Source organism: Choloepus didactylus, chromosome 22 (genome assembly GCF_015220235.1).
Source record: "Choloepus didactylus isolate mChoDid1 chromosome 22, mChoDid1.pri, whole genome shotgun sequence".
NCBI classification, from domain to species: domain Eukaryota; kingdom Metazoa; phylum Chordata; class Mammalia; order Pilosa; family Megalonychidae; genus Choloepus; species Choloepus didactylus.
Genome location: NC_051328.1, coordinates 21,262,357 through 21,405,948, shown reverse-complemented (window position 1 = coordinate 21,405,948; position 143,592 = coordinate 21,262,357). Strand labels below are relative to the sequence as shown.

The window sequence follows — 143,592 nt, the reverse complement described above, 5'->3', positions numbered from 1 at the left end:
ACCAATTATTTATGATTATAGTCTCTTAGATCCTAAATGAAGTTCTAAAATGTCACCCAGCAGTATATTAAAAATAATATCCCATAATAGGGCTTATTCCAGAAATGCAAGAATGATTTAATATCAGAAAATCTATTAACATAATACATCATTTCAGTAAGTAAGATGAGAAAAACTCTTAGAGTAGGGACAGACAGATACTGCTTCACCATAATAAATCCTGATGATCTCAACTGACTCCCAACATCTTTCTAAACCATGGCATTCTGGAGTCGAGTTTGCCAGGTTTACTTGATTCCAAAAACTGTTATGAGGTGTTTGGGGAAAAGCCTTTTCTCCCTCCCTGCCAGACTGATTTGCAGCCCTGAGCTGGTCTGGGGAGCCAAACCAGCCCTGGGTTCCAGGCCTTTTGTTCACCAACATTTGGAATCCTGAGAAGGAAAGTGGCCCTAAGGCCCTTGAGAGTGGGGGTGGGGGATCACTCCTCAGCTGCCTTCCTCAGGGGCAGCCCTGGGAGCACAGCCAGGTCAGCCAAAGCCCAGAGCTCCTTCACCAGAGCTGACCTGCATTTTGTCCTAAGAAAGCACTCTGGCTAAGTAAGACACAGACAGCCCTGAGTTCAAATCCTAGCCCTGCCCCTTGCTGGTGGTGCCCACTGGGCAAGCCACCTCTCTGAGCCTTGATGATCTCATCTGTAAAATGGGAACAAGAGTCTCTGCCAGGAGTTAATGAGATCAAAGGGCCTAGCAGGATGCCTGGTAGATACTCAATATATGACACTCAGACCTTTACAATCCTAAATGTTATTCCCTAGACATAGATTTAAATGTGAAAAGCAAATCAATACAACTTTAAGAGGAAAACAGTGGAGTAAACCTCATGACCTTGGGTTTCTTATTGGGCTGTGAGTGGCCAGGGAGCTGCGAAACTTTGTGGGGGCTGAGATGTGATTGGGGTCATCACCAGGCCACGTCTGGAACAAGCAGACCGTTTGGAAAGCAGTTTTCCCAAATACATTCCTCGTTTGCAAGCTGCCCCAGGACACTGGAGAGTGCTGCTGATGGAGGTGTCTGTGCTGCCCCTGGTGCCTGGGACCGGTTAACAGATCCCAAAACACATCTTTCTGGAATCATCCACTTTTTCTCAAAATTAGCTGTTTCACTCTAATAGGTTTTTCTTTGCTGGGTACCCAAGAGAGTGTTGCACCATCAATCACAGCAGTTCAATGTCAAACAGTGTTAGAGTACAATAAGTCCTATGATGAGGCAGGAAAGCTCATTTTGAAAACCAGGCCTTATATTCAATGAGAGGACCCCCCCCAAAAATCCCTTCTTCAACTAAGTGATAAGTAAAAAGCCCCGAAGGATTCCTTTTCAGCATGAACTATGCGAGGCTTAGCAGCAGCTGACAGTAAATGTGCAGTATTTTTCCTGCCTGTCTTTTGATGATGACTCACATTTTCAGTACCTTTCATTACCTGTGTTTCAGTGTTGGTGTCACTTTAATACTTCCGAGCCTGCAAAGATTATTGCAGTTGAAGTAGACTTCTTGGTTACTGGATTAAACTTAGCATCAGACCCTCATTCAATTTTTATAATATATATTTGCAAACTACTCTGAATAGCAAACCAAAGCCAACATTAAGCAACAGGGAAAATGCTGTGTGCATTTTTGTCCCCCTGCGCCCGTGTTTCATCAGCTTGCCATCCCCCACAGCTCTCTTAGGAAGGCAATCAAGTATAGTTGGGCCTCTTATTCTTTTGTGTGTGTGTGTGTGTTTTAATTAGAGAAGTTGTAGGTTTACAGACACATCATGCAGAAAATACATAAACTCTACCCCAACAGTTTTCTCTATTATTAACAGTTTGCATTAGTTTTGTACCTTTTTACAATTGATGAAGCAATATTATTATAATTGAACTATTAACCATAGTCCATTGTTTATATTAGGGTCCACTGTTTAGGTTGTAAAGTCCTAGTTTTTTTTTTTTTTAAATTTATTCTAGTAACATATATACAACCTAAAATTTCCCCTTTTAATTACATTCAAATATATAATTCAGTGGTATTAATTACACTCACAATGCTGTGCTACCATCACACCATCCATTACCAAAATTTTTCCATTACCTCAAAACAAAAACTCTGTACTTATTAAGCAATAACTCCCCACTCCCTACACCCACTACAGCCCCTGGAAACCTGTATTCTAGTTTCTAACTCTATGAATTTGCTTATTCTAATTATTTCATATCAGTGAGATCATACTATAATTTGTCCTTTTGAGCCTGACTTATTTCACTCAACACGGTATCCTCAAGATTCAGCCATGTTGTCACATGTATCCGAACTTCATTCCTTTTTGTTGCTGAATAGTATTCCGTTGTATGTACAGACCAGATTTATTTACTCATTCATCAGCTGAATTGTGAATAATGCTGCTATGAAAATTGGTGTGAAAATATCTGTTCAAGTCCCTGCTTTCAATTGTTTTGACTATATACCTAGAAGTGGGACTTTTGGGTCATATGGTAATTCTATAATTAACTCTCTGAGGAACCACCAAACTGTTTTCCACAATGGCTGCACCATTTTTCATTCCCACCAACAATGTACAAGTGTTCCTATTTCTCTCCATCCTCTCCAACACTGATTATTTTCCATTTTTTAATAGTAGTCATTCTCATGGGTGTGAATTAGTATCTCAAGGATTTCATTTATATTTCCTTAATGGCTAATGATGTTGAGCATGTTTTCATGTGCTTTTTGGCCTCTTGTAGATCTTCTTTGGAAAAATATCTGTTCAAGATTTTTCCCATTTTTACACTGGGTTGTTTGTTTTTTGTTGTTGAGTTGTAGGATTTCTTTATATATTTTGGATATTAAACATTTATTTGATATGTGCTGTTCTGGTTTGCTAAAGCTGACAAAATGCAGTATACCAGAAATGGACTGGCTTTTTTTTTTTTAATTTTTTAAAAAACATTCAGTTTTATTGATATATTCACATACCATACAATCATCCACAGTGTGCAGTTGTTCACAATACCATCATAGAGCTGTGCATTCATCACTGCAATGTCTAAATATTTTCACCGCTCTTCCTCCATTGCAATTTCCTTCCATTGCAATTTCTGGTATCTTCTGATACCAGAAATTGCCACCATATGCAGAAACTGCATTTCTTGGGGTAATAGTGAGCAGAACTGTCCCTTTGTACTGAGAAATCACTTCTGGGATTCTTGGCCTTGTCCATAGAAGAAGTAGAATTGTTGTGCTACCATCTCCCAAAATTGTGTTCCAAACCACGCACTCCTGTCTTCTATCACCCTGTAGTGCTCCCTTTAGTATTTCCTGTAGGACGGGTGTCTTGTTCACAAAGTCTCTCATTGTCTGTTTGTCGGAAAATATTTTGAGCTCTCCCTCATATTTGAAGGACAGCTTTGCTGGATATAGGATTCTTGGTTGGCGGTTTTTCTCTTTCAGTATCTTAAATATATCACACCACTTCCTTCTTGCCTCCATGGTTTCTGCTGAGAGATCCGCAAATAGTCTTATTAAGCTTCCTTTGTATGTAATGGATCGCTTTTCTCTTGCTGCTTTCAGGATTCTCTTTGTCTTTGACATTTGATAATCTGATTATTAAGTGTCTTGGCGTAGGCCTATTCAGATCTCTTCTGTTTGGAGAACACTGTGCTTCTTGGATCTGTAATTTTATGTCTTTCATAAGAGATGGGAAATTTTCATTAATTATTTCCTCTATTATTGCTTCTGCCCCTTTTCCCTTCTCTTCTCCTTCTGGGACACCAATGATACGTACATTATTGTACTTTGTTTCATCCTTGAGTTCCCGGAGACGTTGCTCATATTTTTTCATTCTTTTCTCCATCTGCTCCTTTGCGTGTAGGCTTTCAGGTGTTTTGTTCTCCAGTTCCTGAGTGTTTTCTTCTGCCTCTTGAGATCTGCTGCTATATGTTTCCATTGTGTCTTTCATCTCTTGTGTTGTGCCTTTCATTTCCATAGATTCTACTAGTTGTTTTTTTGAACTTTTGATTTCTGCCATATATATGCCCAGTGATTCCTTTACAGCCCCTATCTCTTTTGCAATATCTTCTCTAAACTTTTTGAATTGATTTAGCATTAGTTGTTTAAATTCCTGTATCTCAGTTGAAGTGTACGTTTGTTCCTTTGACTGGGCCATAACTTTGTTTTTCTTACTGTAGGTTGTAATTTTCTGTTGTCTAGGCATGGTTTCCTTGGTTATCCAAATCAGGTTTTCCCAGACCAGAACAGGCTCAGGTCCCAGAGGGAAGAAATATTCAGTATCTGGTTTCCCTGTGGGTGTGTCTTAGAAAATTGCTCCACCCTGTGATGCCTCAGGTCACTGTGCTTTTCTGCCCAGCAGGTGATGCCTGTTAGCCTATAATTCTTGACTGGTATGAGGAGGTATGGCCGTGTTCCCCCAGGCTCTGGGGTCTGGTTCTGAATGGAAAGGGCCCCACCCCTTTCCTCCTAGAGAAAACAGACCCCCCAGGTGGAGGTTATTAGCATTTCAGTGGTCTCGCTCTCTGCTTGTGCTGTCTCCACCCTTCCCCGAGTCACAGCCCTGGAAACTGAAAATTACTGGGGCTTTCTCCACTGAGCTAAAAAAGAAACAGATAGTCCCCTTCAGACCCAGTCCAAGGTGACCCTCTGGCTCTCCCAGGTCAGTCGTCACCCAAAGCCTCTGTCTGTTTTTTTGGGATGCGTACCTGTAGTGAGCAGTTCACACTCCATACATAAAACCCCAGTTGGAGCTCAGCTGAGCTGTATTCGCTTGCTGGGAGAGAGCTTCTCTCTGGCACCACAAGGCTTTGCAGCTCGGGCTATGGGGGAGGGGGTCTCACAACTTGGTTCCGCAGGTTTTACTTACAGATTTTATGCTGTGTTCTCGGGCATTCCTCCCAATTCAGGTTGGTGTATGATGAGTGGATGGTCTCGTTTGTTCCCCCGCAGTTATTCTGGATTATTTACTAGTTGTTTCTGGTTTTTTGTAGTTGTTCCAGGGGGACTACTTAGCTTCCACTCCTCTCTATGCTGCCATCTTGCCCCACCCCCTGGACTGGCTTTTAACAATGGGGATTTATTAGCTTACATGTTTACAGTTCTAAGGCCATGAAAATGTCCAAATTAAGGTATCAACAGGAACACACCTTCTCTGAAGAAAGAATGCTGGCATCCAGGACTCCTCTGTCACATGGGAAGGCACATGGTGACACCTGCTGGTCCTTCTCTCCCGGGTTTCATTGCTTTCAGCTTCTGGCTTCAGTGGCTTCCTCTTTCAGCTTCTCGGGGCGTGTCCTTGTCTCTCAGCTTCTCTGGGCTTTTTCTTTCTTTTATCCTCTTATAAAGGACTCCTGTAAGAGGATTAAGACCCACCTTGAATGAGGTGGGTCACATCTCAATTGAAATAACCTAATCAAAAGGTACCACCCAGAGTAGGTCTACAACCACAGGAATGGATTAAAAGAACATGATCTTTTCTGGGGTACATACAGCTTCAGACTACCACATGTGGTTTCCAAGTATTTTCTTCCATTCTGTAGGTTGACTTTTGCTTTCATGATGAAGTCCTTTGATGCACAAATTTTAAATTTTGATTAAGTCCCATTTATCTATTTTTTCTCTTGTTGTTCATACTTTGGGGTAAAGTTTGAGAAATCATTGCCTAACACAAGGTCCTGAAGATCCTTCTCTATGTTTTCTTCCAGGAGTTTCATAGTGTTGGTTCTTATATCTAGATCTTTGATCCATTTTGAGTTAATTTTTATATATGGTTTAAGGTATTGGTCAGGGTTCTCTAAGGAAACAGAACCAAAAGGAGAAGTCTGCAAATACGAGATTTTATAAAAGTGTCTCACAGAACTGTGGGGGTGCACGAGTCCAAACTCCATAGGGCAGGATGCTTGAGTCCAAATTCTGTAGGGCAGACAGCAAGCTGGCAACTCCAGTGAAGGTCTTCAATGAACTCCCCAGGAGAGGCTGACTGGCTGAAGAAGTGAAAGTTCTCTCTTCTCCCTTAAGTCTTCAACTGATTGGATTGCATCCAGCTGATTGTATTCTCTCTTTTCGGAAGACATGGATGTAATCAGTCACAGATGCAATCAATTGACTGATGATTTAATAAGCCAGACTTCTGGTTTATTAACCAGCCATGAAAGTTCCTTGCCGTAATGGTTAGGCCAGTGTTTGGCTGATAACTGGGCACCATTACCTGGCAAAGTTGACACATGAACCTAACCATCATAGGTTAGCTTCATTCTTTTACATATGAATATTGTTTTTTTCAGCAACATTTGTTGAAGAGACTATCCTTTCTCCAGTGAGTGGACCTGGCATCCTTGTCAAAAATCATTTAGCCATAGATGTGAGGGCTTATTTCTGAACTCTTAATTTGATTTCATTGGTTCATATGTCTGCCTTTGTGCTAATACCATGCTGTTTTGATTACTATAACTTTGTAATAAGGTTTAAAATTGGAAAATGGAGATGCTCCAATTTCATTCTTTTTCAGGATGTTTCTGGCTTTAGTCTTTCTTATAAATGTGATGATTGACTTTTCCACTTCTGCAAAGAAGGCTGCTGGAATTTTGATTGGAATTGCATTGAATCTGTAAATTGCTTTGAGGATAACTGACATCTTAACAATATTTAGTCTTCCAATCTATGAATAAGAAATGTCCTTCCATTTATTTATGTCTTCTCTGATTGCTTTTAGCAGTGTTCTATAGTTTTCCGTGTTTAAGTCCTTCATATCCTTGGTTAAATTATTCCTAAATATTTAGTTATTTTAGTTGCTATTGTTCTTAGTTTTAGTCTTGATTTCCTCATCAAATTGTTTATTACAGACATACCTTGGAGATATTGTGAGTTCAGTTCCAGAATACTTCAATAAAGCAAATGTCACAATGAGTCACATGCTTTTTTTGGTTTCCCAGTGCATATAAAGTTATGTTCACATTATACTGTAGTCTATTAAGTGTGCAATAGCATTATGTTTAAAAAATGATGTACATACCTTAATTAAAATGTTACACAGAGACATGGAGTGAGCATATACTGTTAGAAAAATGTTGCCAATAGGGTTGCTCGATGCAGTGTTGCCACAGACCTTTTTTTTTTTTTTTTTTTAAATTCAGTTTTATTGAAATATATTCACAAACCATACAGTCATCCATGGTATACAATCAACTGTTCACAGTATGATCATATAGTTATGCGTTCATCACCACAATCTATTTCTGAACATTTTCCTTACATCAGAAAGAATCAGAATGAGAATAAAAAATAAAAGTGAAAAGAGAATACCCAAACCATGCCCCCATCCCACCCTATTTGTCATTTAGTTTTTACTCCCATTTTTCTACTGATTTTTTTTCAATTTTTTAACTTTGTTTATCAAAAAATTAAAAACAAACAGGCAAACAACAACCAAAAAAAACCCCACATTTCAAACAAAGCAATGGATTAAGGAAAACAAATAACCTAAAATAATTACTTTGTTTCCAATATGTTCCTACCATACCCCAAGAAAATTAATAAACCATGTCCAAACAGAGGAGTAAGAAAAACAAATAATCTAAAATAACTACATTGCTTCCAACATGTTCCTACCATACCCCAAGAAAATTAACAACCCCTAAGAAAACAAAGGAATAAGAGGAAAAAAAACCTAAAATAACTCTATTGCTTCCAACATTATCTTACTATATCCAAGAAAGTTTACAAACCATAATGCCACAAACCTTTAATCTGTAAAAAACACAGTATGTGTCAAGCACATAAAGTGAAGCATGATAAAACAAGGTATGCCTTTACTTGTGTATAGAAACCCTACTGATTTTGGGGTGTTAAACTTGTGCCCCACCACTTTGCTGAATTCTTTTATTAGCTCTAGTAGCTTTGTTGTCAATTTTTCAGGATTTTCTATATATATAGAATCACGTTATCTGTAAACAGGAAAAGCTTTACTTCTTCCTTTCCAACTTGGATGCCTTTTATGTATTCTTCTTGCCTAACTGCTCTGGCTAGAACTTCCAGTATAATGCTGGCTAACAGTGGTGACGGTGGGCATCTTTGTCTTGTTTTTGATCTTAGAGGGAAAGCTTTCAGTCTTTCACCATTGAGTATGATGTTAGCTGTGGTTTTTCATATTTGCCCTTTATCATGTTGAAATAGTATCCTTCTATTCCTATTTTTCCAAGTGTTTTTACCAAGAAGGGGTCTGGGTTTTGTCAAATGCCTTTTCAGCATCAATTGAGATGACCAAGTAGTTTTTTTCCCCCTCCATTCTATTAATGTGATATAGTAGATTAATTGATTTTCTTAGTTTAACCACCCTTGTATACCTGGGGTAAATCTTACTTGATCATGCTGTATAATTCTTTTAATGTGTTATTGGATTCGGTTTGTTGAGGATTTTTGTATATATGTTCATAGGGATATTGGTTTGTAATTTTCTTTTCTTGTGATATTTTTAGCTGGCTTTAGTATTAGGGTGATGTTGGCCTCATAAAATAAATTAGGAAGTGTTTCCTTCCCTTCAAGTTTTTGGAAGAGTTTGAACAGAATTGGTGTTAATTCTTCTTGGAATGGTAAAATTCACCAGTGAAGCCATCTTGTCCTGAGCTTTTCTTTACTTTCTTCAATTAATTTATCATTGGGAGGTTTTCCATTACTGATTCAGTCTCTTCACTTGTTATTGGTCTGTTGAGAGCTTCTATTTCTTCTTGAGTCAGTGTAGGTAGTTTGTGTGTTTCTAGATATTTGTTCATTTCATCTAGGTTACCTAATTTTGGTGTACAGTTGTTCATAGTATCCTTTTATAAGCCTTTATATTTCTTTGGGGTCGGTAGTAATGTCCTCCCTTTCATTTCTGATTTAGTTATGTGTGTCCTCTCTTTTTTACTTTTAGTCTAGCTAAAGGTTTTTTATTTTGTTTATCTTTTCAAAGAGCCAACTTTTGGTTTTGTTGATTGTATTGTCTTTTTATTCTCTATTTCATTTATCTCTATTTTAATCTTTTATATTGCCTTCCTTCATCTCTCTTTGGGTTTAGTTTGCTCTTCTTTTACTACATCCTCCAGATGTGAGGTTAGGCCTTTGACTTGAGATCTATCTTCTTTTTTACTGTAAGCATTTAGGGCTATAAATTTCCTTCTCAGCACTGCCTCTGCTGCATCCCACAAGTTTTGGCATGTTGTGTTTTCATTTTCATTCACCTCAAGATATTTCCTAGTTTCCTTTGTGATTTTTTTTTCTTTGACCCCTTTGTTGTTTAAGAGTGCACTGTTTGATTTCCACATATCTGTGAATTTTCCAATCTCCCTGTGTTATTGATTTCTAGCTTCATTCTGTTGTGGTCAGAGAAGATACAATGTATGATTTCAATTTTTTTTTAGTTTATTGAGACTTGTTTTGTGCCCTAAAATATGATCTATCATGGAGAATGATCCATGTGCACTAGAGAAAATGACTGTCTATATATATGTCTATTAGGTCAAGGTGGTTTATGGTATCATTCAAGCCTTCTATTTCCTTATCGATCTTCTATCTAGATGTTCTCTCTATTATTGAAAGTTGTGTATTGAAGTCTCTGTTTTGGTTTGTTAAAGCTGACAGAATGCAATATACCAGAAATGGATTGGCTTTTACAATGAGGATTTATTAGCTTATAAATTTACAGTTCTAAGGCTGTGAAAATGTCCAAATTAAGCCATCAACAGAATGATACCTTCCCTGGAGAGAGGCCTCCTCTGTCACAAGGGAAGGCACATGGCTGGTGTCTGGCGGTCCTTCTCTCTGGGTTTCATTGCTTTCAGCTCCTGCCTTCAGTGGCTTCCTCTCACAGCTCCTCCAGGGGCTTTTTCTCTACGTTCTCTAAGTTCTCTGGGCTTTTTCTGTCTTTCATCCTCTCTTAAAGGACAGTAAAAGGATTAAGACATACCTTGAATGGGGTGGGTTGCATCTCAATTGAAATAACCTAATCAAAATGTCTCAACTAGACCCTGTATCCACAGGGATGGATTAAAGGAATATGACCTTTTCTGGGGTACATAACAGTTCAAACCATCATAGTGTGCTACTGTTAATGAAGACCTATCTATTTCTCCCTTTATATCTGTCTATATTTGCTTCATTAATTTTGTGGTTCTGTCATGTGTATATATATTTATAATTGTTATGAACTTTTTTTTCATCCTTGTTTTAGTTTCCTTGCTGCCAAAACAAATACCCTGCAATGGGTTGGATTAAGCAATGGGAATTTATTGGCTCATAGTTTTGAGGCTAGGAGTCGTCCAAAATTAAGGCATCCTCATCGTGATGCTTTCTCCTAGAAGACTGTGGCATTCTAAGGTTGGTTACTGGCAGTACTTGGTCCTTGGCTTTTCCGTCACATGGCAATGTGGACGGCCGCCTCTCCTGGCTTCTCCCTTGTCTTCCAGGTTTCACTGACTTTGAGCTTCTGGCTGCTCCCTCTGGCTTTTTCCCTCTGTGGCCTTTCCTATAAGGCCTTCAGTAAAGAGAGTGAAACCCATCCTAATTCATCTAGGCCACACCTTTCCTAAAGTAACGTCATCAAAAGGTCCTACTTACAAGGGTTCACATCCACACAGATGGCTCAAGTTTAAGAACATGTTTTCCTGGGGTACATACTCCAAGCCACCCAAACCGTCATAACAGCTTTTTACTTAAAGGCTATTTTACCTGATATTATTTTGCTCCCCCAGCTCTCTTTTGGTTACTATTTGCACGGTATATTTTTCTCTTTCCCTTTCAACATACTGTGTGTTTGAATTTAAGGTGAGTCTCTTGTAAACAGCATATATTTGGGTCATTTTTAAAAAAACCCATTCTGTCAATCTGCCATCTGCCAATCTCTGCCTTTTGACTTTTTTTATGAATTTGCATTTAAGAACATGTAAAAAATTAAAAGTGGAATTACATACCAAAAAATATAATACAACAGTAATGACATTTATAATTACCTAAGTAGTTACCTTTACTGGAGGTCTTTATTTCTTTGTACCGTTTCAATCCACTGTCTGGTGTCCTTTCCTTTCAGCCTGAAAAGCTCCCTTGAGCATTGCTTGTCAGGCAAGTCTAGTGGTGATGAACTCCCTCAGCTTTTGTTTATTTGGGAATGTCTTAACCTCTTCCTCACTTTTGAAAGACAGTCTCACAAGATATAAAATGTTTGGTTGGTAATTATTTTCTTTTGGCACTTTACATATTTTGTTTGCTGTCCTCTTAACCTCCATGGTTTCTGATGAGAAATAGGAACTTAATCTTATTGGAATGCCCTTGTACAAAACACGCTGCTTTTCTCCTGCAGCTTTCAGAACTCTCTGTATGTCCTTCGCATTCAACAGTTTGGCTATTATATGTCTGGGCATGGTTCTCCTTAAGTATATCCTGTTTGGGGCCCGTTAGGATTCTTGAACGTGCATATTCATGATTTTCATTAACTTTAGGGATGTTTTCTGCCATTATTAATTTGAATATTCCTTCTGCTCCTTTTTCTTTTTCTTCTCCTTCTGAGACTCCCATAATGCATATATTGGTACACTTGATGTTATTCCACAGGTCTCTTAGTCTCCGTTCACTTTTTTCATTCTTTTTTCTTTCTGCTCTTCAGCGTGAATCATTTCAATCGTCCTTGTCTTCAAAATCACTGATTCTTTCTTTTGCCATCTCCAACCTGCAGCTGAAGAATTTTTCATTTCATTCATTGTAGTTTTCAATTCCAGTAATTCTGTTTGGTTCCTTCTAAAAATTTCCCTTTATTGAGATTCTCATATTGTTCATTCATTGTTTTCCTAATATCTTTTAGTTCTTTCTCTATGTTTTCCTTTACCTCCTTGAGCATATTGAAGATCACTTTAAAAAAAGTCTTTGCCTGGTATATCCAAAGACTGGTCTTCTTCATTGATGGTTTTTGGATTTTCATCTTGTTTCTTTGGATGGGTCATCATATCCTGTTTGTTTGTCTTCTAGTCTTTTGTTACTCACTGTACATTTTAATATTTTAAAGGGTTAACTGTGGGATTTAGTATCTAAGCTGTCTATTCCTTAAGTTTGTATCCAGATAGTGATATGACAGAGATTTCCTTGAGTGGCAGGAGCTAATGAAAATGAGTTAATGCAAAAAAAATACCTTTCACTGTCTTTGCACACTGGCTCTGCATTGAATGGTACTCTCTTTCAGAGTTTAGCCTTCCTGTCAGGAAGATGAGCTTGAGGAGAATGTGAAGTGCATAGTCCTCTCCATCTTTCTGAGCCTGTGTCTTGTCTTGGGCTTGTGCTTGCTCTAAAGTATAAAATCTATGGCCTTAGGAATTCCCATTTATAGGAATTCTAATGCCTCCCCCTTATGAAATAGATTTTCTCCCACTCCTGGGTACACTACTGTATGACTTACAGCAGCAATCCTTGGCCCCAGGCAACTTTGACTTAATTGTTTCTTACACTGCATTAGCTTCTCCAAGCTGCTTCTGCATATAGGGCAAGTTCTAGAAGGGCAAGGCAGGATGTGTTTCCTGGCACATGCCACCTGATTGATTGGCCCTGACATACAGGCACCCCAGTATGTACATAGGGGTTACTCTGCTCCTACCAGAACAGGTCCAGGGAGTGCAGGTCAGCTCCAAACTACACCAGGGAGGGACTGGCACAGGGGCCACAAAGGGTACCATGAGCTTCTCCTACTATATTAAAGCTGTGTTTCAGTTCAGAAGTTGCCCCTTTACTCCAACCTTTTAACTGTTTTCCAGAATTTTGAGGAATATGGCTCTGCCAGTTTTTGCTAGTTGTGCTAGTTCTGTTGGCAAAATGCATCCTGGAGTGTCTTATGCCAGCATGTTGGTTGGTTGAGAGCTGCATCTGGGCCTTTCATTCTTGCACACTAAAAAAAATCCTATTGCAGGAGAAACACTGTATGTGCTAAGACTGAGGAATCACTGATATTGAAATGATAGATGTTTTGAGAATCATTTTTTTATTAAATCCAATACTGAGTGTGCCAGTTTGAATGTATTGTGTCCCCCAAATGCCATTATCTTTGTGGTCTTGTGTGGGGCAGACCCTTGGGTGCTGGTTGGATTTGCTTGGAGTGTGCCCCACCCAGCTGTCGGTGATAATTTTGATGAGATGTTCCCATGGAGGCGTGGCCCCACCCATTCGGCGTGGGCCTTGATCGGTGGAGCTATATAAATGAGCTGACTCAAAGAGGAAAGAGAGTGCAGCTGAGAGTGATGTTTTGAAGAGAAGCAAGATTGCTAGAGAGGAACGTCCTGGGAGAAAGCCGTTTTGAGGCCGGAGCTTTGGAGCAGATGCCAGCTGCCTTCCTAGCTAACAGAGGTTTTCCGGACACCACTGGCCGTCCTCCGGTGAAGGTACCCGATTGCTGAGGTGTTACCTTGGATGCTTTGTGGCCTTAAGACTAATTGTTTAGTGAAATAAACCCCCGTTTTATAAAAGCCTATCCATCTCTGGTGTTTTGCATTCTGCAGCATTAGCAAACTAGGACACTGAGCCTCAGCTACTACTGTGCTTATACTAATTAGTTCACTGGTTTTATTTAATGCTCAATATACTCTGTATTTTAAAAGAATTAAAGACATTTCACAGGTTTGTGAATATACAAATTCAGTTACAAATTACATAGTATCTGGGAATTTGACAGTCCTATGGTTCTGAGTAATTGAATTTTAGCTTGAAAGACATGCCAGCCCAGCAGCTTTGCAGTACCATCGACCACCCCACCCCATCACAGGGACAACATGTGGCAACCCCACAATGCTCCAATTCTCACTGTTCAGAGCAGGGTAATAACATTCTGCATATGCATAATAGCTACATGTACTATAATTGTCCTTAAAAATTAAATGCATGGGATCAATTATTCTCATTTTAAAGCCTTGGAGTGTCTTTTTTATCTATTTATGAGAAGATTTTGGAAAGCTTTGAATTAATTTATTAGTAGTACTTTAAATTGCATTTGACTTAAAACCTGAAATTTCAATAACAGACAAAAACTTTTTAAAAAGGCTGCTATTAAAATGTGCCCTCCTTGGCTTTCATATTTATACAGTTTTTTTCTTTGAGCTGCAGGAATAAAACCCTCTGCTCCTAAGAAGTCCAGTAGGGTAGCTCAATAATATCATGGTCTGTATTATTTTATTTTCTGTGAATTTTGAGGCTATGTATGCATAAAATAGATGTAAAAATTAATAAATATTTCATATATAAAAATCAAGAACATCTGTTGATCCAAAGACACCACAATGAGAGTCAAAAGCTAACCTACAGAGATGGAGAAGAGTTTTTGCAAAAATATATCCAACAGAAGACTCATATTCAGAATATATAAAAAACTACTAGAAATAAATAATAAAGATTCAATAGAAAAATGGGTAAAAGACTTGAACAATCACTTTGCAAAAGAAGATATCCAAATGGCTGATAAACATATGAAAAGGTGATCCATTTGTTTGCTTCTGTCTGCATTTTTCAAATTAAAACCACACTGTGATACCTCTACTCACCACCAGAATGGCTAAACTGCCTCTCAACACCAGCCTGGGGTTGGCTGGGAATGAAGGGAGAAGCCATGAGCTCCCCCGTGGAGAATCCTTGGGAGGACCCTGCAGGGAAGATGGAGTGCCACGCAGCTTCCACTGGGGGATTAAAGAGTCAGACAAGAAAGAAGAGAACGGACCCTTACTGAGCACTTAGTGGGCTCACCAAACCCTCATGGCCACACTGCAAACTGGCTGTTATTATCCTGATTTTGTAGATGAATAAACAGAAGCTAAGATGGTTTAAATAAACTTGATTCAAGTCACACAGTGGTTTTTGAGCCTGGGTCTTTGAGCTCCTGCTATTTTTACCACATTGGACTGCATTCATCTCCACTCCCAGGGGAGACAAGTGTGACCCAGCGGCTGAGGGGCCTGGAGTATGGGCAGAAGAGAGTTCTGGAACGATTCTCCCTAGCAAGGCCTGGGCTGCAGAAGGACATGACCTAAAGACCTGGAGTTGAAATGGAGTCAGCTGGGCAAAGGGCTACATTCCCACCACTACGAGGAGAAGCCCTAGAAGCTGGTTGTTTGGGGAGGGCCAGGGGACATGCTGCTTTAAAATGCAGACAGAAGCAAACAGATGGAACTCTGGGAGGTGAAAATATACTTAAGCTTGGGGAGTGCCCTGGACGTGGACCCAGAAGCCCTGATTCTGAGTCCCATCCCCTCCGGGAAGGACTTTGGGTGTGTGCCTTCCCTCTGGGCCCCTCTCTCACATCTCTGAGGCATGCAGGCCTGCACATGTCTGCAGTCACATCACAGTGGAGAACCAGCCTTTCCAAATTATCCTGGGCACCATTCCAGGTCCAAGTGGAGTTGAGTTTCGGGGTAGCTAATCCAGGGTATCCCTTGGCAGAGAAACGGTGGTGTCCTTACACATTCCTGTTTATAAGACCCTCCCCCTCACCCCGATACACTTGGCTTTGGGATGCCATGGGTGACAGTCCTGGCCTTCACACCTTCCTTGGCAGGACTCATTTTGCCCCCCACCAACCCAAGGCTCAGTCTTGAGACCCTTACCTTTCCCACACTCACTCCTGGGTGATCTCATCCAGCCTCACGGCATTAAGCACCATCTAGATACTGAAAGCCCCCAATTTACATCTCCATCATAAGACTCTCCTCTGAAGTCAGGACTCATATATCCAACTGTCCACTCCATCTCCACTCGGATCTCTACCAGGCATCTCAGACATGTCCAAATCTTAAATCTGGATTCACAGGTTGCACCAAACTCACCATTATCTTCCCCATAATCTACCTTTGTCATCCTGGACTCCTCTCTACCTCATCCACCCCACATCCAATTAATCTACAAATCCCAACAATTCTGTCTTCAACTCTGACCCCATCTTATCACCCCCACTGCTGACGCCCTGGTCCAAGACACCATCGTCACTCACCTGGACCACCATCCTAGTCTCCTAACTGGCCTCCTCGCTTCCCCCTTTGTCCCCTCACAACTTCTTCTGCTACAGCCGGAGTATTCAGATCCTTTCTTGGATCAAAACCCATCAATGACCCACCCCCCATCTCCTTGAGTAGAAGCGAAAGTCCTACATGGTCTCCAGGGCCCTGGGGATTTGATTTCTGAGAACTCACCTCTCCTCTTCAGCCACCCTGGACTTCCTGGTGTTTGCTGGAACAAGCCAAGCCTGCTCCCACTTCAGAATCCCTCTGCCTGGAATTCTCTTCCTTCAGACACCTGCATGGTTCCTTCTCTTCCTTCTAGGAGCTTCTGTTCCAGTGTTACCTTCTCAGTCAGCCTGTACTTCTACTCATCACCTCACCTCACCCTGCTTTATTTGTTTTCATAGCTCTTCCCACCACTTGGCATATTATTCATTCATGTGTTTGTTATCTGTCTCCCTTGATTAGACTGTCAGCTCCAGGAAAGCTGGGACTTTCTTTTGTTCAAGTTGTTATCCTGATACCTAGGAGAGTGCCAGCATGTGGCAAATGCTTGATAAAAATTTGTTGAATGAATGAATAAATGAATGGCAGAAGAAGCTGGATGTTAGGGATGAGTGGCCACAGTTACAAAGGGTACCATGATGGTGCCGTACTGCAGGTCACCAAGCACAGACCCCGTTCAGCCTCATACTTCATTCTGGCTCCTGCAAACTACATCCACCTTTAACCGGGGGCTGCCATGCTTCGGACAAATCCCATTTGCTTAGAACTCTGGAGAACGGTAGAGACTGGAGAAGGACTCCACAAATGCTGAATTGAAGAAAAAGAAAAATATCAGGTAGGAAATTTTCATCCTGGACCTGCTGGTCCACTCCCCTCCCGCTCACTTGGTCCTATGCAGCTTGGGACTCACTCAGAGGCAGCTGCACAGACTAGAGAGCCACTCGCAGCAGCAAACCCTGTGCATATCCAGACACAGGGACCCAAGTCCACAGAGACCGGGGGTGGAACGCAAGCTGCTGAGGAATGCTGAATGCAAAAGGGCTGCAGGGGGTGAGGTGGGGATAGAGAAAGGCAGTGCTAGAACTGTGGGGGGCAAGAGGTATGCTTATTCAATCCAGTTATTGTTGGCTGGACCACCTAAATACAAAATGGACTTTTCTGGAGTGACCCACGTTTCTGGATTAACCCCATCTGGCTCTCTGGTGCAGGATACCTTAATGGAGAAGAAACCAGAGTCAGAAAAGCCTCACAGGGAAAAAAGGGTATGTGTGTATCTTTTAAATGGAACTACTGTAAGACAGGATGTATCCCAGAACTGAAAAATGTAAGGAAAATGGGGCAGTGAGTGGGGGAGAGAATTTAAGCAACTCATAGGAGCTGGGGAGAAAATTTTGCACAAAAACAAACAGAACAGATCAAGATTCCCAGAGAAGGAAGAAAGGAAAGGAAGCTTTCTCTTGGAGGCGAAACAATCATACAAAAAGTGCAATCTTAAAAATTATATCACATATCCAGGGCAAGAATCAGATGAAGAAGAGCTGAAAAAATCTGAACAGTTAAACATGGGCTATTCTATAGGCCCAGAATAAGTTGGACCAATCATCAAAGAACAACCTTAATACAAAGCCAATCAACAATAAAACCCTAGACAAGAGGGAGAAACTGACCTTAAGAGTTAACTCATCAAGATAATCAGATGTCTGGATATCAGCAAAAAATTACAAGTCATACTAAGAAACAGGAAGATATGGCTCAGTCAAAGGAACAAATTAAAACTTCGGAGGAGACACAGAATTTGGAACAACCAACCAAAGAAGTTCAAAAAATCTCCTAAATCAATTCAATGAGATGAAGAAAAATATGGATAAAGAGCTAAAGGATATTAAGAAGACACTGTGTGACCATAAAGAAGAATTTGAAAGTATAAAAAGAAACATTATGGAAATTATGGGAATGAAAGGCAAAAATGGTAGAGATTAAAAATACACTAGAGGCATACAACAGCAGATTTAAATAGGCAGAAGAAAGAATCAGCAAACTAGAAGACAGGATAATCAAAATCATACAGTCAGAAGAACAGATAGAAAGAAGTAAAGCAAATTTTGAGCAGTGCCTCCAGGATTTGAGTGACAACATGAAGTGCACAAACACATGCATTATGGGTGTCTCAGAAGGAGAAGAGAAAAGGGGCAGAAAGAGTATCTGAGGAAATAATAGCCCCAAATTTCCCAACTCCTATTAAAGACATAAATATGTATGTCCAAAAAGTGCAACATACTCCAAACAAAATAAAACCTATTAGGCCTACTCCAAGACACATACTAATCAGAATGTCAAACGCCAAAGATAAAGAGAGAATGCCAAAAGCAGCAAGAGAAAAGTGACTCATCACATACAAGGGATCCTCAGTAAGACTAAGTGCTGATTTCACATAAAAAGCCATGGAGGCAAGAGGGCAGTGATATGATATATTTAAGATGCTGAAAGAAAAAAACTGTCAGCCAAAATTTCTTTATTTGGCAAAACTGTCCTTCAACAATGGAGAGTTTAAAATATTGACATATAAACAGAAATTGAGAGGGTTCATCAACAAAAGGCCCGCCCTACAAGAATTACTCCAGGGAGTTCTGCAGGTTGAAAGAAAAAGACAAGAGAGTGTGGCTTGGAGTAGTGTGAAGAAATGAAGATCATCAGTAAGGGTATCTAAAAGGATAAATGCAAAACCCAATAGTACTATACCCTCAATATACAACTTTACTCTTTAATTCCTGTAAGAGTCAGAATACAATTGAACAAGAAAAAAAAGCGTATTTCCTGATAAGGGACATGCAAAATATAAAGTGGTAAAGTGTGACAAAAACAACATAATGAGGAGAAGCAGAGGGATATGGGAACAGAGAATGTGTATGCTATTGAAGCTAACTCGTATCTTTTCAAATTAGTAGGTTATAGATGTAGGTTGCATAATATAAACCTCAGGATAACCACAAAGAAAGAATTTAAAAATATGCAGAAACAGAAATGAGAAAGGGATAAGTCACATACATCAGAAAAGATCAACTATACAGAAAAGGAGGTTGCAATAAAGGAAAAGAGAGAACAACAACAACAACAAAAGATACGACATTAAAACCAAAGGACAAAATGACTTAAGTTAAGTACTGCCTTTCCAGTAATAACACTGAATGCTAATGGATTAAACTCCCCATCCAAAAGACACAGATTGGCAGAATAGATAAAAAAGCATGATCCAATTATAAGTTCTTTACAAGAGACTCATCTTAGACCCAAAGACACAAATAGGTTGAAGTGAAAGCATGGAAAAAGATATTCCATGCAAATAATAACCGAGAAACAACTGAGGTAGCTATATGAGTATCAGACAACATAGACTTTAAGTCAAAATTTGCTATAAGAGACAAAGAAGGACATTATATATTAATAAAAGGGGCAATCCAGCAAGAAGAAACAACAATCATAAATATTTATGCACCTTACCACAGTGCCCAAAATACATGACGCAAACACTGGCAAAACTGCAAAACTGAAGGGAGAATTAGACACCTTGACAATAGTTGGAGACTTCAATACACCACTCTCATCAGTAGATGTTCCATCTGTCCTATAGAGAGGCAAGATCAATAAGGAAACAGGGAACTTGAATAATATGATAAACTAGACCTGACAGACACATACAGAACATAAACAGCAGGATACACTCCTGCTGGAATACTCCAAAACAGCAGAATATACATTCTTCTCAAGTTTACATGGACCATTCTCCAGGTTAGACTATATGTGGGTCACAAAACAAGTCTCAATAAATGTAAAAAGACTGAAATTATACAAAGCATCTCCTCTAACTGTAACGGAATGAAGCATGAAATCAGTAACAGGCGGAGAATTGGAAAATCCACAAATATATGGAAGTTAAATAACACACTCTTAAGTAATCAGTGGATCAAAGAAGAAATTGCAAGGAAAATCAGTAAATATTTTGAGATGAATGAAAATGAGAACACAACATCTCAAAACTAATTTGATGTACTAGGCAGTGCTGAGAGGGAAATTTATAGCCCTAAATGCTTACAGTAAAAAAGAGCTAAAATCAAAGACCTAACTGCACACCTCAAGGAACTAGAAAAAGAACAGTAAACTAACCCCAAAGCAAGCAGAATGAAATAACAAAGATTAGAGAAGAATAAATGAAATTGAGAATAAAAAATTGGAGAGAATTAACAAAATCAAAAGCTGGTTATTTGAAAAGATCAGTAAAATTGACAAACCCTTAGCTAGACTGACAAAGAAAAAAGAAAGAAGGTGCAAATAAATAAAATCAGAAATGAGAAGAAGTACATCACTACTGACTCCACAGAAATAAAAAGGATCATAAGATCATTCTATGAACAACAGCGTGCCAACAGATTAGACAACCTAGATGAAATGGCAAATTCTTAGAAAACACAACCAACCTATACTGACTCTAGAAGAAATAGAAGACTCAACAGACTAATTACAAGTGAAGAGATTGAATGAGTCATAAGAAACCTCCCAGCAAAGAAAAGCCCAGGACCAGACAGCTTCACAGGTGAATTCTACCAATCATCCAAGAAGAATTAATACCAATCCTGCTCAAACTCTTCAAAAAAATTGAAGAGGAGGAAACACTACCTAATTTATTCTATGAGGTCAACATCACCCTAATACCAAAGCAAGATAAAGATACTACAAGAAAAGAAAATTACAGAGCAATTACTCTTATGAATATAGATGCAAAAATCCTTAAAAAAATACTTGCAAATCTAATCCAACAGCACATTAAAACAATTATACACCATGATCAAGTAGTTTTTATTCCAGGTATGCAAAGGGTGGTTCAACACAAGAAATCAGTTAATGTAATACACCACATTAACAAAATGAAGGAAAAACATGGTCATCTCAATTGATGCAGAAAAGCCATTTGACAAAATCCAGTATCCTTTTTTGATAAAAACAGAAAAATAGGAATAGAATGAAACTCCCTCAATATGATAAAGATCATATATGAAAAACTCACAGCTAACATCATACTCAATGGAGAAAAGACTGAAAGCTTTTCTTCTACGATCAAGAAGAAGAGAAGAATGCCCACTGTTACCACTGTTATTCAAATTCTAGATGCTCTATCCCAAGCAGTTAGGCAATAAAAAGGAATAAAAAGCTTCCAAATTGGAAAGGAAGAAATAAAACTTTCACTATTCACAGATGACATGGTCCTGTATGTAGCAAGTCCTGAAAGACCCACAACAAAACTACTAGAGCTAATAAACAAATTCAGCAAATTGATGGGGTACAAGATCAACATGCAAAAATCAATAGTGATTCTACACACTAGTAATGAGCAACCTGAGGAGGAAATCAAGAAAAAAATTTCATTTACAATAGCAACTAAAAGAATCAAATATCTAAGAATAAATTTAACCAAAGATGTAAAGAAGTTATACACAGAAAACTACAAAATGTTACTAAAATAAATGAAAGAAGACCTGAATAAGTGGAAGGACATTCCATGTTCATGGATTGGAAGACTAAATATCAATATGATGTCACTTCTACCCAAAGTGATTTACAGATTCAAGGCAATCCCAATAAAAATTCCAACAGTTTACTTTGCAGAAATGGAAAAGCCAATCATCAAATTTATTTGGAAGGTTATGAGACCTCAAATAGCCAAAAACATCTTGAAAAAGAATAACAAAGTTGGAGGACTCACACTTCCTGACTTAAAACATATTACAAAGCTACAGTGGTCAAAATAGCAAGGTACTGGCACAGGGATAGATATATTAACCAATGGGATTGAACTCAGAGTTCAGAAATAGACCCTCATATCTATTGCCAGTTGATTTTTGACAAGGCTGCAAAGTCCACTTAATTTGGAAAGAGTGGACTCTTCAACAAATGGTGTTGAGAAAAACTGGATAACCATAAGCAAAAGAATGAAAGAAGACCCCTAACTTACACCAAATACAAAAATCAACTTAAAATGGATCAAAGATCTAAATATAAGAACCAGGACTATAAAATTCCTAGAAGAAAATATAGGCAAGCATCTTCAGGATCTTGTGTTACGCAGTGGTTTCTTAGACTTGATACCCAAAGCATGAGCAACAAAAGAAAAAATACATAAACGGGACTTCCTCAAAATTAAAAACTTTTGTGCATCAAAGGACTTTGTCATGAAAGTGAAAAAACAGCATACTCAATGGGAAAAAATATTTTGAGCTACATATCCAATAAGGGTTTAATATTCAGAATATTTAAAGAAATTCTACAACTCAGCAATAAAAAGACAAACAAACCAATTTAAAAAGTAGGCAAAAGATTGAATTTCTTCAAAGAGGTTTAGTCATTTGGCTAAAAAGCACACGAAAAGATGCTCAACATCATTAGCCATCAGGGAAATGCAAAGCAAAAGCACCATTTCAGATACCAGTTCACATCCACTAGAATGGCTACTATTTAAAAAACAGAAAATTATAAGTATTGGAGAGGATACAGAGAAATGGGAACACTCATTCATTGCTGGTGGGAATGTAAAATGGTGCACCTGCTGTGAGAGACAGCTTGGCAGTTCCCCAGAAAGGTAAGTATAGAATTACCATGCGACCCAGCATCCTACTTCTAGGTATACACCCAAAAGAATTGAAAGCAGGGACTCAGATATCTGTACACTGATATTCATGGAAGAATTATTCCCAATTGCCAAAAGATGGAAGCAACCCAGGTGTCCATCAATCAATGAATCGATAAACAAAATGTGATATATACACACAATAGAATATTATCCAGCCATAAAAAGGAATGAAGTTTTGATACATGCGACAACATGGATGAACCTTGAAGACATCATGTTGAGTGAAATAATTCAGACACAAAAGGACAAATATTGTATGAGCTCACTGATCTGAACTAATTATAATAAGCAAACTCACAGAGTTAGAATCTAGAATACAGGTTACCAGGTCATAGATTGGGGAGCTGATGTTTAATTGCACAGAATTTCTATTTAGGGTTGATTATAAAGGTTTGGAAATAGATGGTGGTGATGGTAGCACATTATTGTAAGTGTAATTAACATCACTGATTTATATATGCAAATGTGGTTATAAGGGGAAATTTTAGGTTGTATATGTTACTAGAATAAAAATTAAAAGATAAAACAGGACTGGATAACACAACAAACCCTATTGTAGATGATGACTAAAGTTAATAGCAAAAGTATAATACTGTTCTTTCATGAATTACAGCAAATGTACAACAGTAATACCATGTGTTAACAATAGGGTGGCATAAGGAAAAAAATACACCTAATGTAAACTACAAACTACAGTTAATAGTACTATTTTAATATTCTTTCATCAGTTGTAACAAAGGTAGCACACTAATGCAAAGTTTCAACAATAGAGGGGTATATGGGGACGCTGTATTTTTTTTATATGATTTTCCTGTAAACCTATAACTTCTCTAATTCAAAAAAAATTTTTTAAATAATAAGATATATTTCACAGGCCTGTGTATTGGGTGTTTGAGATGAAGTAATCCATGTAAACTGCTTCACACAGTGCCTAGCACAGAATCTCTCAATACATGCTGTTAAAAAAAAAACAAAACAGGACAATCATAAAAAAGTGCTATCATCAATTGTAACAAATGTTCCACACCCATGCAAGGTGTTGGCAATGGGGTGGTGTATGGGAATCCTGTATTTTATGCATGATTGTTCTGTAACCCCAAAACTCCTCTAATGAAAAAAATTCTTTTAATCTGCATTTTCTGCCTCAGAAAGTGAGGCTGGGGAGGTTAGCTGGTGAGCAGGTGACGCCACCATGATTCAGAGCAGGTCGGTGTGCTCTGCCCCCCAGGCCCATGCGCTCACCCTCTTCCGGGCTGTTGGGAAGAAATGAACAGATCAAGTCCATGCCCACAAGCCCGGTCCCCAGGGCACCGCTACCGAGAAACATCCACAGACCCGGCAGGTCTTCGCCACTCTCTGTCCCTGCCCACTCACTCCCACCCCGCGCTGAGACCAGCAGGCAGCCGAGGGGACCTGCCTCCAGCTGCAGGGTCACTGTGACAGGCCGCCCGCCTCCGCATCCTCGAAACCCTCTGATGCCCCAGAGGAGCAGGGGGCGGGGAGGGGGGGGTTCGCTTTACCTGCAGCCCTGACTAGCTCTTTGCCCTGGAGGGAGGAACGAGGGACAGGCGGGAGGGGCTCCAGGGGCCTGAGACAGACCTGAAACAAAGGAGAAGGGACAGCTGGGAGCAAATCAGCATCCAGAGAACAAAGGAAGAGCTGGGGGAGAGCCCGGGAAGCCCTTCCAGCAGGCCATGGTGGGCACAGGGCAATGCCACGGAGCAGGGGCAGTGAGCTCACCGCCAGGGGACAGTGAAATGCAAGAGCTCTGCCAGCTGGGGAGTACTTCCACTGTTATTATTACCACGTTAAGTGCTCAAGTCGAGGACTAGTATGAAAATGATTGTGCATTTAGAATTAAGATTAGCTATATCAGATGCTCAGCACTTGCTACAGTCAGACTCTGCGCTAACCCAGAGAACTCGGAGGAGGTGAAGCCAAGATGTTCAATGGGCCACAAAGTCCTGCCACAGTGGGCTCGTCACCCAAGGGGATGGGGGCGAAGGTGTGGACTTGACTCTACCCTTATCCTCCGCTCCAGCTCTGCTTTAGCTAAGAGCCCAGGACAGACAGACTCAGGTGGAGCCCTGGTCTAGCCATGTTCCAGCTGGGTGACCCACATTAGTTACTTCATCTCCTTGAGCCTCAGTCTCCTCATGCATGGAATGGGCACAATGGCCTCTTCCCTTGCACGGCTGCTTCTAGAAAGCAAGGGGGTCATGGAAAGAGATGATCATGGCCCTGTAAGCCCTTTACCTGTGGTATCTCACTGATCCTCACAGCAACCCTGAGGTGGGAACTCTTACTAACTCCTGTTTCACAGATCATGAAACAGGCTCAGAGAGCAGTGACTGGTCAAAGTCACTCCCTCTATTCTCTTGCCCATTCCGAGGTCAAACCTCAGCAAGAGAGGGACAAAAGTTTCATTTCATACGCTAATGATCATAGTGTAGTCCCTACATGTGTTGAGAGAGAGAGAGAGAGAGAGAGATACGGAGGAAGGGAGGGAGGGACACACACACAAGGTTGCATGCAGGCTCAGTGGGAGAGTGCTGCAATCGATTAGTGACAGCTCTGGGCACAGAAGTGGCCAAGGGTGGTGTGTGCTCCACCATTTGCTCTCGTTGCTCTCCAGCTCTTCCTCCTGGTGTAGTTAAGTGTCTGCAGAGGTAACTGTCACAACTAGCAGAGCAGAAAACAGTAGTGTCTGGTCCAACCCCCAACTTCATCTCCAAAGTGCCCCACCTCTTTTCATTTCCTCTCCTCATTGCTAAAGACTTGGGTAACTCTAAGCTGCGTGGAAGGTGGGGGGCATGTGGACAAGGCTGTCAAGTTCCCTGAGCCTTTTCCCAGTGCCTGACACCAAGCTTGACTCTCCCTGTGCTACTTAAAATCTGAGCATCAAACCAAAAGGTTGGTATTACTAGCTCCATTTTATCAATGAACCAAGTGAGGTTCCTAGAAGTTAAGCAGCTTGCCCAGATCACACAGCTGGCAAGTGTCAGTGCCAGGCTGCCCTCAGACCCAGGCTGGCCTTACCTGGAGTCCAGGCACCATCTACCACGTCACACTGACATGCACGCCCAGAGGCCCTGCCAGCCCGCAGGCAGCCCACCGTGAGCAAACAATCTGCGACTGGCTTCTCCTCATCCACGGATGCTACACACACTGTCCCCCTCCTCCTTCTTGCTTTGCTACAGGCTCAGTCTCTCCCAAAGCCCCTCTTTCCCCAGATTGGTCCCCAAAAGCCAGAGGGAGGCAGGCCGCCCCCACCTCCCAGCGAGCTCCGCGTAGCTGCCATCTGCCGGGTGGCGAAGAGGCGGTGAAGCATCTGCTCTTGAAGACTGGGTCCTGGGGGAATCCTGGGCCCCTCTGCCCAGCTGAGGCCAGTTGGAGAAGGCTCCCTAACCCTGGCCTTCCTGAGGATCCAAGCTGTTCTTCCTCCTACTCCATGGGTGCCTGAGACAGGTTCTCTCAAGGCTGGAAAATGCCGCACGGGCCTGGCACTTGCAGGCAGAAGATCCGCCTTCCCTCTCGCAGCCTTCAGCCTCGATCCCTCCGGGCTTCCTTCCCCTGCCTGTCCCTGTCTCCTCCCTCTGCCTTAGTCTTCTCACCTCCGAGGGGGTGATGGAGGGGCACTGAGGCCTGCTGGAGCTGCCTCTGGGAGGGGCTGAGAGGCGCTGAAATGTCTGGAAGGGGCGCTGGGGGCTGGGATGCCGGGAGTGGGTGATGCCCGGGAGGGGCCCAGGCCGGTCTGGTTAAGGCCTGCGGGACTCCCCGGAGGGCAGTGGGTGATCCTGCTCTGCCCAGGAGTGCGCGCTGTCACTGCGGCCGAAGCTGGAGAGGCCGGGCAGCTCTGGGCCATGGGGTGGGGGGCATTGGTGCCGCTCACCCCGCCCCATCCGCCCCACCCCTGCGCCAGGCGACATTTCTGGTTCCCTCTCTCTCTCTGCCAGCAGAGAGCGCTGACTCCTGGGGTGGGGGTCTCACTTGGGAAACTTTGGGGTTTGTTTTTCCTTCCAGGGACTTTTCTGTTTGCCCTTCTAAACTGGAAGCGGTAGGGGTGTGGGCACCTAAAAAGTAACAAACCTTCACCCCATCCTCAATTTTCCTGTTTCTAATGGGCTTTGGTATCTCTACAGGTGTCCAGCAAGATAAATTTGCAAGTTAAGAAAGTTAAAGTAATTCCCTGTTCTGTTTCTAAATTCACAGGGCAGCTCCAGATGTGGAAAGGAGATGTTAAAAAGGGTGTGTGGGGAGGCGGGGCAAGATGGCAGACTGGTGAGCTGTATGTTTTAGTTACTCCTCCAGGAAAGTAGGTAAAAAGCCAGGAACTGCGTGGACTGGACACCACAGAGCAATCTGTCTTTGGGCATACTTCATACAACACTCATGAAAACGTGGAACTGCTGAGATCACCGAAATCTGTAAGTTTTTGCGGCCAGGGGACCCGCGCCCCTCCCTGCCAGGCTCAGTCCCGGGGGAGGAGGGGCTGTCAGCTCCAGGAAGGAGAAGGGAGAATTGCAGTGGCTGCTCTCATCGGAAACTCATTCTACTGATTCAAACTCCAACCATAGATAGACTGAGGCCAGACACCAGAGACTCTGAGAGCAGCCAGCCCAGCAGAGAGGAGACGGGCATAGAAGGAAAACAACACGAGAACTCCAAAATAAAAGCGGAGGATTTTTGGAGTTCTGGTGAACGTAGAAAGGGGAAGGGCAGAGCTCAGGCCCTGAGGCTCATATGCAAATCCCGAAGAAAAGCTGATCTCTCTGCCCTGTGGACCTTTCCTTAATGGCCCTAATTGCTTTGTCTCTTAGCATTTCAATAACCCATTAGATCTCTGAGGAGGGCCCTTTTCTTTAATCCTTTTTTCTTTTTCTAAAACAATTACTCTAAGAAGCCCAATACAGAAAGCTTCAAAGACTTGCAATTTGGGCAGGTCAAGACAAGAGCAGAACTAAGAGAGCTCTGAGACAAAAGGCAATAATCCAGTGGCTGAGAAAATTCACTAAACACCACAACTTCCCAAGAAAAGGGGGGTGTCCGCTCACAGCCATCATCCTGGTGGACAGGAAACACTCCTGCCCATCGCCAGCCCCATAGCCCAGAGCTGCCCCAGACAACCCAGTGTGACGGAAGTGCTTCAAATAACAGGCACACACCACAAAACTGGGCGTGGACATTAGCCTTCCCTGAAACCTCAGCTGATTGTCCCAGAGTTGGGAAGGTGGAGCAGTGTGAATTAACAAAGCCCCATTCAGCCATCATTTCAGCAGACTGGGAGCCTCCCTACACAGCCCAACAGCCCAGAACTGCCCTGGGGGGGCGGCACTCACCTGTAACATAGCACAGTCATCCCTCAACAGAGGACCCGGGGTGCACGGCCTGGAAGAGGGGCCCACTTGCAAGTCTCAGGAGCCATACGCCAATACCAAGGACTTGTGGGTCAGTGGCAGAGACAAACTGTGGCAGGACTGAACTGAAGGATTAGACTATTGCAGCAGCTTTAAAACTCTAGGATCACCAGGGAGATTTGATTCTTAGAGCCACCCCCCCTCCCTGACTGCCCAGAAACACGCCCCATATACAGGGCAGGGAACACCAACTACACACGCAAGCTTGGTACACCAATTGGACCCCACAAGACTCACTCCCCCACTCACCACAAAGACTAAGCAGGGGAGAACTGGCTTGTGGAGAACAGGTGGCTCGTGGACGCCACCTGCTGGTTAGTTAGAGAAAGTGTACTCCACGAAGCTGTAGATCTGATAAATTAGAAATAAGGACTTCAATTGGTCTACAAATCCTAAAAGAACCCTATCAAGTTTAGCAAATGCCAAGAGGCCAAAAACAACAGAAAATTATAAAGCATATGAAAAAACCAGACGATATGGATAACCCAAGCCCAAGCACCCAAATCAAAAGCTCAGAAGAGACACAGCACCTAGAGCAGCTACTCAAAGAACTAAAGATGAACAATGAGACCATAGTACGGGATACAAAGGATATCAAGAAGACCCTAGAAGAGCATAAAGAAGACATTGCAAGACTAAATAAAAAAATGGATGATCTTATGGAAATTAAAGAAACTGTTGACCAAATTAAAAAGATTCTGGACACTCATAGTACAAGACTAGAGGAAGTTGAACAATGAATCAGTGACCTGGAAGATGACAGAATGGAAAATGAAAGCATAAAAGAAAGAATGGGGAAAAAAATGGAAAAAATCGAAATGGACCTCAGGGATATGATAGATAATATGAAACGTCCGAATATAAGACTCATTGGTGTTCCAGAAGGGGAAGAAAAGGGTAAAGGTCTAGGAAGAGTATTCAAAGAAATTGTTGGGGAAAACTTCCCAAATCTTCTAAACAACATAAATACACAAATCATAAATGCTCAGCGAACTCCAAATAGAATAAATCCAAATAAACCCACTCCGAGACATATTCTGATCACACTGTCAAACACAGAAGAGAAGGAGCAAGTTCTGAAAGCAGCAAGAGAAAAGCAATTCACCACATACAAAGGAAACAGCATAAGACTAAGTAGTGACTACTCAGCAGCCACCATGGAGGCGAGAAGGCAGTGGCATGATATATTTATAATTCTGAGTGAGAAAAATTTCCAGCCAAGAATACTTTATCCAGCAAAGCTCTCCTTCAAATTTGAGGGAGAGCTTAAATTTTTCACAGACAAACAAATGCTGAGAGAACTTGCTAACAAGAGACCTGCCCTACTGGAGATACTAAAGGGAGCCCTACAGACAGAGAAACAAAGAAAGGACAGAGAGACTTGGAGAGAGGTTCAGTACTAAAGAGATTCGGTATGGGTACAATAAAGGATATTAATAGAGAGAGGGGAAAAATATGACAAACATAAACCAAAGGATAAGATGGCTGATTCAAGAAATGCCTTCACGGTTATAACGTTGAATGTAAATGGATTAAACCCCCAATTAAAAGATATCGATTCGCAGAATGGATCAAAAAAAATGAACCATAATTTGTTGCATACAAGAGACTCATCTTAGACACAGGGACACAAAGAAACTGAAAGTGAAAGGATGGAAAAAAATATTTCATGCAAGCTACAGCCAAAAGAAAGCAGGTGTAGCAATATTAATCTCAGATAAAATAGACTTTAAATGCAGGGATGTTTTGAGAGACAAAGAAGGCCACTACATACTAATAAAAGGGGCAATTCAACAAGAAGAAATAACAATCGTAAATGTCTATGCACCCAATCAAGGTGCCACAAAATACATGAGAGAAACACTGGCAAAACTAAAGGAAGCAATTGATGTTTCCACAATAATTGTGGGAGACTTCAACACATCACTCTCTCCTGTAGACAGATCAACCAGACAGAAGACCAATAAGGAAATTGAAAACCTAAACAATCTGATAAATGAATTAGATTTAACAGACATATACAGGACATTACATCCCAAATCACCAGGATACACATACTTTTCTAGTGCTCACGGAACTTTCTCCAGAATAGATCATATGCTGGGACATAAAACAAGCCTCAATAAATTTAAAAAGATTGAAATTATTCAAAGCACATTCTCTGACCACAATGGAATACAATTAGAAGTCAATAACCATCAGAGACTTAGAAAACTCACAAATACCTGGAGGTCAAACAACACACTCCTAAACAATCAGTGGGTTAAAGAAGAAATAGCAGGAGAAATTGCTAAATATATAGAGACGAATGAAAATGAGAACACAACATACCAAAACCTATGGGATGCAGCAAAAGCAGTGCTGAGGGGGAAATTTATAGCACTAAACGCATATATTAAAAAGGAAGAAAGAGCCAAAATCAAAGAACTAATGGATCAACTGAAGAAGCTAGAAAATGAACAGCAAACCAATCCTAAACCAAGTAGAAGAAAAGAAATAACAAGGATTAAAGCAGAAATAAATGACATAGAGAACAAAAAAACAATAGAGAGGATAAAAAAAAAGTTGGTTCTTTGAGAAGATCAACAAGATTGACAAGCCCCTAGCTAGACTGACAAAATCAAAAAGAGAGAAGACCCATATAAACAAAATAATGAATGAAAAAGGTGACATAACTGCAGATCCTGAAGAAATTAAAAAAATTATAAGAGGATATTATGAACAACTGTATGGCAACAAACTGGATAATATAGAGGAAATGGACAATTTCCTGGAAACATATGAACAACCTAGACTGACCAGAGAAGAAATAGAAGACCTCAACCAACCCATCACAAGCAAAGAGATCCAATCAGTCATCAAAAATCTTCCCACAAATAAATGCCCAGGGCCAGATGGCTTCACAGGGGAATTCTACCAAACTTTCCAGAAAGAACTGACACCAATCTTACTCAAACTCTTTCAAAACATTGAAGAAAATGGAACACTACCTAACTCATTTTATGAAGCTAACATCAATCTAATACCAAAACCAGGCAAAGATGCTACAAAAAAGGAAAACTACTGGCCAATCTCCCCAATGAATATAGATGCAAAAATCCTCAACAAAATACTTGCAAATCAAATCGAAAGACACATTAAAAAAATCATACACCATGACCAAGTGGGGTTCATTCCAGGCATGCAAGGATGGTTCAACATAAGAAAATCAATCAATGTATTACAACACATTAACAAGTCAAAAGGGAAAAATCAATTGATCATCTCAATAGATGCTGAAAAAGCATTTGACAAAATCCAACATCCCTTTTTGATAAAAACACTTCAAAAGGTAGGAATTGAAGGAAACTTCCTCAACATGATAAAGAGCATATATGAAAAACCCACAGCCAGCATAGTACTCAGTGGTGAGAGACTGAAAGCCTTCCCTCTAAGATCAGGAACAAGACAAGGATGCCCGCTGTCACCATTGTTATTCAACATTGTGCTGGAAGTGCTAGCCGGGGCAATCCGGCACGACAAAGAAATAAAAGGCATCCAAATTGGAAAAGAAGAAGTAAAACTGTCATTGTTTGCAGATGATATGATCTTATATCTGGAAAACCCTGAGAAATCGACGATACAGCTACTAGAGCTAATAAACAAATTTAGCAAAGTAGCGGGATACAAGATTAATGCACATAAGTCCGTAATGTTTCTATATGCTAGAAATGAACAAACTGAAGAGACACTCAAGAAAAAGATACCATTTTCAATAGCAACTAAAAAAATCAAGTACCTAGGAATCAACTTAACCAAAGATGTAAAAGACCTATACAAAGAAAACTACATAACTCTACTAAAAGAAATACAAGGGGACCCTAAAAGATGGAAAAATATTCCATGTTCATGGATAGGAAGACTAAATGTCATTAAGATGTCAATTCTACCCAAACTCATCTACAGATTCAATGCGATCCCAATCAAAATTCCAACAACCTACTTTGCAGACTTGGAAAAGCTAGTTCTCAAATTTATTTGGAAAGGGAAGATGCCTCAAATTGCTGAAGACACTCTAAAAAAGAAAAACGAAGTGGGAGGACTTACACTCCCGGACTTTGAAGCTTATTATAAAGCCACAGTTGCCAAAACAGCATGGTACTGGCACAAAGATAGACATATAGATCAATGGAATCGAATTGAGAATTCAGAGATAAACCCTCAGATCTATGGCCGACTGATCTTTGATAAGGCCTCCAAAGTCATTGAACTGAGTCATAATGGTCTTTTCAACAAATGGGGCTGGGAGAGTTGGATATCCATATTCAAAAGAATGAAAGAGGACCCCTACCTCACCCCCTACACAAAAATTAACTCAAAATGGACGAAAGATCTCAATATAAAAGAAAGTACCATAAAACTCCTAGAAGATAATGTAGGAAAACATCTTCAAGAGCTTGTATTAGGCGGCCACTTCCTAGACTTTACACCCAAAGCACAAGCAACAAAAGAAAAAATAGATAAATGGGAACTTCTCAAGCTTAGAAGTTTCTGCACCTCAAAGGAATTTCTCAAAAAGGTAAAGAGGCAGCCAACTCAATGGGAAAAAATTTTTGGAAACCATGTATCTGACAAAAGACTGATACCTTGCATATATAAAGAAATCCTACAACTCAATGCAATAGTACAGACAGCCCAATTATAAAATGGGCAAAAGATATGAAAAGACAGTTCTCTGAAGAGGAAATACAAATGGCCAAGAAACACATGAAAAAATGTTCAGCTTCACTAGCTATTAGAGAGATGCAAATTAAGACCACAATGAGATACCATCTAATACCGATTAGAATGGCTGTCATTAAACAAACAGGAAACTACAAATGCTGGAGGGGATGTGGAGAAATTGGAACTCTTATTCATTGTTGTTGGGACTCTATAATGGTTCAGCCACTCTGGAAGTCAGTCTGGCAGTTCCTTAGAAAACTCGATATAGAGTTACCATTCGATCCAGCGATTGCACTTCTCGGTATATACCCGGAAGATCAGAAAGCAGTGACACGAACAGATACCTGCACGCCAATGTTCACAGCAGTATTATTCACAATTGCCAAGAGATGGAAACAACCCAAATGTCCTTCAACAGATGAGTGGATAAATAAAATGTGGTATATACACACGATGGAATACTACACGGCAGTAAGAAGGAACGATCTCGTGAAACATATGACAACATGGATGAACCTTGAAGACATAATGCTGAGCGAAATAAGCCAGGCACAAAAAGAGAAATATTATATGCTACCACTAATGTGAACTTTGAAAAATGTAAAACAAATGGTTTATAATGTAGAATGTAGGGGAACTAGCAATAGAGAGCAATTAAGGAAGGGGGAACAATAATCCAAGAAGAACAGATAAGCTATTTAACGTTCTGGGGATGCCCAGGAATGACTATGGTCTGTTAATTTCTGATGGATATAGTAGGAACAAGTTCACAGAAATGTTGCTATATTAGGTAACTTTCTTGGGGTAAAGTAGGAACATGTTGGAAGTTAAGCAGTTATCTTAGGTTAGTTGTCTTTTTCTTACTCCCTTGTTATGGTCTCTTTGAAATGTTCTTTTACTGTATGTTTGTTTTCTTTTTAACTTTTTTTTCATACAGTTGATTTAAAGAAGAAGGGAAAGTTAAAAAAAAAAAAAGAAAAACAAGGAAAAAAAGATGTAGTGCCCCCTTGAGGAGCCTGTGGAGAATGCAGGGGTATTCGCCTACCCCACCTCCATGGTTGCTAACATGACCACAGACATAGGGGACTGGTGGTTTGATGGGTTGGGCCCTCTACCACAGGTTTTACCCTTGGGAAGATGGTTGCTGCAAAGGAGAGGCTAGGCCTCCCTATGGTTGTGCCTAAGAGCCTCCTCCCGAATGCCTCTTTGTTGCTCGGATGTGGCCCTCTCTCTCTGGCTAAGCCAACTTGAAAGGCGAAATCACTGCCCTCCCCCCTACGTGGGATCAGACACCCAGGGGAGTGAATCTCCCTGGCAACGTGGAATATGACTCCCGGGGAGGAATGTAGACCTGGCATCGTGGGACGGAGAACATCATCTTGACCAAAAGGGGGATGTGAAAGGAAATGAAATAAGCTTCAGTAGCAGAGAGATTCCAAAAGGAGCCGAGAGGTCACTCTGGTGGGCACTCTTACGCACAATTTAGACAACCCTTTTTAGGTTCTAAGGAATTGGGGTAGCTGGTGGTGGATACCTGAAACTATCAAACTACAGCCCAGAACCCATGAATCTCGAAGACAATTGTATAAAAATGTAGCTTATGAGGGGTGACAATGGGATTGGGAAAGCCGTAAGGACCACACTCCACTTTGTCTAGTTTATGGATGGATGAGCAGAAAAATAGGGGAAGGAAACAAACAGACAAAGGTACCCAGTGTTCTTTTTTACTTCAATTGCTCTTTTTCACTCTAATTATTATTCTTGTTATTTTTGTGTGTGTGCTAATGAAGGTGTCAGGGACTGATTTAGGTGATGAGTGTACAACTATGTAATGGTACTGTGAACAATCGAATGTACGGTTTGTTTTGTATGACTGCGTGGTATGTGAATATATCTGAATAAAATGAAGATAAAAAAAATGGTAAAGGGAAGAGGCATTATTGCATGCGGATGATAAGTAAGGAAGTTTTGGCTTGCTTGAAGAGGGGATCTTGTGTTTTAGTACTTGGATTCTACAGACCTTTTATTGATATTTCCTCAGTGCCATGAAGGAATTGGTCAGTTTGGCATGAGTTTTTTGATACTCTTCTTCCTGGCAAATGATTTAAGTGAAGAAAGGTTCTTAAACATTAAAACAAAATCGGGAAAACTAAACTGTAATGTTCAGAAACAACTCTGATAAAACCTGAATTGAAATTAAAAAAAAAAAAAAAGCATGGGAAAGGGGAGAGGACAAGCAGACAAAGCAGTACTGAGGTGGGGGCTCCCTGATTTCACACGGACCCACATCCCCGACTAATCAAGAAGGGGTGGGGAGGTTGGGCATGTCCCCCCAAATTAAAGCAGGTGCTGGTGGTTTTTGGGGGCTTAGGGGATACCATGAGAGGACAGCCATGGGGAGAGATGCAGGGGACCCTGGGGCAGGGGTGGCTAGCAGGAGTGGGTGAAGGCGAGGCTGGGGAGGCTAGAGGAATAATTCAAAGGGACCCCAGGGGAACACCTGGCCAAGTCCATCACCCAGGCTCACAGTCATAGAGGAGCCACGAGAAGAATGTGAGGGAGCAAATCGTCTAACAGCTTCAGGAGATGAGGGGCTTCATAGTGGGGGTGTCCAGGAAAGGTGTCCTTGGGACAATGAGCCCCAAGGACTGTGTTCTGCTGACCACTCATCCCATGAGACAGTCCCTGTGGTCAATTAAGTTTAGGAAGAACAGCAGGCTCTCCCTTCCCTATGGGAGCCACAGAACACACATCATGTATTAAAGGCTCTGAAAAGTCCTGCAGCAAGAAAACCTACTTAGTGTGTCTCATTGGCATTCCCCAAACTCATTTGGCCATGGAGCCATATTTTTCATGTAACCTCCATTAACACACTTTAGAGGAACCCCAAGCTACACTTTGGGAAGTGTGGATATAGAGGAATTGGCAAAAGTGGGATTTTCAGTTTTCAGGGAGTGTCTTTTGCATGTCAGGGGTCTTCTGTGTTGCCCACCCCCCGCCATGCCACTTCAGCCCCTGTTTGGACCCATGGAATCCTTTGGCAAAACATCTTGGAGCCATTCCGTGCAACCCTGACTCCAAGCTCTGCTGTGCGCCTGGCCCTGAGCTGTGGAAGGATGCCGGGAGACTTACAGGGGCAAGGGCGTTTGAAGGACATGTCATCCTTGGAGCAGAACAGTGGAGCCAGCCTGCCCACATGCACCACTGACTTTTCCTGGGGCAGGACCCTCCGCTTACCTGCAGAGACACAAACAGGCAGGTGATGTGGGTGCAAACCCTGCACACACTGCCCCTGCAGGCTGGGTGCTCATGTGCCCTGGGCTATCCAACCCTGGAGGAGATGATGGTGACCTTGAAAGCATGTGCAAGAGGCTTGAGAGTCTGGGCTAGAGTCTGCGGGAGCTCTGGGCTACAGAGTATGGGGGTGTTAAGGCAGGGGTGGGGGCAAGTGCATGCCAGGGACCCAGTGGTGGGTGGAATGGGGATCTCTCCTGGGTGGACCTTTGAGTGGAAATGAGAGATACCCACTGAGTTCTCTGTTTCAGGAACCTGCAAGATCCACTGCCTTGGACAACTGCAGGCCCAGGCAATGGGCCCCAGCAACCTGAGCAACCTTACAGCTGTCTGGGCTGGAGGTTACCCTTAAAGACCAGCCTGGTGTCCTCATCTCATAGAGAGGGAAACAGAGACCCGAGAGGGTAAGAGTCTAGTTCCAGGGCCCATGGCCAGCTTTGAAAGGGAGGACATAGCTGCCTAATTCAAACCGTATTATTCTTCCCATTACCCCACAACTTTAAGAGGAGGATGCTCACTTTATAAATAAGGAAGTTGAAACTCAGAGAAGTTATGGAGCTTGTGCAAGGTCACACAGCTTCTAATTATGGGCTGGGACTAGAATCCAGGTATGTTCGACTCCAAAGCCCACACTGTTAGCCAGCACACTCTCCTTAGAAGGACCTAATATGTTAAAATTACCAATTACAAATGAAGGCCTGAGAATGAAATTGCCCCCCTGCCCCGACTCTCCCCACACATATGGATGCCATGTGGGGCCTGGATGTCCAGAGCAGTGAGGGATCGCCAGGTCCACTCCAACAGGGGCCGTCAGCCCCAGACTCTGCCTGCATCCCCTTTACCTGTCCCTGGTGGATCCTGCCTCCCCACTTTCCTTCTGCCGTGTGAGTGAGTCTGGCCTAACCATTCACAATGGAACAAACCTTTTTTTAAAAAGTAACCCACCCTCCCACACTGCTAAAGATCTGAACCAGTTTTGTCCCCACCGTGTGTCCCCAAGTGACATGAGGCCGCAGGAACAGGAGGGAGAGGTGGTTCTTATTTCCCAGGGAGTGCGGTCACTGGGCTTGCAGAAACCACACGGAACCTTTGGGGGCTGCTAAGCAGGAACCATGGAGACCAAGCCCTTGTGGGGAAAAGCTGGCAGCCACAAGCCAACGGGCCCAGAGCCTGGCTCCTTAGGTCCCACGAGGCAGTGTCTCCGATCCTGGGAATGGTGGTACTGTGGACGCAAACTTATGCTAGAGGCAGATCTAGAGGTTCCCACCCTTGTCTCCCCCAGAGACCCCTTTTATTATATAATTTTTCCTCCAATGGGTTTTGTGTTTTGATGGAAAAAACTGCATTCATAAATAAATCAAAGACCTATCTTTGGAGCAGTGACAGTATTGTAAAAAGAGCCTGTGCTCAGAAGCCCAACACCCTGAGTGCTAATATCACCTCCACCCCTTCCTGGCTGTGTGGCTCTGGGTGAAGCACTTCACCTCTCTGAGCCACAGCGTCATGATGTGTAAAGCAGAGATAAGGGCACCTTGCTTGCAGGAGGATGAGGGGTATGTACAGAAAGCCCCCAGCCTGAGGTGCATGGTGGCCTCGGTGTTCATTCTGCTCTCCAGTGGGTGGGAAGGTGGGAGGGAGCCACTGCTGCTGCAGACCTGGAAAACCCTGGACCGGGATCCAGCCTCTCTCCAGTGGCTCCTTCCAGCCCACTCCTGACACCGCTCAGCCTTGCCTGGTGTGAACCCTGGGGATGGCCTGACGCCCACACCCAGTCCCCAGAGAAACCATCTGGAGAGTTCTGACCTGGGCAGTGTGGGTAGGTTGTGCCATCCTCAGGCCCAGCAGGGAAGTCTCCCCGCTGTGGCAGGCTGCTCAGGGAACTGTGATTTCACACCAGAAAATTCAAGAAGAATCTCGGGGCCTGGGATCTAGGCTTTCTAAAATTACACATGTGCACACATCTCTGCGTTCAGATCTGTGGGCACGGTGGCCGCGGGTGCACACACATGGCGCCTGCCTGGGTGGGGACGTAAGTGGACTGACAAGCCATCTCTCATGCTGTTGCTGGAGAGGTTTTTTGTAAAGGCAAAAAGGATCAAGTCATTCCCTCGCTGAAGACCCTTCCATAGCTCCCCAGTGCCCTCAGGAAAAAGTCCCAGCTTCTTACCACAACCTCCCTGGCCCTGGAGCCCTGCCCACCTCTCTAATAAACTGGTATAGTGTAGGTGCTTAATAAATGCGGGCTGAATGCGCACTTCCTGCAGGGCTGCCTCTGGTGGCACCTGATGCCATGAGGGGTGCTGACCATGCCCTCAGGCACAGAGTTGTCCCCAGAGGCCCCCTTGCCCCCTCCATCCCCCTGCTGGGCCCAGTGACTCAGGGATGAAGGCTAAGGCTTCACGGGGGGTGGGAGGGGGACGGAGGGCCTCCCAGGGCGGGGGCCACTGAGGACTCCTGCATGACCTATGGCTTTTCACAGCCAGCTGGGGTGTCTGGTGGGCAATGTGTAAAGCTCTAAATGGCTTGGAAGGCTGCTGAGGGGCCAGCCAGTCTGGCCTAGGTCAGGCAGACATTTCCATAGATGGAGGCTTCTAAGTACTCGAGCCCTCAGGTGTGGCTCACATGTTCCAGGTAACATGGTCAACAGATTGCAACAGCTCCCTTGAGATGGGGAACAGCATTCCCATTCTGCAGAGAGAAAACTGAGGCTTGGGGAGATAACGCACCTGAGGTCACAGAGAAGAGGAGGAAGAGCAGTGCAGAGGGACTTTGTCACTGCAGGGCTCCTCGGCCAAGGCCACCCCACACAGATCTGCCACCCCTGGTGCTCTGGGTAAGCCAAACACCTCCCTGCTTCCTGGACACACCAGGCCTTTTGTGCCTCTAGGCTGCTCCCTCTCCCTGGCATGCCATTCCTTGCCTCTCCACCTGGAAAACTCCTATTTAGCTGTCAACACCCAGCTCAAGAAACCTCTTCAGGGAAGCCCTCCCTGACTGCTAGAGACATAGCAGTCACTCTGGCTTTGCTTCCACAGTGCCTGAACATTCTTCCAGGGAAGCTCTGGTCCTCAATTGTTCTACCTTCTTGAGGGCAGGGAGGACCAGTGTGGCCTCTGCCAACTTGCTCAGGGCTGAGACCAGAGGGACATTCAAAACTCCATGGAAAGTCTAGAATAGGCCATGGCTTATGTGTCGAGGCTGCCTTTTAAAGATGCTCAGCTTCCTGGGAGAGGGACTCCAAGTAAGGAGCTCAGATGCTCCCCAGACATTCTGTCACCCTGGGAGACAATGGGGCCGACGTGAGCTGAGGTACCACCCCCTGCATCGTGCAATGCAATCAGCACTTTACACACAACCTCCCCTGCATCCTCTCAGCATCCCCGGCTTGCATCTATTTATTCAGTTATTTACCAAGCTCCTATGATGTGTCACACTAAAGAAAGAGGACCATTTAGAATCCTATAACAAAACCTGGATTTTCAACCCCAGCATCTATTTCCTTCTTCTCTCCTCTACTTCACGATTTCAGCATGAGGACCCAGAGGAAAATCATTTCCCGGTGGCATCAGACTCTCTACTTGGGTGGAGTTTTTGTTGACGTCATCAAGGAAAAGGAGCTGGATGTCCAGGTGAGCAAGTGCCCCTCTTGGGTCTCGGTCTCCCCGCATGTGACCAGAGCTGACGAGGGCAGTGGACAAGCCTGGCACAAATGGGCTGAGACTGAGCTCTTGAGAAGAGAGTTCTGGAACAGGGACCACTGGGGTGCCTCACCCACGCCACAGAGGAGGTGCTGCCCCCAGCATCCAAGCTCATTCCTGCCGGTGACTCATCTCTGCTGGATTGTCTGGCTGGGAACTGGAGGCCAGGCGTGTGGCACTCCAGGTTGAAGTGGCTGAAAGGCGGGTGGCAAGCCCCCAACACGCCCACTCCTTTCCAGGCTCCTGCTCCCCCAGGCCTCCACTCTGGCCCTTGCTGTGACTTGCAGTCTTGGGGAGCTGAGTCTGTGGTTAAGGGGAGTGGACCCAGGGTGGGGAACCTGGGTCTGCTGAGGGAGCCCTGGTGAGGGGAGGCCCAGGGCCTAGACCCACCATGGCCCACGGATGCCTGGAAGGGCTCGGCCTAGGTGCGGTGGGCCACAGACAGTGAGGGTCTGCAGTCTGATGCCCCCTTGATGAAGTGCCTGCTTGCGGCCAAGTCCACCTGGTCTCAAGTGTGGTCAGCTTGCTGGACCCTCAAAACAGGATCCCCCACTTAACAGATGACAACACTGAGGCTGAGAAGAGTGAAAGGGTGTGCTTTTGGCATGGGAGATCCAGTCCCTAGTGAGGCCTTGAATTCCCCATCCTGAGAGTGCACTTTGGAGGATTTTAAGCAGGGGAGCGACGTGGTCAGATTTTATCTTTTGAGGAAGGTCCCCCTGGTCTCGGTGTGAAGGGTGGGCCAGCCATGGAAGGCAGAGGCAGGAGGACAGTGGGGACACTGTGTCAGGAGATGTTGGGGTCCAGATCAAGGCACTAGTGACAGGTGGAGGAGGAGGAGGAGGCCGCATTCACAGGCTCTACAAGGACATCTTGCAAGTCTCTGTGTTCCAGGTGTAGGGTGCTGGGGTAGAGCAGCAAACAAAACATTCCCAGTCCCTGTCCCCATGGAGTTTTCTTGCTAGAAGTGGAGATGGACCCAGAAATGGAAGCAAGTGGCAGACAACAGTGGGGGAAGGAATAGAGGCAGGGTGTGCAGGTGGGGTTTGCACATTGAGATAGAGCCATCAGGAGAGGCCTTAGGAAGGGAGTGAGCTGGGTGGGAATCTGGAAGAAGAGAATTCTAGGTACAGGGAACAGTGAGTACAAAGGCCCCTGGGCAGGAACAGATGGATCAGATGTAAAGGGAGAGGAAGAGGGAGATGTTGAGGATGGACGATTCCCTGTGCCTGCCCTGGGTGACTGGGGGATGGTGGAGAGGCCCTTCCTGAGCACGGAGGTGCTGCCACCAGGTCTAGACAGCCCCTGAAAGCCACTAGTCTCAGCTGCCTGGAACGAGGCCTGGCACATGGAAAGTGCTCAGTGACTATTTACCAAATGAATGAATGAATGAATGAATGAATAAATGAATGAGGAACCTGTGGGTGATCTAGAAGGAAGTCAGGGACTTGGGTTGTACCCACTGATCTCAAAAGGGCTATATCTGCAGCACCAAGGTGGGGCTGGCTTCTGGGGCTGCAGGTGGGACCCCCAGGTGGCAGGATTCCCTTCCTTCTCCTCCACAGAAATTTCCTTGTGAGAGGCTGGGACCCAGCTGGTGACTTCCCCAAAGGACAGAAATGTTTGTCATATGTTTGTCAACCATCTGAATAAACGAATTTGGGAGTGGAGGGGAGGTGGGAGAACCGTGGCCAAGGGGTAGGCAGGAGGCATCAAAGTTTGCAAATGGGTAACTTGGTCCTGATATCAACAAATGGATCCAGATGTGTGGCAGCCTGTCTCCATGCCCCATCTGGCCACACGTGGGCTCCGCTGGGGTCACTCAGGATGCGCCTGGAGGTTACTGGGTGTCCATAACCTTCTTTAGGATGAACTGCCGCCCCTTCCCCACTGCCACTGTGGTACAATTCCTAGCGCTTGATTTAATGTCTAATACAGAATGACAGGTAGGTCCTGACCAGGTAGGCCAAGGATCCTGAACCAGGCAGGGCTCAGAAAACACCAAAGGGGGTGAGACAAAGGTTATTTCTAGTCTGTAATGTGAGAGGCAACTCCAGTGCCCAATAACTGAGGGCAGACTGGGCAGATCACAGCACATACTTATAATGGGATATTATACAGCGATGACTAAATGTTTTAAAAGAAATTTTCATAACATAGGTAAAGACTTCCAGTATAATGTTAATGGAGAAAAAGGAGTTACAAAAAAAGCAAGTTATAGAATTGAGCATAACACATGGTCCTTATTTTGTAAAAGAAAAAAAAAAAAAACCCTACGGAATATATCCAGATGCAGAAGAAGATTAGAAAGGAAATGGACTACAAGGATCATGGTTATTGTACTCTCTGGGTGGTGGTGGGGTTAAGGAGGATTTTTATGTTCTTTATATTTGTTAGGATTTTCCAAGTTTTCTACAATGAACATGTTACTTTCCTAATCTGAAAAACCATTAAAAGGCAGACTGAAAAAATCTTTCACGCTAATAAAATGAAAAGTAGTTAAGCAAATAAGTCAGTGAGAATTAACTCACTGAAAAAAATTTTTAAAGCTAATTTAGTTGCCTTTAAACAAGTCGTTTGTTATTGAAAGGATTTTTAAAAATTAACTTGTCTTTGAACTCACTAATAAGCTTTATTAAATGTTAGAAAAATAACCTCCATTGTTTTTTAACCTTCGTCACATTTTCCCTGGTGCTTGAGCAAGTCCTATTTGCCAAATTTTTGAGGGAACTGTTTCTGCCTACAAACCTTAGTGTTTTATTTTCAGGCAATCCACACACTTGGCAAAAATAATATCAATAACAATAATAGTTTGTAAAGCACTTTATAATTTGCAGAGCTTGCCAAGAGCTGGGTGCTATTCTAAGCTCTGGAGATATCATAGGGAACAGAATGGTCAAAAATCCCCACCCTTGGGGAACTTACATTATATTGGGAGTGGAAAGACAATAACCAAATAGCTCAGATATACAGATGCCAGGGGTAATAAATGCTATGAAAAAAAAAATAAAGCAGAGAAGAGAGATAGGGAACAAATGGGGGCTGCTCCTTTAAGTCATTTGATTACTGTATGAATAGGAAAAAAAATTGAAGGTGTCTCTATAGCTCATGGACAATTAATATTTTCTTCAGTTCTCAGACATGAAATGACTGAAGATATTCATGGAGGAATCATTCCAGTATCTGTCATCTAAGTTACAGTATCAGATGTATTAATTATCAATTTTACAAGTTCATGTAAAATTCTGATGAGTCACAGTGATGTTTTAAGTATTCTATACCTAGCAAAGTTAGACGGACTCTAACCTTCCTAAGCCTCAGTGTTCTCATCTATAAAATGGGAACAATAATAGTGCCTATTATTGAATTCACACAGAGGGCTGTGAGAATTCAAAGAGAAAATGCTTATGCCTGGAAAACAGCATACGTTCAAGCACACTCATGATGCAGACACAGCAGAACCTCTGCAAGAGGTCCGTCTGACCCTGCTCTATGTTTCCTACGTATTGTTTCTTCAGTCCTCACAACTGTCCGAGAGGTGTCTAATATTTATTCCCATTTTCGAGATGAAATCGAGGCTTTGAAATGTAAGTCATCTGTCCAGAGTCACCCGCCATAAACCCCGCAGTCCAGCTCCAAGAAGCTGCTCTCCACCATGGCTCTATTTATTTTGTGCTTACTTTCCAACAGGATCCAGAAACCCTCCTTGCCTCAGCTGCTCCCTCTGGGGGAGCGAGAGCAGATTTACACCTTCTCACCCCTCACCTTCCATGGTAAGGGCCTCAGGTAACAGGCTCTGAGAGTGTCCAATCGATTATTCTGAAGACCGAAAATAATATCTGTGTCCTTAGCATGTTCCCTGACTTGTTTTCCAATACTGTGTGAATCACTATTTGGAGGTTTAATTAGACATAAGCCTCCTAATAAGTTTTCAATTAACTCCTTTAGGAAGAAGAGGCCTGAGAATGTGCCACCGTAGTGGGTGAATGGGGAAGGAAGAGAGGAGAGAGGGTTTCTGTGCAGGAGGAACCCCTAGAAGGCAGCCCATTCTGTGGGTCTCAGCAGGTCCCCACCAGACAACATGTGGCTGGACCTCCCCTCCCCTCTCTCCGGCCAGGTGAACCACAGGTGGCCACGGACTGACATGATGTCCACAAGCTGGACCTTTGCTTTCTTCCTGCAACATTTCTGGCCACCTACACCCTCTATACCACCCCAGGGATCTGAGCATCTTCTCCCAGGCCCTTGGCCTTGGTTGGCTCTAGTCTGGGCCTGAGCTCCCCACAGCAGTCGGGGACAGATTACTTCCGGGGGACCTTCCAGTTCTGAAGTTCTAACCTTTCAGTCATCCTCTGGCACCACTTCCTCCTTGAGATTCATCATTTCTGGTGCCTCATATTCCAGATGCTGAACAAACACACCAGTCAGCAAGGATTCAGAGCTGGGACCTCTCAGACCTCCTGGCCGTCCTCCTGCCCTGGCCACTGCCCTCCCACCTGCTGCCGACCTGAACCCTCACCATCAGACTGTCCAAGGCACCTGACAGCCCACTCGCTCCTCAGGGAAAGCAATTCTTCCTGTGTTCCCAAACCTAGGAGTAAAGGGAGGTATGCAGACTTTCCCTCACAGAGAGTGAGCAATATGTGGGGAGCCCCACCCCCCAATCGGGGACAGTAGACATCAGCTAAGGGGAAAGGGGAAAGGGACCCCTCAGTCAGATGCAGCCTTTTCCAATCCTGATGGAGGTGGCAGGGTAGGGAGGGGAGGTCTGGGCTGGAGCTGAGGGATTGAGGAGGAGGCCCCAAAAAGGGCAGTCCTGCAGAGAGTGTGGATTTGCAGTGAGATGTCAAGGCTTTGGGGGAGTCAAAGGCCTCGTGGAAGGGGGACCTGGGGGCCTGTCATGCCCCACCACTCAGAGAAACTCACTCTGCCTCAGCATCTACTGTGTGCAGGACATGTCACAAAATGCCACCTGTAGTCAATCAGCATTCCCCACAAGCTCATCTCACCTAATGCTCCCAACTCACCTTTCCCATGTTTCAGATGGGGAAACTGAGCCACAGTGAGGTTAAGAGTCTTGCCTAAGGTCACACAGTTAGGATGTCCGCAGGTATGATGTCTGATTCCAAAGCCCGCAAACAACCAGCTCACAACGGAATCAGATGAGGAAACTAAGGCTCAGGGTAGCAAAGTCACTTGCTGTAGTAGATTAGTCAGATGCCAGAGGAGACGGGCCAGGAGGGGCAACCTCCTGGCAGGTGCCCATGGATTGCGTGGATCAAGATCAGTGACCAAGTCCCTCCAGCCCCTGCCTCTGATGCCCTGTCACTTGTGCCCTTGCCCTCCCCAGCCTCGGCTTGGCCCCCGCTGGCAGCCCCGAATCCTCTCCGCGCACCAGCCTCCCGACCCCGGAGCCCGATGGCGAGAGAGGAGGGGCCGCGGGAGTCAGCCAGGGGTGGGGTGGGCACTACCCAGCTTCCGAGGAAGCTTGAGGGGAGGCGGCTCTGCTGCTCAGCCCTCCAACTCAGCCTCGGGTCTCTCTTACGGCGTAAGGGGAAGTCTGCTCCAAAGGGGGAGAAGATGCAACGGGGACCCCCTCCCCACCCTCTGTGCAGACAGAGGCGGCGCGCATGGCGGCAGGGGCAGGGCCCAGGTGACCCGCCCGTTAGAGGGTCAAACTTCCTGACTCAAGGCTGGCGCCAAACTCCACAAAACCCTGGTCCCTTCCCTCTCCCACCCCGGCCAAGAGTGCGCCCTAGTTTGCCCTTCTTGGGTGGGCTACTCGGGTGCCCCCGACCCCGAGGGCGCGGAGCCATAGAGATTGTCTTAAGCCCCCGACTCGGGGTGGATGCTTGGCTGGGACGCGCCCCGAGTCGGGCAGGAACCCGGAGATGTCCCCTTCCCCGCGGCTGGAGTGCGTGCTCAGAAGCAGCCTCAGTCCGCGCTGGTCCCGGTAGCCTGCCCCGGGGCGAGGGAGCTAGGACGGGGGTGAGCGGGAGTCCCGGGTCCCGCGCCGTTCTGAGCACGCTGTGGCTGGGCTCGGGACCGCGTTTCCGCCAGCTCGGCGCCCCCAGGCTCTGCGCGCCGCGCGGCCGGGTGTGTGCCTGCGCCGGGGCCGCCGCCAAGCGCGGGAAGCAGGGGCGGGGATCCTCTGCCTGCCGCCCCAGCGCCGCCCCCGGTCCCGCGCTCCTTACTCGGCTTGGCTGCCTCGCTCCGCTCCGTGCGCCGCAGTGCCGGCTCCAGCTTCGGCTCCAGCTCGGGTTCCCGCTCCGGCTCCCGCTCCCGCTCGGATTCCCGCTCGGATGCCGCTGCGCTCGGGTTCGGGTTCGGGTTCGGGCTCCGGCTCGGGCGTCGCGGGCGGCGCGCCGCTCCGCCTCGGCCTGCTCAGCGCGCAGGGACGGGGCGGGGCCGGGCCTCACTGATCCCTGCGATCCCCTGCCCGGGAGGCGGAGGTGGCCGCGGCGGCTTCCCAGGGCCGGGCCCTGGCACTGCCCTGCCGCAGCCCCGCCCCACCGCCCGCCGTCCCCGCACCGCCGCCCGCTCCGGCGCTCCCTGGGCGGCGGCGCCACCGCTGGGCCTCAGCACCGCTGCGCCGCGGCCCGGGTCAGGCCTGAGATGGGGGGCGGCGGGTGAAGGGGGAGGGCCGGGCCGCGCCCCTCTGCGCACAGCGGGCCCGACACCCACACAGCGGAGGCGGGGCAGGCGCGGCGAGGCGGCCGGGAGATGCAGCGAGGCCAGCGCGCCAGCCAGATGTAAGCGGAGGACAACAGACAGACAGGAACAGAGATGGACAGACAAACAGACATGTGCAGATTAAGAGTAGAAGAACGATAATGCACAGGGGAGGATAGACAGAATGGACAGAGGGAAGGCTGGGCACTTGGGTCGGGAAACCCTGTCACAGGCAAAGAGCAAAGGGCAGAATGGAGAGGGGCAGGGGGAAGCACAGTATCGCTGGGCCGCTAGGAGAGGCTGGGTTCCGGGACGTGCCCGGGTGTCAGCCAGGCCTGGCAGGTGCCTTCGCTTCCTGAGGGACCGGCGGGCATCCTCCCTCCTCCCCCTGCCCCGCCCTCTGCCCTCCGCCCCTGCTCTCTCAACCTCGTGCTCCGGGTTCCGAGCTGAGCCCTGCCAGATACCAGCCTGCGTCTCCGGAGCCCCAAGGGATGCCTGCCTCAGGAGAGGACTCCTGGCTTCCAGAACCTTCTCTCTCCCACCCCCCTTCACTTTGGGGCCTTCGACAAGTCACAGCCCCTGTCCAGGCCTCCCTGTCTTCACAGCCATACAGCCCCCGTTTATTGCACCCCTGTTAGGTTAGATTCCGGTGCTCCACAGTTATTTGTGGAGTCTTTTATTTAGTCTCCTCTAATTGACAGGGAGCCCAATGAAGGCAGCATCGGGGGCTCTTGAGATCACCACTGGGGTCCCCAGAGCTCTGCAGGGGTCTTCACAGAGTGGGCACTCTGTACGTTTGAGGAATGAATAGCTGTAATGCATCATTACTAACCCTCCCAGTCCCCCTGTTTTGTTGATGAAGACATTGAGGCTTAAAGAATCAAAGTGACTTGTCAAAGTCAAGTTGGAGGGGATTCAAAGTTAGGTCTGTTTTGAAACCCAAAGGCTTGCCACAAGCTGGAAAGTGGTTCTCAAAAAATAAAACATGGCAACAAAGCCCATCATATTGTTGATAAATCTTGGGGCAGCAGAGAGGCCACAGGGCTGGACTGGAGGGCAGTGAGCAGGAAACTGGCTCTGTGGGGAGGCTTGGAGCTGAGCAGGCTCTAGTGGGGAGCACCGCGCTCCCCGCTCCACCCTAACCCTGCCAGCCACCACGCCTCGGGCTTCTCTGGGTCAGGGCAGAGGTGGGTGCATGGTCCCGGGCCTTGGTGGGTGAGGACACCTCCCAGTCACCTTTGGTAACTGCTCATTCTGGGATCTTCCTCTGGGCTTGCTTCCCCCAGCCCCAGCCCTTGGAGAGATGTCCAAGTGCTAAAGTGTGAAAGCTCCTCCTCTCCAAACCCCAGGATCCCCTCTAGAGAAACTTATTTCTGGGCCTATTAAGGATTTGTAAAGCTTATTTCAGGAGTAAGCTGGCCGAGAGGTGAGTAGGGTCTGCACACAGACATTTCTGCAGCTGTTACCTGCCCATGACATCGTGTAGAGATGCGTTAGCCGTACTCTATGCATTATTTAATTCCATCCTCTCGACATCCTGAAGAGGTGGGTGATATTTTCTCTATTTTTCATATGCGGCAACAATGTTTATGGAGGCCAGGTCACTTGCCCAAAGTCACTTTGTTAATTATGGGCAGAACTCAGATTTGCACCCAAGCCTGGCTAACCTCAGAATGGGTTAAGCCAAAATAGACATGGTATTTCCTTTGTGGGGCTCACCTCCTAGATGGGGCAACAGATATTAACCAGAGGTAAATGTGAAGTTACAATGATGAGACATGCCACAAAGGGGATGAGAAAGTATTATAGAAGGTCTGACCTTGTTGGGGTATGGGTTGAGGCAGGAGAAGTTGGCGGGGGCCATGACTGGTTTCAATCTGAAGAGAATTGGGAAGACTTTGGAATGTTTTAAACAATATTGGAGGAATGATGGTGGCATTTTGAAAAGACACCTTTACTGGAGGTAGGGAGATGGTTGGGGGCAAGACAGAATGGAGACAGGGAAGCTGGCTAGGAAGACATCACTCAAGCCCAGGAGAGAAGTGAGGGTGACCCTGGAACCATTGGAGGCGAAGTCAACAGGAGTTGATGTAGTGGGCAAAGGGGTTGAAGGTATGAATGGAGTAAGGATGATGCCTAGAGCTCCAGCAGGTGCAACTGGATAGATGGCACTGTCATTCAGTGAGGAGGAAAACACTGGAAGGAATCAAGCTTGGGGAAGAAGATTCAGAGTTTGATTTTATACATCTTGGATTTCAGGAACCATTGGCAGGCAGGATATCTCTGAGAGGAGTCCAGGCCATAAAGATAACCTAAGGACTGAACCCTATCTTGAGGTTTAGACATACAGGTACCAGAATTGATTGATTCATCCATCCATCCACCCATCTATCTTCCCACTTATCCACCTATCCTCCTCTGGTTTTGCTACCCATCTACCCATCCACTTACCCATCCATCCATCCATCCATCTATCCAAATTCCCATTTATCCACCCATCCATACATCCTTCTACCATCTTCATCCACCTACCCATGCACCCAGTACATACTTACTGATGCCCACTACAGGCCCAGTACTCTGCTGTGTGCTGGCAAAAGAAATGATGTGGAAGACCTGTTCCCTGCCCTCAAGCCCACAATCTCTTAGGACAGGCAGACATATAAACAAATGGTCACAGAAAATATATTTTCTGTGCTAGACTTGTGCACAAAGGAAGGGCACTTAGCTCAATCTGTGGAGGTAAGGAAAGACTTATTTGAGGGTGTCCTTCTTGAGTTGAGCTTAAAGTCTAATTAAGATTTAGCCAGATGGATGGGGGCTAGGAGGATGTTCTAGAAAAGAGAATAGCTTGTTTGAGAGACCAAGGTGATTCCAAGGATGCAAATAACTTGGAATATTGGGAGTGAAGTTGAGTGTGAATGAGTAGTGTTTTATGAGAGAAGGCTAAAGAGGCAGGTCATAAAGGCCTTGAATGACAGAGTGAAAATTTAGACTTCATCCAGGTCTTGGGGGCCATGTAAAAGCTTTAAGGGGTGTATGTGACATGGGTCAGGTTTGTTTTGGAAGATCTCTCTGGCTACTATGTGGAAGATGGGGTAGAGTATGTGTTTGCAGAGGGGATCAAGTGATCCAGCCTTTGCTGCATGAGGACTTAGATCCTTGATGCTCTCTGTACCCAGCCCCTGGGGTCAGCCCAGACCTCCACATTTGGCCTGGACCAAGCCCCATTCTCATCCCACTTCCCCTGTCAAGGCTGAGGTTGAGGCAGCCAGACTGAGGGTGATGGGCATGAGGAAGTTCAGGTGTTCACCATTTCCCAGGATGGTATTCAGCCCCCCATACCCCCACCAAGTTCTCTAGTCTTGCGGTGGGCCCAATCCAGCTTTAGAGCTGCCATGGACTTTTGCAAATTGCTCACTGACTTGAGTGTCAAGGTCACCTGGGAGTATCTTGGTTTCATGCCCCACTTTTCTGCCTTTACAATTTGAATCCACAAATCCCATTAACTTCCCATCAGTCATGTCATGTTGCCTTTGGTGCTGTGAAATCTCCATCCTGGGTAGCTTGCAAATGACACTGGACAGTGTTTGGCCCAGGTGGAGCTGCTGCAGTGTGTCAGACATGATCCCAGTCCTCAAAGAGCCTATAGTGAGGGTGAAAGTTATGTCCCACTGATCTGAACTTGTGGAAGGAGAAAGAGCTTGGACGCAGAGGTGGATGGACTTGGCTTCAAGTCTTTGCTCTGTCACTCACTGGATGTATGACCTTGAACAAGTCACTTTACTACCTCTGAGCTTTAGTTTCTTCATCTGTAGAACGGGAAAAATAATATTTACCTATCTTATTTTAGAGTGTTTTGGGGTGGCAACTGATGGGAACCAATTAATGGGAACAGAGAGGCAGATGGGGACCCAGGCAGGACTCTGCCTCTTGTCTCTATAACTCTCTGCTCAGTCACTTAATTTTCTTTCCTTGCACACCTTTTTCTATGCTATTACATAAAAAGAAGTTGCACTGCAACTTGGGAGTGAGTTCACAACATTTCAATTTCAGCCAAAGCGGAACTAACACACCATCTTCCAACCACAAGTCCAAATTCCCAAGACACAATCTGACTGGCTAAGCTGCATTAGATGTCCATTACTGGTTCAATCAACTGTGACCAAAGAAGTGGGATCATAGAGCACAGACATGGCAGCTGGAGGAGCTATGCATAAGCAGGGGGTTGTTGTCAGAGAAAGTGGAGGCTTGTACACTGGGCAAAAACCTCAAAAGTGCCTCCTTTATTACCTCCTAGGTTTGTTGAGAAGATTGAATAGGAAAGTGAATGTAAACATTGGGCACTGTGCCTGGTATATACTAAGGACTCAATAAATGGTAGCTGCTATTATTCATTCATTGTCCTGTTTAATAAACATTTAATTGAGTGCCTGGTTTGTACTGGACACTACATTAGATGTTGAGGATAAAGAACTGGACAAAACAGACCAAGCTCCCCCTACCTAAAACCATATACAAAAATCAACTCAAAATGGATCAAAGACCTAAATTTAAGTGCCAGAACTATAAAACTCCTGGAAAAAAATGTAGGGAAACATCTTAAGGACCTTGTGTTAGGCATTGGTTTCTTAGACTTTATACCCAAAGCACAAGCAATGAAAAATAAAATAGATAAATGAGACCTCATCAAAATTAAAAATTTTTGCACCTCAAAAGACTTTATCATGAAAGTAAAATGACAACCTACACAGTGGGAGAAAATATTTGGAAACCACATATCTGATAATGGTTTAATATCCAGAATACATTAAAAAAAATCCCTCAGGTGACCATGTGATTGTGAAGACCTTGTGGATCGCACCCCCTTTATCTAGTGTATGGATGGATGAGTAGAAAAATGGGGATAAAAACTAAAGGACAAATGGGGTGGGATGGGGGGATGATTTGGGTGTTCTTTTTTCACTTTTATTTTTTATTCTTGTTCTGGTTCTTTCTTATGTAAGGAAAATGTTCAGAGATAGATTGTGGTGATGAACGCATAACTATGTTATCATATTGTGGACAGTGGATTGTATACCATGGATGATTGTATGGTGTGTGAATGTGTTTCAGTAAAACTGAATTTATTTATTTATTTTATTTTTTTGGTTTTTATAAAAGGGGGTTTATTTGGTTACACAGTTACAGTTTTAAGACCATAAAGTGTCCAAGGTAACACATCAGCAATCGGGTACCTTCACTGGAGGATGGCCAATGGCATCTGGAAAACCTCTGTTAGCTGGGAAGGCATGTGGCTGGCATCTGCTCCAAAGTTCTGGTTTCAAAATGGCTTTCTCCCAGGATGTTCCTCTCTAGGCTGCTGTTCCTCAAAAATGTCACTCTTAGTTGCACTTGGGGTATTTGTCCTCTCTTAGATTCTCCGGAGCAAGAGTCTGCTTTCAATGGCTGTCTTCAACATGTCTCTCACCTGCAGCTCCTGTGGTTTTTTCGAAGTGTCCCTCTTCACTGTAGCAGCTTGCTCCTTCTGTCTGATCTTACATAGTGCTCCAGTAATTTAATTCAGACCCACTCTGAATGGGCGGGCCAATACCTCCATGGAAATTATCCATCAGAGTCATCACCCCCAGTTGGGTGGGGCATATCTCCATGGAAACACTCAAAGAATTACAATCTAATCGGCACTAAAATGTCTGACCCACAAGATTGCATCAAAGAATATAGCTTTTTCTGGGGGACATAATACATTCAAACTGGCACAACACCTTTAGTTCATTTTTCCCAAAAGCCTGTCATTCTCTTCTTTCTTTAACCAACCTTACTTCTTTCTACAACAACAAAAAAACTGTTGTATTTTTCTTTTTTTCGATACTATATACGGGAGATAGATAAAAGACCACAGTAAATTGTTTGCAGCTTTGAAGGGTTGACTAACCACATAAATCTGATGATTATGTCTTTCTTGCAGGTGGTGGCATATTGCTGGTTCTTTGTCTTCTAATTGTTAGGGAGCCTATGAAATATATTATTTCACAGTCCTCACAAAGTGCTTTGGTGAAGTCCAAGAGATTTTGGAACATGAAGGATTTGGGACTCTTTCGATACTGATGACAAATATTAATTTGAGGTTCAAAGACTCATAGTCCCTGCCAGTTTTCTTGGCATTTCTATTTATCCAAATGTTGTTCCTGCACTCCTACAAACATTCCTAATGATAGCACCTAGCTTTTTCATAAGAAAGCTTCCTTTCCTCTTTCCAAGCTCCCTTGGAGTTATCACCACCAGATGTTAGGCCTTCAATTCCATGAACATTCTTTTACTTTTTCAGAAAACTAGAAAGAAGGCAACTTCCCCTTTGCATACAAATCTGCTATGGATTTAACACAAAAAATTTTTATTTCATTCTAAATAACCTATTCTATATACCCTTTGTTGTAAACAACCCAAATCTTTTAAAACAATTATCTTATACACAATTAAACAAATGAATAAATAAACTCACCTGATCCTCTTGTTTTCAGTTAAACAGTTTCTGGAATATAACTGAACTTTAAAGTTTTCAGCTAAATATCATCCTGTTACTGGCTACTTGTTAGTTAATTTAAATTATTTCACCTCAAAATGTGTACAGGTAATAGCATTCTTGCTTTTTTTTTTAAATCTTCATTTTATTGAGATATATTCACATACCATGCAGTCATACAAAACAAATCGTACATTCGATTGTTCACAGTACCATTATATAGTTGTACATTCATCACCTAAATCAATCCCTGACACCTTCATTAGCACACACACAAAAATAACAAGAATAATAATTAAAGTGAAAAAGAGCAATTAAAGTACAAAAGAACACTGGGTACCTTTGTCTGTTTGTTTGTTTGTTTCCTTCCCCTATTTTTCTACTCATCCATCCATAAACTAGACAAAGGGGAGTGTGGTCCTTATGGCTTTCCCAATCCCATTGTCACCCCTCATAAGCTACATTTTTATACAATTGCCTTCGAGATTCATGGGTTCTGGGTTGTAGTTTGACAGTTTCAGGTATCCACCACCAGCTACCCCAATTCTTTAGAACCTAAAAAGGGTTGTCTAAAGTGTGCGTAAGAGTGCCCACCAGAGTGACCTCTCGGCTCCTTTTGGAATCTCTCTGCCACTGAAGCTTATTTCATTTCCTTTCACATCCCCCTTTTGGTCAAGAAGATGTTCTCTGTCCCACAATGCCAGGTCTGCATTCCTCCCCAGGAGTCATATTCCACATTGCCAGGGAGATTCACTCCCCTGGGTGTCTGATCCCACGTAGGGGGGAGGGCAGTGATTTCACCTTTCAAGTTGGCTTAGCCAGAGAGAGAGGGCCACAACTGAGCAACAAAAAGGCATTCGGGAGGAGGCTCTTAGGCACAATTATAGGGAGGCCTAGCCTCTCCTTTGCAGCAACTGTCTTCCCAAGGGTAAAACCTATGGTAGAGGGCTCAACCCATCAAACCACCAGTCCCCTATGTCTGTGGTCTTGTTAGCAACCACCGAGGTGGGGTAGGCCAATACCCCTGCATTCTCCACAGGCTTCTCAAGGGGGCACTAAATATTTTTTCCTTTTTTTTTTTTTTTTTTAACTTTTTTTTCTTTTTTAAATCAACTGTATGGAAAAAAAAATTAAAAAAGAAAAAAACATACAATAAAAGAACATTTCAAAGAGACCATAGCAAGGGAGTAAGAAAAAGACAACTAACCTAAGATCACTGCTTTACTTCCAACCTGTTCCTACTTTACCCCAAGAAAGTTACCTAATATAGCAACATTTCTGTGAACTTGCTCCTACTATATCCATCAGAAATTAACAGACCATAGTCATTCCTGGGCATCCCCAGAACGTTAAATAGCTTATCTGTTCTTCTTCGATTATTGTTCCCCCTTCCTTAATTGCTCTCTATTGCTAGTTCCCCTACATTCTACATTATAAACCATTTGTTTTACATTTTTCAAAGTTCACATTAGTGGTAGCATATAATATTTCTCTTTTTGTGCCTGGCTTATTTCACTCAGCATTATATCTTCAAGGTTCATCCATGTTGTCATATGTTTCACGAGATCGTTCCTTCTTACTGCCGTGTAGTATTCCATCGTGTGTATATACCACATTTTATTTATCCGCTCATCTGTTGAAGGACATTTGGGTTGTTTCCATCTCTTGGCAATTGTGAATAATGCTGCTATGAACATTGGCGTGCAGGTATCTGTTCGTGTCACTGCTTTCCGATCTTCCGGGCATATACCGAGAAGTGCAATCGCTGGATCGAATGGTAACTCTATATCTAGTTTTCTAAGGAACTGCCAGACTGACTTCCAGAGTGTCTGAACCATTATACAGTCCCACCAACAATGAATAAGAGTTCCAATTTCTCCACATCCCCTCCAGCATTTGTAGTTTCCTGTTTGTTTAATGGCAGCCACTCTAATCGGTGTTAGATGGTATCTCATTGTGGTCTTAATTTGCATCTCTCTAATAGCTAGTGAAGCTGAACATTTTTTCATGTGTTTCTTGGCCATTTGTATTTCCTCTTCAGAGAACTGTCTTTTCATATCTTTTGCCCATTTTATAATTGGGCTGTCTGTACTATTGTCATTGAGTTGTAGGATTTCTTTATATATGCAAGATATCAGTCTTTTGTCAGATACATGGTTTCCAAAAATTTTTTCCCATTGAGTTGGCTGCCTCTTTATCTTTTTGAGAAATTCCTTTGAGGTGCAGAAACTTCTAAGCTTGAGGAGTTCCCATTTATCTATTTTTTCTTTTGTTGCTTGTGCTTTGGGTGTAAAGTCTAGGAAGTGGCCGCCTAATACAAGGTCTTGAAGACGTTTTCCTACATTATCTTCTAGGAGTTTTATGGTACTTTCTTTTACATTGAGATCTTTGGTCCATTTTGAGTTAATTTTTGTGTAGGGGGTGAGGTAGGGGTTCTCTTTCATTCTTTTGGATATGGATATCCAACTCTCCCAGCCCCATTTGTTGGAAAGACCATTATGACTCAGTTCAGTGACTTTGGGGGCCTTATCAAAGATCAGTCGGCCATAGATCTGAGGGTCTATCTCTGAATTCTCAATTCGATTCCATTGATCTATATGTCTATCCTTGTGCCAGTACCATGCTGTTTTGACAACTGTGGCTTTATAATAAGCTTCAAAGTCTGGGAGTGTAAGTCCTCCCACTTCGTTTTTCTTTTTTAGAGTGTCTTTAGCAATTCGAGGCATCTTCCCTTTCCAAATATATTTGATAACTAGCTTTTCCAAGTCTGCAAAGTAGGTTGTTGAAATTTTGATTGGGATCGCATTGAATCTGTAGATGAGTTTGGGTAGAATTGACATCTTAATGACATTTAGCCTTCCTATCCATGAACATGGAATATTTTTCCATCTTTTAAGGTCCCCTTCTATTTCTTTTAGTAGAGTTATGTAGTTTTCTTTGTATAGGTCTTTTACATCTTTGGTTAAGTTTATTCCTAGGTACTTGATTTTTTTAGTTGCTATTGAAAACGGCATCTTTTTCTTGAGTGTCTCTTCAGTTTGTTCATTTCTAGCATATAGAAACATTACTGACTTATGTGCATTAATCTTGTATCCCGCTACTTTGGTAAATTTGTTTATTAGCTCTAGTAGCTGTATCGTCGATTTCTCAGGGTTTTCCAGATATAAGATCATATCATCTGCAAACAATGACAGTTTTACTTCTTCGTTTCCAATTTGGATGCCTTTTATTTCTTTGTCTTGCCGGATTGCCCCAGCTAGCACTTCCAGCACAATGTTGAATAACAGTGGTGACAGCGGGCATCCTTGTCTTGTTCCTGATCTTAGAGGGAAGGCTTTCAGTCTCTCACCATTGAGTACTATGCTGGCTGTGGGTTTTTCATATATACTCTTTATCATATTGAGGAAGTTTCCTTCAATTCCTACCTTTTGAAGTGTTTTTATCAAAAACGGATGTTGGATTTTGTCAAATGCTTTTTCAGCATCTATTGAGATGATCGTTTGATTTTTCCCTTTCGAATTTTTAATGTGTTGTAATACATTGATTGATTTTCTTATGTTGAACCATCCTTGCATGCCTGGAATGAACCCCACTTGGTCATGGTGTATGATTTTTTTAATGTGTCTTTGGATTCGATTTGCAAGTATTTTGTTGAGGATTTTTGCTTCTATATTCATTAGGGAGATTGGCCAGTAGTTTTCCTTTTTTGTAGCATCTTTGCCTGGTTTTGGTATTCGATTGATGTTAGCTTCATAAAATGAGTTAGGTAGTGTGCCAGTTTGAATGTATTGTGTCCCCCAAATACCATTATCTTTGTGGTCTTGTGTGGGGCAGACGTTTTTGGTGCTGGTTGGATTTGCTTGGAATGTGCCCCACCCAGCTGTGGGAGATGATTTTGATGAGATGTTCCCATGGAGGCATGGCCCCGCCCATTCAGGGTGGGCCTTGATAAGTGGGGCTATATAAATGAGCTGACTCAAAGAGAGGGAAGTGAGTGCAGCTGTGAGTGGCGTTTTGAGGAGGAGCAAGCTTGCTGGAGAGGAATGTCCTGGGAGAAAGCCGTTTTGAGGTCGGAGCTTTGGAGCAGATGCCAGCTGCCTTCCTAGCTAGCAGAGGTTTTCCGGATACCATTGGCCATCCTCCGGTGAAGGTACCCGATTGTTGAGGTGTTACCTTGGACTTTTTGTGGCCTTAAGACTGTAACTGTGTAGTGAAATAAACCCCCGTTTTATAAAAGCCTATCCATCTCTGGTGTTTTGCATTCTGCAGCATGAGCAAACTAGAACAGGTAGTGTTCCATTTTCTTCAATGTTTTGAAAGGGTTTGAGTAAGATTGGTGTCAGTTCTTTCTGGAAAGTTTGGTAGAATTCCCCTGTGAAGCCATCTGGCCCTGGGCATTTATTTGTGGGAAGATTTTTGATGACTGATTGGATCTCTTTGCTTGTGATGGGTTGATTGAGGTCTTCTGTTTCTTCTCTGGTCAGTCTAGGTTGTTCATATGTTTCCAGGAAATTGTCCATTTCCTCTACATCATCCAGTTTGTTGCCATACAGTTGTTCATAGTATCCTCTTATAATTTTTTTAATTTCTTCAGGATCTGCAGTTATGTCACCTTTTTCATTCATTATTTTGTTTATATGGGTCTTCTCTCTTTTTGATTTTGTCAGTCTAGCTAGGGGCTTGTCAATCTTGTTGATCTTCTCAAAGAACCAACTTTTGGTGATATTTATCCTCTCTATTGTTTTTTTGTTCTCTATGTCATTTATTTCTGCTTTAATCCTTGTTATTTCTTTTCTTCTACTTGGTTTAGGATTGGTTTGCTGTTCATTTTCTAGCTTCTTCAGTTGATCCATTAGTTCTTTGATTTTGGCTCTTTCTTCCTTTTTAATATATGCGTTTAGTGCTATAAATTTCTCCCTCAGCACTGCTTTTGCTGCATCCCATAGGTTTTGGTATGTTGTGTTCTCATTTTCATTCATCTCTATATATTTAGCAATTTCTCTTGCTATTTCTTCTTTAACCCACTAATTGTTTAGGAGTGTGTTGTTTAACCTCCAGGTATTTGTGAATTTTCTAAGTCTCTGATGGTTATTGACTTCTAATTGTATTCCATTGTGGTCAGAGAATGTGCTTTGAATAATTTCAATCTTTTTAAATTTAAATTTATTGAGGCTTGTTTTATGTCCCAGCATATGATCTATTCTGGAGAAAGTTCCGTGAGCACTAGAAAAGTATGTGTATCCTGGTGATTTGGGATGTAATGTTCTGTATATGTCTGTTAAATCTAATTCATTTATCAGATTGTTTAGGTTTTCAATTTCCTTATTGATCTTCTGTCTGGTTGATCTATCTATAGGAGAGAGTGATGTGTTGAAGTCTCCCACAATTATTGTGGAAACATCAATTGCTTCCTTTAGTTTTGCCAGTGTTTCTCTCATGTATTTTGTGGCATGTTGATTGGGTGCATAGACATTTATGATTGTTATTTCTTCTTGTTGAATTGCCCCTTTTATTAGTATGTAGTGGCCTTCTTTGTCTCTCAAAACATCCCTGCATTTAAAGTCTATTTTATCTGAGATTAATATTGCTACACCTGCTTTCTTTTGGCTGTAGCTTGCATGAAATATTTTTTCCATCCTTTCACTTTCAATTTCTTTGTGTCCCTGTGTCTAAGATGAGTCTCTTGTATGCAACAAATTATGGTTCATTTTTTTTTGATCCATTCTGCGAATCGATATCTTTTAATTGGGGAGTTTAATCCATTTACATTCAACATTATAACCATGAAGGCATTTCTTGAATCAGCCATCTTATCCTTTGTTTTATGTTTGTCATATATGTTTTTCCCCTCTATTAATATCCTTTATTGTACCCATACCGAATCTCTTTAGTACTGAACCTTTCTCCAAGTCTCTCTGTCCTTTCTTTGTTTCTCTGTCTGTAGGGCTCCCTTTAGTATCTCCAGTAGGGCAGGTCTCTTGTTAGCAAGTTCTCTCAGCATTTGTTTGTCTGTGAAAAATTTAAGCTCTCCCTCAAATTTGAAGGAGAGCTTTGCTGGATAAAGTATTCTTGGTTGGAAATTTTTCTCACTCAGTATTTTAAATATAGCGTGCCACTGCCTTCTCGCCTCCATGGTGGCTGCTGAGTAGTCACTACTTAGTCTTATGCTGTTTCCTTTGTATGTGGTGGATTGCTTTTCTCTTGCTGCTTTCAGAACTTGCTCCTTTTCTGTGTTGGACAGTGTGATCAGAATATGTCTTGGAGTGGGTTTATTTGGATTTATTCTATTTGGAGTTCGCTGAGCATTTATGATTTGTGTATTTATGTTGTTTAGAAGATTTGGGAAGTTTTCCCCAACAATTTCTTTGAATACTCTTCCTAGACCTTTACCCTTTTCTTCCCCTTCTGGAACACCAGAAGATAGATTGTGGTGATGAACGCATAACTATGTTATCATATTGTGGACAGTGGATTGTATACCATGGATGATTGTATGGTGTGTGAATGTATTTCAATAAAACTGAATTTAATAAAAAAAAAATCCCTCAACTCTACAACTAAAAGATGAACAACCGAATTAAAAAATAGGCAAAAGACTTGAATGGACCTTTCTCCAAAGGAGATATGCAAATGGTAAGAAAGCACATAAAAAGATTCTCGACATCATTGTCCATCAGGGAAATGCAAAGCAAAAACACAATAAGATACCATTTGACATCCACTAGAATGACTGTTAAAAAATAACAAAAACAGGAAATTACAAGTATTGGAGAGGATGTGGAGAAGTGGAAACACTCCTTTATTGCTACTGGGAATGTAAAATTGTGCAGTCGCTGTGGAAGACAGTTTGGCAATTCCCCAGAAAAGTAAGTATAGTATTACCATGTGACATGGCAATCCCACTTTTAGATAAATACCCAAAAGATTTGAAAGCAGGGACTTGAATAAATATTTGCACACTGATGTTCATAGCAGTGTTATCCCCAATTGCCAAAAGATGGAAGCAACTCAAGTGTCCATCAACTGATGGATGGATAAACAAAATGTGGTATAGACACACAATGGAATATTATTCAGCCATAAAAAGGAATGAAGTTATGATACATGCCACCACATGGATGAACCTTGAAGACATCATGTTGAGTGAAATAAGCCAAACATGAAAGGACAAATATTGTATGAAATAATTAGAATAAGCAAATTCATAGAGTCAGAACCTAGAATACAGGTTACCAGGGGATGGGGTGAGTGTAGGGAATGGGGTGTACAGAATTTCTATTTGGGGTGATGGAAAAGTTTGGTCATAGATGGTGGTGATGGGAGTACAACATTGTGAACATAATTAACAGCACCGAATTATGTATTTGAATGTGGTTAAAAGGGGACATTTTAGGTTGAATGCATGTTACTAGAATAAAAATTTTTAAAAATCCATGCAACTTCACAACACAAGCAGTGAACCTTAAGTTAAAAATGGACTATAGTTATCAGTGTAATTATAAAAATGTTCTTTCATCAATTTAACAAAAGTACCACACAAATGTAAGGTGTTAATAATGGGGTGGTATATAGGAACCCGGTATTTTAGCAAGATTTTTTCTGTAAACCCACAGCTTCCTTTTTAAAAAAAAAAAAAAAAAAAAAAGATAAAAAGACAGGCCATGCTTGGAAAAGGCAAGTTAATAAAAATAAAACTATATCACAGGGTTGCTGTCAGGATTAAATTAAATAATACAGCAAAGTGTTTAGTACAGTTCTTGACACACAGTAGAGTCCCAGTTCCTCTGGCCTATAAGTGGTGAATGTCTGCTTGCAGAAGAGAACACAGCAACAACAAAATCTCTCAAAACAGAACAAAAGACCCATTTCTTATGGCTTTTCTCTTCATTTTTTTTTCCCCCTCTGGCTATAGGACTGAAACATCCTTGCTTATAAAAATAGATGCCAGTGATCAAAATAATGTCAGCTGTCAGACTGACAGTTTTCAGATGTTGCATTTGAGTCTAATTTAAAAGTTTAGAAAAATAACATTGGCATCTTCTGAACCCAGGCACTTCACTGAATTATGAACAGAGTTTGCACAGATCAAAATACTCCTGTGATTGTCTTTCCTTTCCTGCCCAACAGGGAGAATAAACTGTGGGATCATCACAGATGGAATACTCTACAGCAGTGAGAATGGAACCCCTACAACTACATGCGGCAATACGGGTGCCTGTCACAGAGGCAGGATTGAACAAAAGAAACCAGGCACTGTGTGATTCCATTTATATAAAGTTTCCAAACTTGCAAAGCACATCTGTGATGTTGGAAGTCTGGGCAGTGTTTCCCCTTGAGGGGAAGGTGGTGACAAGGAGGGGATTTCAGGTGTGCTGGCAATGCTGGTTCTTGATATGCTGCTGGGACAACAACATTTAGTTTGTGAAAAAAGATTGAACAGTACACTCAGGTGCATTTTAATGTATGTATGCTCTCTTTTGATGAAAAGCATTTTATTTTTTAAAGGGCTGTCCCATTTTTATGCACGTGTCTCACTGAGGTAAGAGAGTCAGGCTCCCAGCTTGAAGATGGAGAAGGAATTTGGATTTCCAGGCAGATGGGGTAAAGGGGAAAGGGACTCATTCTAATATTTATTCAGTCCATAAGAGAACTTTCTTTCCAGGCTCAGTAATAAAAATAGTTTCACTTCTTCTGAACAACAGTTTATTTTTTCTTTTGTTTATTTTAAAACATCTCTTGAATATTGTGGATCTTGCAACAGGGCATGCTTCCCTTGGCATTGGCTACTAGAAAATTAAAATCAGTTTTTTCGGTCTGCCTCTGGCAAAGGCAGTAATTTTATCCTTCAGTGTCATTTCTGGCCTTTTCTTTTATTTCCTAGCCTTAATTTTCCTTTGTCCCAATTCATTCGCTTATTTTAAAAAATTGAGACATGTGAATGTTTCCTTTGCCCCGATTTACTTACCTGTTAAAGAAAACATTGTGGTGTGTGTGTGTGTTTAAGTGGCTTTGATTCTTTTTGGAATAAGATGGCATTTGAATACATGAAACGGTGCAGAAAATCTGCATGTGTGTCAGGCATTTCCACAGCTCATTTCAGATAGTTAAGGGAGAAGAAGGGTCTGTATGGATGTTCATAGCAGCTTTATTCACGATAGCCAAAAGGTGGAAACAAACCAAATGTCCATCAACAGATGAATGAATAAACAATTTGTAGTCTATCCATACAATGGAATATCACTCAGACTTAAGAAGGAATGAAATACTGATATATGTGACAACATGGATGAACCTTGAAAACATTATGCAAAGTGAAGAAAGCCAGACCAAAAGGTTTCATATTGTATGATTCTTTTTATATGAAATATCTAGAATAAGCAAATCCATAGAGACAGAAAGCAGAATAGAGGCTGCCAGGGACTGGGAGGAAGGGAGAATGGTGAGTGGTTGTTGAAAGGATAAAAATGTTTTGAACTTAGAGAGGGGTGGTTGCATGACGCTGTGGATGCACTAAATGCCACTGAATCATACACTTTAAAATGGTTCATTGTAAGTTATGTGAATTTCACCTCAATAAAATAAGAGGGGGAAGGGCCATGGTTCAGGAGGGGCAGGGGCTGGCTTGGCACTTAGTAGGTGCTCAATACACTTGGGAGGCATCGGCCAGAGGACATAGAGAGGGAGCCCAGGGCCACGGAAGCTCTCTGGCTTCTCTAAGTTCGGGAAAGAACGGACTTTCACTCTGGACTGGGTTGGGGGGCTCTGAATTTGGAATCAAGATACCTGGGTTCGAGTCCTCCCTCTGCCATTTGGCGCTGTGTGTCCTGGGACAAATCACTTGTCCTTTCTGAATCTCAGTCCAGCAGATGGACCTCACTCGGGTGCTGCCTGGGGCTGGGGTTTCCACTCCAGCATTGTTAGCCTGTGGTCTGCTCTGCTGGAGCTGCTAGGGTGGCATGAAGGACCCAAGAATACCCCTCCTTTCTGTCCTGGCCCTCCCTCCCAGAGTGCTGGTGATGCTTGGGAACTGAAGAACCCGCTCGTCACCTGCACAAGCCACAACATGCAGAAAAGCAGGGAATCCCAGAACCCCACGTGCCTGCTGTGGAGGCTCCACTCCCCCTGTGGCTGCTGGACGGCCATCCTGGGCCTGCTCGGGCAGAGGCAGCCGGGAAACCCAGCAGGGCGGGAGAGATGGGGTTCCTGCTTTTCTCTCCCTTGGAGGCAGTCTGTCTGCTATTCGCTTGGAGCTGAAAACGACGGACTTGGCTGCTGGACACAGCACTGGTGGGTGGACAACTCACACCCATGGTCCAGTGGGGGCAGCCGAGCCTTTGCAGCTGGGGAGAGGCAGGGGGCTTCATGGATTCAGCCTTGTGGGGAAGAAGCTGTTTCCTCAGGATCCCTGTTTGAGCTATGCTCACCTTTGCCGTGGCACAATGGGCTGCAGGGCACCGACTGGGCTCAGTATAACCTTCTCTTGACTCAGAGTCTTAAAGAAAGGAACCCCCTCCACACTGCATCCTCAGAAACACCCTTAAATCAAGCCATGCCCCTGCATCATCCCTTCTGTAGCTCCCTACAGCTCTGGCACAGCTCAAACCCAGGCCCTACTGGGCAGGACGGTCTTGGCCCTTTCTGATCTGGTCCCTGCCCACCTCTCTAGGTTCCATTCCATCCACTTGTCCCCTCAAACCTTGGGCTCTGGCCACCAGGCTTGTCCCTCTCTGGCTCTGATCCTGTGCACTTGCTCCAGTCCCTCCTTCTGCTGTGAATGTCCTGTCCATTACCCCTCACCTGGCAAATGTTCGCTGTTCCTCTAACATCCAAACAGTCCCTGCCCACCACCCCCGCTTCTTTGGAGGACTCTGACATTGTCTTCCCTCAGGTTGAATTGAGAGCTCCTTCATTTGGGGCCCGTAAATCACTTCACATTTCAAAATGATGGAAATCGTGTAGGATTTTCTTGTGTTCGTGCATACCTGCCTCAGCGTCTGTGAGCCTTCAGAGGGCAGGGACTGTGTCTTGCTCATAGCTGTGACCCCAGCACAGGGTCCGGCTTGTGGCTCCGAAAGCATTTGCTGCGCAAATGGGGTTGGCTCACAAGGGCACCGAGGTCCTGCTGGATCAGGGGGCTGCCTGGAGAGGGTCTTCTAGTGCACAGGCCAATCTGCCCTTGCTCTAAACGGTTCCCAAATTGCATTGTAGTAATTTCTACCTCCCTGCCACTCCTCATAGGTCACTTCTAGCTCTCCTCTTCCTTCCATTTAATACTCGCGTGCTTCACAGAAGCGCTGTAGATTCTTGAGAGAACAATATGCATGATTGCTAAATGAATACAAGCTGGATTCACAGGTAAGTCCACAAAACCAGGTCTGCTGAGAATGACTTCATTCTTACCAGAATGTTGCTGCTGGGCAGAAGTCCTTTAAAAGACAAAACAAGACAAAAACAAACAGAAAACACACCACCCTTTTTATCTTAAGATAGTTAAAGAATTTTAGACTTGCAGAAAAATTGCAAATGTAATACAGAGCATTCATGTGGCCTTTTCACCCAGATTCTATAGCCAGAATACAATGATGAAAACCAGGAAAATAACCTGCACAATACTATCATCTGAATTGCAGACATTATTTGAATTTCTCCAATTTTTCCCTAGTGTTCTTTTCCTTTCTCAGAATCTGACCCTAGACCCTACATTGCTCACAGGTGTTGCATCTCAGACTCCTCCAATCTGGGACAGTTCATCTTTCTTTGCTTTCATGCCCTGGACATCTCTGATCAGCGACAGCAGCTTTTTGTCTCCATTTCCTGGTTGGTTTCCTAAAGGTCTGTCTTTAAGATGAGATCAGGATAAATGAGGAAATTTCTGTCTCTTTTTTTTTCCTCTAGCAGTCTCCTGGCTTCCCTTGGGATCTTCTGGAGCAAGAGCCAGTTGGAGGAAGAATGGATCATGACAAGGTGATTAGTGTTTCTTGACCTTGGATGTTCATCTCACTCTCATAGTCAGCGTTCCTGATCACATCTGCAGTCAATTATACAATTAGCCATGCACATTGACCTTGGGATGGCTGCAGATTCTTCCTTGCTCCTCCTTTTCTGCATTTCTTTCTCCATTCCTCCCCACTCCTTGTAATCTCCTTTTGATTGTAGGTGGAGGGCAGGCCTGGCATGCAAGGGCAGTGGACTTGGGCAGTGGAGCTGTGTGCTGAGCCCTACAGTTCCGGAAGCATGCACCCAGGGGGTCATGTGGCCCATGAGGTTAGGACAGGATTGGGGGCCTGCGAGAGGAATCAACCGTGGTGACAAAGGGTCAGTCAGCTCTGTCCCCCTCACCTCGAGAGTCATCCTCTAGGGCTGAGCCTGGGATCTTCTGAGGGATGATGGAAGAACACGCTAAAACCCATTCAATTCATTCATTCATTCACTCAAATATCCATTCATCCACCGTTAACCAGAGCAAGTCCTGGTTGGCTAGTATTACTGCTTTTGTTGCTGCCGTCACTATTATTAAGCCCGAGACATCGGGATGGAGCAATGAATCAAACGAAGCCTTTGTCTTCAAGGTCCTTGTAGAGAGAGGACAGACCCCCAGAAGGTCTCAGCACCCCGAGACAAGGGCTTTGGCAAATCCATGGGAACGAGAGGGAGGAGTGAGAGTTAGGAGATGGTATGTGCCAATGGGGCTGGTGGTGCTAAGGGTTTAGAAGAGTCAGGTTGGCAAATGGGGAGGGGCTAGTGTTCCAGGCAGAGGAATAGCATGTGCAAAGGCTCAGAGTGGACACGGCTGGACTCTCCATGCCCTCAGTCCACTTATTCACCTGCCCGCTTACTCTGGGCCAGGCACTCTGGTGGGCACAGGGACCCCCAAGGGGAGTGGGACCTGGCCCTCCCCAGGGAGACAGACAGTTATCACGAGGGCAGAAATACAGGCAGAGACTCAGGGCAGGGGCAAAAGAGAGGGCAGCTGAGCTGCCTGAGGAGAGCAAAAGATTTTAATTTGGATGAAACCCAACTTACCAATTTTTTTTCTTTTAATGAATTAAGCCTTTGGTGTCATGTGTGAACCCTAGCCTAATCGCAGGTCATGAAGGATTTTTCTATGTTTTATTCGAAAAGTTTTATTGTTGTATGTTTTACATTTAGGTCTACGATTAACTTTAAGTTTTGTATAAGGTGTGACATATAGATTGGGACTTTTTTTGTTTTCATTTTTGCCTATGGATGTCCAGTTATTCCAGCACCATTTACTGAAAATACTGTCCTTCCTCCATTGACTTGCCTCCTTACCTTTGTCAGAATTCAGTTGACCATATTTGTGTGGACTTATTTCCGAACTCCCTATTCTGTTTCACACAGATACATGGATAGACAGGCATGCACATAGACACGCTCTGCCAATACCATACTCGATGATGGCAGCTTCATAAGGAGTCTTGATGTCAGGCAGTGTGAGTCCTCCAACTTTGTTCTTCTTTTTCAATATTGGCTTTTCTTTGTTCTTTGCATTTCCATCGGAATGCCAGAATCAACGTGTCAATTTAAATTTTTGATTGGAATTGGGTTGACTCTATAGAACAATTTGGAGAGAATATGCATTTTAATAATATGAGTCTTCCAATTCATGAACGTGGCATATCTCTCCTTTATTTAGGTCTTTGGTTTCTTTCATCAATGTTTTGTAGTTTTTCAGCATACAGATCCTGTACACATTTTGTTGGATTTGTAACTAGGAATTTCACTTTTTTTTGGTATCCCTCTAATTATAAACACTTCATCTCTCCTGATCTATCACCTCACATATCTTTGCTTGCAATCTTCCACTTACTGTAGGATGCTTAATGTAAGGGAAGTTGTAAATCTTGCAAAAATACAGGATTTCATGAAGTTCATGAGAATGTTGTTGGAGAACTGCTCTAATTCCATATAGTCTGAAAAAAAGAGGGTAGAGATGATTTGGACAAATCAATAACAAAGAGAAAATTGATAAGGAAGATAACGAAAAGTGGCTTAAAGAGAGAACAATTTGAACTTTAAAGGATTTTGAGAAGTCCTTGGGAAAATTAATGAGCCTGGAATATTTTTCAAAAATTGCTCTTTGTGTAAATCAAAGAAAATAAAGGAAGCTTCATTATGATCTTATACATTTATGTCAGGAAAATATCAGCACTTGAACCATCTTTTCATTGTTTTCAGAGTTAGAAAATAGTAATAAATGCCTAAGCTTTCTTAAATAAAATATTTTACAACTTTCATAATTTTTCATTTCATTAAGATAAAGCCCCAACAAACCTTCACCCTACATGATTATTATAAATTATTCATTTTAAGTGGGCTAGCATTTCTCCCTCCTCCAGACAATAAACAAACCCTGGGTTTATTAACTCGCCATGTGGATGTCCAGAGGGGCGATCGGCCTCCCATTGCACAAATAGCCACATGCAGAGGCCTAGATTCAGAGAGCGGGGGGCTCCTGTGTGACTGACAAACTCTTAAGATGATCCCCAATTATATCCACCTCCTGGTACTCACACTGTTTGAGTGTGGGTGGGTTTGTGACTTGTTTCTAAACAACAGAATAAGGCAAAGGTGACAGGCTGTTAGTTCTGTGATTACATTGTATAAGATTGTATCGTTCATCTTGCCAGCAGACTCTTTCTCTTGCTGGCTTTGACAAAGCAAGTGTGCACGCTGGGAAGCCCACATGGGAAGAAACCGGGGGTGGCTGATGGACAACAACCCACCAGAGACTGAGGCCCCTTTCCAGCAGGCTGCAGGGAACTAAATTCTACCAACCACGTGAGCTTGGCGTTGGATCTGTCACCAGCGAGCCTTGAGATGAGGCTGTAGCCCTGGCTGATATCTTGGCAGCAGCTTTCATAGAAGGTCCCAAAGCAGAGGACATGGCGAAGTTGTACCCAGACTCCCAATCCACAGAAACTGAGAGATAATAAGTGAGTGCTATTTTAAGTCACTTAGCTTATGATAATTTGTTACAGAGCAGTAACTAACCAATACACCCTGCTGCATTTGGCCATTCTTATTTAAAGTCACCATAAATATTGTTCATTCAGTTCTGGTGTTAACATCTCACTAAAGATTTTTCTTCCCTTATCCTTCCAGAGCCCACCCTTGGGAGGTGGTGAAGCCTGAAAATGGACCCTTACTCTGCCGAGAAGCCTTTCCTGCAGTGTCTGCCATTGCTCCTGATTTCTAGGTGCACCTTCTATTGGTGCCTCTCCCCCCCAACCCAAGCACCAGAGACCCCAAATATACTTGTCTCATGTCCCACCCTTCAGAGTCCTGCTGGATCACACAAGGATCTCCATGGATCACAAAGTGAAAAGGGAGTTTAAGGATCAAGTGATTGTCCTGCAGCAATTATTTCTCAGGAGGGGAAGGTATTCACAGAGTGAGTTTGCTGCATAAATGAGTCTTAAAAAATTCCTGTCATCTGGCACCACGTCTGTCCTTTCCACAGCAACATCTGCAGAATAATAATATCTTAGCCAGGGCCCATTCCAGCCAACAGAACACTTTCACAAATGTGCATAACAAATTCTTGTGACAGCACTATAAGCAGGGATCAATAACCCATTTTATAGATGAGTCCCTGGGAGGCAGAGGACTTGTTCTGGGAGGCCCAGGGACCCAGGAAGACCTGGCAGAGGCCTGTGGCTGGTTTTGCTGCAGCACATGCCTTAGACAGGGCCAGGGTCCCTGTTCTGCATGCAGGTGTCTTGGTTGCTATTTGTGCCTTCACTTCCAGTTCCGTTGTTTGTGTTTGGTTTGTCTTGAGAACGGGGTTCTGGCTCAGCAAATCTTTGAACCCCTAGAATGTAACCTGGTGCTATCATGTCCTTGTTAAACTAAATGAAATTAAAAAGGGGACTTTCTGGGTGGGAGACCTCAGTCTGAACGTGGAATGGGCTGGGCAGTCCTTCAAGACTCTGTGCAGGTCTCACCTCCACCAGGAAGCCTTCCTTGACCTTTTGGGTGGAGTTAATGGTTCCTGTTCTGGACTCCCCCTGCCCCTGGGTTTACTCCATCCTAAGTCTTATGACGGCTGATACTACGTGAGTTTTGTTTATGTGTTTCTTTCCCGAATGAGGTGTGTGGGGGCTGAGACTGAGTCTTTGGTTTCTTGACGACTAGGGTGACCATGCAATTTATTGTCCCAAACTGTACACTTTTGTGAATGAAAGGGGAAGTCATTTCTAATTCAGCCAGGACAGTAGGCAAAAATTAGGGCTCTCCTGGGTAAACTGGGATGCACATTCACCTTACCCATGACCCACCTGGGGCTGAGCCCAGAGCAGCTATGTGCTGCAAGAATGAATGCACAACTGAAGCAGTGAGCGAAGGAGTGAGTGACTGCATGCCTGAGCAAAAGGGCAGTAGCTTAGTCAGGTCCTTGTAGTGACATGGGTGGTTTCTGTGGCTCCTGGGGCTGCCACGGGCCAGGTCCCTCTAGGTACCTGGACACATGAGGACAAGGAGGTTCCCCGTGGACCCTCCAGAGTGACAGACATTCATTGGAGCTGCAGCCAGACATGCCCATCCATGTGCTCCTGAAAGTAGTTATTCACCCCCCACTTCCCCACCCCAGTGGCCCAATGATGAGAATAAGAACCTCACGGGGGTGCTGAGACTCTGAGAGGCCGAGTCAGCAGTTAATAAAGAAAGCCTAGGTGTTATTACTGCAGTGGCAGTGAGTTTGAGGACTCCAGGATATGCGTCTGTGTGCATGTGTGTACACATGTGTGAACACCATCTTGGCCTTATTTTGCAAGCCAAAAATTCAGAGCCTTGGCCTGAAGGATGTTTTCATTTGGAAAGTCTTATAAAAGTTAACATTAAATGCTCATTTAAACCAAATGAATTGCATTTATTGATATTGGAACTTTCCCAGGGAACTGTGAAGCCCAATAATGACAAAGTTGACAGAAAAAAAATAGTTCATTTATGTATTCGGGACACTTTAGACCAACTTCAAAGTAATGCTTTAGGAAGTTAAAAAAAAAACAACTCATAAAATTAACCCTCCAACAACATTTTGTTGGATTCAAAAATAATGGCTTCAAAAGCAATTTAGTTTTTTTTCCAGGAAGTAATTTAATTTTAAAAGTCTCCATTGCATTAATAGATAAGGAATTCAACACAATTTTTTAAACAAAACAAAATAAAACACCTTTCAATGCTATTTTAGAAAACATGATATTTGGAGAAAACTTCGTTTATCAATTCACTGTTTTTCAGTTAGAAGAAGGTGTTTAAAATTTATTTTAAAATAACATTTTTCTGCTTATAAAAGTAACAATACTGATTTATAGAAACATTAGAAACTATAGAAAGAATAAAGAAGAAATGAAAAATAATTCATAACTCTGTAACCTGGAGAAGGGCATCTATCTGTTAGTTTTAAAAAAAGAATGGGTTTAGACAGTAAATAATGCATTGGGTTCTGCTTTTTTGCTTGACCTTGAATTCATCTCAAGGTCACCACTCACAACATGCTTTTTAATGGCTGCCTAGTATTCTGTTTATGGATCTGCTATAATTTACCTAACCGATCTCTTGTTGTTGGACATTCGTTGCTGTTTCCAGTTTTTTGCTTGCTGAAGTTAACATTGCTGCAGATACACGCTGTGCGCACAGGTCTCTTAAGCTAATACCCTAGAAAGGGGTTTTTGGGGTGGGCTTGGGCTTTGGTTATGTGAATTAGACTCGTCACGTCAAGGACAGTAGGTTTTATCATAAGGATTCGAGACGTGAGATGTGCCAGGAACGAGGGCGCTCAGGGACCGCAGCTCTGTTTCTGGGCCTGAGTCATCATCCCTGGGGAGAGGCTTGGCGAGAGCGGGGCGGGGTGGAGCAGGAAGGCCGGCGTGGACACCGAGGCAGGGGCCCGCGGTGCAGGGAGGAGTAGGGTGGGGTACGCTGTGACCCCCGCAAGCCCAGGGGGTCGGTGATCAGGGCCACTCACCCCGCAGTGAGTTGCGATCCCCCGTGAGGATTGAGCTCCTAGAGGCCACAGGCACCCCAGACTCAAGAAGGGCAGGGGATATCCCCTGGTTCTCCATACCCCTGGCTCTCCTCTCCATCAGAGCCTGGCGCTGCAGATGCACGGAGCAGGAGCGGGAATGGTGCAGCATTCCGAGGCCGGATCCCGAGGCCACCCCTCCGACCCGAGTTCTCTGTCCAGGGCCAGGACAGCCTGCGGTCAGCGCTAGGATGCCGAGGCCGGCCGCACGCACAGGCTGGTCAGGACAGAGCGTTTGCTGGCGCAGGGCGCCCCCTGGCGTTCATTTTCCCCGCCACCGGCGCAGCGGGCGCGGGCGGCGCTTCCTGGCCCAGCCTCCACACCTAACCCCGAGGCCTGCGAGGCCGCTCAGCTGGTCCGCTCCTGGCAGATGAGCACTCCCCTGGGACGCGGGAGGCCAGTTTCCAGACCTGACTCTGCCTTGAACTTGTGTGGCCCTGGTCCCGAGGCACTCCTGAGTCTCGCTTTGGTTACCTGTGTTGAACTGAGGATTGTCATGCAGGTCTCAGGTTTGGTCTGGGGGAGGGGAAGCATTCCCAGCCTCTGCTCCCCCTGTGCACTCGGGTCAGCCTGGCCCAGGGTTGGACAAGCAGGCATGGGCAGTGTGGTCAGCAAATTCCAGGGAACATGCATTTGTGCTCTACCTTGGTGTCTGCTAAAGTCTCCAAACCCAAAGGAGGGCCTTGGGTGGCATGAGGTTTGCCTGTTCTGGCCTCAGGGCAAACGAGAGCCAAAGAGAAGAGGTGGTCAGGGTGACTAAGAGCCCAGAGGTGGAGGGCCAGGGGCTGCCTTATCGGAAGGTGACTCAGGGGCCTGGAGGGCTTCTTGGAGGAGGCAGACATAGCAGACAGATCTCATGCGCTGTAGGGGTTGGATAACTGTGGGCTCAGGGAGCAGGTACTTCAGACAGGACCTCGGAAAACTCCTTTTCTCCATTAAAGCGGTGTGAACATTGGCAAAAATTGTCAAAACCAACTTTTCCAGAACTCTGGAAATTAACCAAATTCAGGGAGTGTTTATTCAAGAAAAATAGCTAAATCTTGGTAAGAACTGAGTTTGGTGGTGTTTTAACTTGCCCTAGTCCCAGCCGCTTTTTCCCCAGCTCTGGGGTAGCCTTGAAACCGACAACCACCATGAGTCACTGGGGGATGGGGGCTCAATTCCCAGGTGACCATCATTGTCTGACCTGTCTGGTGGCTCCCTGGAAGACCCCACTGGCTAGGCTGTGTCATTTGACTTCACTTGGAGCTCGCTCAATGTGAACAGCTTTTGCACTGGGGGCATTTATTGAAAATTATTAGTGGCAGTTGTTTAAGATTACAGTGCCCGAGGTGGTAAAAGTTGGGGCAAATAAGAAGCAGACCAAAAATCTTAAAAGGAAAAGTTGAGGAATGTGCTGTCCATACAGGGCTTTGAGAAGCTTTGATACTTTCTTGGGACTCTAGAAGGCTATGTATATGTGCAGAGCTGGGCACATGCTCAGAAAAGACTGGAGAAGGCCCTGGGCTCTCTCCTCCAGCTGTCCTTGAGGCTCTGTCCAAGCAGGAAGTGAAGGTGAAGGCAGAGCTGTCACCTGCCTGTCTGAGCCTTGAAGGCGTGCTCCGTCACACACACGGCCCCTCGGCAAAGGCAGAAAGACTCTCTGATTTCAGGCATTTAAGGAAATCTCTGTCCTATGAATAGCTGACTACTACCAAGCACAGACTTCAGTGACCACACATGACAAAGAATATAAACATTCTCCATGACAGACCATATGTTAGGCCATAAAACAAGTCTCAATAAATGTAAGAGGATTGAAATCATACTTTGTATGTTCTCTGACCACAGTGGAATGAAATTAGAAATCAATAACAGAAGGAAACATGGAAAATTCCCAAATATTTGAAAATTAAACAACACATTCCTAAATAAGCACTGGCTCCCAAAAGAAATCACAAGGGAAATTGGAACAAAACTCAGAATTGAGACCTCCAAGCACTGTAAGAAACAGCGTTTGTCCAGGGCACACTGATGTTTATAAACATCATCCCCAGGGACACACTGCCCAGGAGACCCTGCTGGCAGGAGTCGAGTAGCAGAGGCCTTTTTGAAGTGGGCTCCAGCCACTGCCTCCCAATTCAAGACACATGTCTGGCAAAGAGGCCTCTTGTTCTCATTTTGATTGCAAGGATTTCTGGGAAGAACCCAGTGCTGGGGTCCAAACCCCAACAAGGCGCCAGCTGCTACATCCCTGTTGTCAACCAGTTAATTGGAGATTGATATCCTTCTTTGTTACTGGTGGCTCTCATCCCCTGGTTTCTCATGTGTCAGGGGAAATGGTGTTGTAGTTCCAGGTTCCAGAGGCCCTACCTGCCGTGTAGGGTAGAGGCAGGGATGGGGGACTGGTGTAGACTGGGTGGAAGTGTGGGGCTTCAGAAGCAGAGGGGCCTGGAGTAGGGGTCCCTTGGTATTCTCGGTTCCATTCCCTTTTCTGAGGTGAGTGTCTCTGAAATCCTGACTGCAAATGCCCCTTGCCTTCTGAGTTCTTCTGATGGTGGTGGCGATGGCAGCAGTGTGTGTCTCTGTGTTGGTGTGAGTGTGAGTGTGTGTGTGTGTTTCACATCAGCTCTTTCAGTTCTGTGAGGCTTTGGTTTAATGTCCTAGAAATTGAAGGCTTTCAAGACTTTTCTTTATTTAGGTATAAAAAAAATTACAGTACATCCCATGCACCAGTGTGGCCAATATATAATCATTATTTCTAGAACAATTACTACAATGATAGGAAATAGAAGGTTACAGGAAATTGTTTATCCAACTAAAAAAACCTAAATTAAAATCGTTAACCTAAACAGCAACCTGTTTATTATGCAAAAAAAAAAAAAAATCCTTATTCTAAATGTCTGTGAGAGCTAGAAAATTGTAAGTATTATTAGTAAAAAACATCATTATGAAAAACTATTGCTTGATGGGTATACAGTGTTGGTACATAAAAATTAATTTAAAACATCAACATTGAAAAACCACTAATTATTGGTTAAAAAAAAAATGCCAGTGCTATCTACAGTGTGACGGCGTGGGCCGCTGGGGCCTCGCCCAGAGTGGGGAACCCAGTCCACGAGGAGTGAGCTGGAGGAGGCACCTCCTTCACTGCCCACTCTCTCTCGATTGATGCCACTTGCCCAAGGCATGTTCGCAGTGGAACGTTCCAAATGTGGCTGAATGTGGGAGATGCACAGATGGCTGCAGGGCTTGGGTGGGCAGGGGCCGCGCCTTCCACAGCGGGTGGAGCCTGAGTGGTGGTGTCCTGCTGGGGTTCCCTGAGACGTGGCAGTAACGAAGTGTAGAGGCAGATGCCGTGGCTCCAGGCTGCAGTTGTATTTGGTTTGGATATAGAGCAGAGATGCTGAGAGCCTAGGTTCCTCCAAGTCAAGGGGTAAGGAGGGGAGAGAGAGAGAGAGAGAGAGAGAGAGAGAGAGAGAGAGAGAGAGAGAGAGAGAGAGAGAGGGAGAGACACCTGAGGAGGCAGAGTAACAGAGGCACGAGGAGGCAGAGTAACAGAGGCACAGAGATGTGGAGAGAGCAAGAGAGATGGGGAGAGATTGAGAGGGAGAGAAAAGAGAGAGGAAGCCAGTGGCTGGGGGAGGCAGAGGTGGGGGGATTTTTCTGCCCTGGGACCATCTGCCACACCTCAAAGGTGAAACTGGAGGGGTGTCGGTGAGTGCCAAATAGGGGTCCCAGTTACTGCTACTCCAGGTCCTCTCCGGAGGTGATGGGCATGGAGGTGACCCTCACCCTGCCATCTGTCACACTTGGTCTCCACTGTCCCCTCCAGGACGAATTCACAGTTGCTTCAAAACTCAAGAAGCCAGTTCCCTGAATTTGCTTGCACGGGGCGACGCTCAGTACAGCAGCGGCAGCCCAGCCAGGCCATCTCGGGGCCAGAGGTCGGGAGCTGCCAAGGGGCCCCTCCTCCATCTTGGCAGGCCTGCGGAAGGGCTGGGGGGCACGGGGGACTTGGGAGGGTCTGAGGGAGGCGGAGAAGGGCTGGGGCTCCTGGGCGCAGGCACGGATACGGTCCCAATCTCCCTGCGTAGTCCTGCCACCGCCCATGCCCCCAGCTCACGCTGTCCAGGGCAGTTCTTTGCCTCCAGGCACAGGAGGGCTGCGGTCTCACCAGTGAGTTTGGGGACCTCAGGGGAAGCCAATCTGGCTGTTGAGCACAAGCTGCTTTGCTCTGCAGCTTTGAGGAGCCAGAGGATGCCTCCGAGGTAGGCCCGTGGGGGAGGGGTGTGCGTGTGTGTAACAGGCTTGTGGGGATTTCCAAGCCCAGTCAGAACACCAGCCTGGGTTTTCCAGCCTGTGGGGGTTAGCGATCACTGAAGCAGACATTTCAGGGACCTGGATTTTGCTCCCTTGGGGATGGAGAGGTTCCTGGGATCCACAAGCGGAAGGGGTGCTGGGCTGGGGCCTCGGGGCCACACCTCGGAGGGCTCCGTGCCTGGCTTCTGGTGGCCCGGGAGGCCGCGGTTTGGGTCCCCAGGCCCCGAGGGCGGCGGCGGCCCTAGTACACCAGCTCCTCCAGGGACTCCGAGCCGTACAGCTGGGCCAGCATCTTGAACCGGGGCCCCCAGTCGTTGAGGAAGTCGTAATCGACGTCCGAGTCGGACGAGTCGGTGCCCAGGGAGCTGAGGGACTCGGCGATGGACTCGGAGCCCTCGTAGCCGTAGATGTGCAGCGTGTCGTAGGGCGGCCCGCCGCCGTCCTGGTCCGCCTCCTCCTTCTTCACCTCGATCATGGCGGCCATCTCCCCCAGGCGCCCATGCGCGCCCGGGCCCAGGCGCGGCGGCTTCTGCACCTGCGCGTAGAGCGCCGGCCGGGCGTCCAGCGCCACCCGCGGGGGCTTGGCCTCGCTGCGGCGCGCTGAGTTGAGCACCGACACGTCGTAGCTGGTGGTGTCCATCTCGCCGCCGCCCTCCTCGTCGTAGGTGACCAGCTGCTCGTGGATCTCGGGCACGCTCTTGCCGTGGGCGCGGGCCTGCCTCCGGAGCCGCCGCCGCAGGAAGATGAGGAGGGTGATCACTGCTGGGGGTGAGGGGAGTGGATGGAGCAGGGGACCCCGAGGCTCACCTGCACCACCCCCTTCCTCCCTCGGAGTCCCCGGGCCAGCCCGGACCCCCAGTGACATCGCCATGACCCGGACACCACAGAAGGTTTGGTTTGGTCGCCCCTCACTCCAGGGCCCTGGTTGGGGGGGCACAAAGCCTGCCTCCCCCAAGATGCTCTTGGTCCACACTGGCTGGGTGTCCCGCAGGCTCTTGCCCAGAGCCTGGATATCGGGAAAGAGAGGGTGTATGGAATTTGGAGCTGCAAGATTCCAGCCACTACTTGGTGGCTGCTGCTGCTGATGGTGGCAGGGATAGAGGCTGTACCTGGAGCAGCTGCTGCCCACTGGAGCACATATGTGGTGTGTGCCTGGCACTCTTTTGGGCATGTTCTCCCATTGTCTCAGGCAAGGTAGGTATTATTATCCCTATTTTACAGTTAGGGAAACTGAGGCTCAGAGAGGCCAACTGAGCCTCACTGTCAGGGGGTGGTGTAGACATTGAGGCTGCTCAAAGCTCTGAGATGGGGGCCTGTGAATGTGCTGACCCCCGAGGAGCATGGGCCCTATGGTGCAGAGAGCTCCCCAAATTAGGCGTAGACCTTCCCCTGGCCTCCTCCTCCAGCCTTGAATCTTTTAAAAACTGTTACATATGTAAGTGAGGCAGACACACCCAGAGGAGACAGCCTCAGTTTCTTTGTCTGTAAAATGGAAATGATGACTTTTCTGCTGTTTATCTGGTAAGGGGGTGGTGTGGTGCCATCTGTGTGGTGGCAATGCTATTATTATTGTAATTATTGTAATTATTAATTATTCAAGGGGGAATCATCTGGGCCTGGGCCCTGCAGCAGAAGCTCCTGAAGGGAGACACATGCAGGGAGCCTCTCAGGGGAGCCCATGGCAGGGAAGGCCTGGAGCAGATGTGGGTGCCTGCAGATGTCCAGCCACCTGAGGATGCTAGAGGGACAGCCTGGTCCCCACTCGTGGCATGTGAAGGGCAGGGGAATTGAGAGCCCTCAACCAGCAGCTGGTGGGAGTTGGTGGATAAACAAGGGCTCCCCGCCTCAGCTGGGGGGATGGGGAGGTGGGTTCTGCATTGTTGCCTAGGGTCCCCAGCGGAAGAAAGCCCCAGTCGCCCAGGAGATAACTTGCATGATAGCACATCCTTCACTGGCTGTCTCCCAGCCCTGTCTTACTCCCCCACTTCCCGTAGTGCCCCCCAAATAAACCACCTGTACCCAAATCCTGCCCCATGGCCTGCTGCGTGGGGAACCCAAACCGAGGCAAGGCCTAAAATGCTCCTAAATTTTCTGAGGTCCCAATAAGAAGAAAGGGAATATCAGGGCTGGAGGAATCCTATAAAGGAAAAGAAAGCCCTTGGAGACATTTTAGAACGGGACCCTCCTTTTACAAAATAGGTCTTATGTAAATAAATGCCAAGAATGGTGTCTGGCACACAATCTGGGTTCGGAATATATGAGTTGAATGAATGAATGCCATACAAGGTATTTTAAAGTGGACCTGGCCTGGTGACCTGGCCCCCTCCTCCTCTCTTGTCTACCCCCACCCTTTGGCCCCCAGGGAGTTGGAGATGTGTCCCTTATTCTAAACATGGAGCCCTGAGGCCTAGGGTGGGCCCTGGCCCAGGGCTGCATGGGGAACCAGAGGCAGGACTGGGCCTGAACCCCCGGCCTCCCCTCCGCCTGTGCATCCTCCAGACTCCCCCCACCCCACAGGGCCCTGCACTGACCAGCGATGGTGAGGATGCAGAGGAAGATGGCTACCAGCGCCTGGATGCTGACGCCCACGTGGGCGCCCACCTCTTCGCAGAAGGTGAACTCGCCGCGCTCGTCACACTTGCACACGGCCACGGCCAGGGTGCTGGTGCCCGTGAGGCTGGGCCTCCCGTTGTCCGAGATGAGCACGGGCAGGAAGTGGACCTTGGCTCGCTCCCGGTCGAACTGCCCGTACTTGACAGTGATGTTGGCTGTGTTGTCTGGAAACACCGGGGCTGCAGTCAGGCTCTGCCCGGAGGGCCACCCCCTCAGTCACAGGGATGGCGGGGGCTGTCTCCTCCAGGGAGCCCTCCTGGACTGCACCAGCCCACATGCTGCCTGGGCTATGTCTATGCCCTCTGCATCCCCTGCTTCATGTCTCAGCCATCTGGGCACAGGCCTGTTTCTCCTTGGAGGCGATATTTGGGGCAGCTGCTTTGAGCCAGCCTCTAAGCCAGCCAGGCCAGAATGTAAAATCCTTGCTTTCTGTTTCTGTCGGCAACTGAGATGCTTGACCCTTTCGCCTTTCCTAACCGCTAACCTCACTCCAATTCCAGGCACATTCTCTTTCAATGCAATTAATTACTGTCTTTGCTTTGACAGGCAATGAGGGGGAAAATAAAATTTTAAATTGTCTTGCAGTTTTGGACTAACTTCTAAGGGTGTTTCTGCAATCTCTGAAAAGCCGTCATCATAAAAGAGTTTTACAATGGTGGTAATGATACACATGTTCCCTGGGGTACTGAGAGAACGGTTATGTATGTAATTGAGGATTTCCTGGGCAGTCTGGAATTGGAGATGTGCTTTGGCCCAAATATGGTCCCTCGCCCCCTACTCCAGTCAGCGTCTAATAGAGAAGTTTCAGGTACAGAAGAATCACCAGGGAACACCCCCACCCCCACTCTGTACTCCTCACTGACCTCAGCATCTTTGGCAGTTTGGCCAGAGTGGCACTGACACTGCACAGGGCAGTAAAGTGTGCAGCAGAAGTTGTACAAAATATCCTGTAATTCGTGAACCTCAGTGAGGACCTGTCCCTGATCTGTTGGCCTGGTCCATGACCCCGGGGCTTCAAGACTCAGATAACCTCCCCCCGACCCCGCCACGTGCCAGGCTGCCTGCTCTGATGCGCACCGTGATTATCCGTGAGGGTGAAGTTGCTGTCGTCAGTGCTCAGCGAGAATCGGAACTTCATGTCGCGCGGCGTTATGTCCTTGTCTGTTGCCGAGATCCGCACAACCAGCTGGAGTGGGTTAGAAGGCGGACGGTCAGTGGTGGTGTTGGGGAGGCCTGGGGTGCGCTGACAGGGACTTGGGGTTGAGGCCTCACTGCCTCTGAGCTGGAACGCTGGCCTCAGTGGTCTCCACAGAGCCACTTTTACTACCCACCCCCCAATCCACTCTCCGCGCATTCTCTCTGAGCCTCAGTGTCTCCATCTGTGCAATGGGGGTAATGTTACCTTTCCTCAAGGCTGTTGTGCATGTTCCATTAAGCACAGTGGAAGTCCAGTGGATGTGGATGGGAGGGAGCCCTGCCTTCCCACCTGAGCCAGACTCACCTTGCCGGGGGCGGTGTTCTCACACACTTTGGGCTCATAGGGCTGGGCAAACTCTGGAGCGTTGTCGTTTTCGTCCAGGACTTCGATGTGAACCTGCACAATGGATTCCTTGCCAGTGGGGTTCCCTGTTGGGGAAAAGGACCCATCACCACAGTGACTCAGTTCATGCCAGCCCTAGGGATGGGGAGTCCTGGAGGGCTGCCCTGTGGAGGCCCCTTTTGTCAGGAAGAGGGGGCTACAGACCCCTGGAAGAGAGGCCAGGGAGGGCATTCTGGGGGAAGGGGGTGTGGAAGAGGGAGAGGTAAGCTTCAGGGGCAAGGTGTACTGAAGCATTACTTGTAAGAGTTGAAAAGGGAAAGAACTAAGAGGTTAACAAGTTACATCTATTTAAAAGTATGGACTATGTGTGACCATTTACAATGCTCATATGAAGGCATTTCAGTACCATGGGAAAATGGTTATGAAATAAGGCAGAGTATGATATTTTATATAAATATTATGACTCACATATAAAAATATGTATAGAAAAAATACACTAAAATGCTAATAGCAGTTGTCTCTCAGTGGTGAGTTATGGAGAGAGAATTTTCTCCTCCTTTTCTGTGCTCCAGTTTCTCAAATGAACAATTATTGTTTTTAAAGTTAAAAAAAAATTCTATGAATGAGATTAGGTGGGAAAGAAAAGGGCACAGGCTGATGTGGAAAACACGCAGGAGTCTGCTGAGGTTGGGGCGCGGCTGCCACGTTGGGAGCAGTGAGAGACTGGATGGGTCAGCAGGAAACAGGTGCCCTCCCGGGTACCACCTGCCGGGCCTCGGCCAAGCCACCTCCTCTCCTGGGTAAAGTGGGAATAGTAATCCTTCTCCCAGAGGGTTCTTGGGATTTTTCTCCTATAGGTGAAGGATGCAAAACTCTTAACACCTGCCCTTCCCTCTGGCCAAAGGAACACAAATTGCTGGAGAACCTAGAGTTGAAAGCTGCTTCAGATTTTGAGTTCATCTGTCTCACTGAAGCATGCATACCCCCAAAGCAGCATTTTGCAAACATCCATGATGCTAAGCATCATGAGGCACTTGTTAAATGCACATCCCTTGGCCCCATCTCTGGCTCACAGAGCCAAACCTCCAAGGAGGGGCCTGAGAAGCTGTGTGTGATTCTCATCACAGGGACATCGGGGCTGCCTGCTTCATCATAGTGCTTCTCAAACTATGACGGGATTCTGATTCAGTCTGAGGGCGAGACCTGAGTCTGCACTTCCAGCAAGTTCTCAGGTGATGTTGAAGCTGCTGTCCAAGGACCCCACTTGGGTATGGAAGCTCTATAGCTTCAGCAGGTGCTTACAAGACCTGCAGGGACCTGAAAGGTCATATTGTGTCAGTTTTGAAAGAATAAGTGAAAAGGAGAAACGCCCAGGTCCCAGGAGAAACGTGAGGGCCCTGGGAGAAGGGGCCACTCACCGCTAGAATCCAGTTCTTTGGCCTCCACGGTCAGGTTACACCAGGGGTAGATCTCTCTGTCGAGTTCTTTCTCATTGTAAATGTCCCCCTGTTTGGTTATCCCGAAGAACTGGCCCTTGTCACTGGTCTTGCGGATGGAGTACCTGTCCGGGGCAGAGAGTTGCATGGCTTTGCATGGTCCTTTGCTGGGTCCGAACTCCTCAGCATGACAGAAAAGGCCCTTCAGATCTGCGTCCTTCTCCACCGTCCTTCCCACTGCTTGTTCACTGACTTTACCACCCAGCACAATGAGCAATCCTTTTCGTCTTAGCACTGTTTCTGTCACTGGACTGACCGTGGTGCCTGAGGCTCCATCAGTATCACTTTTAGAGCTGAGACAGGTGACACCATAATCAACTAATACCACATCTGGGGTCCTTTGTGTGATTAATGAAGACATTGCTGACCTAGAGCCAGGAATAAATTAAAAGCAAAAGGAGCTGGGAGAGGTAAGAAGTGATTGAAAGGAAATTAAATTTGTGAAGTAAGATTTGAAGAGTTCTGCCAGAAGTCAGGAAAACAGGTATCAAGAGATGAAATGGAGAGAGGAATATATATAAGGTGGAAAAATAGATATTTTCTTCTGCTGAGGAAAATTCCAGAACAAGTCAAACAGAAGAAATAATGAAAGACATAATAAAAGAAGACTTTCCTGATCTGAAGAAAGGCCCAAGTCTACAATTAAAAGAAGTCATTGATATCAGGCATAATTTTAAAAGAGATCCATATTTAGGCACCTCCGTATGAAATTTTGAATTTCAAGGCTATATGAAGAAACTGAAAAGAACTCAGACAAAAAAATTTCCTTATAAAAATAGAGAAACTTGGCTCAGTCCCCACAAAATTAACGGTTAGAAAACATTGATAGTATCTTTGAAAGGAAGTACCTGGGTTGTAAGGATTATATTAGCACATCTAGATGTTTTTAATATAATAAGGCAAAAGAACAAAGGTATTTGTAGATATGTCAAAACTTGGAAAGTCTATTACCCACAAAGTTGGTCCTGAAAAAATTTTTTGAAAAATTACTCTAACTAACAAATGATTCAATATAAAGTAAAATCCTAGGTTGGGATGAATTAAAATTAACCTACCGGTTTCTATATATTGATACATAGGAAAGAAATGATTATTTTTGTGTGTAATATTTGTAACTAGAAAATATAGGTTCAGGAAAAAATAAATTTTACAGGTAGATGTAAATCCCACTGGTAAAAGGAAAAATAGCTGTATTCCATTCAAATATCTAAGAGAAAAAAATGAAAAAAAAAAAAACATATAACAAAGATGAGGGGAAAGAAAACAGCCATTAAGTCTGAGAAATGGAAAAATGTGAAACAAGTGAAAAAAAGTAAGATCAAATGTACCTTACGATGAAAAATATAAATGGATTAAAAACAAAACATCTCAGGTTGGATTAAAAAGCAAAACTCAACTACATTTTATTTTCAAGAGACACCTTAATGTGAAAATTTAAATTATTTAAAATTATAAAAATAATAATTATAGACTATTTAGAATAGAATGACAATGAAAACAGCAGTCCCAACACTAATGGTATGTAACCTGTTTTGTACCTTAATAAGAAGACCTAATAAAAAAGAAATGTTAACTCTTCCAAAATTTATATTTAAAGTAAACACAATTTTCATCAGACTCTAACTTTCAACAGGATAAAATAATTTTAGAGTTCATATGAAAGGATGAATATTTGAGAAAGAACAAAAATTATATAAAATTAAAAAAGAAAAACCAGTATGTGCCTTGCACATGCTGTGATTTAGTATATAGCTGCCATAAGAAAACAGAATGGCTTTGCCAAAGGTCGATAACTAGATGAGAGAATCTAGAAATAGATTCAGGTGTATACATGAACTTAGTATATAACAAAGGTGGGAAAATGTGGACATTTAATATATGATGCTGGCAAGATTGGCTACCCATTTGGAATAAAATAAGGTTGGAATGAGTTCATCCTTATTATTAGCTATCATGTGGCTCTAAAAAGTATGAGGTAGACTTGGCAGGTAAATCACTTTCCTCCCCCCTACATGAGATCTGACACCCAGGGGTGTAAATCCCCCTGGCAACGTGGAGTATGACTCCAGGGAATGAACCTGGACCTGGCATCGTTGGACGGAGAACATCTTCTTGACCAAAAAGGGGGATGTGAAAGGAAATGAAATAAGCTTCAGTGGCTGAGAGATTCCAAAAGCAGCCGAGAGGTCACTCTGGTGGGCACCCTTATGCACACTTTAGACAACCCTTTTTAGGTTCTAATGAATTGGAAGAGCTAGCAGTAAATACCTGAAACTATCAAACTACAGCCCAGAACCCTTGAATCTTGGGGACGATTATATAAAATGTGGCTTATGAGGGGTGACAGTGTGATTGGGGAAGCCATGTGGATCACACTCCCCTTTGTCCAGTGTATGGATGGATGAGTAGAAAAATGGGGGGGGGGAGACACCCAGTGTTCTTTTTTACTTTAATTTTTTTTCTTATTTTTTTGTGTGTGTGGTAATGAAAATGTTCAAAAATTAATTTTGGTGGTGAACGCACAGCTATGTGATGGTACTGTGAACAACCGAATGTATGCTTTGTATGGCTGCAGGGTATGTGAATATATCTCAATAAAATTGAATTAAAAAACCAAAAAAAGTCAAAAAAAAAAAAAAAGTATGAGTTAGAACTATATCTTTTGTTTCAGAGGGTAAGGAGAGGAGTCTAGTGAAGAGAGAAGAGTGAGTAGCAGTGAAATCAGTCTGGCATAATCCAAAAAAAATTTCAAAAACAATAAAAAATCAAAACCAACTAAACAACAAAATCCACTATAAATGTATCATATATGCTCGTGTGATCATGAAAAAGGTGTGGTAGGACCATGCCAAGTTATTAATATGAGTTATCAGGGAGTGGGGTTTACTGATGTTTTCTTTAAAAATCTTAGTGTCATTTCACTCTGTGAAATGAGCACTTCTTATTTTGTTGTTTGGGGATGACCAATTTGATAGCACGTCTAGTGAAGGAGAGCTGGGTATGACACCTGGTTGGTTGCTCTTCTGACTCACGTCACCTAGAGGGGACCCCTGGGAGCTGTGGGCCAAAGAACAGCCCCTTCATGGTAGAGCGGACGGCGGGCAGCTCTGGATGGTGAGGACCAAGCTGGGTTGGGGTGCCCAGCTGGCCGAGTGGGTGAGTGGGTGAGGGGAAGAGCTCAGGACCCTTCTCCTGTCTCTGACACTTCCCACGTGAGTGACCGAGAAGCCCGTTTCCCTCTCTGAGCCCCAGTCTCATTCCAGCAGGGATAAGAACATCACCGCCAGGATTGTCACATCATCATCATCAGCACACCACCCAGGCCGTTACCCAATGCTGCGCCGGGCCGCGTCAGGGTCTATGGCCAGCACCGAGCCGATCAGGGGCTTCTTTAGGTTCTCCTGCAGCTTGAAATGGTAGAAGGGCTCCTGGAAATTGGGAGGCTCGTCCACATCTGTGATGTTGATGATGACGCGGGCAGTGTTTTTTGGCGGGGGGCCACCCAGGTAGCGGAGGTTGATGGTGGGGTCCGTGGCCTCGATGGTGAAGCTGTACTGTCGGACGCGTTCATAGTCCAGGGGCTGCCGAAGGGAAACCAAACTGTGAGCCCCTGTTGTGAGCTAAGCATGGGGCCCGTGACCTTCGCAGCAGCCTTGCAAGGTCACACTAGGATGACCCCCTTTTACCGATGAGGAACCTGTGGCCCTTGGGGGTTAAGTGATAAATCAAAAATCATCAACACAGGGGCTGGGCCTGGGCTGTCTTCCACTGCCTCCCGTTTCATCTCAGCAGCCTCACAGCCACGCCTCCAGCCCTGCTCCATGCCTGGCCCCGTCCATTCTCCAGGACATGCTGTGGATCAGCCATGGTCCTGCTAAGGGCATCAGGGACTAGTGATTCCACCCATAGCTCCCTAAGGAGCCTTTTCTTTATGCCTTTGCTCACGATGCCTTTCCTGCCCTTGCCTGCTTGGCAAACTCCTATTCATCCCTCAAGAAGCCATCAGATATTCTCTCAGAACCCATCCCTGCCCCTCCTGACAGAGGAAATAATTGCTCCCTGCATGGTATGGCCGTAGCACTTATCACACTGGCTAAAATTTTTTGCTTATGTCTCTGTCTTCCCTGCTGGCCAAGAGCCCCCTTGGCCCTCCTCGGTGTCTCCAGTCCCTAGCACAGGGCTGGGGCAGAGGAGGACTTGGGAAAGGTCTGCTGCAGGAAGGGTGTGGCTCACGCAGAGGGGCTCTGATTGTCTGACTTGAAGAGGGTCATCTGTGGCCTGGGACCCCCAGCCCTTGGCATGGTTCATCCTGAGTCATTTATATACCCTTGACAGGACCTCCTCCTCCTCTGCCAGGTTCTGTTGGCAGCAGACACTGTCAGTGGCCACCCATTTTCTACCACAGGGACCTGTAACTCTGTCAGAGCTCTCTCTGGCTGGTGCACAGGGCAGGTCACAAAGTGCCAGGGAGTTACTGCCTCCTGCAGCAGCCGGAGAGCAGCCCTGCAGGGAGCTGGTGTGTAGATAACTCAGCGTCCTCACTCTCCGGGTTACAACTCTGGGGTGTGTCCCACACTGTCCCCCAGATGTCCCCAGGGGGATTGGGCCCCACTTGCCCACAGTGATAACCTTCTCTTTCACAAGCTTCCTTCTTTTCACATGTCACTGCCACTGGGACTTCCTGGGATCACCTCCTAACTTAAACCTTTTACACCCAGATCCTTGCCCTGAGGTCGGCTTCTTGAGGAACCAGGGCCCACCACATTGCCTCTTCCCTCCCGGCTCCTCCTTCCAGCTCCAGGATCACCGTCCCCACGAGCACATGGCCAGCTCTGAGCTGAGGCAGGATGTGTGCCTGTGGCATCCCCTCGCCCTGGAGCAGCCACTGCATGGGCCCTGTGGAAGCTGGGAGCCCCAAACCCCGCCTGTGACCTCATGGCCCACAAACCTTTATGGGCTTGATGATGCCCTCGTTGCGCATGGAGTCCGTCTCGATGGTGAAGGTGTCCCTGTACTCGCCCTGCACGATGCTGTACTTGGTCATCCTGTTCTGGGGCTCGTCTGGGTCTTCCACAAACAGGGAGCCCACGGGCCTGCCCACGCGGATGTCCTCAGGCACCGTGAATATGTACTTGGCTGGTGTAGACAGGGCAGCCCAGAGGGCGGGGGGTTAATGAAACAGATAAGTTGACCGCCCCTTCATGCCCTGCTAGCACACTCAGATACATGTATTGCACATGGCGAAACAACAGCTGTAATAGTAACAGTATCCCTGGGGTCCGGGGCCTCAAGGCAAAGAGGTTCTGTTCCATCTGTCCATCCACCCGCCCCTCCAAGCATCCAGCAAGTAGTTATTAAGCACCTACTGTATGCCAGGCACGTTGCTGGGGGCCAGGGAACTTATCAATTGACAAGATAGACAAGTCCTGCCATCAGGGAGCTTACGCCATGTACAACCAGGCCACTTCAGGAAAACTGGCCTGTCCTTGGGGTCACTGAGCCTCTGAACTACACCTCCACTACTGGAAGGTGCAAGAGAACAGAGCTGTCTGAAGTTTCTGCCCAGCCCCACCCAAGACATATGAAAAGTTTTGCTGGACAGTTTTTTTTGGGGGGGTGGGGATGGGGTAAGAATCAGTCTTGGGGGAGGGGAGGGCTCAGCCCGGGCTCTGGATATGGAGCTTTGCTGTGCCTCAGCTCAGAGGTTCGTGGGCATTTTCTAGCTGGGGCCTGGCTTTCAGGGCCTGGGCTTTCCTTAGCCCATGGGTTCTGGGTGAGACGGCTCCTACCAGGTAGTGGGGCTCTGGGCACAGTGGTGGTACCCAGCAGGGTGTGTGATTTTCCTGTGGCCAGTGATGGGCTATGGCAGGGGGCAGCCGGACAGCTGGGAATGTGGTGGGAGGTGGGAAGCGGGGCCCTCCCTGCACCAGAAGGGAGAGGGTGAGAGAGAGATGGAGGGGAGGGATTCAGGGCTCCCCCCTGAGAGCCTCCAAGTCACCGAGTCAGGGGCACCTCAACCCTCACCCCACCTGGGGCCCCAGGGGAGGGGCTCACTCTGGGTGAAGACTGGGAAGTTGTCGTTGACGTCCTGCAGAGTGATCAGCACGGTGGCTGTGCTTGAATCCCCCCGGAGGCCCTGGGCATCTCGTGCCTCCACCACGACCTCGTACCTGGCCTGCTTCTCTCGGTCCAAGTTGTTGGTTGTTGTGAAAATGCGTCCTGCAGAAAGTGTCCCGGCAGGAGCCACATTACGTGGGGAGCTTTTTAAAAATGCTGATGCCCAGGCCCTACCCAGAGAGAACCTGACACAAGAGCTCCGCAGGGATTCCAGTGTGCACCCAGGGCTGACAACCCATCACCCCCGCACTCTGCACTGTTAGGCCCAAGCTCACCGAACAGTTTGGCACCAGACTGGTCCTAGCCACCCGGAGCATTGCACTGAGCAAGGACACGAGGCCACATCTAGGCTTGGGGTGAAACAGTGCTGGGATGGATTGGTGATGTCTGCCTTGGGGCGCCAAGGGACGGTGGCGGTGTCCATGCCACACATTTGCCATCCCTCTGAAAGAACGTGCCCCAGGCTTGACCACGGGGACTTCTGCCTTGTTCCCAAGACTCAGTCATTACAGTTTATTGTTGTTGGATTGACTGAACAATTACTATGGGCCAAGCTCTCTCTGTATATTATCTAATTCAACCTCTCATCCACTATGGAAGATAAATACAAATACTCCCGTTTCTAGATAGGGAGCTAAGGCTCACAGAGGTTAATTGACTTGCCCATGGCCTCCGGAGGTGGTGAGTAGGAGAGCTGGGTCTGGAAACCAGGTTTGTCTGAATGTACCTAGGGCTGCTAATCAGCATTCTCTTCTGCCTCTGTGTCACTGCTTGGGACACAGATCCCACTTTTGTTCCCTGGACCTGAGTCTGTGTCTTGGGTGTCTGCCTGCTTCCTCCTCCCTCCACCAGCCACCTTGTCTTAATGCATATGCTGACTTCCCCCATGGGACACGTGGCCCAGTGGTTGGTAATCTGGAGGCAGGTGACACATCTCAGACTGTGCTTCTCTCAGCACCTGAAACCAGAAGCTCCCCCAACCCCCCCCCCCCAAAAAAACCAGTGCCTGCCCAAGAGGGGTAGTCACACAGACCAGAACTATCAATGGCAAAGTCGTCCCCCTTCAGGATATGGTACATGACAGAGGCGTGGTCTGCCACCGTGGGGTCATCTGCGTCCACTGCCGTCACACGGATGACCGAGGTCCCTGTGGAAAGACAATCCTGGGGTACTGCCTTGTGACTGTGGTCCCTCACCCCATTCCTGGATGAGGGTAGAGGGGCTCAGGCTGTTCCCTGCTCTCTCCACCTCCAGGCCCAGAGGGTAAAAGGCTGCTTTGCTCTTTGAGCAGCCTGCATGGGTGACAAAGTGCTGGCAGAGGTGGTGCCAGGCAAGCCAGCCTTGAAGGGGGGCAGAAAGAACAGGTGGTTTGCATTTATGGGAGAAATGAGGGAGAGGGTGGATGGTTGGGGTCATCAGGAGAAACCCAGGGGTGTAATAGGCTGTCTGTCCTCTGTCCTGGAGGGTGAGAGCAGAGGAAGGGGAAGGGGCTTCCCTGGGCAGCAGGGGTGGCTCATCTCTCATCCCCTTGACTTCCAGGTTCTCCAACCCTGACGGGAAGTTCTGGTCCCCAGGCCTTTCCCAGGGACCCTAGACTGAGGGGTTGGGGGGTGGGGAGGGGAACCCCCTTCTGGCACTTTCACATGCAAAGACTATTTATGCTCTTGTTGAGCTGGTCCCGAGAGACAGAGAGAGTGGATGGGGTTGCCCCAAAGAGTAATGAGACGTGTCTCTCAGATGATCAGGGATGGACAAGAGGCTGGGGACAAACTAGACTGGGAACCAGGGTCAGAACTCAGTCTGTGATTAGAATCAGGGCTCGGGCTTTGACCAGTGTCCTGCTCCCTCCAGGTCGGAAGGGCTCCAGTCAGAACTCAGTCTTTAGGGACTAGAGTTTCTTTCAAATCATACAAAGTGTCATATGGGCATTAAAGCCACTGCCCTGGTCTGGATGGCCTGAAAGCTGACACCGGGCGGTGAAGTGGCTGATTCGAGAGTGGCCTCCAGGCTGGGGACAAGGGAGGGAGGAGGGAGAGGGACAGATGGGCACGTACCCGTGGTTGACATCTCGGGCACGGATGCGTTAAACAGCCGGTGTGTGAACACAGGCCAGTTGTCGTTCACGTCGTGAACTTTGATGGTGAAGCTGGAGGGAGACTCCAGGTTCTTGCTGGTGTCCTTGTCCACGATGCGGGCAGTGAGGTGATATTCGGAGACCTTCTCCCGGTCCAGCCTCTCAAAGGCATACACATCCCCCGTGTCCGCATTAACTTGGAAGACCTTGCCGGCGGACTGTCCTTCGAGCAGGTACTTGGCATTCTTGCGATTCGCACTCGACTTGATCTGGGAAAGGAGAGGCGCTTTCTGCTGAGAATGGGTAGTGGTGGCTGTGTGCCTGTGTGTGACTGTGCACACGTGAACGTGTGTGCATGTAGGCATGTTTGTGTACAGTTGTGAATGTGTACATGTGTGCATTGGTGGGCACATCTGTGTGTTTGCACATCTGTGTGTGCAAATGCATATATGTACACAGGCTATACACATGTGCACACATGCATGCACGTGTGTGTGTGCCTGTGTTTTTATGCACGTGTGTGAGAGAGTGTGTGTGTGTGCACGCACGCGCTGGCTAGGGGATCCTGAAGATGACACTGCAGTTTTTAGTAAGAACCTCTGACTGGTCAGGAGTGAGTTATTCTCCACCAGGTCACTGAAATCACCCCTTTAATGCAAGTTGCCTGGGATGGTACCCCTGGACCAGAGCCTGGGACAAAGTAGGTGCTCAGACAACATTTTGTGTGTGTGTGTGTGTGTGAACAAATGTATTGGTTGCCATTGAAAGGCAAGGATTTTAGAGCAGCAAAACCTGGGTATTTTTATCCCTTAAAAAATCCCTAAACATCTCTAAGTTGTAGTTACCTCAGCTGTAAAAAGAAGATACTTTTACTTTTGATGTTGCATTGTTCTAATGAGCAGAACAGTATTTTTGAAAATGAGTTCTAGGGAACACTGGTCTCTTTTGATGCTCCATCCAACGGGTCAGGGGTGGGCTGGAGATGGCCTGTACCAGCTTGGCTTATGAGGGCCACCTTAAATTCTCAGGAATTGTTGTGAGCTGTTGTTAAATGCAGCCATAATTAAAAATTAAATTATATAAACTTACAATTAAACAAATCATGTTAAAAACAAAGTAATATCTACTCAAACTTTACTGCTTCCTGTTTTATTCTATTTGACTATGTCCCTGCTTTTAGGTGACATCACAAAGGCACTACACATCAGGACCTTTTCCCTTGGAGAGACAGGTGTCAAATGTTTATCAACACTCCACGGGTCCCGGTAATTTAGCTTCGGAAGGTACATAATGTGCTCTCTTCTTGGGGACTCACAGTGTCCGGTCTGGTAGTGAACTCCAGTGATGTTGTTTTAACTCCAGATTTCCCATACTTATTAGACCACAGAACTCTTTTTCTTTGCAACATGTATTATTAGTGACCCAAGGAACAAGATTTGGAAAATAATGTATGCAAAGCTACTTGCACAGACCAGGGTCTCAGTAAATGCTATTTATTATGATTAATGATAGGGCCACAAGTTAAAGGATATTAGAAAGTTAGAGTTGCTGAACCTTCCATTTATCAAATTTTAGAATCACAGAATGTTAGGAATGTATATTATGCACATAAAATGGTACTGACATAGAAGACTAGAATTTCTGAAAAATGTAATGTAATTCAATTCAATTCAACAAAAATAAATGGGATGCCCGTTAAGCAATAATTCCCCCTTCCTCACACCCTCCACCTCCCCCACTTCCTGCCGCCATGGCCGCTGGTAACCTGTCATCTACTCTCTGTCTCTATGAAGTTTGCTTATTCAGGGTGTTTCATATAAAAGAGATCATATAATCATTAAAAGAACTTAATAATAAATAAATAAATGAGTTTCCTGCCAGCACTTGGACGCTTCAGAGATGTGCAAACCCCATTCTTAGTCTCAAGGCCTAGGTTTAAACCCTCAGGGGCAGACTTAGGGCGACAGCGGGATGGTGGGTGAGAAGCCAGAGGGTAGAGCATAGAGAAGAATCTAGAAGGTGAGGAAGGGGAGACAGGGAAGGAGGATCCTCTCCTGAGCAGCTTGGCAGGGCAGGGAGGGAGGGAGGCGGGGCGGCAGCTAGAGGTGCAAAAGCCCGTGGGAGCAGGGGCCGGGGTCTGGTGAGCAGGTCCCGAGGCCCAGCGGCCAGGGTGTCCTGATGACCACCTGGACAGGAGAGGGGGGGAGGTGCCACAGCTCTGTGGCCTGCGGCCTGGGGGATGGTAGAGACCAGGGAGGAGGGACAGGCTGCGGTCCTGCGTGAGCCCCTCAGGGTTAGGATAAGCTGGCAGTTCTCAGACTCTGTTCTGGGTGGGTGCCTTGGGGCCCATGTGGGCAGAATTGCTGAGGGAGAGCAAGTCAGCTTTGCTCTATTCTCTCGGGAGTCCTGCTTAAGATTTCATTGGAATATATGTTTCTGCTCTCCTTTCCTCCGATTTTTTTTTTAATATATGTATATGTTGCTACAATTAGATGTAGCGTCTTAGTTCCAAAAAGCAAGCCGACCTATATTTGTGGATTCAGAAGTTCGCTCAGGGCCACTCCCATTGTCCATCCATATCTGTCAACAAACACTCTGGCATCTGGTCTTGATAAACAGGGACTTCCTTCCCTCTGATTAAATCCTTGGGAGCTGGGAGGGGATCCTTGGAGCCCTCTCGTTTTGCCCCAGGGTGGGGACTGCATCCGGCTACTCTGGGCCCCCCAGCCCCACGTCAGGGGCGGAGCACATGCTGACCTGACGCACTTCCTGCCCCTCACAGACCCTTGGGTGAGCCTCCGAAGGTGGCCCTACCAGGGCTGTGATGCTGCAAGTGGCGCCCGCTTTCCGCTGCCTCCCACGGACTCACCCACAGATTTTCCCTTGGGCAGCCGTCCTCCACAGGGGCAGATTCAGGGCACCGTCATCCCACTGGGAAGGATGGAGGTGGGTTGATGACCTTTTCCTCTGTGTCAGAGTTCACATTCGTATTCGGAGTCAGAGCCCTGGGCTCTCCTAAGATACTTTCCTGCCATGCTGTGTGACTCTGGGCCGGTGTCTTCCCTCTCTGGGCCTGGCTTTCTGATTGGCCTTGCTGAAATGAAGTTTCCCAGGCATTCTTGGGAGCTGGAGGAGCCCATGGGCATGGCCAGCTGGCTGCGGGCAGGGCTGTGAGTGGAGATGCCCCAGCTGACCCCTTTCCTTTGTCTGCTGTGGTATTTATAGTGCTGAGGCCAGACTGGGCCCACCCCCCAAAGTCCTCTCCAGCCCATTTCCCTAGGACCAGAGGGCTCCCCCAACACCCTTCGTCTAACCTATGCTTGCCCCTCTAGCCCAGGATTGGCAAACTGCTTCTGCAAAGGGTCAGCTAGTAAATATTATCAGCTTTATGGGCCGTACAGTCTCTGTTACAACTCCTGAGCTCTGTCATGCTAGCATGACATTAGTTGTAGGCAATTCATAAGCAAACGGGCATGGATGTATGCCAATAAAACTTTATTTATAAAAACAAGCAGTGGGCCGCTCTTTCCATCTGCAGGTCATAGTTTGCTGACCCCTGCTCTAGACCACAAGCTCCATGGGGGTGGGGACCATGCCTGTCTGTCTCCTTGTCACTCTACCTCCCCTCACCATGCATTGATCCATTCTCTCTTGCAACCCGTGTTTAGATTCCAAGAAGCCAATGTGGTGAATTTTAATGAATTTGAAAGAAGGTTTCCTCGTCACTGAAAATTCTCAGAATATGTACATTCCACCACTGGGGCTATTCCTTGGAATTAAAACAATGGTTTTGAGATCAATAATAATTTTATACAGTAAGATGATTCAGTAGTCACTCAGTTTAGCTCCAAGCTCTGGGAAGGTGGGCTTGGGATGGATAAGTTTTAATGGGGAATATGAAAGAGAATTAGAGCCCTAGATACTGCCCTGGAAGGCAGGCATGGGTCAGGCACCTCATTATGGGCCTCTTGGAATCTGAGGCATTGTGTTGGGTCATAGGGAACCAGGAAGAGATAGTCTGAAAGCAAGGGGCTTTTGTAGACGTTTGGAGTCCTAGACCAAGGGTTGGAAAGCTATGGTTGGGTGATAAATTTTGTCATCAGCACAATTTTGCAGAAGGCTGCCAAGCTTTACAGTGTGTAGGGCCTTCCCAAACCTCTCATGCTGGGAAAGTTGAATGGAAGCCTTGGGTAGCTCCACCCCATGTCCTGAACTCCCAGGCCAGGCTGGTGTCCTCAGCCTGTCCTCAGCATGGTGTGGCTGTTCTCCTAGAGATATGTGGCCAACAGACCAAGGGCTGAGAGAAAATGAACCGTAATGTTCACTATCCCCTCCACTACAAGACCATCACTGTCACCATCACCACTGCTGCCCTTACTTCCCTGGTCACCTTGACCGCCATCACCACCACCTTCCCCTTGACTATCACCACTACCACCACCACCATTATTACCATCACCACCATCACCATCACCACCACCACTATCATCACCAGTGAAACCAACACCTCCATGATCATCTTCACCATCATTACCACTACCACCACCATCACCACCATCACCATCACCTCCATTACCACCACCATCATTACCACTGAAACCAACACCTTCATGACCACCTTCACCATCATCACTGCCACTATCACCACCACCACTATTATCATCACCACTGACAGCATCACCTTCATGATCACCTTCAACACCATCACTGCCACCACCATTATTACCGTCACCACCAACACCATCACCTTCACCTCCATCACCACCACCACTATCATCACCACTGAAACCATCACCTCCATGATCACCTTCACCATCATCACCACCATCACCATTATCACCATCACCACCATCACCGTTACCACCACCACCACAATCACCACCACCACTACCACAATATCTATCACTTCCTCCTTCTCTACCACTATTATCATCCCTCTTAACCATCACCTCCACTCCTATCATCACCATAATATCTAGCACTATCCTTCCCACCGTTACCACCATCCCCTTCACAATGGGCCAGCTGAGGATATCCTCTCCTGCCCTGGGGACTGCTTACCTTGCCCACATAATGGGGGAGTGAGGCATTTTTCTCTTCATCGATGTGCATCTGGTTCCAAATCCAGTCTCTCTTCTGGCGCTGGTGGGCAGGCAGCCTGCCAGGGCTGTCTAACTGGACAGTGTGAGAACTTGCTGTGGCCACCAGACACACGCTGATGCCTAAGGTGGCGACCAACATCATGAGTGTCTGCATCTTCCCAGGAATGTCAGACCTAGGAAAAGAGGAGAGACAGTCAGGGGATGGACTTCCTTCACTCTCTGCTGATACCAGTGGAACCAGACCCCATTCTTGCCCCAAGGAGTTCCCAGTCTGGAATGGGTGGGGAAGACAGGCACAGAAACAATTCCTACTTAGGTGTTACATGTGCTGGGGTGGAAGCAAGGGCAAGGGATTGGGGGTCCAGAGGAGGAGCCTAGCCCATCCTGGGGCAGAAGGGAAGGTTTCCTAGGATGAGGGGATGGTGCTGATGCTGATAGTAGCTCCCAAAGCCCTGTGCAGAGTGCTCAGGTTATCCCCATTTTACAGATGAATAAACTGAGGCACAGAGAGGTTAAGCTCACAATGGGGAAAGTGTGGGTCTGAGAACAGAACCCAGGCATCTGGCTCCAATAGTTAATGTTTATTGAGTGTTCATTATTTGCCAGATGCTGTGCCAAGCCCTGAACATATAGTTATCTCATTAAATCCTCCCATTAGGCCTTGGGTGGGCCCAAATGCAACCCTCATTTTCAAGATGAGCTGAGGAGCAGAGAGGTTTTGTAATGTTTCTGAGATCACCCAGTCTGAAAGGAGCAGAGCCAGGACTGGAACTGAGTCTGCCTGGCCCCAAAGTTCATGCTCTTTCCTGCTGCCCTCCCTTGCCCCAGTGGCTCCCATGGGGTGGGATTTAAGGGAGCTCTAAAGGCTCTCTGTGAACAAAGCCCCCCTCCCCACCCCTGCCGACAGCCTGAAACCCCTATGGCAGATTTTCTTTGATGCTGGCTTCAGAAGGTTCTTAGGAAAACCCAAATGTCTTAACCCAGAGGGTCAAGCCCACACCCCAGAACTCACCAGAGGTGATCAGTTTAGGAGCTGTCAAGAGAGCAGCAGTGGGGTGGGGTGTGGAGTGGAGAAGCTGGGCTCACAGGATGGGCTTGAAAACTGGTGGAGCCCAGTGCAAGATGAAAATGTGGGCCGTTTGTTAACAAATCATTAAGAATTTCAAGACAGAGACAGTGAAGTATTAAATCCCACACTTGGGGCCCTCTAAGGTCAGGGCTCTATGTGATTGTCCAGGTCACAAGCCTTGGGTTAGAACTTGGGGATCAGACTGGGCCAGGGTCTGGGATCACTCAGACACCAGGACCAGCTTCATCCCCAATCTTAAGAATAGGGATTTTCCCCACTGCCCCCCGCCCTGGGGCATGGGGGCACGGAGGCCATGACCTTGGCCATCACTGTGCCCTCTCAGCCAGGACTCCATCAATCCATCTGTCTGGGTCCCCGTGTCACTGACCTGTGACTCCAGTGATGGCGCAGGGGAAGAAGGCGGGTAGGTGGCTTGGGTCCGGTGGAAAGCCAGGGCCCATGGGAGGCCTCTTCTCCCATCTGTCCCACACCCCCGGCTGAGGGGGAGGTTTCTCAATTCCCATAACACTTCCTCTGAGCCACTGGTGCCAGGCTGTCCCCAGTGAGGGACGAGGGTGTCTGTGCTGAGTCAGCCTGGCCTCCAGGCCCGCTGACTTTAGCATCCGGGGTCCTCACCCTCTGGCCCCTGCCTCTGGCCCAGGAGGAACTGGGCTCCCATTGGTGGGGTGGGGCAGAGGCACACAAGCAGATCCTCAGAATGTAGGCGGCCCCTTCCAGTTTTCTAAAGCTGTTGTTATACAAAATACCAGAAATGGATTGGCTTTTATAAAGGGGATTTATTTGGTTACAAATTTACAGTCCTAAGGCCATAAAAGTGTCCAAACTAAGATATCACCAAGAGGATACCGTCACTGAAGGAAAGCCGATGGCATCTGGAACACCTCTGTCAGCTGGGAAGTCACATGGCTGACATCTGCTGGTCCTTTGCTCCCCAGTTCTGGTTTCAAAATGGCTTTCTCCAAATTACTCAGGGCTTCTGTTGCTCTTAGCTTCTGTTTCTCAGCTCCTGTGCGTCTTTGCTTGTTCTCCCAGGGTGTTTCTCTCTAAGCATCTGAGGATCCTCTCTTGGTTTCTCCGGGGCAAACTCTGGGCTTCATCTCTTAGCTTAGCATCTCCAAACATCTTTCTGTCTGCATCTCCAGGCATCTGGGTCTGTGTCAGCCCCTGAGCTCTCTTAAGGATTCCTAGTAAACTAATCAAGACCCATCCTGAATGGGCGGGGTCACACCTCCATGGAAATAAGCTATCAAAAAGTCTCATCCCACAGTTGGGTGGGTCACATCTCTATGGAAACAACCCAATCAAAAGGTCCCACTCACAATAAGTCTGCATCCACAAGATTTGATTAAAAGAACATGGACTTTCCTGGGGTACATAGCAGTTTCAAACAGGCACATTCCACCCCCTGGGCCCCAGAAAGACATGTTCTTTCCAAAAGCAAAAATACATTCACTCCATCATAATATCACAAAAGCTTAAATCATTTCAGTAACAATAGGTAAGTACAAAGTTGTATCAAAGTCAGTTACAGGCATGGTTTGTCCTAAGGCAAAATTCCCCTCTGGTTGTGAAATTTAGAACAAGTTATATGCTTCCCAAATACAAAGAAGGGACAGTCATAGGATAAACATTCCCATTGCCATAGGGAGAAGTTGAAAGGAAAACAGGGTCAACAGCTCTGGAGACCCACAGGGCAAACTTCATTAGATTTCAAAGTGTGAGAGTCATTTATAGAATGATGTTTTTCCCTTAAGGCTTGAGAAGGCGGCTGTCCCACCCCATCCAAAGGCTTACACAGTGGCCTTGCTCTCTCCAAATGCTGGAGTAATTTGCTTCAACATATCCAAGTATTGGGGACACCACCTTGTTCTCAGCTCCACTCTTCTCAAACATCTGGGTGGCACCTGGATTCTCTGCCATCTCTGTGGCCCATGTTCAATCCCTTCAGAACAGTAGGTGTAGCCAGGCTCTCTCAGTCCTTGGGGAATGTGCTCCATCCTCTTTGAAGCCTGGGGTGGCAGGACTCTTCCTGAATTTCGAGGCAGAAGGCCCACCCTCTGCTCCGGGACAAACTCACTACGTGCATGGATGGGTCTGCTCTCTTGGCCTGAGATTTCTTGGCTTCAGGCCTTGGCTTCCAAGGTTCTGCCCTTGAAGTCAGTCATGCTTCCCTCAATTTGTCCCTTCTCCAGCCCCTCCAGTCCAGACTGGCAGTGGTTCTGTTTATACAGATCTTGCAAAAATTTTGCTGGCTTGGCATGCAGCATACAGGGGTCAAAACCATCAGACAATAGGACTTTCCACAAATCCTTTCTGGATAACTCCATCTCCAATCCTGGCTTGTACTGAAATGGTTGGCTGTTTTCAGGTTTTGTTAAATCCTTGCGTGGGGCACTAGCCTCTGGGGTCTCACTTTCTGGAAGCCCAGAATCTTCCAAACCATCATTTTCTGGTTTTTGTTTGTTTGTTTGTTTTTTTGTATCCAAGAGTTCAGTTCTCAGCTTATCTCTTTCCTCTTGCATTTTACTATAAGCTGCAAGGAGAAGCCAGGCTGCATTTTCCATATTAAGTTTGGAGATTTCGTCAGCTAAGTATCCCAGCTCACCACTTTCAAATTCTGCCTTCCATCCGGCACCAGGACTCAATTTTGCCAAATTCTCCACCACTTTAAAACAAGGATCACCTTTATTCCAGTTGGCAATGACATATTCATCTTTTCTGTTTAACACCACTTCAGAAGTATCTTTAGAGTCCATATTTCCACCAATAGTCTCTTCAAAGCAATCTTGGCCTTTTCTATCAAGCTCCTCATAATTCTTCCAGAATCTTCCCCTTATCCATTTAAAAACCCATTCCAACCTGTTTGGTATTTGCAAACTCAGCAGCACCCCTTCCGTTTTTGGTATTTGCAAACTCAGCAGCACCCCAAACTCAGAGGCCCCTTCCGATTTGCTAAAGCTGCTGTTATGTAAAATACCTGAAATGGATTGGCTTTTATAAAGGGGATTTATTAGGTTACACATTTACAGTCCCAAGGCCATAAAAGTGTCCAAACTAAGGCACACCAAGAGGATACCTTCACTTAAAGAAAGGCCGATTACAACTGGAACACCTCTGTCAGCTGGGAAGTCACATGGCTGACATCTGCTGGTTCTTTGCTCCCCGGTTCTGGTTTCAAAATGACTTTCTCCAAAATGTCACTGGGCTTCTGTCTCTCTTAGCTTCTGTCTCTCAGCTCCTGTGTATCTATCTGTGCTTGTTCTCCCAGGGCATTTCTCTCTAAGTGTCTGGGGTCCTCTTTTAGCTTCTTTGGGGCAAACTCTTGGCTTCATCTCTAAGCTTGGCATCTCCAAATGTCTTTCTGTCTGCATCTCCAAGCATCTGGGTCTGTGTCAGCCCTTGAGCTTTCTTAAGGACTCCATTAAACTGATCAATACCTACCCTGAATGGGCAGAGCCACACCTCCATGGAAATAATCTAATCAAAAGGTCTCACCTCACAGTTGGGTGGGTCACATCTCCATGGAAACAACCTAATCAAAAGGTCCCACTCACCATAAGTCTGCATCCACAAGATTTGATTAGAAGAACATGGCCTTTCCTGGGGTACATAACAGTTTCAAACTGGCACAGAGCCCTCTCTCTGGACCTCAGTTTCCTTGGCCAGAAATGAGGGGGTGGAACTGAAAGGTACCTGGTGTGCTTTGAGGTAGGATGTGGAAAGGGCAGGGAAGAGGAAGGCAGAGGGCCAAAGTCTGAAGGAGGGAGTAGGGGTTTGGAACTCCTGGCCAGGAAGCTGATTCTGATTCAGGGAAGGCAGTGGGAATAACCCTTGCCCCAGAAAGGAACTTTAAGTCTTTGCTCTTTCTTCCTCTTTCGAGTGAGAGGTGGGAAAAAAAAAGAAAAAAAAAGGAAAAGAAATGCAAACACAAGTGAAATTGAGAAACAGAGAGGGAGAGTTCTTAGGCCTCTGGGGCAGCCAGGGAGAGCGTCCAGGCACCCAGCTGATGGTACAGAGCACCTCACTGTATGCCAGGCTCTGGGCTGGGCTTTGGGGTGCAATGGTGAGTGAGATGGGCAGGACTTGCCTTCCGGGAGTGCCTACTGTAGTGAGGACGAAGGGAAAATGAGTAAGTGAGGACGAACCACAACTGGTGGTGCCTAGGAAGTGAACAGGGGACATGGCAGAGTGTGGTTGGCTGGCTGAGCCGTGAGGCCGGGGCAGACCCCTCTGACGTATGACAATTAAGTCAAAATCTGAGTGACATGACAATATTGGAAGTACACCGAACAAAGATGTCTGTGAGTAAAGCTGAAAGAGGTGGGATAGGGGAATGTATGACACTAGAGGTAAAGATAGATGATGGAGACTGGGACTGTATAACTTGGCAAAAACTGGAATGGCCAATGACTGTTGCTGAATGTACAATATAAAAATGTTTTTACATGTGGGAAAACAAATGAACGTCAACCATGCAGTGTTGAAAAAGGTATGGCATTTGGGAAAAAACATAATCAAAGCAAACTGGAGTCTATGGTCAACAGTAACATTGTAATACGCTTCCAATAAATGTAACAAAGGCAATATACCAAAGTTAAATGTGTATGAGAGGGGGATATAAGGGAGGCATATGGGATTCTTGGTAGTGGTGTTGTTTTTTGTCCTTACTATTATATTGTATTGTATGACATTTATTATCTTTTTTATTACTCACCAAAAAAAACCACAATACTTTTTCATAGTAATGAATATGTTCAAGTACTGACTGTGGTGATAAACATACAACTATATGATACCATGAACAGCTGACTGTACACTGTAGATAATTGTATGGTATATGAATATATCTCTATAAAATTGTAGGAAAATTATAAATATGGGTAAAAGTGCTCGAGAAAACATGGAGAGAGGGATGAACCCATTTACTGTTCATAAGGAGGCAGAATGGTGTAGCCTTTCTGAAGGTCAGTGTGGTGGTTCCACAAGAAGCTAAGTTATGTGGGGCCATAAGGTCCTGCAACCTCATTGTGGGGTATGTACTTGGAAGACCTGAGAGCAGAGACATGAATAGACATTTGCACACTGGTGTTTATGGAGGCAGTGTCCATTATTTGCAATGAATGGAGGTGGCCTAAGGGTACACCGACTGAGGAACAGAATGGTGAACTGTGGTGTGTGCATGCAATAGAATATTGAGCAACTACAAGAAGGAGTGAAGCTGTGAGACACGCCATGAAGTGAATGTTCCTGTAGACAGCATGTTGAGTGAAGTACGCCAGAAACCAAGGCAAACGCTATAATGACTCACCAATATGAACTAACTACAATGTGTAAACTCAGAATTGAATCTTAGCACATAGCCTAACAGGGAAATGCTTATAATTGTGCCGAAGAGTCTCCCCTTAGTTGCTTGGATGTGGCCCCCTCTCTCTAGCTAAGCCACCTTGGCAGGTGATCTCACTGTCCTCCCCTCTCCGTGGGACCTGACCCCCAGGGGTGTAAATCTCCCTGGCAATGCGGAATATGATTCTTGGGGATGAATCTGGACCCAACATCATAGGATTTTGAACATCTTTTTGACCAAAAGGAGGATGTGAAATGAAACGAAATAAAGCTTCAGTAGCCGAGAAATTTCAAATGGAGTCAAGAGGTCACTCTGGTGGACATTCTTACGCACTATATAGATAACACTTTTTAGGTTTTAATGTATTGGAATAGCTAGAAGTAAATACCTGAAACTACCAAACTCCAACCCAGTAGCCTTGACTCTTGAAGACGATTGCATAACAATGTAGCTTACAAGGGGTGACAGTGTGATTGTGAAAGCCTTGTGGATCACACTCCATTTATCCAGTGTATGGATGGATGAGTAGAAGAATGGGGACAAAGACTGAATGAAAAATAGCATGGGATGGAGGGGAAGATTTGGGTGTTCTTTTTTACTTTTATTTCTTATTCTTATTCTGATTCTTTTTGGTGTAAGGAAAGTGGTCAAAAATAGATTGGGGTGATGAAGGCATAACTATATGATGGTACTGTGAACAGTTGATTGTACACCATGGATGATTGCATGATATGTGAATATGTCTCAATAAAACTGAATTTAATTAAAAAAAATCTGAGTGACATGAAGGGTCAGCCCTAGGCCAGCCAGGGGAAGGAAGGGCATTGCAGAAGGATGGAACAGCAGTTGCAAAAAAGACTTTGCAGATGCGATTATGTTTAGGATCTTGAGATGGGGAGATTATCCTGGATTATCTGGATGGCTCCAGTAAGGATCCTTGTAAGAGAGAGGCAGGAGGGTCAGAGTCAGTAAAAAGGAGATGTGCTAATGGAAGCAGAGGTTGGAGTGATGTGGGGCCACAAGCCAAGGAAAGTGGGTGGCCTCTTGATGCTAGAAATGGCACTGCTGGCTCTTCCCCTAGAACCTCCAGAAGGAACCAGCCCTGCTGACACCACTGAGAATGATGGACTTCTGACCTCCAGAACTGTCCAAGAATAAATTGGTGTTGTTTTAAGCCACCAAACTTGTGCTCATTTGTTACAGTGGTCACTGGAAATTAAGACAGCCAGTTGTGTGGAGCCTTGCAAGACGAGCTAGGGAGAATATTTTTCTAAGCATGAGGAAAAGGCACATAAACTGAATTAAAACTGGTGGGCATGGGGAGAGAAGCCTCCCTCCTCCCCAAGACCCAGGCATAGATCTTTCCTCTTGGGCTCACATAGCACAGAGTTAGCTATCTGCTTCGGTTTCAGGCTCTGCAAGGTCTCAATACATAATACCCGCTTTGTTGCTGTGTGACTATGGTTAAGATACTTCACCTTTCTGAGCCTTGCTTTCCTTGTCTGTTTGATGGGGGCACTAGTATCTACCTCTCAGAATTGTTTTCAGGCCTGAATTAAAAAGTATCTGCAATGTGGCCAATAAACAGTAGCTAAAGATAAAACCAAACACATATAAATCCTTGTCTTTCACTGTGCTTTGTACCCCCCCCCCCCACACACACACAGTTGTCTCTTTAGTCACCATTCTTGATCCTTAACACCCATTCATGTGGTTGGAATATATGCAGGTTTTCTGTCTTTCCTCCCCTCCCAGACACACATACACTCACACACACACACACACACACACACACACACACACACACACACACACAGACTCCATCTCCTGGGCTCCCTGGCCCTGTGGATACTGCTTGAGTTTGGCCAGTGGGGGCTTGGGTGGGAGCTCGGAGGGTGGGAGGAGAGAAGTGGGGGCATTTCCTCCCTTCTCCTGTCTGCTCTGGTCCAGTGGCAGTGGCTGCATCTCTCCATGAAGGCAGCTCCTATGGGGCTCCTCCACGGTTCTGTCCCTCACTGGGTTCCCCAAACACCCTTCCCTCCCCTTTGTCCCTTCAGCTCTGGGTGGGGATGGGTAAGAGTTTCCCACTCCCTGGGTGCCTCAACATCCCATTTGTTCCCTTAACCAAGCTCAGGCCTCTGTAACAGTCCCTTCATGAAGTCTCTTTATGCAAACCACCCAGGGTAAATTCTGTTTCCTGCTGGGAACCCATCTGATACAATCAACAGGAACATTGTTTTCTCTTTGCTGCAGCCTGTTTGGATGGGCTGGTGATTCCCAGGGCTGACAGCCACCATTAGCTAAAACAATCAAACGGAGTCCACCATCCACAGGCTATGACCACATGGCTCAAGTGACAGTAGCCCCTCGGGGGGGCCTTGGCTGGCACCTTATGTAAAGTGTTCTTGGAACAGATTCTGTTCCATGTCCAGCAGAGGCCCTGCTGGGAGCCTGGGAGAGAAACCCCTTGGCTCTCATGGGACACATTCAAGCTCCCACCTCTGACTGGACCACATTGGCCCTCCTGGTCACCCCACATCTCTGGTCACGTCACATCTCCAGTGTGTCACTCGAGGGGGAAGGAAGGCCTGTGTGCTCAGCTCTCTTGTCAGTTAGCAGTGGGTGAGGAGGCAGGACCTTGAAGCTGGGGCCTTTGGGAGATGGGGATGTCGAGACATGTCATCCCTTCTCCCCACCCCAGGCTGAGTGTCTTCCCAAGGCAGCCTTTCTGCTGGGGGCAGTGCCGGGGAGGGGGTTGGGGGGCTGACATTCCCAGTACCCCCTCTGTGACATAATTATCTCATTTAACCTTGTGACAACCCCGTGTGGTAGTTGTCAGTAATCCCATTTTGCAGGTAAGGAAATGGAGGCTCAGAAAGGTAGATTGAATCATCCCAGGTCACACAGCAGCAAGAGGCGGAGCCAGGACTTGAATGTGGGGTGCCTTTCACCCAAAATAGTGCTTGTTGCATTAGACCACCCTCTCTCTGTGTCTTTGGTCACATTCTCATGTAATAATAAAAAAAACCTTCTCAGTGCTTGGTTTTCATATATACTTCCTCACTTAATTCTCACATTATTTCCAGAATGTAGGAATCATCATCCCATCTCACAGATGAAGAAACTGAGGCTCAGAGATGAACAACTCATATGTGGTGGATGTGAAGCCCTCACCCAGATCTATCTCTTTCTAAATCCTGGGCACTTTCTACAACCCATTTCAGAGGGACCTGAAGGAGCTTCCATGAGAAAGATGACATGTATTTGTGTCTTTTGCCTTTTATGTTAGAAATGTGGCCACCAAAATGGTGGCTGAAGGGCAGGGTTTTGCTGGACAATGGTTCCATTCCTACCACTGATGGAGAGGAAGTCAGGGCTGGCAGGACTTGTGTCACGGCTGGAAACAGAATTTCCCTTGGCCCCAGCCTCTGGAGGTGTGGCCAGAGCCACCGCTGGGGCAGGACTTACATTAGTCCCTTTCCTTTCAACGAGTAAGTCCTGTCCCTTGGTTGCTCTCAGCCAGCTTTCTGAGGGTTTCAGGCTATTGCTGTGGATCTGGGAGGGGGTCACAGAAGCCCAGTGCATCTGAGGATTTTGGAGGGGAATCCTGTGCTCAGAAATCCCCAGCTGAGCAGCCCCAGAGACTTGCTCAGCATCAGCGATGAGCCGACAGAGTTCACACTTGGCCACTCAGACGTGCGTGCCGGGCACAGAGCCAGGTGCCTGCCCACGTCCCTTTCACTCAGCATCCGTGACTATGCCCCGCTCCTGGGAGCCACATTAGAGGTCTTGGCTAGTCTGGAAAGGTCCTGGGAACAGTGTGAGGTTGGGGTGGGGGGCATGGAGTCCAGGAAAAGGGGCAGGGGAGCCATGGAGAATCCAGGGCAGAGTTGGGCACTACCATGCCCAGATGGGGGGTCAGGACCTTGGAGAGCTCCCCGGGGTGGGGCCCCTGGGGTCATAGCCTGGGCCTGGCCTGATGACTGAGGGAGGACTCTGAAGGATGGGCCAACAGGAAGGACAGGACAGGGGCCTAAGCCCAGGGCTGCTCCTCTCCAGTTCCCTGCTTGGGTCTCAGTGGGGCTTGGTGAGCCCCCTGAGAAGCCTCAGGCCCCAGGACACTGACTTCTCTGGGAAGCTCCCGACACCCACCAGGCTTACTCGCACCGTCCCGGCCTTTGCACCTGCTGTTCTCTCTCCTCTGCCTGGAAAAATTCTACTCGTCTTTGAAGCTATAGGTCACCACTTCCCTGAAGCCTTCTCTAGAGCCCTTGAGGTTACAGTCACTCAGCAGACACTTGGGCAGCCCCTACTGTGTTCCAGGCATAGACTACACAAGGGCAGCAGCCACAGGCTCCACCCCTATGGGGCGGATGGACAGTAGCCACATGATAAAAAAGACACAGTTTCAAATGGCCAGGAGGGCATGGGTGGAGGGCCCAGGAAGCCGGGAGAGGGTGGAGAGTGGGGAGATGGCTGATCGGTCGGAGGGTCCCCGTCCTGCCTCTCTCACTGATGTGCTGTGGGGCAGCAGGCAAGTCCCTGTGGTCCCTTTTTTTTAAGTGGCCCCCATCTCTTTTTGGGGTTTAGCCTTGAAAAATCTGTGATGTCCCCTAAATTCTGTGCTCTCTAAATTACACTGTAAAAAGGGGGAACTAGGGGCACAGAGGGGAGAGGAGGAGGGGTGAGGTTGGAGCTTCTCCCCTTGGAATTCCCTGGGAGCCCCTGGCTCTGTAGCTAAGTAGACCCTAGGGAGCCTGGACCCAGCAGGGCAATCTGGCAAACTCCCCTGGGCTGACCCCTGCTTGTTGACCTGAGCCCTGCTCAGGCCCTGGACCTCGGGGGCCATGCTGGGAGTCTGGAAGGTTGTTAGGCAACCTGGAGGGCCCTGAGGGGTGGGGGCAGGTAGAGGGGCAGGCTGCAGGCCAGAGATGCACACACCACATCCTCAGCTCACGCGGACCTACCATGTCCTTGGACACGCCCACACAGTACACACACCCCTGTCCACAGGCACCTGCCCCTGCCGAGCTCCCACAGAGCCTCCTCCATGCAGGGCTGGGCCCTGCGCCCTCGCCCAGCACACCCACCTCCAGCTGGGACGAGATCTGGCAGCTGAGCCCAGCTCCAGGGAAAGCCGCAGAGGGCGGGTGGCCAGGGCCCTCCATCCAGCCCAGCCTCCTGCTGGCTCTGGACTCCAGCCCAGAGGCCCCAGGTCAGGGATTAGGGGCTGGGTGGTGGAGGAGATGGCCCAGAACATGTGGGAGGGGTGCCTGTGGGAGGGGTGCCTGTGGGAGGGGGAAGGGCTGGGGTCCCAGCTTCATGGGTGGCCCTGGCCACTCTCACTGCCCCCCCTCCCTTTCCTCCTGCAGGCTCAGTCCAGGACAGAGGTTGGACCCAGTGATCTCCACACTCCTTCAGGGAGCCCCAAATTGTCTGCCTTGAGCCCCAGCACTTATAGCTGGGACTTAGAAGCTGTGTGAGGTGAGGCCCTGGGAGCCCTGGGTATGTGGGTGCTGGGGGTGGGACTGGACAGTGACAAGTGGGCCCCTTGGGGCTTCCTTCTGGTTTGTGGCTCCTGTGGGTCCCAGGCCTGACAGCCTCCCTCCGGGGTTCTGCCAACAGCCTCCCTTATGGCTGACCATGCTGTTCCCTGCTGACCACTCCCCCTGTTTGCCCACCCCCTGCAGGATGACATCTAGCTCCTGAGACAGTGTTTGAGTACCAGCCTGGTATGTCCCCTGCCCACCTCTCCAGCTCTCCTCTCTCCCTCCTCCTAGTCCCTTCTAGCCCTGAGGTAGACTAGAAGTTTCTGGAATGCACAGTGATCCCCCTTGCAGAGCAGTATTTTTGCACAGTCTGTTCCCTCTGTCTGGTATGCCCTTCCTTGCTGTATCCAGTGGGTGTATGCTAATATTTTTTCAAGTCACAGGCCGTTTCCTCCCCAGGGTCTTCCAGTTGACTCCCCAGAGGCATAGCCCCCGCCTCCTGGCCTTGGTGTCTGCCTGGTGTCCTCCCAGGGCAGGCAGGACCTGCAGCCAAGTCTCCCCACTGTCCCAGTGCCCAGTGCAAAAAAATTCAGTCTTGTGAACTCAAGACCCCAGACCTTAGGCTGTCAGTGTCCCTGATGCTGCCTGTCAGCCTGGCTTGGTCTCCAGGCTTCATCTTGCCACTGGGTCCTTCCTATACATAGGATTTAAGAACAAGCCTGCATAATGGTAGACAGCACTTCATGTGGTTAAAGCAGATTTGTTCCTCCCTGTCTCCAAATAGCATCTCTGTTAGATTGTCACATTGTTAGACACACTGTCATTATACTTCTTGAGGGTCCCTGATGAACATGCATGTATCCATATGCAGGCAACCTCTAAGATCAGCTCATAGATTACCACTCACCCCTTCCCACACCCCTGCCAGACATCACCAACCAATCAGTACTGGTTCCCACTCAACTGGAACTCAGGCTCTGAATCCTTCTCAATGCCACGCTAGGGTAGATGCCATCAATGCCATCAATTCACCAAACCTAGCATGCAGTTTGAAACAAATTGTGCTGGGGTCTTTGAGCCCCAGGGGCCATCCAGTCTATCCCCCTGCCTCCTAATGGGACAGCTCCCAAGCTTCAGCCTTTTCCAGCCTGAGCCACCTGCTGCGTTCCCATAGGACTGGGCATTGGGGGGGTGTAGCAGAACAAACCCCACAGACCTGCCTGTTGGAACTTGTCCAGCTGTTCATGAGCTGTGTGACCTTGGGCCCTGCCCTTGCCCTATCTGAGCAAGAGTCCTCATTTGTGATGGCGGCAACAGTAGCTGCCTCTCTGTTCGGGGTGATTCAATGACGTGGTGGGTGTGAAGCCAGGCACACAATAGGTCCTCAGTAAGTGGGTGGTGTCGGGACCCCTGTCTACCCACGCACTGCAGCCTGGGGCCTGTGGGCTCAGCTGGCTGACTCATGCTGGACTCTATTTCCTGGTTCTGCCCTTGCCCCTCTCCAGTAGGACACTTTATTCACCTCCTACTAGTCCCCATCCCCATAAGTCCCTTCTAGCATCTGCGCCTGCCCACATGAGACTGTTACTGCTGTGGCCCAGGGCAGAAAATCTGGGGCTCCCTGAATGAGTTTAGGGACCTCTGGGTCCATCCTTTGCTCTAGAGAGATGGGAAAACTGAGGCTCAGAATGTGGAGGGGCTGCCCAAGGCCCACAGCATCTGCTCTTCTTCCAGGAAGCCCTTTATGATTTCTCCATATGACACCAGCTAAGGCCTAGGTCAGGACGGGCCTTTCAGTATCTTCCTAGTCAGAAGCCAAGCTTCCGTGTGCAGACCCTGTCTCCTAGAACATTCCTTCCCCAGGATCATCAGGCTCCAGGCTTGTCCTCCTGCCTGCTTCTGTGGCCTGAACTGTCAGGTTCGTGCTTCCCTGACTTTTTCCCTCTCTGAGCTTCACTAGGGAGCATGCCATGGGCTGTGGGGTCAGAAGGGGCATATCCTGCTCCCACCCTGTACTAGCTGTGTGGCCTCGGACTGGCTGCTCAGCTTCCCTTGGCCTTGGTTGTCCCATCTGTCAAACGGGAATTCTTGTAGTAGCTTCAGGCCTGCCTGGGGGTGCAGAGAGGGGATGGAAGTAGCAAGGATGGGTCCACCCAGGCGAGAGTCCTGAGGATTTTCCTGGGCTGGTGGCCGCTGTGCCCACTGTGTGTCCCAGGCCAGCAGTAAGGCTATGAGTCATTCGACTTTGGGAGAAAATCAGTGTGGCCCCCGCGGCTTCCTGCCTCCACGTCCGGCTCTTGTTCAGCAGCACAATTGGTCAGGTGGACATGGCAGGGCGGCTTAACCCCTTCCAGGCTGGCAGGCACCCCCACCCCATCAGCTGGAGTTGGCAGGGCTGCCTGGGGGCTCAGCAGCTCCTTGGGACCTCGGAGGGAAACCTGCTGCCCTCCAGGCTGGGGGTCCACAGGTGGGGGCTGGAGACAGGCCAGATGGAGGAGATTCCCATGGTTCTCCCGGGCTGGAGGGTGAAACAAAGCTCCCAGTCCTGCCACATGTGGCCTTCAGTGTCACTAGTCCTCCTGCCTCCTCTCCTGCCACCCCCCTGCTCTAAAGAACCTTTTGGCCACACCAGCCCCCTGGGTCCTCTGAGCAGCCCAGGCTTTCCAGCCTCCCCTGCCAGACCCCATCGGGCCACCACCCAGGGCGGGAACCATGCCCTGCCCTCCCTGCCTCCAGTGGGTGAGGGTGGGTGCCAAGCACAGGCCCTGGTATGGAATAGGCACCCTCAAGTGCTTACCTCAGGCACAGGTGACTGGACATCCTCTCACTTCCAACGCCCACCCCTCACCTGCCGGGCCAGCCCGTGGTCCAGTCATGACACCCCGGGCCGTGCCTTACTACGTTCACAGCCACAATTCCTTCAAGGCCCCCCTTCTGTGAGCCACTCACACGCCGGAGCTGTACATCCCATCATTTATCATGGAATCATGAAAAGACTCTTTCCTCCGTTTTACAGAAAAGAAAACAGACATGGAGGAGCCACCGGGTGCTGGAAAGAGCCTGGGCTTTGGGGTTCAAGTTCAGATTCTCCACTCCAGTTCCTACTTCTCCAAAGCTCAGCTGCCTCAACCGAGAAGGGTGATAGTAGTAAAATAACGAACCTCATTGTTTGAGAGCTTTCTACGAGCGTCATCTCCAGCTCTCACAATGAACTGCTAAAAGAATCTCTGCCCCCTTGTTCAGACCAGCAGGCTGAGGTTTGGAGGCTTTGGGCAACTTTCCCGAGGTCCCTGGGGAAGTGAGTGGACAAGCTGAGCTTTGCCCCAGGTGGACCGACTGTCTCCAAGCAGAGCTCTCGTGCCAGGTCGCAGGCCTCGCAGGCCTTCCGGCACCTCCTGGAGATGCCAGGCCCACAGGGAGCTGGGTCCCAGCCTTTGGGGATCTGAGCACTGGGGGAGAAGGGGTGAGTGGCTTTCCCAACAGCAGCTCCCACAGCCTGAGGTGACCTCTACGGTGTTAGGGGAAGGGAAGTGGGGGTTCCACAGGTAAGACCTCAATTACTCAGCACTGAGCCTCAGCTACCCTGAAAATGGGGGGCACGGGCTGGCAGAGCTCCCCATTTGGAGCTTCTCCCTCAATCCTCACACAGACCTGAGTTGGGGTAGAGAGAAGGGGGAATACAGGCAGTAGCAAATCCTCTCCTGTGGGGGGAAGAAGGGACCCTGACGGGGAGCCAGGCCCTGGGTTCCAGTCCTCTGTCCTTGGTGTGCTGGGCGACTCAGGGAGAATCCCACCCTCTCTGAGCACCAGTGGGTCACCGAGACTCAGCGGGCCTGGGATCACGCTGAGTGGAGGAGTCCATCTGTGGGTGGGCTGAGTGCCCCCCACCCTGCCCTGAGAATCCCTGTTGGTGCCCTGCGGCACACCACAGGGTGCCTGTCTCCCAGCTGAGCCAGGAGGAGGCCCAGTCTGCCCTGGGGGAGCCCAACAGCGTCCATTCTACGGACAGGCAAGCCGAGGACCCTTGGTCTCGGGCACGCGGTGACGGTCTGGGGTGGAGTGGGCTGCCGGGAGCCCTCACTCACCGTACCTGGGGCTGTGCGGGGCCTCTGTTCCGTCGGACCGTGTGTCCAGGGCTGCGTGTGCTGTGGCGCTCTGTGGAGCTCGGCCGCCGGCCTCTCGAGGGGAGCCACACCCGGCCGGCGAGGGAGGTCTGGCCGCCGCCCCTTCAGGTTTTCCAGCTGGCCTGGGCCCACTTCCCCCCCGGAAGGCTTCCTGTTATTGTTCCTTTGTGAGAGCGGGGCTGGCTGCAGATAGGCAGGGTCCATGGTGGGCGGCCGCCTCAGCCCACAGGGCTGTCCACCCGGAGGCCTAGCCTGGGACCTGGCCCCGGACGCTGAACTCAGACCCCAACTCCAGGCTTGAGCGCAGCACCTGCCAAAGGCCTGGCCTGTGGAGACCCCTGGGCCTGTACCGTCGTGTTTAACCCCCACTGTAAGCCTGAAAGCAGGTGTCATCCCCCTCACTTTACAGCTCAGAGGGTTTAAGACGCTTGTCCACCCAGCTGGGGTATAGCAGAGCCTGAAATCAAGCCTATGATTTCCCCTGGGACCTATGACATACTTGGGGACAGGCGGAGGTGTGAAGAGCGGTGACTCCTGGTGATGGGGAGGCTTCAGGGGTCTCAGGGTTGGGGTGGGTGGGAGATGGGAAACAGACAGTTGCTCTTGGCTTTGGAGGGACAGGTGGGCTCCTGCTGGGGGTGGGGGTGAGTGCCAGCTCCAAGGTGCCAATAGAGCTTGGAGTTCGTAGGTGTTTGTAGGGGCTGTTTGGGTTTAGGAATATTGGGTGGGAGCAAGAGCCCTGGCTTTGCTTCTGATGTGCTGTGGCTTAGTTATACTCCTCTCTGAGCCTCAGTTTGCTCATCTGTAAAATGGGGGTATGTATACCCTCAACCTCACAAGGCTGTTGGGATAAATAAGAATCGGAACGGGACTTAGAAGGTAGTGAAGCTGAGGGCAGGAGGGGTGCCGGTTCGGGGTCTGGAGTTGGTGGGGGCAAGGTTCAGATTTTGTTAACCTTGGGAGGCATCTGGGGAGCTTTTAGAAACCACTGATGCCTGGATGTGTTCCCCCTACCCTCAACCAACTGATCTGGAATCTCCCTGGCCGGGCCCTGGGAATCTGTCCCTGGAATAGAGGCTCATGTTTTTCTATGGATGAACGGCGGGAAATCCTGAGCTTGTCCCATTATACAGCTGGACAAACAGAAGCCCTGGGAGGAGGTCCCGGACCAAGGAACCTCAATAAATCGGGGAAGACTGGAGATGCAGAATGGGGTGGAGAATAGTTATTTGGGGGGTGAGGAGGGGGTTAAAGATTTTTCCATTCTGGGGATGCTGGCGAGACATCCCAGAGGAGATGGCAGGTTGGCAGCTGGATACACAGCTGGGGCCTGGCCTGGCCTGGAGAGGAGCTCTGGGAGCCTGAGCCAGGCTGGCACCCGGGGCTGTGGGAGTCATGCGCTTACACGCGGAGAGACTTCATCTCAGATCTTTGAAGAGGAGGGCCCAGCAGGGAAGGGGAAGCCCAGGAGAGGGAAGTCATGGAGGCCGAGTGACACAGGAACCTGGGACCTGACCGCTGGGTTTGGAAGAGGGCAGCATCGACGACTTTGACAGAGCAGTTTTAAGGAAAAGAGGCAGAGAAGACTGACGGGAGGGAGCAGACACCTTGCAGTGAAGGGGAGCAGAGACAGGGGAGGTGGTTTGTTGTTGTTTTTCAAACTGAGAACTGTGGCAGCATGTGTGCGAGAGGAGGGATTGTCCAACTGACCGGAAAACAGATGAAGACGGGTGACGGTTGAGGGATGGCGCTGGAGGGGGAAGAGCAACCTGCGGGAAGGAGATGGTCCTCCAGGCGGGACTTGGAGTGGGAGGTGGCACATTCAATCACCATTTGTGGAATGAGCAAGCAACAGCTCAGCCTTTCCTTCTCCGACTGGATTAACTCTGCCTTCTGCTGCCTGGAGCCTGGGGTGGTCCTGTAAGAAAGGAATAAGTTTCGTTTTCACATAGAGACAGCATGGAATAAGGGAAATGGAGGCAAAACCAGTTTAAACAAGCCCCAGACAAAGAGAAGAGAGAATCTGCCTGATGTAAAGAGACATGAGGTAGTATCAGAGGCGGGAACTCACAGCAAAAAAATAAAAATTTGGGGGGGGATTGGCTAATCAGTTCAAAATCTCAATAATGAGCTAGTTGGCTCTCTGGGATTGGCTGTACAAATTAAAATCTCAAAAGATGAATTAGTTAGTGTTCTCGGATAGGCTGTAACCTCTGTAGTACCCAGTCAATGGGGAAACAGGGGAGGGACTTGCGAATTAGGAGTAGGAGATTTAAACATCGCCATTCTCTTCCTCGGGCGCGCCAGCCTTCTGCGTGTTTGGCTGGACGCCCCATCTTGCAAGATCGTAAATAAATTCTTTTCTCCTCCAGAACCGAGAGAGCATTTATTCCCTTACAGGTACCACTTTATTTCCGACAGTCCGAGGAGCCCAGCCGGCCTTGGTGCTGACGTCCGCCCTTGCCCCACCCCTGATGGTGCCCACGGCCGTGCTCCTGGTCTGCGAGCCCACGGGGACATGCCCAGCTGGGCGTCCCTTCCTGCCGGGGCTCAGGCTTGGTGCTGCTGCCAGACATGCTGGCACCGGCTGCCGATTCCCTTTGTCCTCCCAGTCCAGGGGGAAGTTGTCCTGAAATCCTGCAGTTCCTGCAGGACTTAAGCAAGGGGATGGGCAGCCTGACACTCGCCCGCCATACCCAGGGGTTCTGGGGCACCGTAGCCAGGGGTAGCACGGGAGGGGAGGCCACTAAGGATCCGGCACTGCGGAGGCCCTGCCCCAACCTCTCCTGGGGCAAAAGGAGGGAACAGGAGGGAGCAAGGCCAGGAAGTGCCGTCAGGAGTGAAGGAGCCGGAAGCGGGATGGCCTGCAGAGCCCTGATTAGCAGCCGGAGGAGGAAGGGACAGTTTGGGTGGGGGTGGGTGGGAGAGGGCAACAGCGAGGCTCAGGGACACCCGCCCACCCTCTTCCAGGACAAAAGCTGACCAGGGTCGGGGGTGGTGGTGGGGGGAGCCTGGGACACCCCACCCGGATGGGTACAGGCTGGAGGGCTGGCAGACCCAGGTTCAGATCCAACCGGGGCCGGTCGCTGGCTGCTGTGTGCCCTGGGCTGCCAACTTGCCGCTTGGAGCCTCTTTTCCTGCCCCACGCAACAGGCTCTCCATTCATGCTTTGCAGGGCTGCCTGGAGGATTAAAGGAGACCATGAAAACCAGTGAGGATAAGAGCAAATGTTTTTTGAGCAGGTGTTTCTCGATGTGTGATCTGCAGATCACCTCCCTCAGGACCACTTGGGGAGGGGGCAGTGTATGTGTTACAAATGCAGATTCCTGGGCCCCTTCTCAGTCGACTGATGGAACCTCAAGACCTCCATGCCATGGCTCCCCGGTTGATGTGTCTGCACGCTCATGCCGAGGGCCACAGCCTGTGAGTTTGCTGCGACTCCTCATTCAGTCCTAGGGACAGTCCTGTGAGGCAGAACCATGCTTATCCCCATTTTGCAGATGGGGAAGCAGAGGCTGAGACTCGAATGCCTCTCCCAAGCTCACAAAGCTCATCAGCTGTGGAACAGAAATCCCCAGCCGGGCCTCTGACGCCAGAAGCCCTCTCCTTCCCCCCAAGCTCTCCTGAATAGCGCCGCCGTGTCTCCTTTACAGACCAGGGCTCATCAAATAAGAGTTTCCCTTCCTTCTTCCCCACGGCAGGGGAGGCCCAGGCTGGGGCAGGGAAGCGATGCCGTGGGCTTCAGCAGAGGCTGTCGGTGGGAAAGCCGCGCAGCCTCTCACCACCTTGGGGGCTTTGCCCAGGCTGTCCCACCAGCCTGTGGCCCCTTCTCACCCCTCCCCTGCCTGCTCACACAGCCCCCATCAGCCCAGAGCTTGCCTCCTGCCCCCGCTCAGTCCTCTTCTCTGCTGCTCCACTCCCTCTGTGCTCACACGTTTTATACGGACTCCCCTTCACAGCCCCTCACCTGGCTTCACATCTGCTCCCCTGCCTCCCGTCGCCTGTGTCTTATTTGTGCCCAGCCCAGGGGAATGCTAAGTCTGGACTTGAAATCATGGGCTCATTCCAACCGGCAGCCAAGCCACTGTGGGGCAGATTTCTGTGGCCTCCTCAGGGATGGCGTGAGTGTATGAGTGGGGTCTACCCCTGTGCAGAATGTTTCTAGTCTTGCCTGGAAGACAGGATGTTACTTCTTGCTGTGGCCATCGTATCTGCCATCATCTTTCTTTCCCATTTACAATCTTTCATCTGCTGTGGGCCGAGTACTAGATACACTGGTTTGAATTGAGTTTCAAGGGAAGACACATAGGAGAGAAAATCAAGTGAGGATTTTCCTGAGAAAGCATTGAGAATTTACTCAATGGATTTTGTCAGTAGCTTGATTGGGTTGCTGAAGTATTTTTCGTTTCCTTCTTCTTTTCAACAGATAATTGCTGCAGAGATCTGCAACTGCTATGTTTGTGGGCCCCTGTGAGGAGCCTGGGATCTGAGATTCAGAACTTCCCTGGGCCGGGGGCAGGCAGCTGAGTGGTTTGGACTCACAGGCTGCCAGGTGGAGTCTTTTCTGCACGGAACAGAAGGTGGCAGGAAGTGATGTTGGTGGCCACAAAGGGTTTTGGGTACTGGTTTGCTTAGTTACGGACAAAGGAAAAACCCTTTTGCCCAGCAAGGTTTTGGGGAAGGCTCCCTGGCTGTGGAGAGGGAGGGGACCCAACCTTCAGGGAAAATAAAATAGGGGTCTGTGTGGGTGGTAGGGAGGAAAAGTGCAGGGCAGGGGTCTTAACCCCAGCCATGGTTCTATGAAGAACTGGCATCTGGTGGCAGGAATCGTGGGGCAGCTGATGACACCTTGGAGCAGGGACTGGACTGGGCTCACCTTGGGGTGCCCAGAGCTGAGCTCCGGGTGGGCATGGAGCCGGGCCCAGGTGCTTGCTTGTTGAGTGAATGGAGGCATGAAAGGAGTGACTGGACATGTGGAGGAGCCCCTGGCAGGTGGCGGCAGACATGAAGCAGGGGTGTCTGCCTGTGTTCCGCGGTATGTTCTGGTGCATGGTGGGACTTTTTCTCAAAGGCTTCAAGGAGGCACCGAATCAATCAATCAAGCAATCAATTGATCTATCAGTCACTCACTCACTCTGCTGTGTGCCCAGCCTCATGCCAGGCTGGGGGTGGGGGACCAGGGAAATGAGGAGGCACCCCTGCATAAGCTCCGGGGCCGGGCTGCTTGAGCATAGTCACCAATGCTCCACGAGCTGAGCACCTCCTGTCTGCCAGCCCCTGCCCCGGGCTCTCTGCCTTATTTCTAATTCTCATGCGACTTTGAGAGGGGCTGCGTGGACCTGCCCATTGGTGACCTTGAGAGGGGGGGTATGGACTTGCCCGTTTTACAGCACAAAGTAACTAGCCCACGGTGGCACTGTCCCATCCAAACCAGGGCTGTTGTGAGTCTGCTGAGCCCGGATGAACCCCCAGATCCAATCTCAGGCCGAGCTTCCCCAACCTCCGGCCCCTGATCCTTTGCCACCCAGGATGCTCTTCCCTCCCTACCTCTGCTGGCCCCAGTCTTCCTCCCCTGCAGTGCCCAGCTCCAAGGCACCACCCCTCCTGCCACTTCTCCTAGATTCCTGCTCTGGAAAGCATCTTCCCCCTGGGAGACTTCTGCCCCACTCCCAGCCCGCTTGTTCAGCTTTGAGGCATTTTCTTGTGCAATGATTCCCACAAGAGTCCTGGGAAGTGCAAATGCTGTTACTATTCCCATTTCCCTGTTGAGGAGACCAAGGCTCAGAGAGGCTGAGTAACTTGTGCAAGATCACACAGCTGTGAGCCAGGGTTCCAACTCTCACCTTCCCTTCATAGTTCAGGGCTCACTTCACAGCACTCTTGCACTCACGATCACCTGCCGCTGTTCAGCAATGTTTATGCTCATTTGTTATTTAAAAGATACGTGTAACATGCCCAGGCTTTGCCCAGCACTGCTCTGGGCACGGGGGCCCCAGAGGTGACCCAGGCCGTGTCCCTGCCCTTGATGTGCCCACCTTCTGGTGTGAACTGCACTGGGTGGGGCCAGGTTGGTGGTAGAGGTGTGTGCCCCACGCCGGGGGTGCTCGGAGTAGGTGGTGGGGGAGCTGCTGCAGGGAAGGGTCCCTAAGTTGCTCTGAAAGGGGGGCAGGAGCTCCCCAAGCACTGCAGGAGGAAGGGCTCCCCAGAAGGAGGCACCAGCAGTGCCAAAGGCACGGAGGCCTATTTGGGAGGGAAGACAAGCCATGGGGGCCGGCTGGGGGCACTGAGGTGCAGGAGGGGGAAGCAGGGTCTGGCTGGGGTGAGGCCAGGGGGCAAAGTGCCTCATGTGCCCCAGTGACGGCTCAGGCAGGGGGACGCCCGGGGGCCTCAGGCCCTGGGTTTAGGGAAATCACCTGATTCACCCACCATGTCCTCATCCTGGCTGCCTGCTGGCTCATGGGGGCTGTGGTCAGGCCGGGGAGGGGCCGAAGGCTGGGGACCACAGCCCGGCGTGGCTGAGGATACAGTCACCGGACCTGGGCAGGGATGAGGCACTCGTGCAGGAAAGGAGCCGGTGGAGCAGGGATTGAATTCCAGACAGTGAGAACAATACCCTGTAGGGAGGGTGTGGGGCAGCAAGCACTTTCCCAGCTGTGTCTCACTTTTCCCTCACAACATCCTGGGAAGGCTGTCAGGGGCTCTGAGGCCTGCAGGGCCCAAGGGGGAAGAGGGGTGTCCTGGGGTTATGTGCGGGAACCTCCCGCCTCTGCCACTTACAGTTCAGCTGATCCTGGACAAGACACGTGGCCACCGGGGCCTTCGTTCCCTCTTCTATGCAATGGGGTGATTGCAGGGCCTTCTGCCTGGGGCTGCTGGGAGGTGTCCTTGAGAAGATGCCATAAAATACATAGAACAGTGTCTGGTGTATGGTAGGTGCTCAATAAATACAGCCATGATGGTGGTGCAGAGAGGCTGCAGGTGGGACACATGTGAGTGTGTGTGAGGACATGTGGGTGAGGGTGTGGGCTAGGGCATGGTGTCTGTTAGCTGTGCAGTTACACATGCATGTGCAAGAACATACATGGAGTGAGCAAGATACCACATGGCTTGGGCCACGTGTGTAGTATTGAGGGGTGCGTGAGTGGGCTCAGGGGTGCAGCCAGAGCCAAGGGGGATCAGGCCTTGGGGCAGCACCTTCCTTTTTCCTCCACCATCTGGAATCATCTGCCCCCAGTCACCCCACTGACCTTCTGCCCCCATTCCCTACAGAGGCCCAGAGAGGGCAGGGCCTTGCTCGTGGTTGCACAGCAACCAAGGCCCCTGATGCCCTGTCTGGAGGGCAGGCCTGAGACCTCCCCCTGCGGAAGCCGGGACTTCCTGTCTCCAGGCCCACATTCCTTGCATCCTCTGTCCAAGTGTCCCGGAGAACAATGGGTTGGAGTTTTCACCATCTGCAGGGCAGGAAGGTGGGTCAGGGGCTGGTCGTCCTGCTTCTTGATGGGACAAACACACACACAGGTCGGGCTCCAGCCCTAGGCTCTGCATGTGGCAACCAGGGCCAGAACCAGGCAAGCTTGGACCTCTGCCTTCTTTCCGCCCTGGGTCCCTTCTCCAGGCCGTGGCCTCTCCGTCTGCCCCATCTCAGAGAAGAGTGATCTCCAGGCCCCTTTGGCCACAGGGGGAATTTCTGGGCAAAGTCCAACTAGGGGAGGGAAGTCTGAGCTGGTCCTAGGAAAGGAGGCTGCCAGGGAGAACCTGAGGCAGATTGGACAGAAATGGTCACTCAGGCTAGTGGGGGCCTTGGGGCACCCTCAGCCTCACCCACCCATCATGACACCGAGAACCAAGAAGGAAATAAGAAATGCTCTGACTTGAAGAAATAAATCCTCCTCGGTCCCTGCGCTAAAGTTCCCTACTCATAGGGGTGTGTGTGAGCCTTTTAACTCTTACTTGACACACAGTTCTAACAAGCCTGCCTCTCCAGGGCAGGGGGCACAGTGGCAAGGGCAGTGCCTGGAAGCCAGTAGCCGTGTGTGCTGGTATCAAGCTCTGCCATTGGCTACTCATCAGTGCTTTTTGCCTGTTTTCCTCCTTTGTGAAATGGTGGGGGCCCCTGCTCTGCCTTACTTGTGGGCAGCCCGAGAGGACCGCATGGGCAACAAATCTCACAAAGTCCTGTGTGAACTCCAAAGCCCACTTCCTCCACCCTCCTACCCCTCCCCTCCCCTCAGAGGAGTCCAAAAGGCCACAAAATAAAAGGGAGGGAATTTGAAGCCAGGAAAGCTCCAGGGTGGGCACGGACAGGAGCAAAGTCGAAGCAGCAGGAGGGGGCAGGCAGAGCTGTGACGACCCCGAGAGAACCAGGCCTCTCCAGCGCAGCCAGCCCAGCTGAGAGGGGAGGCTGGGGCTTCTTGGAGCCTCTTCGGTCTGTGCCGGAGACTCTTCTGCAGGGTGGGCTGGGGGGTCGCTGTTCCTGACTCGGTGTCTGGGATCCTGGCTGTCATCCAGGGTTCCCCCGCCGTGGGCTGAGGGACCATCTCTGAAAACAGTTCCCTTAGGCTTGTTTGTGCCTCTGGAGAAGTTTCCTTCCGCCTCTCAGACGGGCCTCTGTGCACAGGATATTCACGGTGGTCCTTGGCTGGAGTGAGGGAGGCCTGGGGATGGGCGGTGTGTGTGTGTGTGTATGCGTGCGCGCGAGCACGTGCGCAGCGCTGAGCCCTCCGTGGGTGAATGTGGGTTCCTCAGGGCTGCAGAGGCTCTACTGGGGGTGTTGCTCTGGCCTGGGGACCCCGTGATACGCTTCTCTCACGCCATACATAGCCCTACCCCATCCCACCTCCATCCCTCACCAGCCAGCTGTTTGGAGCCCTTTGCTGGGTGAGCGCCACCACCTTTCACTTCCTGGGACATGGTCTGGGCTTCTCAGTCCAGCATTCAAGTCCCTGCTGCTTTCCAAAGCCCCTTCCCCACCTCTTGGGTCTTGCGATGCTGGGTGACTGAAGCCCCTACGAGCGCGGTGCTCTGTCATGCCCCCCTGCCTTTGCATGTGCTGTTCCCACTGCTTGGAATCTCTACCCCTTCAACTCCCTGGAATTGCCCCAGGAGGTAAATACAACTATTAACCCTGTTTTACAAGTGCAGAGGCTCAGGGAGATTAAGGGACGTGCCCAAGGTTACAGGGCCATTTAGAGGGCGGGGGAACTGGAATTCAAAGTCCCTGCTTTGAATCGTATCCTCCCACCCCCACCCCTTTCCTCCCATTCATTACTTTTTGCTTAATTTGGAATTGTGCTGGTCCTCCAAGCTGCACCCTTTGGAAAGCAAACGATGCCTGATGTCTCCATCTAGTGGAGATCAGTGAGAACCGACGAGCATCTTCAGGACTTCGATTGGCTGAGTTCTCAGGGGACACATATGACAAGACACAGTTGCCTGGACAAATGTTTTTAGGAGAGTTGGACCCATTTTCCCAAAATGTGTCCTTTGAGAAAGACAGTGGAATGATGCTAGGGTGCGTGGTTAAGCGCTGTTGAGTACAGTTCACTTGCAAACCCCAGTAGAGGATGGGAAGCCGGGTCACAGGCAGGGGCTGGAAGGGGAGGCAGAGAAGGATCCGAAGTGATGGAGATTCCCTCGGCAGGGGAGCCCGGCCCACCCTCAGGGCCCGACAGACCTTAGCTTGGGTGTTGATCACCAGACAGCCACCGCAGTCCAGCCCTGGTTGGTGGGGGAGGGTGCAGTGGTGGTGCTGGGGTCCGTGGGATCTGGGGGGCTCTCGAGCGTCAGAGGGAGAAGCATAGACTCCTCAGGGTGCTCAGGCTCCTGTAGTTTAATCAGGGCTGTTCTTGGGCCTGGGAGGGGTCTCCAGGTGGAGGTGGGCAGGGGGGGAGTCTGGGGTACAGGGGGAGGTGGTGTTCCCACTTGGGGGACCTGAGGTGGCTGTGGGTGGGGTGGCCTCTTGGAGCCCACAGACGTGAGCCGAAACTGATGGCTGCTGCCTGCCCTGTCTGCTCCTGTGGGACCAGACAAGACCCCCCCCAGGAAGCATCTTGGGACCTCTCGGGGCTGGTACAGCTGGGATTCTCTCCAGGGACAGAGACACTGAAAGAAATAAGGGCGTCTGAGGAAGGGGTGAGTGACTGGCTATACACTGGGCACTCATAGGTTGGAATTCTCTTATAAAAATACATTTTAGTGGAAAAACAGATTTAAGGATTCATGTTACTGAAAGGTAAAGCATTTACCCTGGAAACTTATTGTTAGAGGTTGTGTCTTTGCTTTTTTCACGCAAATGCTGTTTTAGGACCCGCTGTGGGTCAAACGCATCTGATTACAAGCTCCTTTATTCCCAAACCCATATCTACCTCTCATGGGGGACAAAAGTTTCATGGAACACAGTTTGGGAAACATTGACCCAGAGGGAGGTCTCCAGCGGAATGCCACAGGGCTCCTTTCCCAGGCCCTTCTAGGTCATCATTCTCCGTCGATGACTTAGGAGGCCTGGATTGTCCAAGGATCCAATTAATGGGCTGGTCAAATTCCAACTGGTGGAGAATGCCTGGGGCAACAAGGCACTGTTGACAGGGCAAAGAAACGGCTCAAAATAATTCGTAACATCTAAAGGATGATTGGAGATCCTGCACTTGAGTTTAAAAAATTAAAATCAAAAGCAGCTGCCCCAACTATGGGAGGATTTGAGTTTTCTTTTTTTGTCTTTATTTCTTTTCTGGAGTAATGAAAATGTTCTAAAAATTGAAAAAAAAAATTAGTCATGGTGATGGATGCACAGCTGTATGATGGTACCATGGGCAACTGATTGTACACTTTGGATCTTTGGATAATTGCATGGTTTGTAAACAGTCTCATAAAAAAAATCGAAGAAAAAAAAGGCGTGCGGTACTTCCAAATGCATAGATATAAGAAGGTATCTAAAATGTATTTCATGGAGAAAAAACCGTAGTTATGAATATGAAATGATCTTATATTGGTAAAAATTAAGATAAAATATTTAGAGTATGTATTTTATATTACTCTGCAATAGTATAAGCATAGGGAAAACTGGTAGGAATTTAAACTATGCAAAGGACTTTCCCTTTCTAAGCTATGTTTTTTCCCTCTTTGAGTTTTTGAGAACTAATATGTCATCCTCTTATAACCAGGAACAATATAATATAGATAAAAACAAATACATGATAAATTAAAAAAAAAATTTAAAAAAAGCAGCTGCCCCCAAAATTAAAATCAAAAGCAGCTTGGTCAATGGTTGGGATGATAATAGTATTCATTAAAAAAATAGCTAACACAGGCTATCTTATTGGTCCTCACAACATCATATAAGGGCGGTATTATGATTCACCCCCATTCAACAGATGGAGAAATTGAGGTTCACAGAAGTGAAGTGACTTGCCTGGAGTTGCATAGCTAGGAGGTGAGAGAACAGCAATGTAGAACAGCACCTCCATGGGGTGGTGGTCTTCCCTTTCAGAGCAAACATTAGGGTGCACGGGGCACAGCTACAGGGAGGATGAGCCCAGAGTAGGAAAGGATGCCGGGAAGGCAGAGCACTTTGTCCCTGGGGGCCTCACGCACTGGCCAGAAGACCCTGTCTGGACTGCTGCGGTGAGGATGGCAGCCTCGGGAGGGGACCAGAAGAAACAATATTTCAAGTCCCTCCTTCCTCTGCAATTCTGTAATTCTGCCATAGCCACTTATTACTTTAGAGTTTATGATACAGGAGAATTATATTTTCTCTGTGCTGAATGCATGCATTATTTATAACACTTTGGGGTTTCTCCTATGACAAATATGTGCACTATATTTATTCCCAAGTTCTAGGACTTGTGACATAATTTTACACGGCCATTTAGGGTTTACATTTCAGCTGATTATTAAGATATTTATAGCTACTGCACATTTATATTTATGACAGCATTCATCGTATTTATGATCGACTGGGCGCCCAGTCGTTGGTCTGGAACCCAAAATTTCTGATGTTCCTTTGGGAAAACGTGTCCTGCTTTATGCAACTCTTTTTATGATGTGGTTCTGGAAACAGCGAATTTACTTTGGGGGAGAAACCTCCCACAGCCACTGGGTTCAGGGAAGTCTGTAAGTTTAGAAGCAGAAAAACCCGAGTTAGCGATGGAGCTTCTCAACTTTTCTGTGCCTCAGTTTCCTTGTTCAGGAATAACCGGGGAGGCATGTTTAGCCTCGCTCGGCACATGGGGGACACTCAGCAATGTAGTTTTCTTTTCTCCTGTCTTCTTGGTGTCGATGGTGCTACCTTGGGTTCTAGGAGCCCCAAAGGCCAGCAGCTCCCCTCCTTTAAAACAGAGGGGCTCCGGCTTTGGGGAGGCTTCCCAGGAATCTTCTTGCTAGTAGTGCCTTTGCAGCCAACATTAGGATTTTGCTGTGGGCCTCTAAACTAAACCAGCTTCACCTTCTATAAAAGAAATCAATCCTCATAGCTGAGCTGTTGTTACAGCATTGATTTGGCATAAATCCTGAGACAGCCTGGCTAATAAACAAGCAGAAAGGCAAAAAGCTTTAGGGAGAATTATCTGCAAGGGGATTGGGCAGGTGGCTGGGTGGGGAGGTCAGTTCCCCCTCCCTCGCCCACCACTGTCTCAGCCTGAGACCCTTGCCAACTGTGGGGCAGGCAGAAGAACCAGAGACCCAGGCAAGGCAGCCTGAGGTGTGTGGTGGATTTGGGGAAGTGGGTGAGGGTCTGGGGATCCTCTCGGATTCTCAGTTGTTCAGATCAGCTGGGCAGAGCCAGGGAGGCCTGCCCCTCTCCAGTCTTGGTGCCCATCCACTTAAGTGTAATCTCCCAAGCTGTGTGATCATGAGCAGGTGAATTAACCTCTCTGTGCCTTCATTTTCTCACCTGCAAAATTGCCCCTCAAGTCCCTCAACCTTCCTTCCTTGAATTCCCAGGCCCAGAGTTCATGGCCCTTGACCTCCACTGGACACCCCCTTCGCCCTGCCACCATGGACCTTTCTGGGCTCACAGGGTCACAGTCTTCACTTTGCCAGGCCCTACTGGGGGCCTCCAGCTAACTTCCCCAGGCAGGGAGAGGATGCCCTCCCCTGCATAATTGCGTTTTTCATAGTGTGTTAGCAACTCAATTACTGGTTAATAGGAACATCAAATAAATAACTCTGATTCCCATCTGCTCACTGGTAGGTGGTGAGGAATAAAACAAATGTGCATTTGAAAAGTAATACATCTCCCCTAACATGATTTCTGTCTCTGGTCATAAATGTCAGAGATAAATGGAGCTGTCTTTTTAAGAATCAGCACCTTGGTATGTGTGTGTGGGCAGGGGGAGGGGGCAGCTGCTGGGCTGTGAATCACGGAACCCCTGGAGCCCACTCTGACACCCCTGCATGACCACAGGCATTGGCTTCCTGCTGGAGTCCTAGGGGCTTTGCCATGCAGCCCCCCTCCCACTGTCAACTGAAGCCAGGCCCTCCCAGGTGCTGCACCATTGGTGCCCCAGCCTGACCTTACCCAGGGCTCTGACCACAGCCGCCCACCCCATCCCCAGTTTTGGAGCCAGGTAAATCTGAGCTGACATCTCAGGTTCATGCTTCCAGCCCCACAAAGATGTCCATGACCTAATCCCTGGAACCTGAGAGTATGTTACATTCCATGGCAAATGGATTTAGGGCTGCAGGTGCAACCATGAGGTGGGGCCATTCTGCAGGGCCGCGCCTTGATCTGGGGGTGGGGGCTTGGTTTCTCTTCTCTCTGTCACTGATGCTTGATGTGACTGTGCGTCCGTCCTGTTCCTTCTCCAGACCACATTCGTCTGCATTTTGAAACAACTAGGCGTGGTAGCAAGATTTCCCATCTCAGGGCCTTTGCATGAGCTGTGCCCTCTTCCTGGAGTGTCCTCTCCACTTTTTGGGTGGCAGGCTCCTTCTCAGTCTTCATGTCCCTGCTCCAGTGTTCTCTCCTCCTTCTCTGTCTACCTCGCCAGGCCATACTGGGGCCCTCTCTCAGCCCTGGGTTTGGCCTTCAGAACGCTTACCACCATGTGCAGGCCTCTGTTTCTATTTATGTGTTTGCTGCCTGCGTCTCCATCTGGACTGCAAGCCCTGCAAGGTCAGAGACCCGGGTACGTGCCTTCCTGACTGTGGGTGCCCAGCATCAAGCCCATGGAGGGTTGAATGAACGAGTAAATGAATGAAGGAGCCAGTGAGAGTAGCCTGTGCCAGCTGCTGAGAGGCTTGGGCTGGCCCAGCTGGGGGATGTGCAGGCCGGGCTGCCCAGGGGTCCTTCTTTCTTCACTGGCCACAGCTCCTGGGAGCCACACAGCTCCCTGGGCCAGAATGTCCTCCTAAGGAGGTGAGGAGAAATGGGGGGCATGGTATGGGAGAGTCGGTCTCCCGGAAGAGTGGAGTGGCAGGAGGGGAGGTGGGAGATTAACATCTCCTTTGAAGGCACCATATTGAGGTCCTTTCTGTGTATAAGCTCATGCCTTCTGCCAGTAGACTTTGTTTCCCTGCTTTGCAGGTAAGGAAACTGAACTCAGAGAGGGTGGAGCTTTGCCTGGGGTCACACAGCAAGGCAGCCAGAGCTCCCCTACTGCTATCATGGCTGACGCCAAATACCACTCCTTTGCCCTACGGGGTGGACCAGGGCCTGGGGCTGCTGAGATACCCCCTGGGACATAGAGAAACTGACTGAGCCCCCCAGATTTGTCCCTAGGGCAGGAAACGTTCACTGGATTGGGTCTGGTTCAAAATGCATGTGCAAACTGGGCAGTGAGGTCTGTGAAGATGAGGTGGGGTCACCCTGGGAGCCCTCTCTTCTCTTCCGCGCTGCACTTGGGCTCCTGGACTTGGCTGGGAGAGGGGAGGGTGGGGCCGAGCTGGAACAGCCCAGCCTCTTAGGAATCAGCCAGTGCTGGGCCTGAGGCTGGCCTGCCCCTGCCCCAAAGCCCAAGGCAGGCAGGAGGGCTGGGCTCTGTGCGCTTGCCCCGCTTGCGGCAGAGCCATGGAGGGCAGTTCCTGCTCACAAAGTGTCTCCTGTATGTTAGGCATGGGGCTGGCTGTGCCTCAGTTTCCCCCAGCACAGCCTCACACTGTGCCTGGCACATAGTAGGGGCTCAGCCTACACTTATATGAGTGTTGGTGAGGATGGCTCAGAAGTCCACCTCCTTAGAGCTGACTCGAGGAAGCTCACAGTGTTCAAATGCTCCCAAATCCTTCCTTCCCTTACTCCCTGATAACCAGCCAATGGCTGAAATTCCATCATGTATTAGTTTCCTTATGGCTGATGTAAAAAAAAAAAAAAGTATTGCAAATTGACTGATTTAAAAGAACACAAATTTACTCTCTGGAGGTCAAAAGTCCGATGTGGGTCTTGCTGGGCTACATCAAGGTGTTGTGGGGCTGGTTCCTCCTGGAGAATCCTCTTCTTGCCTTTTCCAGCTTCTAGAGTCTGCTGCATTCCTCACGGCCCCATTCCATCTTCAAAGCTGGGAATCATATCACTCCAACCTCCGCTTCTGTCTCCACACCTTCTCTGCCTCCTCTTTCCCTTACAAGGACTCCTGTGATTACACTGGGCCCTCCTGGATAACTCACAGTAACCTCTCCATCTCAGGCCTGCTGGTTAGCAAGATTAATTCCATCTTCACCCTCCTGCGCTGTGTCACATCAAATATTCACACACTCTGGAGATGAAGATGTGGACATCTTTGGGTCTGCCTACCCCACATCATAAAAGCTTCACTCCTTTAGCATCAACGTTGGTCGGGGAGAAGTGAGTGAGCTGATGAGGCGGTGATGCCTGGGCGGAGAGACAGGGCTGTGGAAGGAGGGCCTCATTGACCGAGAACTGGTTTTGTATAACTGAACGAAGTTGAGGTCTGCTCCCTGGAGAGGAGGCCGAGATCTGTTCTTGCCTTGTTGCCACTGCCCCCCAAGCGCATGGCCGTGACAGACATTGCTAATCAATCGCAGAGCTCTTTTAGCCTCATCCTGGCTAAGGCCAGTGGCAAAGACTCGCTAGTCACTGCTCCCATTTCCTCTTCCTGAGCACACAGGGACACTATTTTTCAGTCTGCTAGGTTGCCAAAATGCAGTATACCAGGAATGGGCTGGCTTTTAACAATGGGAAGTTTTCAGTTTACAAGCTTACAGTTCTAAGGCCATGAAAATGTCCAAATGAAGGCATCCAGACAAGATTTTCTTCCTGAAGGCTGGCTGCCGGCAACCCTGACTCCTCTGTCCAATGGCAAGGCACATGGCGGCACCTGCTGGTCTCGCCCTTCTCTTCCGGCTTTTATTGCTTCCAGCTTCTGGCTTCGGAGGCTTCCTCTCTGCTTCTGTGACTTTCTCTCTCAGCTTCTGTGCCTTTCTCTTCATATTCAACCCATTTATAAAGGACTCCAGTAAGAGGATTAAGACCCACCCTGATGAGGTGGGCCACAGTTTCACTTGAGATCCGACTCACCAAAAGACCCTACTAACAATAGGTTTATACCCACAGGAATGGATTAGCTTTAAGAACATGATTTTCTGGGGTATATAATGGCTTCAAAGTATCATAACTATATTTCTCATCCTCGCTTGCAGTTGGGTTGGGGCCATGTTTTGTGGCCACTGGGCTGTGTTCCACTTTTAGGCATGGCTGTCAGTGCACCGCGTGATCCTTCCTGGTCTCTCTCCCGCTTCCGGGATGACCGTGGAGGCCCTTTGCGAGAGGTGAGGATCTCACAAAATGAAAGGAGCCTGGATCCCTGAGTCACCACTTGAAGGACATTTGCTCAGGAGAGCCATCAGCACTTTGGGTTATGACAAGAACCAGAAACAATCCTGTATTTCATTAAGTCGCTGAGATGTGGGAACTGTGTGTTATTGCAGCTAATATTACTTATCCTAACACACACATCATCCCCAAACCTTTCCCAAGACAGACATTCATGACCTGACTTTCAGTCAGGGTTGCTACCTCAGATAAAAAGTATTTGCACACTCCTCCCCAAGATATGTTAATAATTACCTGAAGTTCTAATTCCAGTCAGATCTTTCTACTAAATGTCTCCAACGTGGAACATTTCACTTCTCCCAAATGTTGCTTCTTGGCCCATGTTCTGAGTCTTAAGGACATGGGGGCAGCCCCACCATCCAACTCCTTTCTTTCATCCTCATCCAATCAGGAACAGTTCCTGAGAAGCCCCCCTCCTAAATGCCTCGTGAACCCACACCTCCCCTCCGTTCTCTCTCCACTGCCCCAGCTAGGGCCTTCCTCTGTGAACGGGCCACTGCCAGGGCCCAGCTAAGCTGCCTTCCAGCTCCCCATCACTGGCTCAACCTCCGGCCTGGTTGTCATGGTGACCTGTCCACTGTGCAAACCTGGACACCCTTCCAAGATTCTCCACTGCCCTTAGGATCAGCGAGTACCTACCTGTGAGCCTGGCACCTGGCAGGTGACTAATTAGTATTTTGGACAAATGAATAAGCAGAATGAACAGAGTTGATTCTGGAAATGAACAGAGTTGATTCTGGAAATGATACACCTCATGTATCAGAGGTGGCATAATGAAGCTGAAAGGAACCTGAGAGTCATCTAGGCCAATGAACTCATTTTACAGATGGGTCAGCTGTGACTCAAGTTCTGTCCTGAGTTCTGGTTCTGGCTTTGTCACTCACTGGCTGTGTATCAACAGGGGGAATTTCCTGCCCATCCTGGCCTCAGTCTTCGGATCTGCGAGGTGGAGCAACTGAGCCTAGTGATGCCTTCCCCCCCAGCTCTGAAAGCCTGAGATTTGGTGACTGCATGGAATATGCTTAACTTCTCCAGGACCAGGCTCACAGGCTGACCACGGGACTGGGTGTTCTTTCAAGAACTCTGGTATTTTCAGCCTTCTTCCCCTGCAGAAGAAGAGGTCAGGAAGGATCAGGGAAGGTCTGGCCCTACCTGTCTGTGCTCACCGTGGAGTCCACAGCCCTGCAACCCAGCCCCAGCAGGGCCTCTGGGAGGTGGGGGTGAGGCCCAGAGCCCCTCCCAGCCAGGGTGCAGGTCCAGCCTGAGTTGGAAATGGCTCCTATAAGATCTCTTCTGTGAGGCCTGCGGGGGTCAGGTTTGCCTGTGTCTGGGAAGGAGGCACAGCCTGATTAGGGGGGTGGGAAGAGCACCCCCTTCAGGGAAAGCCCTGCACGTGCAGTATTAGCTCTCGCCTACAGGGAGGCCCCAGGGCTTGCCGCTGACAAACACTCGCCTGCTGGCCAACACTCGCCTGCTGGCCTGCATGTGCCCTCACTCTTTATTAAAAAAAATTATTGAAGTCTAACATGCGTACAGTACAGTAAAGGCTGCACATTGTAATGCATGTACAGCACCCCAGTAGGTTTTTGTCATGCCTCTTTCAAGTCCATGTCCACCTCCTTTCCTGCAAGAGGTAACCACTATTCTGACGTCTAACAGCAGAGCTTAGTGTTGCCAGTTGTTGCATTTTATACAGAGAGTCAAACAGTAGGGTCCATCCTGTGTCCAGAATCTTCCACTCTGTTTTATGCCTGTGCAAATCATCCACGTTGTCAGTGTTATTTCTTTTTATTGCTGAGTAGTATTCCATTGTAGTATAAATCACATTTTGCTAATCCATCGATCCATTCTTTCCTTGGCGGACATTTGGTTTCTTCCCTGTTTGGGGTCATTTCGGAAAGTCCAAGCATTTGGTTGGCCTGGGTGTTTTTGCAAACCTCCATGAGCCTCACTCTGCTCCCAAATGACCCATGTTCACATGTTCTCATGTTCCTGACCATCTCTGCCTCCTTCTCTTCTCCCTGGGGGCACTTATTTTGCTGTTGTTGTTTAAGAGGCTTGAGTTTCATTGCCTTTCTCCTGTTGGGCTCTTGGGGGGCTGAGGGGCTCCCACCTCACCCGGGGAGGCCCAGAGGTGGCTCTGGCATCTGCTTTGGCCAGAGAGGGAGGTGTCAGGGCGCTGGACAGAGGAGTGTGTTTGTTTCCTGTGCCCGGTTCTACCCCAGGCTGTCATCTGTAGGCCGTGAAGCACCTGGGTGTCTTGTTGCTCTCCCTCTCCCTGCACCCGAGGTTAATCCGTAAGGCTGCTTGTGTGCATCTGAATGGCCTTTGTGGAGCTTGGAGATTTATCAGAGAGAAAACCTGAAGGCCACTGCCTTCAGAGAAACAACTCTGCATTAAGTCAGGGGACGTTTTTTTCTTTGCCTGACTTCCTGTTTTCCTGAAATGCTTCCGATGTGGGCACTACCCGTCGTGTTAATAAGCTTGTGTTCCTGAATGTGCACGTCTGTGTACATGTGTGTGTACCTGCTGGTGGCAGTGTCTCTAAGTGTTAGCATGTGCCAGCCAGCGTGTGTTCCTGTGTGTGACATACGTCACCATCACAAAATTGTTTGCAAGCTGTGTTTTCTTGTTTTAAAAGGACACCTCCCCCACCCAGCACTGTCCAGTCTGGGCCAGCAGGAGCCAGCAGCCCTGGAAAACGCTCCTTCTGTTGAGGGAAGAGAAGAACCCAGGCCACACCCTGTCTATTCTGTCTTTGACCTTGACCTGGCCATGGGCAAGTGGCATGCCAGCTCCTGCCGCCCGAGAGGCTGTCGGGGCAGCGGAGTGAAGCGGGGTCAAGGTGTGCCTGGGCAGAGCGGGATGAGGGGCGCTTCAGGGCCCCGGGGCAATGGAGAACTGGAGGGACGTGGCGAAGACTTGTGGGCCACCCAGGGCTCCAATCTGGGTTTCAGCATTTACTAGCCGTGCTGATTTTGGGAAAATCACAGCACCCCTCTGAGTCTCCCCTTCTCATCTGCCAGATGAGGATAACGAAAACTCCAGCACGAGAGAGGCCGAGAGGAAGGCGGGACTGGACCCCGTGGGGCTTGTCGGCTGCGGCTGGGAGTCTGTGTTTCATCCTGAGTACAGTGGGAGCCCCGGAGCAGTGCCGTCCAGTGAAATTTTCCGTGCTGATGGGAACATTCTCCAGCTGTGCCATCTGATGTGGTGGCCATCAGCCACATGTAGCTTTTGAGGATTTGAAATGTGGCTAGTGTGGTTGAGGAACTGCATTTTAAATTTTATTTACTTTTAAATAAATTTAAATTCAAATCCCCACGTGTGACTCTTGGTATTCACCACTTCCTAGCACTAGAGGGCAGCACCAGAGGCGTTTCAAGCAAAGAAAGAGACAATCCAATTTAGCGTGAAAAAATAAAGCATCAGCAACTTTCCCTGTTCCCCAAATGTGTGTATATATATATATATTATACAGGTCCATGAACTCTCAGCTTGGGAGCTCTTGACCTTCTTCTCAGGGACACTGAGGGGCAGCAATGGGTGTAAAATACCCAGCGCTTCTGAAATGCCCAGCATGGCGGCTTCCTGAATCCCCAGCCCAAGGTTTTGCCTCAGGGGGAGCTGCTGGAAGAACTGTCTTTGCTGAGCTTTGTCTTCTTTGCCTGCACTGGGGAAGAAGGCGGAGGCACAGATGCTCGGCAAGCAAACCTGATCTCCTTGTTTGTTGGTCTCTGCAGAAGGCTGCACAGCCTGCTTCATCCTGAAGACAAGTCAAGTGAGAAATAGAGGGGGACAAAACCAGCCCTGAACTTGGAATCACAGGACCCCAATCTGAAGCCCAGCTCAGCTTCCTGCCTGTCAGGGGATCCTGGACAAGTTTCTTAGCATTTCTGGGCCTTAGTTTCCTCACCTGTAATGTGCCATCACAGGGATGATGATGATGATGATGAAGAAGACAGTGAGCTTTGCCCATTCTGCCTCATCATTTCCTTTTGGCAATTCCATGGGGCTGGGATGCCAACCCCTCCTATTTGCAGTTGAGGCTGCTCAGTCCCTGCCGGGTGAGGAGATTTACCCAGTAAGTGGCAGAGCCAGGATTTGAAGCTGGTGCCTGTGAATGGGACCTTCTTTGGAAATAGGGTCTTTGTGGGCATAATTAAGATGAGGTCATACTGGATGGGGGAGAGGGGCAAATCCAGTGACTGGTGTCTTCATAGGAGAACGGAGAGGGGGGGATTTGGACAGAGTCACAGAAGGTATGCCTGAAATAAGTCCAAGTGCAGGCAGAAATTGGAGTGATGTGTCTACAAGCCAAGGGATGCTGAGGATTGCTGAGGAACCGTCGGGAGCTAGGAAGAGGCAAGGAAGGATTCTTCTCTGGAGCCTTCACGGGGAGCTTAGCCCTGCCAACAGCTTGCTTTCAGGCTTCCGGTGTCTAGGGCTGTGAGCATAAATTTCTATTTTAAGCCCCTTGGTCTGCAGGGCTTTGTTCTGGCAGCCCCAGCAGACTCACACAGTGCTTGAAGCAGAATTGTTCCTATATATACTCCCCGGTGCCAGGTGCTGACAAGAGGAATGACGGAAATTAAAACTCTGATGCTGCTCTAGGAGAGGAGGCATTTTTCTTCTTTCTTTGTGACAATAGTGAATAATTATCAAACATTCCTGTTTGGGTAAATAGTGAAGAATGGGCCATCTAGACTTCAGCCCATGGAACTTTTTCTCTGCTTTCAGCCCAAACCTACATTTTGTTTACAAGGAAGCTCTTCTCTGGCACTCAGGGTTTGGCCCCGTGATGTAGAGTCCAGTTGGGAAATGACAAATTAACCCTGGGAGTTGAGGCTGAGCCATTTCGCCTCATTACTAAGGGCAAACGCCCCTGGGGCTGTGTGTGTATTACTGGAGTTCCTCCCCAGGATCCAGGCCCTGATTTAGAGGGAATTGGACAAGAATCGGTCCTCAAAGAGGTCACATTATACAGGATGGGTGGGTTTTATGAGTCACAAAGAAAAGTTTTCTGCTCTCATGGGGTTTCTCTCTCATTGGGGAGGCAGGACTTTTACATTAAAAGAAGCACACAAAATGCAAGGCCACCTCTACTCACCTCCAAAGTTGAGGGTTTCTCAACAGTGGCGCTACTGACACTCAGATGGGTCATTCTCTGTCACATTAGAATCACCTGTGCAGCTTTTGAAAAATATGGATTCCCAGACCCATCTTAGATTTTCTGAAGCAGAAATGAGGGGGCCAAGTGCATTTTTACAGTTTCACAGTTGAGTGCGTGAGTGGCATGTAACTTCCCTAGATGGACCACGCTATGTAGTTTGTCCACTTAGCTCTTCTGGACATTGAGGCAGTCTCCAGGGCCTCTGAGGTAAGCATGGGTCTCCGGCGGGACTCTGTGGCTGCTCATTGGCTCCTGGCAGCACCATCTAGAAAGGCAGCCTCTGAGCTGGGACGTTGCTTTGCTTACCACAGAGGCCAGTAATGGTGGAATCAATTGGGCTGAATGCAGCCTGTCCTGGAATTCAGCTCTGGCTGCACAGTCCATATCTTTTTGGGATTTCATGGAACAGGAGACTGATATGGCTCCCCAAGGCAATGGATAGCCTAATTCCCTGTCTTCAGGGTTCACACACCCATCCCTTGTCTGCTGAGAATATCGGTTCACAGCTGCGTCTCTCACTGGGAATTGCCCTCAGATGCTGGGAAATTCTCTGCTCCAGGTTATGCCCCTCCTAAAATAAAGTCTGAGGTCAATGAGTAGCTGATGCAGGTGAGATCAAGGCCTGACCCTGGCCTTAAGGTGGAATCTTCCTAGCTCCAGAGCTCCCCTTATGAGGGGCTGAGGCCTCGGTTGCTAGAGAAATTCCTTAAAAGCGAATCTCCCCCAGAAGACTCCCCAGTAAGCCTTCTGCACTCACATCTCCATCCCAGAGTCAGTTTCCAGGAAACCCAATCAAAGACACCCATCTTCTTGGCAGTTTTTAACTAAGATCTGGCATCTTTCCAGCACCAAGAAAATCATCTTACAACATCTGGGTCCTTTTATGGCTGAAAATTCCATAGAAAAGTGGGCTCTCCAGCTGTGGCCCCTGGCTGAATGTCTGTTGTTTGTTGAGCAAATCCCTGGATAATTTGGATACTGGTGTGGCCACCTCCAATGTTGATATAAAACAAGGAGGGGCAGTGAGAAGTGTGTTCCATTTAAATAGTCAAACTGAATCCAAACGCTTGTACAGCGCAGCTGTTTAGGAGGAAACTGCTCCAGCTCCCTGATTTCCTCCAACTGTGGGCCTTCTGTCTCTTCCAAACCGGTGTTTGTCTTCTTTCACTTAGGAGTGAAAACTGCACTTTCACTTAGAGGTGCAGAACTCAGGTTTCTGCCTTCTGGTTGACCAGCCCAAACTGGAAAAGCATGTCCTATGGGCCAGCCGAGCCCTTCACTTCACCTCCCACACCAACCATCTGAGTGATATTTCCAAAAACCAAGTCTGACCTGGTCAGTCCCTTGCATAGGAGCTCCAAAGGGTCTTCGGTCTGGGATCCTGTATCAGCCACGATCAGGTCCCCGTGTAACTCCCCAGCTTCTTCTCTTGCCTGTTCTTCTCAAGCACTTCAAACTCCAGCCATATGAATCACCTAAACTTTGTGTCTAGGTGTCAAGGGACATGCTGTTTCATCTACCTAGGAATCCTCTGCTCTTTGCATGATTGGAGAACTTCTACTCATATGTTAAGCTTCACCTTGAACATCACCTCCTCTGGGAAGACTTTTCCTCACAGCTCCAGACAGAATTCATTTCTACCCACTTTGGGCTTCCACTTCATCTAAAGCCCCCTCTAGAACAGCGCCAGTGTTGTGCCCATATTTGTTTTCTGATGGAGAATGATGGGCACATGTCCAAGGTGACACATGGCAAGAGTCAGGGTCTACTTGGCTGGTTGTTTTTTCCCTTGACTGGGGTTGGGCCCCACTTCACAGTGGGCAGAAACAGCCCTTCAAAACCTGGGCATTTGGAAGTTCTAAATGAAAAACTCTTCTGGCTAAGGGCTGTCTCAGAATGTCTATTTTGCTCTTCTGTTTGCCTCAGGTGTTCTTGTTCTGGGACAATGTTCAGCTAAAACAGTAGAGCTCATCTGGAGATTCCATATTGAGATCTAATTTGAAATATTCAGGAAGAAAATGCCTCATCTCCCTCCTTTCCGCCACTGTCCACCAGGAAACTTCAGAGCTGGGGTGGGGGTGGGGGGCGTGTTAGTTCCTTCTCTCTTTCCCAGGGATTGAGTTAGAGCCCCTCTGACCTGGAGGCATAGAGTCTGATTATGTTTCCTCCATCCCCTTCAAAGAACTTCCCAAAAGTTTCTACCTCTAAGGAAGGTTTGGACCAGACACCACTGACTCCAAAGGAATGGAGGAGATCCTATGGCCATTCAATCTTCTAACTTCCTATTTAACATGCACTTAATGCTTATTATGTGTCAAACACTTTTCTAAACACTTTACGTACTGTTTTTGCAGGGGAAGTGGATGCTGAGTCACAGATTAGAGGGCAGGATGCTTATGGCAGTGTGACTATTAGGATTGGTATCTGGGGTAGGAAGAAGATTGGGTAGAGGGAGAAGTTGCGTTGTGACACAGCCCCAACAAAGAGCTCAGCCAATCCCGTAGGAAGCTCTGGAGCTGGGGTGGTCGCCCAGAGTTGCCTGAATTGGGGCAAGGGGCCCAGACTTTATACCTCTATGCTCATCAGTTACTAGATGCAGACTGCCCCTGGAGGGAAGCGTGATCTTGGGCAAGGCACTTTTCTGCAGGTGAGGCGATCCCCAAAAGAGGGCCATCTTCTGGAAGTACTCCCAAATCTAGAGGAAATAAGACTCATTTCTGAAGGGGGGTAGCGCATCACAGCGTCCACCACCCTTGTACTACTATCTCGCTTAATTCTGACAACAATCTAGTGAAATTGGTACTATTATCGTCCCCATTGAATAAATGGGGAAACTGAGGCTCAGAGAAGTTATGTATTTTGCTCAAGGTCATGTGGCTTTGCTCAAGGTCGTGTACTTTGCTCAAGGTCATGGCATGGCGGAGCTGGAATTCCAACCCAGGCAGATGGCCCTAAAGTCTTTGCTCTGAGCCAGACTTTGTCTTATTTAATTTGCCCCAGGACCCCCAAAAGGCCATGACTTCTAAAAACAGAAAAAAACTCTGGGAGCGTTTCCTAGTAGCTATGTAAAATTAAAAATTACAAGCCCTAAACACTTTTAAGTCAGACGTGTTTAAAACCAAGTGAAGGCCAGAGGCTTCAGGCTTTAGTGGCACATGTCTTGAGATGGCACAAGCACTGCTGTGAATGCAAAGTCCTGTATTAACCATCAGCTTTTATTTAGATAGATGAGAGACATCCAGAAAATATTTACACACCAGCTACCATGAAATTCAAGTTAAATCTGTATTTATTCTGTATCTTGCCATCATAGAGTTGATTTTCTGTCCAAGTGTGTTTCCTAAGGGGACAGAGAGCTTTTCTGAAATATTGAAAGGTTTATTTGAATAGTTCCAAGGACTGTACCCTTTTAAATTTGAGACCATGAATATTTGTTATAGGAAACTAAACTCGTTAAGATGTTTGTAGTAGAAAATCGTGTTTGTCCACTTTAAGTTGTAAACTACGGTTTTCCTAAGGGGTCAGCTTTACTCGGCAACTCGATGAACATGAGCCCACAGATCTGGTTCCAATGAACCCAACATAAAAGACTGAGCTGATTCTCTTGAAATTAGGAACACAAATAAAGCCATTCATCCTTGTAAAAAGATTATTTTATACGAAAAACAAAAAATAAATAATTGACTCTAACAGAAAACTTCAAAACACAACGCAGAGCCTTGATTTTCCCCGAAAACTGTTAGTGATTGCCGGTGCGTCTGTCTTTCTGTCTGCCAACTGCTCAGGCATGGACTGCAACTGCCCAAAGTTCAACCCCAGAGGCTTTGTCAGGTCTGTTATTAAGGTGGTTTGGTCCGGGGGCTTTCGTGATTTCTCTCATTTTAGTGCTCCGAGTTTTGGCAAGTCACCCCCCTTTTCTCATTCTGCCTGCACTGCCTCAAAGGGGGCGTAGCAACAATACTTGCTGGAAAACCATCTAACCCTCCCTCCCCACTCCTGCTCCCTTGTCTATTTCAGAAGTATACCACCCCTGGGGCTACAAGAGTGGCCTGTAGCCCTGGTTTGTCAATGGGAGCTCCTGCTGCTCTTTTCTCTTCCTTCTGCTTCCTCTCACCCACTGGTCTTTCTGCAAAAAGAGGATTGCCTCTTGCCCCAATCCTGCCGCCTGCAGGGAGTGAGCCCCTGACTCCTCCACGCCCTGCCCCCCGGCTCTCATCCCTTTCATTTCCTCGGCACCTGCCCAATACTCCCGTCCAGATAGTCCCCTCTGCCCGTGACCTTGCATACCAGCCACAAAGACAGGCTGTCACGGGTGGTGTGACAGCGTCAGTCACCCTGTAGGGAAGCGCTGGCACCAGTCCATCAGTCGGGGTTGACATTCATTTTCCTTTCTAGGTTCTTGGCCTTTCTTGGGTGTCATTTTTTAAATGAAAATTGGCACCAGGTTGACGATAGGAAATCTGGAAAGTGAGAAAAGAAAATTTATTTTCTGCTGGTGAGCCAGGAAAATGCTTTAAATATAAGCCGTGGGTGTGACTGTAAAGTTGAGCATCGTGAGTGAGAGCTGGGTGTGGGTGTGAACCTATGAACTCTGGTACCACTGGTGGATGGTTACGTTTTCGTGTGTGCAAGTGCTCTTTTGTGTCTTTTACTGTCTGTCTATGGAAAGGTGTGCACGTGCCTAAGTGTGGAGCCTGCGGGTTTGTGTGTATGTGAGGATGTGCAGATGGTTGTGTTGTGTGGATTGGCGTGACTGAGTACCTGAGTGTGCGTGAGTGTTTCTAAGTGTCCACGTGTGTGTGAGCTGCATGGGCCAGAGTGGGGCCGATTTGGATGCAAGGCACCAGAGCAGATCCGCTGAGAGATGAACATCCAGCTTCTTCTGCCAAGTGCTGCCCAAGGCAGTTCGATGCCCAGTCTGTTTAGAGGCTGCAGTGCCAACTCCTCAGCTCCCTCAGGGGGCCGCGTCTCTCCAGCTTGCCTGGGCTCAAGCGTGCTGTTTCTGCCGAGAGCTTGGAAGCACAAGCAGTGTCCCTCTCCAGGAGTCTGGCTGCAAAGGCACTTTGCACACCCCATTCTATGAGGTTGGGGAGGGGGCACCCCAGCCGCAGTCCCACCAGCTGGCTCCTGCCCGATGCCCAGGGCACACCCACCCAGCACCTGAACCCATTCTGGACATGGCAAGAATGGCCCTTGGCTCCACCATCACCTGATCACTCAGGTAATTGGTGTTTAGTATAATTTAGCAAAGCATGCTGTGCCCCCTTCTTGGAACCTGTCACTGTCTCCAGCCCCTCCACTTTAGAGGAAGAATGTATGTAAAAAAAGAAACCTGGTGCTTTGCTGTAGTAAGTCCTCAGGAAAGGTTTATCGGGCTGCTGCCCGGGATTGACGAACCCACTGCATGTTCCTTGCTGGCTCTGAGCCCTTGTGGGCTCTAGGCTCTGCTCTCTCCCTGGCTTCAGTACCCCCTTCTCTACAGATGAGAAACTCCCAGCTCTCATGCTTATGCTCAACAGCTCCCACCAGCCACCTCCTCCCTCAAGGTGGTGGTTTAGTTGGGGTTTAACCAACTTAAATCAACGCAAGTATCCATCCTCAAGATTAAGGAGCAAAGCCCATCTCCCCCAGCCTCCTTCCAGTCCTTCTCCCCAAAGGGGCCAGAGGGGAAACCTAGGCAGGTGACAGCCTGATGGGTGTGGCTCAGTGACGCTGCCAGGTAGATTCAGGGATGAGGTGGGATGGTGAGAAGCTCTCCAGGAGATGGAGAGAGGCAGAAGACCAGGGAGCAGGGGCTGGGGTTCTCCATCCAGGCAGAGAGGCCCTAGTGAGGCAGAGCGGAAGGGTTCAGGGTGCTAAGGACTCCAGAGAGAGATGGACTCCCTCCAAACCACACGCTCCTGCCCCCAGGTCCTGGGAGCTCCGGTGCCTGGAGCACCTCCTTATTCTGCTTGTCTTCTGGGAGCCCACCTTGCCCTGCTCTCAGGTGATCCTGGCTTCTCCAGGCAGCCCGGGGCTCTTCAACTTTGTGTTTCCTGCAGTCCCCAGCACAGACGTGGGCATAGAGCAGGCGCTGGGTCGTCTCTGCTCTCCTGCTTCCTTTCACCCTCATCTTCTGCCATATATTTCTTTTTTATATATGACAAAATACACATAGCATGAAATTTACTGTTTTAATCATTTCACAGTGTACAATTCAGTGGCATTTGGTACATTCACAGTGTTGTGCAACCACCACCTCCATCTAGTTGCAAAACATTCCCATCACCCCAAATGAAAATCCTGTGCCCATTAAGCAGTCACTCCCCATCCTTTCCTTCTTAAAGTGCCTTTGGACACTAACCTTTCCTCCCCACCATTTCTCCCTCTTTTAAAATCATTTGCTTTCTGGAGCACAGCACCAGGGGCCGGGGTGTGGGACTTGGGGGACGATCACGAGACCCGGGCATAGGGTTGCCAGCTCCGTTACAGTTGAGTTTCAGTTAAATAATGAAAAATGTCTTAGTGTAAGTGTGTCCCATACAATATTTGAAACATAAAACAAATTATTCATTGTTCATCTGAAATTCAAGTGTGCCTGGGCGTTCTGCATTTTTAGTAGCTGGATCTGGCACCCCCAGTGCTGGTTTTCTTCTCTGTAAAATGGTCACAGAAATGCTCACTGGTCTTGGCCCGGGGATTGCTGCGAGCACTGACTGAGGCCCTGGGATTGACGGGTTTCGGAGGTGAGAAGTGAGGCAGGGGTGGTGGTGGTCTCTTTTTGGGAGCCCTCTTCAATTCTCAACCCGCCACCCCCATTTCTTTCTTTATTAAAGATGAAAGAAGTGACCTAAAACCCTTATTAACTCCTTGGCCTGGGAGGACAAGATTGGACTGCAGCTTGGTGGGTGAGGGCTGGGGTCTGCAGCAGAACTGCTTCCTCTCTGTGAACTCAGCCTCCTTACTCGTGAGCAGGTCCATGCAATGGTCTGTGGATGCTGTGAGCTGTGGCCCTGGGGAGGTGCTTGGCACTCGTGGGGCCACTGACTTCCCCTGTGATCTTGAACAAGTCCCTTCCCCACCCTCCCCTCATGACCCTATCTGTAAATGGAGAGAGCTGGGTCCAGGAGTCTCCGACCACATCCCCCCACTACCTGCAACCCTGACCTTCTCTCTACGACCCCTGCCCTGAGCCTCTGTTCCCAGGGAGAAATGCACTTCAATTTAACATCCTGATTAGATCAGATTCCATCAGAAATAGGCAGAACATGCAGGTGCACCTTTGTCCCTTCTGTGATTGGAATGTTTTAGACTTGCCCAGATGCTTCCAGAGCCTTCTTTGATCTCTGACTCTGTGTCCTGCCATGGGGTGTACTCGGCCCTTGCAATGGAGCTGAAGGGCAGGTGACATCTCTGGGGCAGGCAAAGGAGGGCTGGAGTCCCTGAACGGGGTTTCAGAACGATGGGTCTGTGGCCACCTGGCAGGAGGTCTGGACGTGTCTAGGGTGGTGGGGTGGCGTCCAGCCAAGGCCTGAGGGTGCAGACTGAGGTGGGCAGGGGTGAGGGAGGACAGGTGGAATCTGAGCAGGCACGGAAATGAAAGACTGCTGGAACGGTGCCTGTTTCTGGGGGCTGGCTTAAAAGGACTACATTCTCTTGCCCCTGCTACATCTCAAGTGCAAAATCCCTGCATGAGTGCTGATGAAGATGGCTGTGCTGTTTGGTGGGAAGAGCCCTGAGCTGGGAGAAAGGACCCCTGGCTTCCAGTCCTGGGTCTGCTGCATGCTTGCTGTGTGTCCCCCCCAGGGACTGCAGGTTTCCTTGAGGAAGTGGAGATGCTGAAAACCACCGCTCAGGGTCCTCGGTGAAGGTAAAAAGGCCCCACACCTGCCAGGCCGGAGGCTCTCCTCTCTGCCTTCTTTCAGCAGAGGTTTGGCTGAGCTTGGCCTGAGGGGCAGACCTTCCTCCCTGCCCTCGGGAAGCTCACAGTCTAAACAGAGGGACAGCGTGGCCCAGGGCCGTGAGGTCAGAGCTGCAGGAGCGGCCAGGTCTGGGTTTTTGGGGAGACTACAGGCCCTGCCAGAGGTCTTCAGGGCAGGGCAGGGGATGGGGTGGGCAGTGGGTCCCCAACATCTGCCAGTGAATGATGCTGAATCCGCAAAGTCTGAGAGGAACCTCTCAGCTGGGTTTGAATTTTTGAACCTGCATCAAGGCCTCAGATGTTTTCCTCTGAAGCAGGGTCTTTTTCATCAAGGCTCTTCTGGGAGAAATAGAAAATGAAAATGTCCCCATTTACCTGGAGTCCAGAAGAGGTAAGAGAAGGCCGCTGTTCTCCCTGACTTGGAGGTGCCAAACTTGCCTCTTTAAGCCCTCTGCCGGGCCCTGCTGGAGGTCTGCTGGGCCCTGTGGTGGTCCGGCCGCTGCAGACCTGCCCACCCGTGTGCCAGCCCACGGCCCTCCCCGGGCAGCTGCCTCCGGCCCCACTGGGTGTGAAGGGTCCGCAGGCCGAGCAAGTGAGCACCGTGCACAGGGAGCTTTCGGGGACAGCTGGGCCACGAGGTCCCTGCCCCTTGATGTCCCCCTGCCCCCCGGCCCCCAGGCCTGGTCCCCAGCTGTGGAATGACTGGGCTTGACATATTCATTTGCTGCCTGTTAAAAGTCCATTTTCTGGGCCCGAGCGGGCGCCGGCGGGGCGGGTTTGACGGTCTCCCTGAGCACCAGCTGCCGCAGCTGCTTAACATGCAGTGTAAATATTAGTCTCTCTGAGAAGAGGCTCAACTGCAATTGTCTTTGGCCGATGCACATGTCTGGGCTGTCTGCCCGCATTCCTTTCCGGCCTTCCAGAACCCTGGAGGCAGGGTGTGGGCTGACCTCCGTCCATCCTGGGATGCAGCCCCCAGGACTCTGGGGGAGAAAAATTCCACTTGTGGGTAGGGGAAGAGAGTGGGGGGAGGGGGGCACCCTGATGTTTATTTGCTAGGAAGTCCTGGGCCCATCACTTCACCTCCTGGAGTCTCAGCCTCCTTAGCTGCAAACCTGGTACAATGACCCTACCAGGCTTTCTGCTTCTAAACTGCCCCTTTGCCTGGCAGCACCGTGGAGGCAGAGGGGGTGTCTTGTTGATTCTGCCTGGCTCAGGCGAGCTGCCTGTTCCCAGCCTGGGGCCTGACCTCCTCCTCCCCACTTCCCAGGACAGCTCCGGAGCCACCAGACCTGGGTGTGAGTTCCCACCTCAGTCTCTTGATCCTTCCTACTTGCTCTGTGCCAGGCTCCGCGTTGGGTGCTGGGGTTGTAGCAACACTTGGGAGCACTGAGAAACACAAACACATCACTCAACAAAGTAATTTCGGAAAGTACCACGTGAGCCACCCCTGTGATGGGGAGTGACCGTGAGCCACCCCTGGTCACTGGTGTTCACGGTCTCTGAGAGGAAGTGATAAGTTTGAGCTGAGACCGAGCCCTTTGTGACTCAGTTTCCTAATCTGTGCTTGGCGATGGAGGCTCAGGCCCACTCCTCCCCAGTGTCATGTTGTACAACATAAATGAGATTATGTTTGCAGAGGCTCTGGTGTGGAGTAGGAGGCTGGCTCCAGGGCCTGCAGATCCCCAGGCCCTACCCCAGGGAGTGTGACTCAGCAGGGCTGGATTGAGATCTCAGACTGCATTTTTACCAGCACCATGGGTGATATGGGTGGCACACGGAACCCACTTTGAGAATCATGTTTTAAACACTCCACAGAGGCCCAGGATCCTGCTCCCATCCTAAAGACTGGTCATGTGGTAGTTTTGGGGACCACTCTCCCCAGCCCCAGCACCCCTGGATACGTGGCTCTGAGGGCTGAGGCCTGCTTGGTCTCAGCCCCAGCCGGGTGTGCCTGTCGGACTGTGTAAAACACTGCTTTGAAATAACCAGCTGCTCAGATTACCCAAGTGCCCTGAATTTAGGAACACTCCGAACGTCTTCCAGGAGTCTGATGGGGAATACAAAGTTTTGCTGCTGGATCAGGCCTGACAGGATGAGGCGGCAGCAGGGCAGTTGCGTTAGGAGGGAGGCAAGATGGTTCTGGAGAGGCAGGCATGGGGCGTGGGTGGGTGGGTGATGTCCTGGGTGTGCTTCACCCACTCTGGGAGGTCGGCCGGGGCTCCCCCGCCCCACCCCATGCCTTCCCATGGCCTTGGGGGTCTGAAGGTTTCTCAGAGACTGAGAAGCGGGAGTGGCCCTCTAGGTTCCTCCCATGTAAATGGCATCTAATTAGCATGTATCATGCTTATTAATGTAATAACAGCTGCTAATTATATATCCCTGCTATTCCTTTACTGCCGGTTGTGGGGATTGAAGCAGGATGATTTGGGGCCACAAGAACTTCCTCTGCCTCCCCCCCCCCAATATGTTATTTCATTCACTGGGCTGCCATGTTTTTTTTTTTTTAAACCTTTTAATTGCAAAATGTGGCTCCCTTTGCAATTTGTTTCTCTGCCTCTATTAGGTCTTACCATCCACCTCAGCTGGGCAGGAGGGCTGAGCCCACCCGGACAGCTGCCATCCCCTGCTGCAGCCTGGCCTTGAGGGAACGAGGAGCCCGCCCTGTCCGTGCCTGGGGGAGCTTCCGGTGCCCCCGGGAGGCTGACCGCTGAGCAAGCTGGGGCCCCGGCCTGGGCCGCCCCCACTGCCTCAAGGCTGCAGCCTGTTTTCTGGACCCACAACCACCTGCTGGGGACTTGCTGTGAATGACCTGGGGCTGCCCCCATGTCCTCACCCCCAGTGGGATCTGCTTAGGTAATGACAGAGTTGGTGCAGAGCCCGCTCCCCAAAATAGCCAGGCCAGTTACCCGGCCTGGGCACCGCCCGGCCCAGCAACCTCTCATCCACCCCCCCTCCCTAAGGCCCCGGGCCTCAGTTTCCTCTTTGCATAATGGAGACTCGGTCACCACCCACCGTGAAGGGTCCTGTCGAGGATGGAGTCCGTGGTTCTCGGTCCCGGCTGCTCTCTTGGAATTACCCAGGCTGGGTAAGACCAGTGCCCCTGCCTCGGTCAGCCCCGAGGCTCACCTGCACCGATTTCATCAGAATTCCTGGGGCATGGGAGCTGGACTTTTTTTTTTTTTTTTTTCTTTTTCTTTTTTAAAGCTCCAGGTGATTCCAGTGGGCAGGAATGAGAGCTGCCCTTTATGGAAACTTTTTCCTTATTTCCTTCCTTTCTTTTTCTTTCTCTCTCTCTCTCTTTTTTAACAGTCTGGCATGCAGCAGGCCTTCAATAAGTGAGAATCCTTATTTCAATGTTATTTATTGTGTTAA

General features: G+C 47.9%; 1 protein-coding gene and 1 long non-coding RNA gene across 5 annotated transcripts; one reads left to right on the top strand and one right to left on the bottom strand.

Moving 5' to 3' along the window:
- Positions 1-46,537: 46,537 nt before the first annotated feature.
- Positions 46,538-61,684, top strand: LOC119518824. Its single transcript, XR_005213852.1, has 3 exons — positions 46,538-46,581; positions 48,761-48,851; positions 61,152-61,684. It is a non-coding gene; the product is annotated as an uncharacterized LOC119518824 (long non-coding RNA).
- A 12,040-nt stretch (positions 61,685-73,724) lies between these two features.
- On the bottom strand, positions 73,725-110,443 carry CDH5 (cadherin 5). Of its 4 annotated transcripts, none has more exons than XM_037816219.1 (12): positions 110,328-110,443; positions 94,274-94,487; positions 89,193-89,481; positions 88,172-88,285; positions 87,076-87,240; positions 85,970-86,157; positions 84,352-84,602; positions 80,944-81,086; positions 79,487-79,611; positions 79,063-79,171; positions 77,904-78,149; positions 73,725-76,134 (listed from the first exon to the last, which is right to left on the bottom strand). In XM_037816219.1, exons 2-12 carry the CDS (start codon positions 94,466-94,468, stop codon positions 75,614-75,616), a joined length of 2,346 nt encoding a protein of 781 aa, XP_037672147.1. In that variant the 5' UTR covers positions 94,469-94,487; positions 110,328-110,443; the 3' UTR covers positions 73,725-75,613. The 4 variants fall into 4 exon arrangements, with proteins under 4 accessions (XP_037672147.1, XP_037672149.1, XP_037672146.1 ...); XM_037816221.1 differs by having other exon boundaries at positions 73,725-76,131; XM_037816218.1 differs by having other exon boundaries at positions 110,323-110,436.
- Between the last annotated feature and the right edge of the window lie 33,149 nt (positions 110,444-143,592).

What these genes read in the sequence shown, in the direction of transcription:
- CDH5 (XM_037816219.1), bottom strand. Translation starts at nt 94,468, where the DNA reads ATGCAGACACTCATGATGTTGGTCGCCACCTTAGGCATCAGCGTGTGT. An exon ending in CAAAGAACTGGATTCTAGCG is followed by an intron (nt 79,612 to 80,943) that starts GTGAGTGGCCCC and finishes TTTCCCCAACAG; the next exon opens with GGAACCCCACTGGCAAGGAA. An exon ending in AGAACACCGCCCCCGGCAAG is followed by an intron (nt 79,172 to 79,486) that starts GTGAGTCTGGCT and finishes AACCCACTCCAG; the next exon opens with CTGGTTGTGCGGATCTCGGC.